The 117,407-nt window shown below is 43.2% G+C and overlaps 1 protein-coding gene across 2 annotated transcripts; it reads right to left on the bottom strand.

Moving 5' to 3' along the window:
- Positions 1–50,382: 50,382 nt before the first annotated feature.
- Positions 50,383–110,408, bottom strand: GFRA3 (GDNF family receptor alpha 3). Of its 2 annotated transcripts, none has more exons than XM_069972897.1 (8): positions 110,355–110,408; positions 71,210–71,482; positions 69,762–69,836; positions 64,078–64,423; positions 61,220–61,329; positions 60,751–60,885; positions 51,423–51,541; positions 50,383–51,331 (listed from the first exon to the last, which is right to left on the bottom strand). In XM_069972897.1, the coding sequence occupies exons 1-8, from the start codon at positions 110,404–110,406 to the stop codon at positions 51,227–51,229; spliced, it is 1,215 nt and encodes a 404-aa protein (XP_069828998.1). In that variant the 5' UTR covers positions 110,407–110,408; the 3' UTR covers positions 50,383–51,226. The 2 variants fall into 2 exon arrangements, with proteins under 2 accessions (XP_069828998.1, XP_069829005.1); XM_069972904.1 differs by lacking the exon at positions 110,355–110,408 and adding an exon at positions 82,962–83,157.
- Positions 110,409–117,407: the final 6,999 nt, after the last annotated feature.

Genomic DNA, 117,407 nt, shown 5'->3' on the forward strand with positions numbered 1-117,407 from the left:
ATGATGGGGTAGAGAGGAGGTGGAGGGGGGAGAGAGGTGATGATGGGGGTAGAGAGGAGGTGGAGGGGGGAGAGGGCTGATGATGGGGGTACACAGGTGATGATGGGCGTAGAGAGGTGATGATGGGGGTAGAGAGGAGGTGGAGGGGGGAGAGAGGTGATGATGGGGGTAGAGAGGAGGTGGAGGGGGGAGAGAGGTGATGATCGGGGTAGAGAGGAGGTGGAGGGGGGAGAGAGGTGATAATGGGGGTAGAGAGGAGGTGGAGGGGGGAGAGAGGTGATGATGGGGGGATTCGTCCCCAGGCATCCGCATATCCTCCTGGAGCCCCCGGCTGGACGCTGCAACCCGATCCGGGAGCCGCGGGGGAAGAGCGTGAGGCTGCCTGGGGACGAATCCCGAACAGGCTGCCTGAGGTGACCCGGCGGAGAGGAGATGCGGCGGCGGCGGGCTGATGTCCCCGCAGGCGGCCGGACCAGCAGGGCCTCAGAGACAGTGAGTTGAGAGGCTGCTGGTTTGTGACCTCGGACTTCATCCTTCCCCCAGCAGCCTCACCATGTCCTGTACCCCACAGAAAGCTGGTAAGGTTGCTGCTGGGGGAAGGATGTGAGACAAGCGGCGGGGATAGGTGCCGGGACACTGCTGGGTGATAGCAGTGTCCCGGCACCCAAAATATTTTCTCCCCCCACCTCCCGGCGTACCCCCTCAGCCTGCGGCGCGTACCTCCTGGGGTACGCGTACCGCAGGTTGAGAAACACTGCCCTAGAGGACTTGTATAAGCAACCATTCAATTTCTTTTATCATTCACTGCATTGCTATACATGCAATACATAGATTTCTCACTGATTTACTTTTATTATCACTCAAAGCTATTAGAATACATCTGGGCAAAACTGTCAATAATGTTGTTTTAAATGAAAAAAAGCCGCATATCAAAGGCTCTAATTACTCCTTTCCCCAAATAAAAAAGTATAAAAAATGATGAAAATATGTGGTATCATTATTGATCACATGCAATGAATGCGTACACAATAAATCAATATAACTAAATTCATAAATATTGCATCAAATCTGCAGCACATGTACATGTGAACAAACACTAACTCTTCCACTATATTTAAATTGCTATGCTACATTAGTTTTTAGACTAAGGTACCCCTCCCTGTGTTAAGTTTTTGATTTCCCCAATTTTGCTTGAACATTGCCCAGGTTGCTTGTCGTTCCGCTCAGCAGTGGCTGAAGCTTAGAGGGAACATTGCCTGAGGATATTTGTGGCAAAGAATCTGAAAAATCCATAACCTAGTGACATAACCTAGGCGGCATAAACCTAGTGACACTAATTTGACTTTTTTTTGTACACATTTGTATTCATGACAGCACACATACACACAGCACCATTTTTATTAGGTCAAGATAGCATTGTGTTGGAAACATCACAGACAACTAGAGATGAGCGAACCTCGAGCATGCTTGAGTCCATCCGAACCTGAGCGTTCGGCATTTGATTAGCGGTGACTGCTGAAGTTGGATAAAGCCCTAAGGCTATGTGGATAACATGGATATAATCATTGGCTGTATCCATGTTTTCCAGACAACCTTAGGGCTTTATCCAACTTCAGCAGCCCCAGCTAATCAAATGCCAAACACTTGGGTTCAGATGGACTCGAGCATGCTCGAGGTTCGCTCATCTCTATAGACAACAAATAAAGATATAAAAATGTCAACACCTAAATATGTAAACATTTAGACAGCATGCCAACTGGAAATGGGAAAAGCACCACAGAGCCCTATAATAGGGAAAAAGAAGTATCTTTTATGTTTCTAATGGTTGGGCACAGCAAACAGTGTACAGAAAGGCTCGTATCCACACATTATTATGAAGAAGGCAGATGCATCATAAGATTTTGCCTTCTATTATAGAGCATAAATCCGGAACTTGAGGGCCTTCAGCACTGATATAAGGAGAGCTCCCCCTGGCTTATACAAAGTGCACATGTGACAGGCTAAAAAGCCTTGAATCTACCCCTGTTGGCTTGAACTCTATAACCCCCATCCCACCTAATAGGCTTTACATCCTGCATGTTCTCTCGTTTCTCAATAAGTAAAAAGCAGTGTAACACTCGGGCTGTATTTAATTACAGTAATATAATTGCACTTTGCTCTTGTATGATTCACAGCAGAGCCACTTATGCTTTTCTGTGAAACATACTTATGAATTTATGATTATATAGTATAGATGTTTATCATAAGCTGTCTAGTAATGATAAGCGGCACATTAAAATGGAACATTAAGCAATCGGTGTGAGATCAGTCTCATTTGCTCACCCTTAGGGCCCTAGTCCACCCGACGGACGATTATCGTTCAAATTATCGTTAAATCGTTCAAATCTAAACGATAATCGTTAGGTTGAAATGCAGTTAATGATTAACGACTGAACGAGAAATCGTTGATCGTTTTATAAGACCTGGACCTATTTTTATCGTTGCTCGTTCGCAAAACGTTCGCAAATTGTTCGCATTGAATAAAACTTTGTTAGATTGTTCGCAGTAGATACAAACGCAATTGCGAAGAAATAGCGAAGAAAAAACTATCGCAAATACAATCATAAGTGAACGTTTTCAGGTCTTTTTCAATAGCGGTCGTTTAAAATTGTTAATTGTTAACGATTATGCGAACGATAATCGTCCGGTTGAATAGGGCCCTTAGTTTTAGGGTGCATTTTGTAGTCATGCTGTCTCAGGGACCATATGAGGCCATCACAACCCAGAGCAAAATAATTTTTAAACAATTTAAAGAGACACTCCTGCTTCAGATAATCGTCCCGTGTAAAAGGGGCAGCAAACAGCCGAAGAACGTCCAAAGCCTGATTATTGGCTTATCGCATCTTTTGACCTTGCTTAGAATTTTTTTCATTATCATCCGCAGATCTTCTTGTGTAAACAAGGTTTGTGTGGCTGAGAAAGATAAAGTGCTGTCAGTTTCCAGATCGCAAGCAGCAATGTATACTTACCAGCCACACTGCCTGTGATCCGTCTAGTTCTAGCATCTAGTTCTCCAGTCCTCTGGCCGCTGCTGTAACTTCAGGCTGCCACCTCCCCAGGAATGATTGACAAGCAGAGGAGGCGGGGCATGAAGATAAAGCCAGTGCGAGGACCAAAGAGCCATGGAACAGGATTACAAGCAGCATGGCTAATTTGCATAGAGTGCTGCTGGTGATCTGGAAACTGACAGGACAGATATATACATATCCGTGCTGTGTGTTTCCAGGGCTGTTTCAAGCGATACAAGGATTGTTCATGCATCCCATCCCCTAAATTTCTTGTGCCGTGTAAATGCACTGCGAGTGAGCCACTAGACTAGAAATCTTTGCGTCTAAAAGGACCCTAAGTGATATTCGTGTGTGACCCCCTAGTCACCACAAGGATCCACAATACTTATTTGCTGCAGAAGGAAATATAAAGAGGTGGTTCAACTGCAGTGCACTGGTGCAATATGATATGCAGGTGAAAGTTGTGTCTCCATGACTGACAGGTACATAGATTCCTGTACATACTGGTTAAGGCATGGACAGACTTTATGGAAACCCCAGCAGGGTTGCTTTTGATGCCTTCAGGGTTATTTATTTTGATACTATTTAATCATGATCCTATAAGTATTGTGATCAAATATCTAAAGGAAAACCCTCCATTGACCTTGAGTGAATAATTGCCATCCATCCAATTTGCTTCATTGAAGGCTCATTGCAAAATCTAATTTGGTCACATATACCCAAGGACAAATCATGATTAAAAATAAAGGTTTGGGATTTGTTGTTAAGAACTTGACAAGTGTAATTTATCTTGACATTTCTTATTAAGATAATTTGATCAAATCACACAGACCCATGAGACTACTACAGATAAGTTTCAATGGACTTTACAATGTGGCTCAAGACTAAAGAGCTCATGTCACAAGATTATTTAGCACTCATCTGTCAAAACAGCAAGTGTTTTCTCTATCTCCCTATGGGCTGTTTAATGCACAGCAGAAGATCCCTGAAGAGAGCACTCCTGTGAAATCCTTGCATAATGCAACAGGCCCTACACATGCCATTGATGGATTCTTCTCATATTAAAATGTCAACTTGTCTATCCATCTTGCTAAATGAAGTGTGTACCTTTAAAAGGCATTGTCAGTTTTTAAGGAATGGGCAGGTCAAATGTTGAAATGCATGAAGTAGGTAACAAATCATTTTCATGTATTCCTGACTGGTGCGTGATGCATTAAGGTCAGCACTGTTTCTACTACTTTTCTTATTAGTGTAATATGAGATAAGGGTTTAATATGCGTATGTGGTTTACCTCTTGACAAGAGCAGCTCTTAAGCTTCAAAGGTTGGGAACCAAAGATGAACTGATGCGCGGATTTAATTGGGATTTGTGCAGCCTACGTCAAACAGTATATAACAAACATATTGAAAATAAGGATCTGCTTCTCTGAGACTGAGAGTCCTAAAGGAAATGGAATTGAGACTGGGAGCTGGAGTCAATATGCAAAAAGGTCCACGGAGCCTCAGTTATGAGTGTTAAAACACCAGACTAGCCAGATATCCTGCCATATGCCAGGGTAGCCTATGCAGTGTTGTGGTGGCTCTGTGGGTGTTGGGTCACTTGGGCACTTGTTACAGTAGCCTGAAGTGGCGTTGGTACCCAGCCCCGGACAAACTGGCACCACGCTCAAGTGTAACCTGGTGTTTGGGGTAGGTGCAAAATGACAGACAAGAGTTCAACAGCTTAACCAGGGTAACTTCTTTTTACTTAGGAACTTCAGTGCAATACAAGATAACACACTCTGAGATGCCGGTGCAGTCAAGAGGTGGTAGTAGTAATAAACTTTGTTGTAAGAGTAGAGTAGGGTAGAGGAGCGTCTTGAGGGCCCAGTACAATGTAGCAATGTACTCTGCTGGGATAGTGTAGTTGATAAGAAAAGAAGAAGATACTCGTACTCACATATAGATCTCTATGATCTGACCGCCTTATGCCCTATAGTGTCGATGTACCTGTTCTGCTAGGGTAGTATGAGGTCTCAGGTCCCTGCGCTGGGTTGAGCCAACTTTCCAAGACTTCCCAGAATAGCTGTGCATTACAATAGTATGCTGACATTAACTGCAGCTTTTTCCTACTGGGGTCAGTACCTAGCCTCAGGTATACTGCCCTGTGTAATGTAGATGGTATCCCTGGCATGTGCAAGGTTCTCCTCAGAAGACATCTCTCTCTACTCCATCTACTGGGCCATGTAGAGTGAAGGTTACGCAGTGGCTGCGCCTGCCAGGATGAGACGTACACCAATAAGAGCAGGCCGCTAGCTCCACAATAGTGCCTAATATTGTTTTTCTTAGTATGAAATGATATATGCAACTCCAAACATACAAATTTAGCTCCATCACTGTATAATATGATCACACTCACACTAGCCTTATGCATGATTGAGGACTTAGTAATGGAAGCTGAGCTGCACATATTGGTTTATACAGCACAGGAAAAAGGAGGAGACAGATGTAAGGGAATCTGCAGCTCATTTGGTCAAAATAAGCTGACAGAGTCTCCTTAAATGTATGTATGATGACGTGTATGGCAACAATAGACTTCACCATAAAGAGGTTGACCTTTGTGACTTTTGTCATTTCAAATTAATTGCAGCTGATTGATATGAATTATATGCTGTCTGAATCAGACTGAATCAAAAAGAAAACCACAATAATAAATGCTATATCTGGAGCCAGGACAGACTCGTCTTTCAATTAAGTGAGCCATTCTGTATGTCTTATTGAACATGCTGACACAGTAATACTCAGTAATAGATCTTGCTAAAGTAAGCCAGCCAAATATATTTAACACAATGATGTGTCCAATTATTCTGGATGTAGTACAAGCTTGTTCTGCTGGAAATATATTGTAACTGAAATCACTAACTTTTTTCATTTTCCAGATATCAGAGATTTGACACATCTGGATTCTTAGGAATGAGAGCATGCGCCTAGCATCTGAAATAATAATGTGGTTTACCAGTAGCTAGGGATTTATTACCGTTTTGGTGACTGTTCATATGGCCAGTGTGTAAAGTGATAATAGTATACACCTTTAACTAATAAGAGATGCCCCTATTCTGCACAGTTGAATGAGGTTGGGGGCTTCTGGGTCCGTTTCTGCAGTGGGGCTAAGCTACTTTAGTTTGAGACTGTGCATGAATAATTTTTGATGTGTGTAAGGTCACATTCACACATGTATAATAATATGGATACAATTGTGACTGTATGACAGATGTCCCAGCACAACTTTTGGTTTCATATCCTAGGCTATATTCACACTACGTAAGTTTCGTAGTAATCACAGCCGTTGTAACAACGGCCATGATTTCTACGGTACTTATGTAGTGCTGCCTTCTGAGGAATCCCGGCTGGAGTGAATACACATAGTAGATCCCTAGCAGAGCCGCGAGAAACAGACATGTCAAATTTCTGCGGCCGCTATTCAGTGAATAGCGAGCAGCGAGGAATTCAAATGCGGGTGTGCAGGGATACGCCCGCATCCAAATTCAGCGGAGCTAAAGATTATCTGGCCGGTTCTGCAGTACCGGACGGGATGATCTTTTCTAACACCGGCCATTCTGTGACCCGGCCAGGTCATGGAACGTCTGGTCACATACAAAGTGTAAACATAGCCTTAAACTGAAAGCATTATAAATGATCAATATAAATGATCAATTATAGCATTATAAATGATCAATTATAAATGTTTTCAGTTCAGGTTTCTAGACCGACATTGGGGTCACAAATTGCATCCCTAATATACATACATATATGTGCAGAGGGGTGAATGAGGCCTAACAAAAATCAGCTAGACAAAATGCTTTTAATTCCAGGATGGTCAATTAAACCTAGGATGTCTTAGTGAAGGGCAGTAGAAGGGGTTCTCTAAGCATGACATAAACTGTCATACTGTATCATCACAACTAAGAATTTAATGGATTCTTGTGTCTGTTTCCATTTGAAAAGAGGAGCTCTGTAAATAAGCCCTGGAACTGTGACACCAGTGTTTTGTGGCAAGTTGCCAATGCAGTTTTTGATGCTGTTTTTCGGGCCAACAAATGCAGATCCAAAAAGAGGGAGAAGTAGAAGTTTAGTCGCTTATAAGTTTTAATAAAAATCAAAAACTGCCACAAAAACTGCAATTTCCCCCTCCCCTGTTCTTGATAAATCCCACCATATGACATATTCAAGGAGACAGAAGAACACGGAAAAACACCTACAAAATAGCTATTAGCATGTGCACTAGAGAAACACTTGAATATCCACTGAGGATCCTCTGAACTCATTAGCTGCATGGTCATTCTTCACCAAAGAATCTTATACTTAAAGAGTGCAATCTTGTTAATCTGCAAATATTTTCCCGTAAAAGGGCAATAAAATACACTGAGATTGACATTTCCCATTATAATTACATCAAGTAACATCTTCCCTAATTAGTCTTGTTTATTTGTTGGAAAGATGAAAAAAAAGAGAAAACAATGATGGAATCTCTTCTAAGCCATTACTACACATATTATCGTCAGAATTTATGGCCATTTAAATTATTTAAACCAAACTCTGCAAAAAAATGTTACTTAATTTTTTTCTCTTCTGTCAGGATTTTCTATATTGTATGTTTGCTGGAATTATGACATTTTGTGTACCCAGGTACTTACAAACACCACGTTTTCAAAACCAGAGTATTGAGTAGTTGAGTAGTGTATTATTTGAGCAGTTGCTTATTACGTTGTTCATCACTTTGATAGGTAAGAGAAACTGTCAATTCTAGGCATTTGGTGGCATGAGACAGAAGTCACCAATTTCATGAATACATAGCACTTCTTTAGACAATTGGCAACACAAAGTACAATGCGGAGCTGCAGATTAATGGAACCTAGACTAACATTAAATATGTACATCCTTACATTCAGTGATATGTTCAATGGTGTCCTGGTATCAGTATTATCAATTATATAATCTATTGTCAGAGGAGAGTTGCGACATCCCCATATACATTAGATAGTTGGTCATCCCCATTTAAATCTGTAGGTTCATTTGACTTTAATGTAATGTGTATTGTCATCTTTACACTTAAAAAATCATATACACCATGTTTGTCTTTATCCATCACTGTGAACCAAAGGATGGCCTAAAAGATGCTTTATCTGTTAGTTATAGAACAGATTGAGAAATGTGACAACACTGTACCATAATAACATTCACATCACGGGTTAAATGGATCAGCCTTGGGACAAAAAAAGTTTTTTATGCATTTTGGTTACATCTGGATACATGAATTAATAGCAACTTTGAGCGTTAATGAACAAATAAATCAAACCAACTAGACTTGATTCAATTTTAAATCCATCATATTTGACTCCTGTGGGAGACACTGTCTGTATAATCACTATGTCACCTTGTCTTAATGGCAGTCTCATTGCCCCCGCAGAGCATGTCCTAATAGCAGAATATTCCATGACATCATGGACCAAGGATCAGTCTCCATGGTGCCACATGCGTAAGTATAAAGGAGCTAGGAATTTAAGTGAGGGAAGCCTCTACCAAAGCAAAATCTGCTCAAGATAGTGGAATACGGCAAATCCTATTTTTTAAAGTAAGTCTACTCTTCTAAATCATACAACCATTCTAAAAGTGCATTTCTGTAATATGATATTTAGTGAGCTCTTGCCACATACAATGTATGTGCAAAGTATGCTGTACAAGGAATAATAAAAAGTACCATCACCATACAATATATGTACAGTGATCCCTCAACTTACAATGGCCTCAGGATACAATATTTTCAACATACAATGTTCCGTTCTGGACCATCGTAACTTGAGACCAGACTCAACATACAATGTTACAGACAGTCCACATCTGCAGCACATGTAAATAACTAGACGATCAACCAATAAAAGTGGCCATTTTACTGGTAAAAGCCCAGTATTAGTGAAGTGCCTGCAGTGATTGGTTGGCTGTCTAGTAATGATTCTCTAAGGTCCAGTGTGATACTACATTTTCTGTACTGCTCTTTAGCCCTAAATTTAAAGGGAATCTGTCGGCGCGTAATTCATGTTTCAAACTGCTGATATAGATGCGATCAGCCAAGGATGGAACATTTTCCCATCACTTTTACCCAGGCCGATTATTGGCTGAAGGACTATTTCTAGCAACCCACCTTGCCGATAACTAGCCCGTGTAAAAGGGCTTTTAGGCAGTTGGCCGTACCCACTGGCAGCCAACTCAGAAAACAATAAGATCTTTACAGTACAGATGATAATGTTAACTGTAAGATAAACTGAATGACATTTGTAAGTGTGATACGATTATTTTTATATAAAAAATAAAAGATGAAAGGTGCAGGATGTTATGGCTCTTACAAGCAATGTGTAAGCAAGAAGTATCCAAGCAGGACACAGCATTATACAATATATCTCTGCATTTATCATAACAGTGTTTTGTATTGTATTGTAATTTTTGATGAATTATGCTATTATTTATTGCAAATAGCCTTCACTTGCTAATGAGACTTTCTTAAAAGGCATCATGTCTCTTATATCTTATCAATGAATAGTCAACATTTACATTACTACATCATCTTCCCACAGCGTTTCCATATTCAGAGCTTTATCACTATCATGATCATTTGTATCTAAAAGCAAAGTGCACTGATCAATAGGGCAGCGTGAACATCAATAGGTCTTCTGGGTGTATTTAGAAGACTTTCCCTTTTCATTAATCACAGTACTGCTTTTCCTCAGAAGTTATTTTTGTTTCTTACATAATACATACTGGGTTCAGGTGGGACAAAAATCTAAGACTATCTAGCGGGCCGGGAATCTTTAGCACATAGAAAATGATGTCACCTTCTGGTCTCCTAAAAATCCAAGTATATGTGTTTTGTGGACACTCCTTACCAACACTAATATCTTTTATATCTTAAAAGTCATTTCCAAACTGATACCTGATGCCCATTTCCTACATTTGCCAAGCTTTTAATATTATGGCATATACTATATATATGTATGAAACTACGGATTACATGCTAGTGTTTTGCAACCTGTTAAATGCATAAATAAGATAAAGAGATTTCATTGTAATTTTCCAATGATTTCCTTGTTGTGCCTACATAGAAGCTTTATAACACTTATGACAAGCCATTGTTAGGTTTGGTTTGTTAGATTTTTCAGGCACCTCCACTTTACAACATTTACACTATCGGCCACTGTACATGCACCCTTAAAGGGAACCTGTCAACTGTAATTCATGTCCCAGACTGCTGACACTTTTAGAAAACTGTTACTTTTTATATATCTCTCTGTGCTTCCAGAACATAGAAAAAGTATTTTATTTTGTAGTAAAAAGAGTCAAAGAGGCTTTCCTGAGCTCCTTAAAGGGGTTGGCCACTTTGTAGTAAAATAGTTCTGTGTACAGTATTAGGCTGGGTTCACACTACATATTTTTCAGTCAGTATTGTGGTCCTCATATTGCAACCAAAACCAGGAGTGGATTAAAAACACAGAAAGGCTCTGTGGATGGCCGCCATATAACAGTAAATAACTGCCATTATTTCAATACAACAGCCGTTGTTCTAAAATAACAGCAAATTAAATTGCCATTAAATGGCGGCCATCCACTCAATTACAACATTGTGTGAACAGAACCTTTCTGTGTTTTTAATCCACTCCTGGTTTTGGTTGCAATACTGACTGAAATATACTGAATGAAATATACATATACTGACTAAAATATACGTAGTGTGAACGCAGCCTTAGTAAGTATACACACTGTATGTTCTGACAGCAGCTCTCTGTGTACCTCATAGAGCTAAAATCAGACTACCCTCATCCAGGCTGTGCTGCCCTGCTCTGTTTTGTTTCTGTCCATAAAATGGCCGACATGGAGGAGCATGTGACCATGCCCCGTCCCCCAGTGTCCACCATAGGCATATACAGGCTCAGTGATTGACACTATGGGGCGGAGCATGGTAACATGCTCCTCCATGTAAGCATTCTTATAGACCTAAACACCACAGAGCAGGGCAGCCCAGCCTGGATGAGGAGAGCCTGATTTTAGCTCTATGTGGTACACAGAGAGCTGCTGTCAGTATATACAGTGAGTACACTTACTAATACTATACAGTGAACAATTTTACTATAAAGTGGCCAACCCCTTTAAGTGCAGCAAGCTATAACACCTCCTCTCTCCCCCTCCATACCTGACCATGCTTAAGACTCTGCTTCCAGGTGTCATGCAGGAAGGGGGAATGAAAGGAAGCATTACAGCTTGTAGCTATTCAGAAGCTTTGTAAAGGTTCTTTGACTCTTTGTGCCAGAGAATAAAAGCATTTCCTACATTCTGGAAGCATAGATAAATATATATGAAAGGTACCATGTGTCCCCTTTTCCTATTCACTGAATTCCAGCCGCAGAAAGCCCTGTCAGTTCACACAGTGAAGCGAGCAGCTATGGTAAGCTCTGATGCGAGCGCGAGCTGATGCGCCCGCATCAGAGCTCTGCGGCCGGAGAGATCACCCACCCGACCGGGGTCACGGAACAGCTGGTCTCATACGTTGTGTGAACATAGCCTTAAAATCTATCACTATCAGCCGCACAGGGGATGTGTGACCAACAGAAATATATTTAAATGGCAGCACAAACTATACAGGGATCATTCATGCCACTCGGTAGCGTGATTGTGTCTTTTTAAAGCACAGCAAACAAGCGCCAATCTTGATGATTGGCACCAGGCCCGCTTCTGCCATGAGGCAGACTGAGGCTTCCGCCTCAGGCGGCAGCTCTTGGGGTCCTGCAGGGGGCGGCAGAATCTTCTCTGCCACTGTCATTTTAGTGAAGTTTAACTTCGCTAAAATGACAGCAGCCCCGATCTCCTAACCGTACGGAGTGCAGTGGTGATCCTAGGCATTAAGATTCGGGGCCAGTGCCCTGAACAGGAAGTTCACTGCCCCAAATCTTTTGCCTAAGGAGTCACTGTACTGCACACTGAACTCCGGGGCTTGGTGCATCCGGCCACCGGGTCCTGTGCTCAGCTCCCTTCAGTCTTTTCAGAGGGGGGGGGGGGGGGGGGAGTGACGGAGGATTCAGCAGGATCATAATGCATAATGAGAAAATAATTAGTTTACTAATAGCTGAGGTATCGACGTGAGAATACGTGAGAAAAGTTCCTACACAAATGATACTAGTATCGGGCGAGGTGGGGGCGCCATTTTAATTTTCGCCTCAGGCAGCAGAAAAGCAAGAATCAGCCCTGATTGGCACTAGTTTGCTTCCGTAGACAGCCCCATATCACACCATCTAAAAGGACCACAAAGGAGAATTCCAGTGAAAACAAAAAATACAGTCTGGGCAAAGGGGTGCAGGAACATAATAAAGAATCTATACTTATCCATCCCTGTGCCCACGCAGCATCATGTCACCACCTTACCCCCCGGTCTTCAGTTTCTCCCGTGTTCCGGTGTCGTCACTACTGGATGAATGGGCATTCCTGAGTTGGGTCTTTGCGATGCAGGGGGTTCAGGAGACTGACAGGGGTCTGTGAGTGGTCATGCAGTGTTGCGGGGGCAGGGGGACAGGTTAGTATAGATTTTGCAACTAAAACCATTAGTGGATTGAAAACACAGAAAGGCTATGTTCACAGATGGCTGCCATTTATTGGCAGATAATTACTGTTACTTTAAAACAATGCTGTTGTTTTAAATTAACGGCCATTATTTGCCATTAAATGGCAGCCATCCACTTAATATCAACTGTGTGTGAACAGAGCCTTTCTGTGTTTTCAGTCCACTCTTGGTTTTGGTTGCAAAACACTGACCAAAATACTGAGCAAAAATACTGTGTGGGAACATAGCCTAAGGTTACAAACCCACTTGCCGGATCTGCAGCGAGTCTCCTTGCTGCGTTTTTGCAGCGAGACTCGCTGCAGATCCCAGCCCTATACTTTCAATAGCAGAGAAACTCGCAGCAGGGATGTACATCCCTGCTGCGATTTTGTCTGCAGCCCGCCCCATTAACCCCCTGGCCGCCAGACATTATACATTACCCGGTCCCCGTTCCTGCTTGCTTCGGGGCTCCCGGTGTCTTCAGGGCCCGCCCGGCCAATCAGTGCGCTGCGGCGGGGCAGCGCACTGATTGGCCAGGCGGAACGTGCCGGGAGCCGCTGAAGCAAGCAGGAGCGGGGATCAGGTAATGTATATCGCCCCCAGCCCCCGGCCGCACGATCGCCCCCAGCCCCACAGCCCCTGACCGCACCATCGCCCGCAGCCCCCGGCCGCACGATCGCCCCCAGCCCTGCAGCCCCCGACCTCACGATCGCCCCCAGCATCGCAGCCCCCGGCCGCACGATCGCCCCCAGCGGGCGATCATGCAGCCGGGGGCTGCGAGGCTGGGGGCTGTGGGCGATCATGCGGCCGGGGGCTGCGGAGCTGCGGGCGATCGTGCGGCCGGGGGCTGGGGGGCTGCAGGCGATCGTGCAGCCGGGGGCTGCGGGGCTGGGGGCGATCGTGCGGCCGGGGGCTGCGGGGTGATCGGGGCTGCAGGGGGGCAGGCAGGATATACATTACCAGGTCCCCGCTCCTGCTTGCTTCGGCGGCTCCCGGCACGTTCCGCCCGGCCAATCAGTGCGCTGCCCCGCCGCAGCGCACTGATTGGCTGGGCGGGCCGTGAAGACACCGGGAGCCCCGAAGCAAGCAGGAACGGGGACCCGGTAATGTATAATGCCAGGAGGTTAATGGGGCGGCTGCAGACAAAATCGCAGCAGGGATGTACATCCCTGCTGCGAGTTTCTCTGCTATTGAAAGTATAGGGCCAGGATCTGCAGCGAGTCTCGCTGCAAAAACGCAGCAAGGAGACTCGCTGCAGATCCGGCAAGTGGATTTGTAACCTAAAGGTGTATAGTGGTCTCCCAAGAAGGGTCAGGCATGTTAGATTTGCAGCCTGATCTTATTGTTCAGGGAGGGATAAACCTGCAGCAGAGCAGTTTGGCTGTGGCTTACCCTTCCCCGTATAGAGAACACATGAACATTTGGCCACGTCGGATGTTCATGCATATGTAAAGATAACTGTCAGCTGAATTAACATTGGGCTGACAGTTATTGAAATGTATGGCCGTGTTTAGTGTTTCCTACCCCATATCATGTTTTCCTTAGAACTTTACAAAAAATCCTAGTCTTTTGGGCCAAGAGCCAATAGTCAAACATCTGGAAGCAGTGTCCTGGGAGGGAACCAGAAGACCGCACATGAACTATGCATTGTATTCAATTCTAAAGAACAGGGGGTCTGTGGTGCTATTGTCTTTTGACAGAAATATTTTGTCTTTTAAAGCCCTTACCACAGAACTGCATATGTATGAAAAAACATCTAGAGGTGGGCTTTGTTGTAATGAATAAATCTAGTAATTTATTAGCTTTCTCTCATTGAATTTATGGTGGGCAAAATTAAAATATTGTTAATATCCTCCTAGGAACTAAGAACAGCCAGCAGCAGAAATATATACATATAGTTTATGCCTAGATAACATTGCAGTGTGCCTGAAGCTTTCCTGAAGTGATATACTGGATAGAGGATCCCGCACTGACCCTAAATTATAAAATGTTTATGGGCTCAGTGGTCTGGCAAAAGACAGCCCTATCTGTAACTTTACAATCACTTTCCACTAGGGTCTTTCCACCCCTGGAGGAATTTACTTGCATTTTCTAGCCACATAGACAATGGGGGGAGGGTATCAATTGCATGTCTGGCATATGTTGGTAAATAGGCACATAGTTTTTGTGCCAACCATGCAGTTAGCTATCCGGCATGGGGACGACAATTTAAGTCCAGCATACAGGTAGGCCAATCTTGATAAAACCCCCTCTGGATAACTGATCAATGTCATTTGTGAGACAACCACTTTGGAGATGTCCCGTGTGTTCAATAATAACAGCAATATATAGAATGCAGTTAAAGGTGGGCATGCACATGGTATGCACATGTATAGATGGAGAGTGGACCTTAAGAACCATTATTGAAATTAATTCTGAAATCAATTAATATTAAGCATTGATTAGGGTGGTGTGAGTATAGATAGATATGTAATAACTGGGTCAGTGTCTTTGAAGCTCTTCTTTGGAAGAAGGCATCCTCTGTAGTCAGGATATGGCCATAGACCCAACATTGGGGCCATTCTGCAGTTAGTGAAGGTTTCCTGCAGCTAGTAACAATGTAAATGACATGACATCAGCCTCGAGGGCAATCAGTTGACTGGTATTTTATTAGTTTAGCTATAACTGTCCTCAGACACCATACATTGTATGATGTCATAAGACAGTTATGTTCTTTAGAGGAGGCAAAGCACAGTGAACCATTTGACCTTGGCCTTGATTCTTTTCAGCATTTAGTAATAAAGAAAATTTATGGTGTGAACATGTGTTAACATAATCGAACACTTTCTCCTGGTACTTTTATATTAAAGGGAACTCTTAAGTTTATGTTCAATTTACCCCAGCAGATATAATCTACTCACTTATTACATTAAATCAGGAAAATTTGCATGTAGCTAAGTTGGCATATTGCATATTTGTATTTGTCTGATGTTAAGAGAGTTCTATCTATCTACCCTAAAAGGCCATAAGTATGTGAACCCTGTCATACCTAAGCTTGTTAGCCAATCCATTACAAAACCATGGACTACATACAATGTTAGCATACCATTATACGGCCTTCACCAATTTGTATCATGCATTTCAGTAGGCAGTATTCTCCAAGTTAAAATTGTCCCTCAGATTTCCTGATAGTAAACCAAGAATATCACTACTAAATATCACTGCTCCTTAAATAATGTAAATATATTTTGGCCGAATTGTTTTTACTTTTCTAGTAAATTTTACTTCTCAGTCAATAATAAGAATTCCAATATTTAACATGTGAAAATGACTATATACATGATACAATTGTAGACAAAATTATTACCACCCTTTAGAAAAAGGGAATATGTTACAACTTTGCTTGCAATATTTTATTAGCATGTACAAATACATTCTACAGTGTACAATAAACATACCTGCTGAATACACCTAGTTATTCTTTGGAGAGAAAAAAGTCATGGCAGCACATCCACATGGTCTTTACCACTGCTTCTCAGTAATGCTTCTCACTGCTTCTTTGCCCTCTCCCCCCCCCCCCCCCCCCCCCCCCCCCCGTTTCTGCCTCCAGTAAAAGGGTGACCAGCTAGCAGCTCCCTGCTGCTAGCTGATCTCCCTGTGCTTCCTCCTCCTTCCCCCGTGCCTCCATCGCCTCCTTCCCGGTGCTTCCTCCTCCTCCCAGGCACTATGACTATTAGGCTGCGTTCACACTACGTATATTTCAGTCAGTATTGCAACCAAAACCAGGAGTGGCATGAAAACACAGAAAGGATCTGTTCACACAATGTTGAAATTGAGTGGATGGCCGCCATTTAATGGCAAATATTTGCTGTTATTTTAGAACAACGGCTGTTATATTGAAATAATGGCCGTTATTTACCGTTATATGGCGGCCATCCACTCAATTTCTACATTATGTGAACAGATCCTTTCTGTGTTTTTAATCCACTCCTGGTTTTGGTTGCAATATGAGGACCACAATACTGACTGAAATATATGTAGTGTGAACGCAGCCCCAGAGTGGATTGAATATTCCAAGACTCTTTTTAGGGGATGGCCCTATTTCTGATTCTTTGCCCACTAGGTAAGTAGGTTATGATTATTGTATAGTAAGTTCTGCACTGATACTTTAGAATAACCGATTCTTTACTGTTCTCATCATTGCTATTTGCACATTTTCTGTCTGTGTGTCTTTTCTCCTTGCTTAGTACTACTTTTTCATTGTTGTATGGATATTGTTGTAAACTTTTTCTTTTAGGACTACCCCTCTTTTTGGCATAGTAGCTCATATAGTTGATATTATGGATCTATTATGCTATGTTATAGTTTACTCTCTCTAATCATGGTGTTTGTACTTTTCAATAGTAGCTCGCTGTAGGAATTGACTGGTTATTCACCCAGTCTTCCTTGATTATTGATTCATATCTGATGTGGGCTTTTTTTAATCATGTGATGTGTGTTGTGTGTGTTCCTAACCAAAATGGCATATCACTGGGCAGCACCTACCTTCGCCTCAACAACAGTGCCTATAGAGGGAGTGACCCCACTGCTGCCAGACAAAAACCCAAATTTTGGTTCAGTGAGCTGCAGGTATCTTCAGCTCAGTCTAAAGGCCCTATTCCACGGAACGATTACTGTTCATAAACTCGCTCCAACGACCGCTCGTTAACGATAATCACTTCGTGGAATTGTAGAAACGAGCGAACAACAAAGGCGAAATCGTTATATTGTCGTTCAAAATTGTTGGTTTTTGAAAAATAATTCGCTAATCGGTGTGTAAAATTAGAAATCTTTCAGTTGTTCGTAAAAAGGTTTTAAAAAAGTAGGTGTGTCGTGTGGTCATGATCACCCCGGCGAACGTTTTAAACGACCATTTAATGACCGCAAAATACTTGTTACATTACATATATCGTTAACGTTCCCATGTGTGTTATATCTTAACGCTCGCAAAAAAAATCGTTTAGTGATCGTTAACGAGCGGGCGTTGGAGCGAGTTTATGAACAATAATCGTTCCGTGGAATAGGGGCTTAAGGGTCCATTTACACAAAAAGATTATCTGACAGATTATCTGCCGAAGATTTGAAGCCAAAGCCAACAACGGATTTGAAAAGAGGAGAAATCTCAGGCTTTCCTTTATGACCTGATATCTGTTTATAGTCTGTTTCTGGCTTTGGCTTAAAATCTTTGGCAGATAATCTGTCAGATAATCTTTCTGTGTAAATGGACCTTAAAGCTCTTTTGATGTTGTATGTGGATTCTTTGGATTCTATTGGAATAATGTTTGGAAGAAGTTTTTTTGTTTTTTAATTAGATAATGAACAGCGTACCAGATGTAAGTATTAAAGCGACTCTGTACCCACAATCTGACCCCCCCTCAAACCACTTGTACCTTCGGATAGCTGCTTTTAATCCAAGATCTGTCCTGTGGTCTGTTCGGCAGGTGATGCAGTTATTGTCCTAAAAAAATACTTTTAAACTTGAAGCCCCGTGCCAAACGGGTGTATCTGTGCCCTAACTTTGCACCACCCCTCCGTCCCTCCTCCCCACCCTCCTCATCATTAGGAATGCTCCAGGCAGATTGCCTCCTATTCCCCACCTGTGTCAGCCCGGCACATGGGCTGGATCATTAAGGACCTGTGCAATGTTCAGACAGGAGAAAATGTTTCAGTGGCATTCCTAATGATGAAGAGGGTGGGGAGGAGGGACAGAGAGGTGGTGCAAAGTTAGGGCACAGATACTCCCTTTTGGCACAGGCTTCAAGTTTAAAAGTATTTTTTTAGGACAATAACTTCATCACCTGCCGAATGGACCGCAGGACAGATCTTCAATTAAAAGCAGCTATCCGAAGGTACAAGTGGTTGGGAGGGTCAGATTGTGGGTACAGAGTGGCTTTAAAAGTGTTCTGGTAGAGATTCAAAGTTGTATAGCAGTCCAAGGAATGAAGGAGATAAGGGTGGTGCACTGTAAAGGCCCTATTCCACGGAACGATTATCGTTCATAAACTCGCTTCAACGACCACTCGTTAACGATAATCGCTTTGTGGAATTGGTGTAAACGAGCAAACGACAAAGGCGAAATCGTTATATTGTCGTTCAAAATTGTTTTTCAGCATGTCAAAAAAAAATCGTTGGTCTTTGAAAGATAATTCGCTAATCGGTTTGTAAAATTAGAAATCTTTCAGTTCGTAAAAAGGTTTAAAAAAAGCAGGTGTGTCGTATGGTCATGATCAGCCCGGCGAACGTTTTAAACGACTATGTAACTACTGCAAAATAATCGTTACACTACATATATTGTTCACGTTCCCACGTGTGTTATGTGTTATCGTTTGCTAAAAAAATAGTTTAGTGATCGTTAACAAGCGGTCGTTGGTCGTTATGAATGATAATCGCTCTGTGGAATAGCGGCTTAAGTTGACATTTTTAGTTATTTTATTTTGCCTAGCTAGTCAATGTTTTGGTTTCATATTCTCAAAAAAGAAACCAGCAAAAAAACATACCACAAAACCAAAATAAGCAAAATGATACAGCCATGAGTTTACCATATGCTACAAATAGTGTGAAAAAGGGGTACACAAGCGAAATTCTTTTTCTTTCAAATCAACTGGTGTCAGAAAGTGCACAAGATTTGTAATTTACTTCTATTATCTCCAGTCTTCCAGTACTTATCAGCTGCTGCATGTCCTCAGGGAAGTTGTGTATTCTTTCCAATCTGACACAATGTTCTCTGCTGCCACCTGGAGCAGTAGCAAGTCTCAACAGAAAATCTCTGCTGCTCTTCAGTCTGGAAATAATATACCACTTCCTACAGGACATACAGCAGTTGATAAGTATGGGAATACTTGAGATTTTTAAACAGGAGTAAATTACAAATCTCTATAACTTTCTGGCACCAGTTGATTTAAAAAAACAAAACAACTACAACAACAAACAAACCTTTTTTGCTGGAGTACCCCTTTCACAAATTCCCTGGACTTGAACACTTGAACTTCTGAAAGGGTTTGTTGGGTTTCTAACATTGATGAGCTATCCACAGGATAGGCCACCAATATCAGCTTGGTGCTGGCATGTGGCAACCCTGTCTATGAGCTGTTTGGGGAAGCTACTGTGCATGCATCCACACGCAGCAAATAGTGCTTGAGGTCCTATTCCATTTACTGTGGAATTAAATGGGAGCTAAGCTGCGGTAACCCATACCATCAATACATAGTAGATGGCACAGGGATTCTGGCTTCATTTGCTGTGCATGGGTGTAGTGGCTCCCTCACACAGCTGATGGGTGGGGGTGTCAGGCTGATAAAACATGGTCCTCTTGGTGACCAAAAAAAAATAGTCCCAGGTTCAGTCATCAGGCATGAGACATCTACTTGCTATATTTTCTGTGGCTATGTTCCCACACAGTATTTTTGCTCACTTTTGGATTGCCGCCATTTAACGGGAAATAATTGCTGTTATTTTAATACAACAGCCGCTGTTTTGAAATAACGTCTGTTATTTGCCATTAAAGTCCGGCAAAAAAATTTATTTACCCCTTCAGGACCGTGCGAATTTTCACTTTTGCTCTTTTGTTTTTTCCTCCTCGCATTTAAAAGGCTGTAGCACTTCCTTTTTTTCACCTACAGACCCACACGAACCTTATTTTTTGCACCAATAACTGTACTTTGCAATGACAAACTGTACTTTTCTGTGAAACCAGGGAAAAAATATTTGCACAGAGAAATTTAAAATAAAACGCAATTTTTTTATTTGGGAGGGGGGGGGGGGGGGTTGTATTTACACCGTTTGTCCTATGGTTAAACTGACATGTTATCTATTGTTCCTCAAGTCAGTACAATTACAACGATATGTAACTTGTATAACTTTTATTTTATTTGATGGCTTTTGAAAAATTAAAACCTTTTTAAAAATCTAAATGCTCCTTAAAATTGCTCTTTTCCCATGCTTATAACGCTTTTATCCTTTGGTCTGTGGGGCTGGTTGAGGTGTTATTTTTTGCGCCATGATCTGTTCTTTCTATCGGTACCTTTATTGCGTATATGCGACTTTTTGATAGCTTTTTATTACATTTTTTCTGAATTTGATGCGATCAAAAATGACCAATTTTGCACGGCATTCAAAAATGACCAATTTAGCACGGCATTTACCGTACGAGAGCAGGTATGTGATAATTTAATATTTTGGGCGATTACGCACACGGCGTTATCAAATATGTTTATTTATTTATATAATGGGAAAAGGAGCTGATTAAATTTTTATTAGGGGAGGGATTTTTTATTAATGAAAAAAAATTATTATTTTTTTTACACAGTAATTAGAAGTCCTCTGAAGGACTTCTATATACACAGCATTGATCTCCCATTGAGATGAATGCTGCGTATATAATAGAGCACTGATCCATTAGATCGGTGCTCTATTGGTCTGGTCTGCTGCAGACCAGATCAACAGAATACCGAGGCGGGATCAGCGTCATTCCAACGCCGGGTAGGTTAAATGGATCGCCTCTCCACGACTGCATCGCGCAGGGGCGATCTGCCCACTAGACACCAGGGATGGGGAGAAATAGCCATGACAGCTGCATCTAAATGGCTCATTAGTGGGTGCATCGATCAGACCACCCCCGCTAATAGCACTGGGGATCACGGCGGTTCAGAGCGGATGGGATGCTCAGTGGCGGATGGGATGCTCAGTGTCCCTCCACTGCCCTGTGTCCCTCAGTTCCCCCCTGCCATCATCCTCCCCAGCAGCCACAGCCCGCACAGCTCTGGGAGTCGGGTCGTGACATCACCATTTTATCCAGGAAGTAAAGACTTGATGCAGTAGTAAGTGCAGGGAAAAAAGCACTTTATAAGCATTTCCTGTAATAATTGTATATTGGTGATTTGTATAACTTTTGGGGGGCAATACAATACTTTAATTAAAAATTTTGCCAGATTTCTCCTTTAAATGACAGCCATCCACCCAATTTCAACAGTGTGTTAACATAGCCTCTAGGTTTTCAATCTACTCCTGGTTTCGGTTGAAAAATACTGGCCAAAATACTGAGCAAAAATACCTATAGCATGAGGGCTTATTCCAACGTCCCATGCCTCGCATGGAAACACTCAATTACAAGTCTTCCCCATGTGTACGGCCCGAAAAATACGAAATGTGGGACTAAGCCCTAACAGGAGAAATCTACCCACAGGTCCTGGATATAAAGATTTGGGTGCACAGTCACACACTGTTGAAATTGAGTGGAAGGCCGTCATTTAATGGCAAATAACAGACGTTATTTCAAAACAGTGGCTGTTGTTTTAAAATAGCAGCAATTATTTGCTGTTAAATGGAGGCCATTCACTAAATTTCAACAGTGTGTGAACTTAGCCTTTCTGTGTTTTCAATCCACTTTTGGTTTTGGTTGTAAAATATTGACCAAAATACTGCTTTTTCCAAACACAATACAATTCACACTTTAGTCCAGGATCGTGAATTTGGAAGACATGTGGTAAGATATGGCAAAATTTTAGAAAGGCTGCCAGGTAAGAAATGCAATACCATGAAGTATATGCATTTTACAAGTGACTGGGTTTAAATAGGTGGCCTGGCAACGGCCAGCAATAGCTGTTTCTGCTTTTGACTTTGAACAAAGGGGCACATGTGAAAAGGCCTGCTTGTTCTCCTGCTCACAGATGTAATGTGCCAAAAAATTCATCTTAGTTCAAAAAAATCTGTATATTGTTTTAGTCTCCCTTTCGAAATAATTATTCCCCCAGTGAATTGCAGGCTGGTATTTACAGTGCAAGTGGAGAAATCAATCCAGTATAAACTGGGTGCAGTCATTACTTAGTGGTATTTAATCAGCTGCTGTGTACATATGGAGAAGTCCTGTTTACTCAGAAGCCAATGTTTAACCCTTTTGTTGCACAATCAATATAGTTCTAGACCAGCATCAATAATGCAGCTATAGCTCAGTTTTGTAAAGCACGCTTACAGGTGTATATATAGTGTGTTGTTTGTCCAGCAGTTAGTGACAGATCAAGTGCTGTATTTATGTTACAGAGAGAACATGGAACCATCCATCTTTCTTTAATCAATACAAGACAAAGCTGGGAAGAAGAGATGCCTTGTTACCCATGATTGCATGGACAGGTCAGTCACTTTATAGGCTGATAACACAGCGACGCTGGGGAGGTTTGCTGATACTTTGTGCATCTGTCAATGAATAAGTGATTGAAAGGGGCTTCATTGAAATCTCCGCTGAGAACATTTTTAACAAATCAAAATTTGTTGAAGTGGTATTTACATAGCTGGCATTGACATTGCATTATCTTGTAAAATAATCTGCATATAATGACTTACCTGACCAACTTGTTTTACAATCTCTACTTTTACGTGTAAGGGCAGAGACGATTGTAGCTTTTTCTGCTGCCTGAGTAAAAATGTAAATGATGCCACTCCAGCAGCCATTGCAGAATTACACTCTAAGTACATAAACAAGAGGACTGAGGGTCCTGCTAGCAAAAGCTTACCATCTATGATTAATGGGGTTGAGACAAGGACGGGAAGAGGGTTATTTATATAATGGTCCGCCATCATATACAAACAGGGTCATGCTCATTAAGGTGGATGAGCCAGTCACTAGTCAATATACAGGGGAATCACAATCTCTTTCTTCCTACTGGTTATACCTGTGCTTTCCCTACTGTCTTGTTTCACTATTAACACATCATGCCCCAAATCTTCTATTAAAAAAAAATGGCTGCCAATCCTGTGATTCCCTGGGCCCATTAGCTTGGAGGAGAATGTTTTACCTATGTAGGTAAAATTGGCAGTGGAAGAGAGCAGCAAGTAAAGTTTTTAAGAGGTGTAAACAACAGCCATTGTTTCAATTAATTTCAATGATGTTCATTTTTTCTGACAAGAACGGCCATTGTTTTAATCGTCAACAATGGCCATTCTTGTCAGAAAAAAATACGTAAGTGTGAACATAGTCTTAGGCTGGATTCACATGTCCATATATTTTGCAGACGTACGGATGGGAAAGCCCTGTTTCCACACCCGGCATGATGTATCCTCCTTCATTACAGTGCTGCAGAGATTCAAGCAGTTTCCCTGCTCCCGGCACGATATTGATACATCATGCCAGGCAGGAAAACAATCCAGAATAGCCATTCACTGTCTGTAGGTCTGCAAAATATATAGACGTCTGTCCAGTGCCTGATTACTTTTGACGTTTACCCTTGGTTTCATTGTTGTTAATAATAAATTATTTTTTTTTACCTGATTGAATTGTACATCACATATTTACTTAGTGGTCTGAGCTCAGTTTGTACAGCATGTTTGTTATAGAACTGTACTCACCTGCTCCTCCAAAGCCGAAGCTACCACTAGGAGTCTGATTCATATGCACCTGTACGGTGCTTTTATAGATCGGACCACCTCCCCAGGGGAAGAGATACTTTTTTGGAGTCCTACTTAGAATGTCCATGATTGTTTGTTGCGCTTCTGGTGCCTTTGCTCACCTCTTTTAGACTAATCAGTAAGGCCCCATTTATAATATGTGTCAGATATACTTTGGAATACAGGCAAAAAGGTACTTTGATATACTATGACCTTCCTACTGCAACGGTCATGAACTTGCTGTGCCACCAAATTGGTTCAACTTTGAACCATACCAAGAAGCAGAGCCTAAGTACCATCTAGATTTTTACCTCAATCGCACTCCAGGATACAGAAGGCGGACTTCTGCTGCCAGAGGGTACCAAGTTACACAACAAGTATGGTCCTGGTGTAGGTAACAGCTGGCCCCAATGGTACTAGTCAATGTCACCAGGGAGTCAGGCATGTAAAAGTAGTCAGCAGGCTGGTTTGTACACTGGAGAGTAAGAATGGTACCCAAGGATTAGAAGTGTAGTATAAAACAGGCAGATAGTAGACGTAAGTGGCACAGGTTCTGGTCAACAACAGGAGAGATGGTATGGTACAGGAGGGGTCATGCAGAATTAGAATGCAGAGAAACAGAAAGCATCATTATTATATTTTTCCCTGAATTAAAAAGGGAAAAACAAGATTTAAATATATTTTCTCATGTGTGAAAAGATCACAAAGGGAAAGTCTGGAGTCCTGGACCAGCACCGACCACCACTATGAGTTGTTGAATCTTGTGGTTGAATCTTCACATTTGCTGGATTCAGGGGCAGATTACCTTTACCATAGGCCCCGGGCTGTTCACCAAGCCCCCACCCCACTGTAAATATGGCAGCACTAGTGTGGTGTTCATAATACAGGATTTGTGCAAAATTGAGGTAAAAAAGCAGCGATTGTTTGCAAATCATGAGAGAACTGTAGCCAGGGACAATACACCACTGAAAGTATAAGTCTGTTTTGGTGGCCATAGGCCTCCCAGTAGCTCAGGGCCCCGGGCTGCCGCCCCAAATGGACCTATTATAATTTGCTACTGCCTGGGTTTGATATTTGGTGTTATATTAGTTATATTGCTTTATTGATTTTTACCCCACTGTAGATTAATTTGCAGCATAATAGAGGCAATTCATCAAGTCTACTGAACCGGAGAATCTGCTTATGCTTTGAACATTAATTTGTTCTGGTACTAATTCTTGTCAGGAAGACTTATGACCTCCTATGTATTGTATGTTGTTTTTTTTTTTATTTGATATAGATGAATTTTGATTTTCAGGATAACCTGTATGTGTATATAAGGAATAGCACTATTTCTGACCATTCCATAATTTATAGGTTGCATTTTTCACTAGTTTACCCCTCTCCAGTTTTACTTTCCAATAGTTTTCCCTGAGCTCAGCTCTCCCTGCACCTCATGCCTTCTCCTTCTCCTTCTAAGCTTTAATACTGTATGGGGCGACACTAAGGGGCCTCAGATTGAATCTAGCAGCAGGGTAGACAGTATCCTACTGATTAGTTTTAATGGGATAGGATATGGGAAGTGTGGAAAACCTTTCTTTAGGGCAGTGCTTGTCAAACTATTTCTACTGGAGCCTCACCCAACAGACCAAGGCAATGCCTGGGCCTCACCAGACTGACCAAGAGGATGCCAGGGCCTCACCATCTGTGTTCATTTAATGCTAGGACTATCTTTAACCTATCTCCCAAGTTCTATATACTAATAAAGCAAGTACAAAATAAATTAATAATGTTGCTAAAATGGAGATTATTGAGGACTGTGCAGATCATAGGTACTTTTGTGAAAACTGGCTCCCCAGCTGGGCCTCACCAACAGCTAGGGGGCGCCTCACAGTTTGAGAAGCACTGCTTAAAGTGACACTGTCACCTCCTTTTTGCATTCTGACATCTCTACACAGGTGTAAAGGGTAAATTTAGCGTTTTTCATACCTTATTTCATATCATACGTCGTGGTGCTTGTTCAAGTAAAAAGTGTCCTTTTATCAACTGCAGATTGTATTAAGTGGGCGTGGCCTCGAGGCATTAGCACTACTTAGCCCCGCCCACAATGTCACAGTTGGCCCCGCCCCCTCATAGGCCTTTGGAGCAGGCAGTCCGAAAGGTCTAGACCCCACCCACTTTACGTCGGCCAACTGCCACGAGGCCACGCCCACTTATTATAATCTGCAGTTGATAAAAGGACACTTTTTACTTGAACAAACGCCATGACCTATGATATGAAATAAGGTATAAAAAATGCTAAATTTACCCTTTACACCTGTGTAGAGATGTCAGAATGCAAAAAGGAGGTGACAGTGTCACTTTAAGGACGTCCACTCCTGACATTTTCTGCCACCATTTTCTCACTGCAGAGCGCCATTATCGATATTATAGATATTTGTCTGTGTGGGGGCTGGGGGAGTAAAACTTCTAGCAATATGACTTGACTTTCAACTAGAGCTCTTTAGCCTCCTTCCATGTCACTTTGCTTGCTTTTCATCCATAGCGCAGAAGAAGGGTGCTGATAAATGCAGCTGCCCTGCCAAAACTAGAAGAGAAAGCCCTGCTGCAGATTTCTGGGCAGCTGAATAAAGTGGCATATCCCTTTCCTGTCCTGCTGGCTGCCTCAGAGATCCCGGGTTTGCATTACGTGTGCCACGTGTTGGCATACAGGAAGTACAAATGTAAAATAAAATGATGGACAGTGGTTTTCAAATGGCAGAAAAAAACAGTTATGTGCTGACTGTAAATTTACAGACTGTTGACAGCCTTGCTGTAGGATCAGACTACACATGCTTGTAGTCAGTGTCCATTTCAAGTGTCACTGTCGTTTGTATAAACTTTCGATATGTCAAGGAGAGAAAATTAGCTGCAGCACATACTCTTCCTGCTCTGTTTTAGAAGGAGTCAGGCTTATAATGTAAGTCTACAGAGCCAACTCTTTTTTTCTTAAACAGATCGAGGAGAGACAGTAGCGAAAATAGAGGGGGCAAAGGGGGCGGTCGCTCCCGGGCCCACCAAGGCTGGGGGCCCACTGACAGAGGCCGGCTGATCCAGGTGGCAGGGTGAAATTCGCCTCTTGGGCCAGTCCCCCAGTAGCTGTTTAGGGCTGTAGCCACCACCTATTGCGGCGCCCCGCCCCTCAGCGTCAGAGAAACCTGCCCGGGGATCTGGAATCTAACTTCCAAATCCCCGGGCCAGAGTGACTTAGCTGTGCATATGCACACACAGCTATGAGGCATAGCACGCTGGAACAGAGAGCAGGATGCTTCCTGTGCAGGCAGCCTCTTTATGTTAGGCTGGCTGCCTGCATCGGAAGCTAGAAGAGGAGCTGAGGAGTCCCCAGAAGAGCTGCGGATGAGAGGTGAGTGGGTGTTTGTTATTTTTACACTCACCTTGGGGCTACCACACAGAGGAGAGGGAGGGGAAACTTTCACTGCACGGAGGGGGGACAACCGCGGCGGTCCCAATAAGCCCCGCCCTCTGCCAACAAGCCCCACCCCCAGTCCGAGCCCGGGTTGTATACTGAGTTACTGACCATCACTGCTTAAGTGTGGAAAACCTAAGGAGGAAAGATTGGCTGTACAGCACATGAGGTATTAGCCCAGTCAATGCCACTGTACTTTTTATGATGGGGGTCACCCAGATCAGTGTAATGGGGGTCACCCAGCTTTCCAGCTCAGTGTCAGGCCATGTTCACACGCTGTAAGAGACCGGCCACTCCATGACCTGGCCGGGTCACAGAGCGGCCAGTCTCTGCCCGGATCATCCCAGCTGGTACTGCAGTACCGGCGGGATGATCTTTCTGGCTGCAGGGTTCTGATGCAGGCGCTTCACGCGCACCCGCATCAGAACCTTCCACAGTACACAATGAAGCAAGCGGCCAGACAACGGCCATACTTTTATGTAGTGTTCAACACAGCCTAATGGTGGTCACCCAGCTCAGTGTAATGGTGGTCACTAGAGATGAGCGAACCTCGAGTCGATCCAATCCGAACTTTCGGCATTTTATTAGCGGTGGCTGCTGAAGTTGGATAAAGCCCTAAGGCTAAGTGGAAATCATGGATATAGTCATTGGCTGTATCCATGTTTTCCAGACAACCTTAGAGCTTTATCCAAGTTCAGCAGCCCCAGCTAATCAAATGCCGATCGTTCGGGTTCGGATCGACTCAGATCAGTGTAATGGTGGTCACCCAGCTCTCTCAGATGAGTGTAATGGGGGTCACCCAGATTTCCAGATGAGTGTAATGGGGGTCACCCAGCTTTCCAGATCAGTGTAATGGGGGTCACCCAGCTTTCCAGATCAGTGTAATGGGGGTCACCCAGCTTTCCAGATCAGTGTAATGGTGGTCACCCAGTTTTCCCAGTCACATCTTGTACGACTACCACATGGAGGGGGGTATACTACAGAGGGACCTATACTGCACAGAGGGGGGATATATATGGGGGGATATACAATAAAGAGGTTACATAAAGGGGGCTTTACTACAGGAAAGTTTGTATGGAGATGAGGATGATGCTTGAACGAGGTGCCTAAAATGTTTCTCTAGTAGATTCTGTGGAGCCGAGTCATGGTAAAAGAAATCTTCATGATGGCCGGGACAGATGGAGAACTAAGGAAAAGCGAAATATCAAAAACATCACCTGTGATTCATGTAGTGAAGACGCCTCTTGTGAGTATGGCAGTAACATGTATAGTGAGAATATTTACTTCATGTATCCTGGTGTTATTTGATAGCTATGATGCTATTTAGAGAATTGGAATTAGAAAATTCTTAGGTTATTAATGTTATCCTTTATATGTACAAAAATTTGCTGTAGCCTGTAGCTAGTATGTGTGTCCCATGCTAGGCCATCCGCTACAGCACAGATAGATAGATAGATAGATAGATAGATGATATACAGAGATAGATGATGATATAGTGATATGGTGATGACAACCAGCTAACACCTTCTAATAACTAAAAGTTTATTACCTATACCTCCATTAAGTGTAGACAAAGATAGTCTGATTAAAGGGGTTCTCCAGGATTAAATAAAACATTAGTTGCTTTCTTCCCAAACCAGCAACATACCTGCAGGCTGTGTGTGTTGTATTACAATTTGTCTCTATTCTCTTTAAGTGGAACTGAGCTGCAATACCACACCCAAACTGAGGACATGGGTGGTGCTGTTTCTGGAACAAAGCGGCTATGGTTTTCTAATAACCCCTTTTTTTTTTACACGGTTATATATGTGAAATTTAGAAAGCCTCCCACACTGCTCTCAATCCTTAATCACTTTGAGTAATAGAGCAGAATATACCCTTTATTATTCGAAAAGCATTGTGGTTCCCTATGGGTAACATAATAGGTTGGGGGCCCACTCAGACTCACTCGCCCCCCCTAGGCTGAACCCCTAGCTACACCCCTGAGGAGAGAACATGCTGCAGCGCGGTCCTCTCCCCGCTCTTTCTCCTGATCCGTATAGGTCTGAACAGTCAGTCCCAGACCTATCAAATCTTTTGACTTGTCTCTATGACATGTCAAAAATTTTTACTTATACTTTAAAGGCATAAGTAATAATATTTATATTCAAGACTATATCCACACTAAGAATAAGAGACATGTAATCGCTGCTGTACAGTAACAATATTCTATACAATCAACGCAGCACTATTATACCATATTGGGTGTTTACACTGAAAAGGAGAAAACCTAGTGTTGCTAATATTTTTCTAATGTATATTTTTAGAATTATTAAGTAAACATCTTTAGCTCCATTCATTCTGACACCCAGTGTGTGATGATGACACATCACACATTACCCTCAGTGAAACACTTCCCTCACAGTTACACAAATAACACTGAAAGCAGGACCACACACAGCCCAGCCCACACATAATAGCTCCACTGTCTTATGTCTCCAGCCCATCACATCATGATTGGGCACATTGTGCTGCCAGTTACTGTACATCTTTATTTAGACTATAAGGTCTTATAAGCAGGGACCTCGCGCCATATGTTTTATTGTTTGCGCATGTATTTTTATCACTTTTCATTTTGCTTGTTTGTTACTTCCCAATAGTAAAGCACTGGGGAATAAGTGGGCACTGTAACGCATATAGGGACAATGTATACACAGTAAGGCTACAGTCACACATTCCATAAGTTTGTCTGTAATTGTGAATCCGCAGTTATGGATAAATTTAGGGCCTATTGATTTCTGTTGGTCTGTTCACACTTTCTGTAGTTTTACAGATCTGTAATCCGTGTCGCAAAAATTACTGACATGCCCTAATGTGGACTATAATTGCAGCATAGACACACCAAAAGAAGTCTATGGGATCCTTATTTTTTTGTGGATGTTACAGACATTCCATCTGTTACGTCCTACAAATGTGCAATTCTAGCTAGTGTCTTCATTTTGACATTTCCTCCTTTTTTACAAGTACTTTACACTTTTACAGCTCTGCCAAAAATATGGACAATTACAGATACATTACAGATGCATTTTTGTGGACATAATATACAGTCCTGAAAAATTTGTAGTATTGAGTTTTATATTAGTATTAAGTGTTATATTAACCTCCTCCCGCCGCTGCACAGTAAATAAACGTTGCTGCAGCCTATGCCTGGTGCTGCAGCGACATTAATTTACTGCACAGGATGACACGGGCGTAGGAGATACGCCTGTGTCATCCACGGCAGATCCCGGCTGATAGCCGGGGACCCACCGCAACTGTCAGCACCAGAGCCACGCCGGCAGGGGTCAGGAGGCAAGGCAGGACGCACGCTGGGCGCGCGGCCGTGCACTCTGCCCCCACACCTCTCTCCCCTGTCGCTGTCACAAGATTAGATAGATAGATAAATAGAGGATAGCTAGCAAGCTAGATAGATAGATGATAGATAGATAGATAGATAGAAGATAGCTAGCAAGCTAGATAGATAGATGATAGATAGATAGATAGATAGAAGATAGCTAGCAAGCTAGATAGATAGATAGATAGATAGATAGATAGATAGATAGATAGAAGATAGCTAGCAAGCTAGATAGAGAGATTGATAGATAGCTAAATAGGAGATAGATAGATAGATAGATAGATGGAAGATAGAAAGATAGATAGATAAATTAATAGATAGATAGATAGATAGATAGATAGATAGATAGATAGAAGATAGCTAGCAAGCTAGATAGAGAGATTGATAGATAGCTAAATAGGAGATAGATAGATAGATAGATAGATAGATAGATAGATAGATAGATAGAAGATAGAAAGATAGATAGATAGATAGATTCCTTTCTGTGACAGATTCAGCTGCACATGTAAGCAGATGTGTTTTTAGTGAATGCAGTAGATATGGACTTTGGCTTCCTAGATCCTGGAAATAAAGGTTCACCTTTTAAAAGGGCAAGATGGTCATATAAATGAATTATAGCTTCAGAAGGGTCAACGCTTACAACATAAATCTGTCCTCAAGTCTTCCAGTTTTCTAGTACAACAGGAATAAAGTAATAGGAAAACAGCAATAAACTTCGCCCCAGACAGCAGTAACCTCTGGAAGGTCATCGGGAGATTTGTTTCAGAAATAACATTTGACTTTGCTTACACTGTAGCAATATGCCTGCAATACTAATCAGCTATCATAGGATATGTGGAGAACAACACATTAAGACACAGGGTAGGTTCTTCTACCGTGAATGTATTTAAAGGTCATTTAGACAAACACCATTTTTACGAATCTCTTCCTCATGCTCACAATAATGAGTTTCCTTCCCTGTCAGTTAACATGTGGTGTGAACCCAGACTCAGGGACCTTCCAAATGTGCAGATTTACTGCCTGTCGTGTTTCACACACAGTCAGAGACAAACAGACTGCTCACAACATTACATCAGAGCTCCAAACCTCACTATACACATATGACATAGGATTTTTTTTAACAAACCCTGCTCATTCATTGTCATGATGAAGGTGACATGGTTTCCGTAAACATTACATGACATAGGTATATATTAAAAGTTCAGATCTCTTCAGGGCTCCACTATAACAAGTTAAGCCCCTGTTACACCAAGTGATCATTGGCGCGTTTAGTATACATCATCATTGCTGACTACAAGATAACATGTGATCTTTATGTATTTTGGGGTGCTGAATCCAAAAATAATGTCACATCCAGTTTTTCTGCAAAACGCTGTTTACTAGTAAACCTTTGCAGTTTAACGTAACATTATACATAATTATTTGGAAAAGCTGAGTGTTAAAAAAGATAATAGTGTGCAGAAAGATATGCAGTAGGTAAAACTAAAAGGAAGAATACTGAATAAGTACTTTAAACTGCTGACGTCAGCATTTTGTGGCTATATATATTTATGGAACATAGATATCAGGGCAGATGGAACACAAACATGATGGCAGGCTACTGCTGGTGTTAACAGTGTGACAACTCTAATCATAACTATTCCAGGGCATCCAAAATAAGAATTGTGGAGGGGTGATCCCTTCATCTCACCTGGCCGGGCCTCAGAGTCGCACTTACACTGATCCCGGCTCGGCAATCTGAAGATCTGGGCTGCAGCAGCTCAGAGTAATATAGCTCTGAAATAATCAATCAGTGCTGTATTATGTATACTGCAGTGATCTCTATGATACATCAGTGCAGTTGTATTAGAATTCTCCCAGGGGGAATTTAAATTAACGTATGTAAAAAAAAAAAAGTTTTGTTATTAATAAAAAATCCCATGCCCTAGTAAAAGTTTAAATCACCCCCTTTTCCCATTTTACAAAAATAAATAAACATATTTGGTATCGCCGTGTGCATAATAGTCTAAATTATCACATTAGGGGGAAGGAATCATGTTTTTGAAGGGCTTTATTGACAGAGTACTGTCTTATATAATGCATTATGGGCTAGGTCCTGGTAGGGTCACGCTTGTGTGTATCGCTTAATATTCTTTATCGCTGTTACATGTTTTTAAACATTTTTTGTGATGTGTGTGTAGTCTTGCAATAATAAAAAAATATTTACAATTAACAGAATTATGGTGTGTTGGTTAGCCAATTTACATACTACATGTTTTTCTTCCTTTGGTTTACACATGTACATGTACAGGGGATATGGCCTTATTCTAGTATATATATTGTGAGCCGGAAGAAACCAGGTGTTGAAGACCCCTGGGCACTTTAGCATTTTTCCTGTCATGTAATCCAACTCTGCTTGCCAATATTCCACTAGAATAGCCAGGAATTTAGGTGTTTGACATGCATCCAATAGAAGATACAGCAAATGAGGCTAGATTAACACTAACTGCATGGTCAATGAAGTACTCCAGGACCACAAAGAAGAGAAACACATGGAATTATAATCACTAAATTGCTATTTAAAAATGTATACTTGGGTTTAGCTGCCATTTAAATAACTCGCCTGATTCTTCCTTCCCTGTTAGGCCATTGGAATCATATTGGTATAATTGGTTTGTTTTCAACTTTGCATGCAGCCATTTAATGGAGTGAAAAGGCTCATGTGGTTTCCTAAGATGCAGTTGCTAAATGTGTTGAAGTCATTTGTGGGAAGGCATGTGTAATGGTGTGCAAGGAAAGTCATCTTCTCTTCTCATATATAAGAAACAAGCAAATAATAATACATAACTTCATGTATAATATTATACATGTAGGATCAACCAACCTCACTTGTACAATTATCACTTATATAGCACATATATAACTATTATATTAGCTTCTAACAAGCCAAAGTACGCTAAATTGTGTTATCACATACAGAAATTCTTTACGTAGTTAACAATAGTCAAAGATGTAGTCACATTCCATAATTGTTTGTCTTGTTGCTGCAACACATCTGAAATACAAAATGAAAAAACTTTCCATAGAGTCTTGATTTTAATATCTCCTATCATTTGGTGTCTACAGCTCCTATGCAGACCTATATGTCTCCAATATTGTAGACTTGTGTTGAATATTCCTGCAGGGATCTCCTCAATGGGGAGGAGAGACGTTATTGGCCCCCTCAGGCTCCTGTGCAACCACATCTTCTGCATCCCCTATACCTACACCCCTGCATAGAGGTGACACTGCAATATACTGCTGCCTCTTGATTTTATTCTTACCTCTCTAATAGCAATATATATTTTGCTGGTTGTACTGTGTCTCCTTTCACTTGCAGTTGGGGATCCTCAATCCTAGACATTTCTTATTCTATATGCTAATAACAGATTTGCATTTCAATACCATTTTTCACATTGATGACAGCCTTATATACTTATTCTCGTGACATCAACCTGCACTACTACAGAACACCAGTGATTGTCCACTGTTTCCAACACCATCTTTCAGGATCTTTCTCAAAACTAAGCTTCTTGTGTTTTCACTATCTGCCAACCTGGCATCAGGGAGTGGGAAGAGGACAGGAAGACACCAGGGGGCCGCGGAGAGGTAATATATGAACCTTATTATTTTCTCTACACATTCATCAGCCACAAATTGCCTGTGGCCAATGATTTTAAGTCAGAACCAAAAGACACAATCAGCCGATGATGGTTGTCATCGGCTGATTGTTGACTTCATTACACACAGTGATAATCTACTGAATCTGCCTGATTTAGAAAATTATCGTTCTGTGTAATAGGCCCTAAACCTGACATTACTATAACTCTATAACCAATGCTTCCTCTAAGGTTCTGCAGCCACTGGGGAGAGTGTTTAGACGATGTAAGGCAATGTTCCAGCAAACGTGGGCAAACTAAAAACCGATCATAAGAACATCAGTACGTAAGTCAAAAAGGTAACATTGCTACACAATAGGGAAAAAAAATGTCAAAAGTTCTGGCAACCCTGGATGTCATATTTATCCCCCTCCACGTAGGGTTGGAGGACTACAGTAGCGTTTTTGGAAGATAGCTCTCATGAGGAGGTGCAAGAGAACATTAACCCCCCCCCCCCCTTTTTTTTTTTTCTTTCCTTTTCCCCTCTTTCTCTTTTCTTCTCTCTTCTTTCTTCTACTTCGGTTCCACTTTGTTGTTGGAACTAGAAGTTTTAGTTTATATGAAGATGGGCGGATGTTTGATGGGGGGTTGCCCTTTGGTTCTGGAATTGGGCTATTGATAGCTATTGTATGATGGAAGTTACTGTGTTTATTGAAAAACAAGAGAATTTGTAGTTTTATATATTTCATTCGGTGTACACTGTATTCACCTGCTGAAATAAGCTAATGTTGTCTGGCTGGTATTGTTTGTTTATATACCAACTGTTTAACAGAAAACTTAACAAAACTGTTTGGAAAACAAAAAGGTAACATTGCATAGCTCTGTACTTACTAACCTCATTATACAAGGGCCAAATAATCCCTCCAGACCATGACAACATATACTGTATTTACATCCAAGTCCTTTATAACCAATATACTGTACCTACCAGAATTTGGGAACTCTATGAGGGGACGTTACAGCTAGAGATGTATTCTCTGGTTTGAGTTGTTCTTTCTCTTTTCTTTTCCTTCTGACTCTGAAATCTATTTAGATGTGACTCATCTCTGCCGACCATGATGCAATAGTGTATGATACGATAACAATGTCTTCATTAATAATGCCACCATGTAATGCCCTCACTGTGCCCCATGTAGTAATAATGTCCCCTGTGCCTTCATATAGTAATAATGCCTGTAAGCTCCCCACTAATTAATAACACCAACCTATATTGTAATAATGCCTCTACTATGCCCCATATAGTAATAATGCTCCCTGTAATGGCAAATAGTAATAATGCCCCCTGTGCCCCCATATAGTAATGCTGTAAAGCATGGGTCTCCAAACTGCGGCCCTCCAGCTGTTGCAAAACCACAACTCCCATCATGCCTGGACAGCTAAAGCTTTGGATTTGGCTGTCCAGGCATGATGGGAAATGTTGTTTTGCAACAGCTGGAGGGCCGCAGTTTGGAGACCCCTGCTGTAAAGGGTAGACCGTCCTCCATTGTCTAGGTTACGTTTGGCACTTTGTGCCATGTTCTCCACTACAATCTATTATAAAACACTGGGATATAGTACGAGATGACCCAATAATTGCACAACATTATTCTACAAAACCTTTGATTACATTTAGAAGGTGCAAAAATATTAGGGACAAATAAGTAAGAAGCAAATATTCAGATGATAACAAACATTCTAATTTGCTAAAAAAAAAGAAGAAGAAATCGCAGGTGCAATAGTTGTTTATGGTGTAATATTTTGTTCAGAACAAATCTGTGACACATGGGGGAGTGACTTACCCTATTAATGATTTGATTTGCTGTTGATCGCACAATGTGGTGTATGCTTTTACATGCCATTGTGATGCCTACTATATAGGCAAAACTACGCTCCCATTAAATAGACGCTTCTATGAATGTAAGGTCCATAAGAACTAAGAAAGGGGCACCGAGGCTGACTAGCCATAAAAATGAAAACCATGGAGGAAAAGTGATACAATGAAATTTATGGGCTTAAAAAGGATACAATTCGATGCAGGAATCAGAATAGATAAACGTTTGCTGCAAGAAGAAGCGGAAATTATCATTGCTACTAACGCTCAGGGCCCAGCAGGCCTAAATGACCGCATTGAACTAAATATGTTTTTGTAACAATGTTACGATATACTGTTTCTAATATTAGGATATGACAACATGCCCACGTCGCACAAGTCCACCACGTATATAACCTAGTGCATGTGGACGTGTTCAGCGTCACACTGTTAAGAGTTACTGGCGTCCCTGCTGCATCTCAAATGAAGCTTTTAAAGATTTTGCAACAATAAAGAAATTAATTTTAATGGTGAGTGTCCTTATGAAATTTCTACTTTTCTATTCATGAAGATTCCTTTTGTACCTATTCGATAAGTTAGCACCACAATAATTTTTGTGCATAAAAATAATATTCTCTAATGCAATTACTATTGTGAATTGCACAGTAGTGCCAATTGCTTTTTCTACAAACCATTTATTGTTCTCAACTACTTCTTTTTGTCTCGTACCCTCTCCTTGCTTTATTATTTCTGTAGTTCATATACAGACGCTTTGTTTACACAGCAGGTGCATCATGCTTCCATGGTCTATCTACTGTTAGATATTTAGACAGTGCTATCCTCTGCAACCCTTCCCTGCATTACATAAGATGTGTTTAATATAGGGGTTCTGTACTTTGTGAGCCCTGTTTTCTGTTTTGTGTTGGGGGCATGAGTCATTGTATATGTTTGTTTATGTACTTTTGATGTATTGTCTTTATGTTTTTTAACTGCTAACTATGCGTAGTAAATACATTTTTTCTCCTGTTTTTCTGTATATGTACAGTTATAGCGTGGTATATTACTTCATTATTTAAGGACATTCTCCTGTGTTCTCATAGGTTGTTAGATATGTAAATTAGGTGGTTTGGTGCACTGTGAGCGGCCCTGGCCGGCCCGCCCTTCTAGTAAATAGTAATTCAGCACTCTTTATTGAAGAGTGCTGGAGTGACATAACTGCAAAGACCAGGGCCGGCTCTAGGTTTTTGTGGGCCCTTGGGCAACGGAGCCTCAGCGGGCCCCTCATCCATGTATCCACTATGCACACATCATCCACACACTATGCACACACAAATCATCAACCCACTATGCACACACCCATGATCCACACACTATGCACAATCACTTAAGACCACAGATATTCATAAACACACATTATTGACACCGACACACACATTACTGACACAGACGAACAGGCAGTAAAGTAAGTACATACACACAGCACAGTTTTCTCCCTCTTCCTCTCTGTCGGGCTGATCTCCACACTTTAAGGTTGAGGACGCAAGGGTCATGTGATCAGGTCCTTCACCTCTCTCTCTCTCTCTATGCAGGATGCTGACAGGTCCTTCTCCTCTGTTTACTGATGTTCAGCCCACTCACCCGGCTCCACTGTGAGCAGGCTGAACATTACAGTTCCGGGGCCCTGTTTAGCTGAACTAGGACAGGAGCAGCACTAGAGGTGCTGTGAGCCCTGCACCTGCCCAGGTAAGCTGAATGCTGATGTCGGCCCTTAAGGGACATATCAGCAGGTTAGATACTTTAAGTTTCCCTTTAACACTGTTCTGCACACTATTTGCACTATATCTGTACGTACACAGAAGGGTGAATAGCTAATGCAGCTTTATTTTTAATTCCCTATTTGGTATCAAAGATGGTTGGGCCATTGTATAGGAAAAGCATTTCCTTATAGATTGTAGGCAGAGTTCTCAATTCTCCTGCTAGAATAGTCCATTAGTTTGTTACTCTGTAATGTCTGATGTCCTTTATACTTGTATCACTCTGCAGAATATGCTAACACTATATAAAGAGAAGCTGTCACCTGTGAGTCATTGGATTTAATTATGGTTTATTTTCTGACTGTGTCTGCTCACTACTGTATTTACTTGTCTGACATATGGCAGTAAGAAATTGGTCATGGTACGGCAGTATTGATTATTGTTAGAGGTATGCTATGCATTCTTATAATGGGGTTAATTATTTAATGAAAGGTTTAAGTGGGGTACATATTTCAGGGGAAATTCTTTTAGCGTTGTTTATCCCCAGCTACCTTGTCAACCAGTGACCAAAGTGAAACCAGGTGTTTTTAGTCCAGCACCTATTCTTTTTTCTAGACTTGACAGGCTGAAGTACAATAATAAATACAATTACAGCGATAATGAGGGGTTGGTAAACGCTACTGATCTATATTTACCAAAGGTAAAAGGAAAATAGCAAGTAACCTGATTGTGGAGAAGCTGGCAGAGGCGCAATCTTTCAAATCCTGCTGTCCATTCTTGTCTTTTCTCCTTTAATTATCAAATATGTCATTAATGTAAGAGGCGCTCTCATCCTCTCATTATTTAGTGCACACTTTAATGTCATTAAACTCTTCCAAAGGACACAATTTCTTTAAGAGCCTTATCTCTGCATCACTAATGGACAGCTTTTGGCTTGGATCCCTGTGAGGGGAAAGCAAGCAGTTGTTTACCGGGAATATAGGAGTACATTACAAAGGGAATTAGCTCGGAGCTGTTAGTCTGATTAATGCACTTAACTATTCGTGAGCTTCCCCTCCTCCTGGTGGAAGATAATGTATGGAGACCAGCTGTGAGGGGGGACCATGTGGGGTCAAAGGTGCAAAGGTTTGAAGAGATGCTGGGGTAACCAACCTATGTGGTCCTTAGTGTTCCTTCTGTAAAAGAGAAATAATTTCCTACCATTGGCAATTACGAATTATCGAACGGGAAACTTGCTAAGATTCAGACAGCTTTCTTTTTTAGCATGAAAAAAACTGAAAACCACAAGAATGGAAAATGTATCCAACATGGGCAGAATGAGCCTGAATCTGAAATCACAGCTTCATTTCTGCATTAGAGGAGTGGGTCATCGCCACTCTGCTCCACAGACACATTTTAAAAACATTAAACTTTAATAACGAGAAGAAAATTATTTTTCCATTTAATCTTTAAAGACAATTCTTTGCCCTGCTTACACCACCGCCCATTTTCACCAGTTACTCCAGTAAGACTGTATGTTTGTGTGGCTTAATGAGTTTGGATTAATGGTGCGTTTACACAGTGAGATTTATCTGACAGATTTCTGAAGCCAAAGCCAGGAACAGACTATAAACAGGGAACACGTAATAAAGGAAAGACTGAGATTTCTCCTCTTTTCAAATCCATTTCTGGCTTTGGCTTAAAAAAATCTGTCAGATAAATCTATCTGTGTAAACACGCCATTAGAGGACTAAATATTTAGATTTGCATAAGACCAACAGAACATGTTAGGCTCAAGCTTCCTGTCTACTTGACTATAAGTCACGCAGTTCTGCTTAACATACCTTGATTCAGTTAGCCTAGCACTGCAATAAATGAAAACATTGGATGTAAATAAAAATAACGATTAACTTAAATTATTAAAATTCATATTATATTTGCATTGTTACATTGTTTTTACAATCATATCTATAATAGAAATTTACAATATCATACATGGTTTTCATGACATGCTACCTAAAATGTGTACAACTGCAAAGCAAATGTACCAGCAGGCACAGGGATCCCAGAGAGGGGCCATCTATAAGGGAGGGGGAAGAGGGGCCATCTATAAGGGAGGGTGGAGAGGGGGCCATCTATAGGGGAGGGTGGAGAGGGGGCCATGTATAAGGGAGGGTGGAGAGGGGGCCATGTATAAGGGAGGGTGGAGAGGGGGCCATGTATAAGGGAGGGTGGAGAGGGGGCCATGTATAAGGGAGGGTGGAGAGGGGGCCATCTATAAGGAAGGGTGGAGAGGGGGCCATGTATAAGGGAGGGTGGAGAGGGGGCCATCTATAAGGGAGGGTGGAGTGGGGGCCATCTATAAGGGAGGGTGGAGTGGGGGCCATCTATAAGGGAGGGTGGAGAGGGGGCCATCTATAAGGGAGGGGGGAGAGGGGGCCATCTATAAGGGAGGGTGGAGAGGGGGCCATCTATAAGGGAGGGGGGAGAGGGGGCCATCTATAAAGGAGGGGGGAGAGGGGGCCATCTATAAGGGAAGGGGGAGAGGGGGCCATCTATAAGGGAGGGGAGAGAGGGGGCCATCTATAAGGGGGGGAGAGGGGGCCATATATAAGGGAGGGGAGAAGGGGCCATCTATAAGGGAGGGGAGAGAGGGGGCAATCTATAAGGGGGGGAGAGGGGGCCATATATAAGGGAGGGGAGAAGGGGCCATCTATAAGGGGGGAGGGGGCCATCTATAAGGGAGGGGAGAAGGGGCCATCTTAGGGGAGTGGCATCTATAAGGAGGCGAGGGGGCCATCTATAAGGGAGGGGGCCATCTATAGGGGGGACAACACAGTCAGCCTACCCACTAAATGAGGGTGCAAAGCGGCCATTACAGATTGCAGTGTGTATAGTGATGAGGATGGTGTCAGTGTAAGGAGCCTAATATGTCTGTCTGGCGGATTCTGTGGATTCGTGGTTCGGAGAACTTCTCATAATGGCCCAGGACAGAAGAATAAAATGAAAAGGGAAGAACTCCGATCAGAGAAGAGGTGAGTCACCTGATATAACAGCAGGTGTACAGAACCTGTGTAGAGCTGCGTCCACTTCTATATGACTGGATGAGGTGATGGTGATCTGTGTACAGTGGATGTTATTCAGTAGCAGCGGTGGTGTTAGTCAGTATGCTGTGGTATTTGTCAGTAGCAGTATTGGTCTCAGTATACAGGATTTGGTCAGTAACAATATGGTGGTGATGGTAGTGGTGTGGCAGTAATATTTCCTTCTTATATACTGGTAATATTGGCAATATTGGTCTCAGTATACAGGAGATATATATATATATATATATATATATACCAGTAGCATTACATGGTCGTGAAGGGGGGGCAAGTTGACCTCTCGTATCAGGGCCCAGGAGACATTATCTACACCCCTGCAAGCAAGGTATCCATCCACAGACAGCTGTTTCGGGATATTTGCCCCTCATCAGTGTGGAGCAGAATTCTGGCTAGTGGGAGCAAAGCCCAGTAGCTTCCACTGCTTATTTTTGACAGCAGTTTGGACGGTGGTTAACTTGACTGCAGACCCCCCCCCCCCCCTTGGCTTGGTTATTCTTTCTTGGTAGAAGGTCTAGCTAGCAAACTAATGTTGAGAAACTGACAATATAGATTCACTGACATTGAGAAACATGTGATGGTGTCTCTGCTGTGTTTTGGATAATCTCCTTGAGATCAACCATCATTTCATCCCACAATTAGGGCTGGGGCCACACTGTGTTGCACTGTCTGTCACAAGACCCCTTCACTCACTTCACTAAAGAGGTAGTGTGACACGGCTGTCCCAGAAATTGCTGTGTATCCCCAGAAGAAAGGGTAATGTGGCCCTGATACATGTTGGATTTGTGAATAAATTATTGTTTCATCCAGTGAGGGCCCAGTATACTTACCCAATACATTGGCAAAGGAACATCAAGTATTGGTCCGCTAATGGCACTGAACCCGCTGTCTGAGTGGATATATCCAGGCTTTCTACAGTAGAGTACTTACTGATACACGTTTTCCTATTCTGGGTGAAGCAGTGGCATGGCTCCCCTCTGTTGTGTACAGAGTACTGAAGACACTTGATATTCCCCTATTTGTGTAATATTCTTGTGAAATATCATAAGTTTAACACCTTCCCGCATGAGGGCGTAACTGTTCGGGTGGGGGCATTCAGAGACGGGTCGGACGGCGACCCCAGGCGCTGTCTGCAGCCCGGGACCCGGCAATTAACGGGCACTATCTGATCGGCGTGCCTGCTAATTAGTCTTTTAAATGCAGCTGTCAAAGTTGACAGCTCCTCTTAACAGTCTTCTTTTCCCCTTCCCTGGTGTCTAGTGAGAGATCATTCCTGATCTCTCACGGTAAATGACGTAGGTACAAAAAAATTCCAAAGCGCAAAATTGCGCATTTTTGGTCTGTAGGTGAAAAACTGCAAGCGCTATGGCCTTTTAAACACGAGGAAGACAAAACAAAAGTGCAAAAAGGAAAATTAGCCCAGTCCAGATGGGGTTAATACATCTGATCCATGACGTTTTAAACTTAGATTTCTAATCAATGTTATATAATATGTTCCTAGTTTATTTAAATACATAATCTGTGAACTGGTAGTAATCTGAAATGTCTACCCCTTCTGTGATCTGGTTCCTTATAGAACTATCTTATGATATACCTGTCTGGGTTCAGTATCGTCCTTAAAACTACCTACAGTGGGGAAAATAAGTATTTGATACACTGATTTTGCAAGTTTTCCCACCTACAAAGATCATAGGTACACTTCAACTGTGATAGAATGTGAAAAAGTGAAAAAAAAAATTCTATAAAAACACATTGTATGATTTTAAATAATTATTAGTATTTTATTCCATGAATAAATGTTAGTTCTCCTTTAAGAAGCCCTCCTACTCTGCACTCATTACCTGTATTAATTGCACCTATTTGAACTCGCTACCTTTTTAACATCTGTCCCACACACTCACTCAATCCCACTCCACCTTTTTCACTGTGGCAATACCAAACAGCTGTCTAAGTATACCAGGGACAAAATTATAGGACTGCACAAGGCTTGGATGGGCTATAGAACAATATGCAAGCAGCTTTGTGAGAAGGCAACTAGTGTTGGTGCAATTATTACAAAATGGAAGAAACACAAGATGACTGTCAATCTTCCTTGGTCTGGAGTTCCATGCACGATCTTGCCTCATTGGGTAAGGATAATATTGAACAAAGGTCAAGAATTTGCCCAGAGCTACACGGGAGGACCTGGTCAATGACCTAAAGAGAGCTGAGACCATAGTCGTAAAGATTGCTTTTAGTAACACACTACGCCATAGTCATAAAATTCTGCTTTGCATGCAAGTACAACCCCAAGAACACAGTCCCAACTGTGAAGCATAGGGGGGTGAAAACAGCATACTTTGGGGGTGCATTTCATGATAAGGGACAGTAGGATTCTATTATATTTAAGAGAGGTTGGATAGGGCCCTGTATCGCTACATTGTGGACAACAACCTCCTTCACTCTGTAGGGCACTGAAGATGGGTTGTGGCTGGGTCTTCCAGCATGACAATGACCCGAAATACACAGCCAAGGCAACTAAGTAGTGGCTCTATAAAAAGCATTTTTTAAGGTCCTAAAGTAGCCTAGCCAGTCTACAGACCATAACCCAATAGAGAATCTTTGCAGGGAGCTGAAACTCAATGTTGCCCACCGACAGCCTTAAAGCCTGAAAGATCTGGAGATCTGTATAGAGGAGGGGGGAAAATTGCTGATACAGTGTGTGCAAACTACATGAAACGTCTGACTCCTGTAATTGCAAAGGTTTCTGTACCAAATATTAAAGGGGAACTCCGGATAACAAAAACTTTTCTATTAAAAGTACATTAAAAGTTATTTAGATGTGTCTATACAATGTATTGCTGTACCTGTGCGGTTCTGTCACACTGGTAGTTGATAGTAATCCAGGAAGTGAAAAAAAGCCTCTGAGGAGGCTGGGCTGGATAACCCAATCCCCTGAGTGATTCACCATCTCAGATCAACCAGAAGCAGCTGCTGCACTAATTTTACTGATTTTAATGGGTGGGGGCTGTGATGGTCAGCTGAGGGAAAGCATTGCATTCTGGGAAATGCTAAACCAGGAAAGACAGAAAAACAATACAGAGCAAAAAACCCCAAACAAATGGATTTTTGGTAGTTTTAACCTGGGATAGACAGGTAAGTAATGCGTTATGCTTCTGCAGAAGTTTCATTTTTTTACCTCTACCCGGAGTTCCCCTTTAAGTTCTGTTTTTCTATTGTATCAAAAACCCATTTCAAGCAATTAAATGATAAATAATTATTTAAAAATCAAACAATGTGATTTTCCTATGGTAAAAATTATAAACCTGTCTATTGTTTTTAGATAGCAAAACTTGCAAAATTGGTACTGTACGAAATAGTTATTTTCCCCATTGTATGGCTAAGTTCACAAAATGTGATTTTGTGTTCGTCTTAGCTGACAGCAGTCAAAAAGACGTCCAATATTTGCAGATGGCGGCCGTCATGATCATGATCACAAAATCACATTGTGTAGGGTTCCTTATTCCTAGCACATAATAGAAAAAGCACCATGTGACTTTTTTTTACTCATAAATAACACATACTCTATGTTATTATAGTAGAATACATTATTCCATTCATTGACTCCTGGGACTCACCAGAAGTCCAAGTCCACGCCAAAATAAAATTTTGCCTTCATTTTTGGAAATTCCTTATAATATTAAATTGAGCACAAGAAACAACAATGTCCTTAAATCATAATACAATTGAGAATCAGTAATTTAAGATAGCAGACAATATCTGGCCTAAAGATCTGCAATGTGTCTTGTGGTTTAAAAGTTATCAATATAGAACAACCACCAGGAACCTTCCCTGTGATGCTTAGCTATTTGGTGCATTTAATTTGCGGTCACTGAACCCCGAGCATCACAGAGGTGGTTCCTGGTTGTTGTTGCAACTTTCTGTATTGATAACTTTTAAACCAGAATATTGCAAAGATATTGCAAGTCTGACAGTGACAATCAATTTTTGGTCTTTGATATGCTACATAACCACCTTTCCATTGGAAAAACCCTTGTTTCAATATAGCGGCTTTCAGGAGGGTGGCCACGTTCCGAGCACAACCTAAAAGATAGGCCCCTCATCCACTACTCTTAAGTATGATCCATACTGTTACCAGTGTTTGTATATGGAGATTGCATGTGCCTAATTTTATGTACCTGTATGTAAAGCAAAGAGGAAAAAAATTAGGCTCTGGAGTTATACACACTAGTAATCTAAACCGGTCCATGTACAAATATCTTCTCTCCCATGTTATCTTTACCCTTCTCTCTCACACTTCTAGAGATCCCACTTATATATAGCACAATGGGATCTCATTTTCCTGAATTGTCCTCTCCACTCTCCCCACCATCCTTTTTATTTATTATTCGTACATCATTCATGCCCTTCTCTTAGCCTGTATATGTAACTAGAGAAAAAAATAGTACTACACATTGCTGCATTCTCTCTAATATAATTTCTTATACATTTCTGTGTAGTTTTCACCCTCTTTTTATATACAGATAGATTTATCGTGCTATCTTATAGTAAGATTCTCGTTGTTGCCCATAGCAACCAGTCACAACTCAGCTTTCACTTTACCAGGGAAATATGAGACAGGCAGCGACTGGTTTCTATGGGCAACAAATAGACTATTACTATAAGACAGCTCAATAAATCCCTCGCTTTTATTATGCTTGCATGAGTAAGTATGTAATATTTTTGTGGGATTAACCATTTAATCCCTGAAGGACACACAACATTTTTTTTTCATCATGGGACTTTTGAGGCTGCTCCATAGGCAGCGACTCCTGACTGCTTTCAGTGATCGCCATGCCGCCTATTTAACTATTTAGATGCCACTATGAAAGCTGACAATGGCATATAATTGCCTTGTTAAATGTTGTTGCTGGTATAGGATGATACATACTGTAGTTTTACATAGCTGCTGGGCTCAGCTGTTGGCAGCTTGTACCAATAGAGATCAGGGTCACTGTAAAAATGCCATGTGCAAACATAGCCATAGGCGGAATTCACACCTTCTGTGGATATGGTCTGTGCACGAAAAATGTACTATGGACCAGAATTCATAATGACTCATTATGATGCCGGATGGGAACCTGTGAATGTCCTTTTAGAACTGATGGGAATGTAATACACAAGTGTTGGTTTCCTACTTGAATTATACTTGTCTTTTATTTGTATGAATTATGATTAATATGAGTGCAGGAAATATGCAAGGTACACATAATTTTCATCTGATCTCAAGGTGAACCCGAACTGATTTAGGTGAACCTAATTCTAGATGGTAGGACAAGTTTGGAGAGTAAATAAAGCCTGAGGGTACAAACCCACACACCGTATACACAGCAGATACGCAGAAAAAACGCAGCAGATTTGAAGCAGATTTGGTGGTGCAGATTTGATGCTGTGTCCAGTTATTTAGATCTAAACTGCTGCGTATTTGTTGCGTGTTTGTTGCGTGTTTGCTGCGTATCGCAGCAGTAAATAAGCTGCATATACGGTGTGTGGGTTTGTACCCTAATGCTGCGTTTACACGGAGCGATAATTCGCCAGATCGTACGATTAACAATTTCGAAGTAACAATTTTTTTTTTTCTTTATAACGATCAGCTATTAGACGGAACGATATATCGTACGGAAAAATCGTTTTGCGATCGCTTAAGCAAACTTTTTTGCAAACAAACAATTTAAGAACTTATTGTAAGATCAAAATGAACGATTTCTCGCTCATCATTTGATCGTTCACTGCGTTTACACGCACGATTATCAGTCAAATTTGATAGTTATCGTGCAAATTTGAACTATAATCGTTCCGTGTAAACGCAGCATAAGTTTTGACCAGGGCTAGAGAGATCCATTCTCTCTTCATTTGACACTGTTAACCACAACAGATTGCACAAGAATGGAAAAGGTTTATCTTTCCATACTATCTCTTTTTGGTGATATAAACTTAAGTCATGAAGGGTTTCAGTCATCTAAGTGAGCATAAAGTAGTTTTTGGGCATAAAGTTTTTATAATATGTCTCTATAGACAGTTGTTGTCAACACACACACACACAAGTTTGATGCTTTTAAAGGCAAAAAAACTAAAGAAATGAAATAAAATAACTAGAGAAAGAACTAGAGAAATGAAATAAAAATATAAAATAGGTCTAGAACATAAGATTATTAATGGTACCCGTGTTCATTATAGTTAGTGACGAGCGGACCATCTGACTTTTGGTCCGACGGCATCTGCGCTCTATTATCATGCCTGTGATCCCGACCGCATAGTTGCGATCCCGCAAATATGTGGCCAGGATATTCCAGGGAATTCCAGATAGATTCCCTGGAATATCCTGGCCGCATATTCCCAGGAGCGCAACTATGCGGCCAGGATCACAGGCATCACGATCGAGCGAACTGCTTTCCGACCAAAAGTCCGAAAGATTCACTCATCTCTAATTATAGCATGTTCATGTGTTCAGGTTTTAAAATAATTGCAAATATTGAAAATAAAGCCAGGAATGGTTTAGAAAAAAGGTAGAAATCTCAGTCTTTCCTATGTAACTTGTCCTTAATTTTTAATCTGTTCCTGGCTTCCATTATTGCAATTAACATAATTGTGGCAACGAATGAGCTGAGTGATCGCTGACGCACTTGTCAGGTCTCTCATCGGCACCCCCATAACGTGATTGCAGGTTGCTGACAGGTTACTTAACAAGCCGGAGGTCTGTCGCTCCCCAAGTGTCTCTGCTGATTAAGTCTGGCACATCCAAACTCTATTAGCAGAGCACCGATTTTACAGATCTATGCAATGCTAGAGTAGTTGTTCTTGTTTCTTTTCGGTTTCATCCCTTTATATTTTTTTTCTTTTTTACTTTAGTGAAACATTTTTAAACAGCGTTTCCAAATGACAGCCATATGTTATTGGTCATATCCAACCACTGGGATCTAAAACAGGAAGACAAAGAGAACGCAGTGTGCCACCATGGATCTGGTATAGGAACTTAGCCTCAGTCAAATGAGTATGTGGCACAGGGCTACTCGTGACCTAAAAAAATTTCAATTACACTATTATGTCAAAGGGTACTCTGGTATCAGAAAATTGTATTAGGCATTGTCCAACATTAGAAAAACATTGCCATTTTCCCGCACAGACAATGCAACTCTTTTTTTTATAGACTCTCTAATTTTATAGACTCTCCTATCATATGATAACATAAGTGCACCGACACAGTACTATGTATATGTACTATTTTGATGATATCTTTGTAAATAAATTGCACAATAGAGACTTTTTGGTGTAAGATTTAAATTGTTATTTTTATTTTCCACATATATAATAATTTACACATACATTAGGTCATTGCACAGCTTACTTCAAACAGTGATGAGCAGATATTACCATATTGCACGATGATGCCTTGATGATGCAAGCCTATAGATCTGTATTAATATTTCTTAATTACCAGTTAGATTATGAACTACTAAGGACAACCAGGTACAGATATTGTGCAAGTGGGTTTGGTATCCCAATAGAAGCAGAAAATGAAGCTTTACATTCTGCGACCCTGAAAGTCTGATTCAATCACCATTTTCACTAGAGCAATATTGTGATGGTGAGGCATTTTTGAGGCATGGTTGGCACTAATCAGTATTTGTTTTTGTAAAGGAATACCAACTATGCCATGACTGATATCCTGCTGTGGCCCTGTTCTTTATAAACATGTAGCTCTGCCCCCTGCCAATCCCATTTCCTTAAGGGAGGCCGGACAGCACCTCGTCCATAAGATTGCTAACTATGAAGGAGCATGTGAAGATACACATCACTTTGCCTTCTCCACTGTGCCTGTGCTACTTGCTTGAGGCAGCACAGTGATGTGTATTATCACATGCCCCTCCATTGTCAGCAATCATATGGACAGAGGAACCATGGGGCCTCACAGGGGGACATAGGATCAGTGGGGGACCAAAGTGGGACATAAGTGATTAACTGCCATGGTTAGTATTCTTTTACAAAAAGATCTTCCAGTCTATAACAGCACCTGTAAGTAAATTGAGTATACTACATTATATAGTGGAGTTGGCCAACAGTTTTTTTTGCTGGGAATGACTCCTTAGTGTTACGGTTACTTTAAAAAATTTTGACACGTCTATGTAACATGTTAAGGTTTTTTAAGTGACAGTAATGCTTTAAGGACTATTTATAAAAATAAAAAAAATACTGTTTACACTTATGAAAAAGCAATGGATTAAGAAGTCACTTCCATTAATCTGATGAAACTCCCCCGCCCCCCAAAAAAGAGAAGCATCATTGTGGCCTGGCAATGGTTCTTACAAGAGCTGTGCACCAGATAGTAATGCATTTTGTAAACATTACCGTGAAAGCCATTTACATTTACTGATTCTCGCCACCAACACTGAGGGTGGCAAAATAATTCAGTACCAACCGCAAATGACCGTTTTGTCACGTATTGCTGATTTTTCTCACAATTACACTGGCATATTATCATTATTACAGTCATTCCAAGACCAGTGAATCCTAGTGATACATGACCAGTGGAATAAGATCTCTACAAATATATGGTTAAAGATCACATTTGTCACTTTAAAATGCTTTCATCTATCGATACCCTTGAGCTGTCATACGGAACTGATCTATCTGGATGTCACAAATAACTTCTGAAAGCAGATTTTCAACTTCATGGAATGTATGTATGTTTTTCACACCAAATAACAGCCTAATGTTACTATCTTCACTAGACTTGTGCAGTTGTAAGCGGGTGTGTATACATTACTGGCAAAGTCCGGTGAAATTTTTTAAATTTAAGTATTGTATTGCCCCCCCCCCCAAAAAAAAAGTTAAACACATCACCAATATACACTTATTCTGGGAAATGATTATAAAGTGCTTTTTTTTCCCTGCACTAACTACTGCATCAAGGCTTCACTTCCTGGATAACATGGTGATGTCACGACCTGTGCGGGCTGTGGCTGCTGGAGAGGATGATGGCAGAGAGATGCTCAGTGTCCCTCCAGTGCCCTGTGTCCCTCAGTGTCCCCCTGCCATCATCCTCTCCAGCAGCGACAGCCCGCACAGCTCTGGGAGTCGGGTCGTGACATCACCATTTTATCCAGGAAGTGATGCCTTGATGCAGTAGTAAGTGCAGAGAAAAAAGCACTTTATAAGCATTTCTCGTAATAAGTGTTTATTGGGGATTTGTATAACTTTTGCGGGGTAATACAATATTTTAATAAAATTTTTTACCGGACTTCTCCTTTAATAAGTCTTTAAGCACTGATAAGTTGTAATGTAAATGCGGTTGTGTCACAGATAAAAAGGGATGTGTAAGGGCTAAAAGAAGGAATTCTCAGAAAATGGGACTGATTTTATCTGACACTCCAAGGAGTTTTCCAACCACGAACTGTAAAAACATCTTTGTATAGAATATATCTTTTTATTGGCGTTTGTTGGTGAACTCACCATCCTCAGATATATTTCTCTATGAGTGAAGCTCAGCAGAACCTCAGACGAACTATAAGCATAGCCCATCAATGTAAGATGCATTATTCTTCTTAGGACTATAATACACAGATATAGTCTTATATATATAGTACTGGTATTGTCAGCTTGCAGTCACATTCACAGAAACACTGTATGGATCTAGTATGACATGTCCACGTGACTGTGTCCTGTTTGCTTTCTTGGCTAGTGTTAAAACACTTGCTTTACTTTTGCTTGTGTATGTTCCCTTAGGAACAAGCGTCCAACATCTACAGCTTCAGGGAACATGTCAGGTGTGGTACTTTATATACATTAGCCCATGTCCTCTCCGATAAGTGCAGATTTTCGTAAGTCTTTGCAGTGGGTGGGCTCTGTGTCTTGACACCACATAGTCTTATTGCCTTGTGAATCATCTTTAGCTTTTAAGTTCAAGACTGCAAAAAACAATTCACACACTGACGTGTTTTCCAGCTGTCTTTTCAGCCATGTCCATGGTTATTGTGCTGTCATGTTACTTTGTAGACCTGCTCTGTCTTCTCTCACATAAATGACACCATCTTTAACAGCCACATAAACAGTGCCGGACTCAGCAGTGTAAGAGATGGAGCTGAAATACCCGTTGCTGCATTAGAAGGTGAGATTTCCTAGAAGCAAAGGCACAGAAATATTATTATTTCCAGTTACTTTGACTGAAAACCATGCAAGGTAAAGACTTGAGCACACAATATTCCTTACCGGTTTCTGGTCAGAAAGGATGGCTAAATTTGTTCCACTTTTATCATCCGAAATACTTCTCTGGTCATCATTTACTGCCATTGGAATGCTCTGGTTAATGTCTGGGGCACCAACACTCTCTGTGAATAAGTATTATGGTATCACACCTTTATAGAATGACAGCATATATACTGGTATACTTTATAAATAAATAAAAGGTAATGTCTAAAGATCTAAATCATATCAATATATACCACAAAAAATACATGGCAGAATATCCATGTTATACATTGATTAACTGCAAAATTCAAAAGCCAAATTTTAACTACCACCATCAGGTAGCATACTTTGTGCTCAAACTGTACAAGCCCACTTTCCACTTCACAGGCACCCAATTCCAATCGGTCCCTAACCTAAATGACATAGGCATACTAGGCATACTTGTTGCAGATAATGGCCCTATGTAAAAGGGCCTTAAAGGACAACTCCGGTGTAAAGCTTTTTCCCAGTAAATGAAAAGTTATATAACTTTGTAATATGCTTCAATCACCTATCTGCCCCTCTTCCAAATCTTTTCCCCCCTCAATCCCCCACCAGGAAGTGAAGTAAACTCATTCTTACCTAATGACTGTTGACCCCAGGCTGTTCTGTGGCAGCCATTTTGTAACAATGACATCATCAAGAGGGAGGCTCATCTAAACTGTGTTAGGCCAGTCTCCCTTTGTCAGATGACTCAGGTTGCTCAGCTTTGATTGGCTGAGCAAGCTGTAAGCCATCTAACAATTCTACTGAGTCAGTTAGACAACACAGAAGACAAAGTGCATCATGGGAAAGCCCAAACCAGGAACTTAACAAAAAATGAACACACCAACTGGAGCTTCAGTTCAATTTTTTTTTTTATCAGCGCCGGAGTTGTCCTTTAACCTCTTAAGGACATAGGACGTACCGGTACGTCCTATGTCCTCATTAGCACTTCAAAGCGGGGCCGCGCGGCGGCCCCGCTTTGAAGTGCCGCGATCCCGGGTGCCGCGTGTAGCCCGGGACCGCCGCTATTAGCGGGCACGGTCCGATCGCCGTGCCCGCTAATTAGCTAATCGGAGGCAGCTGTCAAAGTTGACAGCTGCCTCCGATTACCGGAGGCAACGTTTCCCTGGTGTCTAGTGGGGGAGATCGCTCCTCCGGGACCTTGTCCCGGAGGAGCGATCTCCGTTACTGATGCCGGCCGGGGACGCGTCCAAGATGGCGCCGTCCTCGGCTCGGCACTCGTTCGTTTTCGGCTGCAGCAGCCGAAAGCAAACGAGTGCCGATCTCATGGATCTCTGCAGCATATCTATGCTGCAGAGATCTCAATGAGAGATCCAAGTGTATATACTAGAAGTCCCCTAGGGGGGCTTCTAGTACATGTGTAAAAAAAAAAAAAAAGTGTTGTTAATAGTAAAAAGCCCCCTCCCCTAATAAAAGTCTGAATCACCCCCCTTTTCCCAGGTTTTAAATAAAAGTAAACAAATAAATAAATAAATAAACATGTTTGGTATCGCCGCGTGCGTAATCGCCCGAACTATTAATTAATCACATTCCTGATCTCGTACGGTAAACGGCGTCAGCGCAAAAAAATCCCAAAGTGCAAAATTGCGCATTTTTGGTCGCATCAAATCCAGAAAAAATGTAATAAAAAGCGATCAAAAAGTCGTATATGCGCAATCAAGGTACCGATAGAAAGATCACATCATGGCGCAAAAAATGACACCTCGCACAGCCCCATAGACCAAAGGATAAAAGCGCTATAAGCCTGGGAATGGAGCGATTTTAAGGAATGTATATTGGTTAACAACGGTTTGAATTTTTTACAGGCCATCAGATACAATATAAGTTATACATGTTATATATCGTTTTAATCGTAACGACTTGAGGAACATGCATAACAAGTCAGTTTTACCCCAGGGCGAATGGCGTAAAAACACATTTCCCCCAAATAAAAGAAATGCGTTTTTTTTTTCAATTTCACCACACTTTGAATTTTTTTCTGGTTTCGCAGTGTACTTTATGCAAAAATTCAGCCTGTAATTGCAAAGTACAATTAGTGACGCAAGAAATAAGGGGTCATGTGGGTTTCTAGGTGGAAAAATGCAAGTGCTATGACCTTTTAAACACAAGGAGGAAAAACCGAAAACGTAAAAACGAAAATAGGCCATGTCCTTAAAGGGTTAAGGCCACTAAGCACATAAATATAGCTGATAGCCAAACTGCTTTTTCCTTCATAAACATGCTTGGATTAACCAAGCATACATATTTACTGCAATAGGCAAAGGGGAATAAGAGCCCTTAAACACAGGCCAATTGTCGGCAAGGAGCATTGCTCATACTCGGCCTTTGAAAAGATGTCAGTAATCAGCCAATTAGCGGGAAAACGCTAGTTTGTTGGCTGATTGCATCTATTGAGCAGCCCTATATATTATTGTTTACACAGAGAGATGTGTAGCCAGTAAACAGGACATGCGTCCATTTGTGTGTCCCGGGCATTTGATTAATTTTGCTGTGTAAAGGCACTGCAAACAAGCACCGATCTTAAGAAGATGCACAGTAGTGGCCACTGAATATGGGGGGACAGGGGGTAAGTGGGCCAACTCTGGGTTGGGGGTAACTATAGTGACTACCTGCAGACAAAAAAGTATTCAATATGGGGGGGGGAACAATTATAGAGGGGGAAGGTAGGTATACAGTATGGTAATTATCTACAGAGGGGGCATGTATACAGTATGGGGGAACAACTACAGAGGCAGGAGCGAGGTATACAGTATATTGGGCTAACTACAGAGGAACTGAGTATAGGAGCCTACTAACAGTGGGACATACAGTATGGCAGCTGACTACCGTATAAAAAAAACCCTACACCGGAAATCAAGAAACAAAATTATATAAAACCCTGTCTTATTTTACGAGTAACAAGGTATCAGTCTGTCCCCATACACAACGGGCTGTAGGTTAGGTTGGTGAATGTAAGGTATGTATGCAAGTACCTTGTGGCGTGTGTAAACAAATACAGTATACAAGTAGTGGTTCTCAAAATCACTCCCAAGCCTCCTTTGATTAACAAGATTATGACTGCTCTCATTGTTCTCTTAGAAGTGTTAAAGAAATAAAGGCAATCCAGCCATCTTGCCTTGTTTTTAATATCAAATTGATGCTTAGAGTGGAATGAAAAATATATTTCTGCTCATGTGATAGTTTTTTTGTGTTTACAACTAGAATAAGTGTTTTTGCAATATATGCTGTGTCAGCCACCTTGTGAGCCCCTCCCAAGAATTGTTGCACGTACATCTCAATATGGTGGAAGATAAGAAAATGTACTCTATGCCCAGGATTCAAGCTCCAGGATTGGTGCAACCACCTTACATGGACATTTTAAACATTATAAGAACCCAGTATTGTTATCTGATGGTAGCGCGCTGACTTGCATACATGAAGTGCACGTCTGTATGTCATATTATTGTTATCTTGTTTGAATAATAATAATAATCAACAATTTGGAGCAGCTGTCTCACGTTGTCTTTTTCCACGACAATTTGGTGCCGAAGTACCGGGAATCTGAAAGCGGCAGCGAACGGATGCAGGATCAGGAACCGAGGACGAGGAGACCAGACACTGGCGCCATATCTAGGTGAGAACCTTTGTTTCTCAGTCTGCTCTCCCTCCTCTGATCCCTAATCTCTCTGTTCTGTCGTAAGTACAGATCCTAAGAACCTGAAACAGCTGTGTTAATGTTAAATGTCCTAACATCTTTGGTTACAAATGTGTGAGTGAATGTGGATATTGGTGTATTAAAACCCACCATATCAGCGTGACAGAGATCCTTTACGGTGTATGAAAGTGCTACTTCAAGACGCCCCTCTACGGAGAACGCCAGTGGGAGTAGTGTGTATGCTAAGACAAGGGGGCCCTACCGTCCCTAGACACGTGTGTTTTCTATCTTCTCAGTTTGTCAAGTAAGCGTTACTACTCCTTGTCTGCTAAAGCGGAGGGACAAAATAGCACAAGGACAGGTGTTGGTAGGTGCAGGTTTTCCTGGTCTGCCTTGGATGGACAGGACAAGACTCTAGGTACCCCCTAGAAAAACGAGAGCGATTTGATCTTTTGATCACCTCTCGGCTTGTTCCTGACAGCCTCGTGTCACACTGGTTGGGAATCTGCACTTCACTAAGCACTGAAGGGCCTGTCCCAAAGCTGCAGCAGAACTGTGTATCTGTCTCATGAACAACCAAACTGCTGACTCAGTAAGTCCCTCTCTAGCGTGGTTAAATTTGGATGAGATAAGAGGGCAAAGAAAAAAAAAACTTTTTAGAATCTTCTCCTTGCTGTTTATTATTTGGCTCTTTTGGGAAATTTGGAGGGATCAAAAGCGGGTGTACGCTGTTTGAAGGTTTCCTTGACAGCCAATAGCCATATAAATCGCTGGGTAATCGAGAGAGAAGGGTAAGGGTCCCCTCCATCATAGCCGGGCTATGGGCAACGACCTCAGCAAAAGAGGCTGTGTGCCTCAACGAGGCTGTGTGCCTCAACGTAGTAATGGACGTCCAACATCTCCTCCGGGAGGAGATGAATATAATATATGGCAAATGGGTCAGCAAGCATTTACCTAAATGGTGCATGCTGACTAGGGGAATAGATTTGGGAATCCCTAAAGAGGGAATGTTTGAGTTACCCCGCTGGGTTAATCTCTATAGAAATTGTAAATGAAAATTCACAGAGCCAAATGAAACAGCAGCTTGGAGTAGATGGATTGCAGAATCCTATTTGAAAGGTAAAAAAAAAGCCCTAGGTATCTTTTCTGTAGATAAAGACAGCACAGTCAGGAAAGGAGGGACAGTCTGAGTTAGATACAGAAGAGGCAGAAGGAATAGAACAGCTTGCATTGTCTCTGGTGGTATCCATCATGGATAATACAGGTATCCCTGACTCAAGTATACAGGGCTCCCCAGTAGACACAGCAACTAGACCAAAAGGTCCCACTAGCTCAGCCATGTTATACCCGACTGAGCAATTGAGACCTCCCCTGTATACTGAGTCACCATACTAAGGTGCAATGTGTTAAAGACAGTCACCCTACTGCCACTTCATGATGACATGAATGGGGATTACAGGGACATTACAGGGCACAGTTGTGAACAGGAGATGGACCTCTTTTATTCTCCTCCCAATTCTGTCCTGGATGTCCCCATCGCAGATGCTGAAATAACTCTGTATGTAGATGGGTCAGGAATGCGGAGACCAGAGGGAGGGTTCACTGCAGGCTATGCTGTTGCGGATGACACCTCCATCCTGTACTCTGAATCCCTGATCCTAGCATATATTCTGCCCAAAGTGCAGAGTTACCTGGCCTGATCAGGGCATGTGAATTGGCAGAGGGAAGGACTGTGTGTATGTATGTGTGTGTATATATGTATATATATATATATATATGTGTATACATGTATATATGTTTATATATATATGTGTGTACACCGACTCCTGCTATGCATATGGAGTCCTCCATGACTTTGTTTTTTTGTGGGCACATAGAGGTTTCTTAACCTCTAGTGGAAAGGTGGTGAAACCTGCAGACCTCATACAGGATCTGCTAGAGAAGGTGAAGCTCCCTAGAGCTGTAACTGTAATCAAGTGCCAGGCACATTAGCAACACTAGACCCCATAACCAGGGGCAACAACAGAGCAGATGAAGCAGCCAAACAAGCAGCAGTCATGCTTCTGCGAGAGTCCAATCCAGGTACAGAGAACCTGACAATGGATGTTCTAATACAGCTCCAAAAGCAAACAGGACCCCTAACTCTTAGCAAATGGAGGAAAGCTGGCTGCAAACCACAACATGACGTTTGGAAACATGGGGATGGTCGATTGTGTGCACCCCCAGTGTTATATCCAATTTTAGCTACTATATCTCATCTCCCCTCCCATGTTTCCAAAGGGGGAATGATTAGTAGTGTTAACAGATTTTGGTTTGCACCGGGCTTCCCACAGTTTGCAATGGATTGGTGTAGGAAATGTATGATCTGTGCCAAACATAATCCAGGAAAAATGACCAAGGTTGACATGAAACATCTTGTAAAACCTGACTACCCATTCCAGAGGTTACAAATAGACTATATACAACTACCTAAGTGTGGCACGTATGAGTATGTCCTGGTATGTGTGGACATGTTTTCCTCCTGGATTGAGGCCTGGCCTGTTTCCAAGGCGACAACTCAGATCACAGCAAGGAAGCTAATTTCTGAGATAGTCTGCAGGTATGGCCTACCTGAGACATTAGAGTCCGACCAAGGGACTCACTTTACAGGACAAGTGTTTGCAGACGTCCTGAAAGGGTTGCAAATCAACCAGCATCTGCACACACCGTACCACCCACAATCATCAGGGAAGGTAGAAAGAGCAAATGGCGTTCTGAAAAATAAAATAGCCAAGATCTGTGAGCAAACTAAGCTGACCTGGGTACAAGCCTTACCCTTAGCTCTGTTTGCTATGCGGCATACCCCAAAGGGAAAGCATGGTCTCTCAGCATATGAAATTTTATATGGAAGGCCACCGCTTACAGGCCTTTTCTTTCCACAAGAGCTGCATGGACAATATGCTTCTTTAACTGATTATGTTATTCAGCTCCACAAACAACTGACTAACTTGCATGGGAAAGTTTTCTCTTCTTTACCAGATCCAGAGCAAACAACAGGAATTCATCATCTGCAGCCGGAGACTGGGTGGTGATAAGAAGATACGTGAGGAAACATCTGGAACCCCGATTTGATGGCCCATACCAGGTGCTGCTGACTACACCCACCTCAGTCAAGGTGGGAGGGAAGCCAAACTGGATACACGCTTCCCATTGTAAAAAAGTTACTTTTCAGGTCAGCGACGATAACCTGTACCAAAAGGGTGAGGCCATTGGGGAAGAGGAAGACTAACAAACTACTAACATGCAGTTACTGTTCAGTTTGCTGTTGTCCTACCTATTGTTTTGTGCTTTGTACTTTCATGTGCGGGTGAAAGGAGAGAAGCAGAAGAACTCCATCTGGCTTCTACATCAACAGACAGCCAAACAGCTGAATGTCACCGACTGCTGGATCTGCTCTCATATCCCTGCCACCCACAGAGGAATCCCTTTAATTGGTGTACCAATATCAATGAATGATTTAAATCTCACAGACTATAGCTATGATGTCCAAATAGATGTAGACCACACAACTCACAATGCTCTCTCAGACCAAGGAACATACCTAGAAATTGTTGGCATAATATCTCCACCCACTATATGCTTAGGCCCTATGTATATAAATCACATAGCCAAGATTAAAGGCCGACAAGTGGGGTTACCTGAGGTACATGTGGGAAAACAGATTGTGAGAATGCCACCTTGATATTTAACATTTAGTATAATGATGCTACATGTAACCGGCAGCATGCCAACTGTAATAGCCTATTTTTCTGCCCAACTCTAAAAGCTTCTTGTGCCCCCAGGTGCGCCTGTCCTGAACAAACAGATGATGATGACTGGAGTTGTAAAACGCAAGTGCACAGAAATATGGTATGGTTTCAAAGCTGGCTGGGAAATCATGGTAGCATGATTCCTAAGGTGCTGAAACAAGAGCTCTATTATATTTGTGGCAACAGGGCCTACTCCTGGCTGCCAATGGGAGCATGGGGGAACTGCACTATAGGAAGAGTTGTTCCAGCCGTTAGACCACGATCTAACATATCATTTTCTGAAAAATTCACAAGGGGACTTAGATATAAGAGAGAGTTATTCACCTCAGCTGATAAAGCGTGGATGTGGTTCCCTTCTTGGACGGGCTGGGGAATTGAGCTAGCAAATAAGTTAAATAAGTATGCCAGTATCATGGATGGAATTATTAATGAAACCACAAGTTCTATCCATGCCCTTAATGAAGAATTGGCCCAAGTTAGAAAAGTAGCCTTACAAAATAGAATGGCTCTTGATTATTTGTTGGCCATAGAGAAGGAACATGTGCTATTATAGGGGAAGAGTGGTGTACCTGGATAGAAGATGCCCATGACCCCATAGAGACACATAGTGGTGGTGATAATACTTCTCATAAATTGGAAATCTCTAATGTGTTGTGTTTCTCGTTGCAGTAAAGGTGTGGATACGTCCATCCCTCAAAAAGGATAATACAGCTTCAGGGATGACCGTCCGATAGCCCAAGTTCGACTACCCGTCTCTGCTGAAGACCCTCGGCTGTTTGTGAGACGTGTGGAAGACATCATCCCTGAATCAGGGTCCCACAGGTGCACAGGCATGCGGCCCGGAGCACGGCAAAACCGATGCAGAGTCCATAGGCTTTGTAAATCCTGTGACCCAGCTCAGGCCCCATGGTGGTGCATCTCTGGAAGTTGCTGTTATTATCCATTTAGTTAGAAATATATTTCTGTGTGCTTCAATAAAATATATCTTCATACTTAGAGGAAATGGTCACTAATAGATGGTTGGGAATGGATAGAGTATCCCATGTTATATGCAGCTTATCTGTATATACCATGCCCCTACCGACTGTCTAAGGGGTCATTTCCGGATAGGAAGGATGTTAGTTAGGAACGAGAAACTCAAATAATAAAAATAAATCAAATAAATAAATCAATAAAAAATATAAGTGATAATGATATTATCAAAAGGGTGAGAATTGTTAAAGAAATAAAGGCAATCCAGCCATCTTGCCCTGTTTTTAATATCAAATTGATGCTTAGAGTGGAATGAAAAATATATTTCTGCTCATGTGATAGTTTTTTTGTGTTTACAACTAGAATAAGTGTTTTTGCAATATATGCTGTGTCAGCCACCTTGTGAGCCCCTCCCAAGAATTGTTGCACGTACATCTCAATATGGTGGAAGATAAGAAAATGTACTCTATGCCCAGGATTCAAGCTCCAGGATTGGTGCAACCACCTTACATGGACATTTTAAACATTATAAGAACCCAGTATTGTTATCTGATGGTAGCGCGCTGACTTGCATACATGAAGTGCACGTCTGTATGTCATATTATTGTTATCTTGTTTGAATAATAATAATAATCAACAATTTGGAGCAGCTGTCTCACGTTGTCTTTTTCCACGACAGAAGCTTTTTCTGAAAAATATTCCAGATGATAATCGGACTCTGCTCCTCCTCAATATTGTGTGAGGTAAGGAAAGTTGTCTGTACTGCATCTACTACTGTAGTCATAGAAAATGCTTATAGCACTTATCACCTTTCTACCTCTTGGACACCTCAAAACCTTTAAAAAATAACAGGGATACTTTAAAAGGGCAGCGACAGAGTTTGCAACTATATATTGTGATTTATACTTACGGAGACACCTGTTAGAAGTGAACATCTCGAGAAAGGCATTGCACTGTTCCTCCTTGTTAGCACTACCTTCACAGGTGCACCACAGTGAGGTATCCATACTTGAGTTGTTAATGAAGTTGGGGGTGACTGGAGTACCTGTTTGGAAAATAATAAGATACGCATGTGAATTTCAATGCTACAATGGGTAAATGGAGACTAACAGAGTTTCGCAATGGTATTATATCTATACTCAATAAAAACAACTACATCTCACGTAGCATCTGAGATTACTTATGGTGCAATCTATATTTGTTTATAAGATATTCTCTTCAATATTCAATCTCCCTGTACTGATATCTTCCCTGTACTGTTCTGAGAACTGGAGACCTCCATGATCACAGATTTAGACAATATCTAATTAATATCCTATTGAACGTTATAGGAAAAAAAAAAACAAATTACAGTGATGAGTTCTTATATTTACACTCACCAATCATCCTTATGTAGGACTTTATACATTTATCATGTTGCTCTGGAGAACAGCTTTCTTTGTTTTTCTCAAGCAGGAGGCACTGTTTCTGGTAGTCCAAAAGACGAGATCTAAAAAGACATAAAATTATTGTTGCAACTAATGTGAAAGCAGATTTCACCTAAAGTTCATTTCATTTCATCTTTGGCTTATGTCAGCAGCAGTTGTATTTCTAATGGTGGTTTTACACGGAGCGATAATTCACCCGATTGCACGATTAACGATTTTGAATAAACAATGTTTTTTTTATAACGATCAGCGTTTAGACGGAACGATACATCATACGGAAAAATCATTATGCGATCGCTTAAGCCTATCTCACACATAGGTGAAATCGTTGAAAGACTGTTTACATGGAACAATCTGCGAATTTTTTGCAAACGATCAACGATTTAAGAACATGTTGAAAGATCAAATTGAACGATTTCTCGCTCTTCGCTTGATCGCTCACTGCATTTACACGTACGATTATAGTTCGAATTTGATCATTATTGTGCAAATTCGAACGATAAATCGTTTTGTGTAAAACCACCATAAGTCATCATAATTGGCCACTTAAGGTGATTATACTCTTCAGGCAGTTCATTCAACAGCTTTTCCTCCCAAATTCACCATAAACGTGCACGCTTGGTTTGGCTGTGTGTGTGTGTGTGTGTGTGTGTGTGTACATGTTTATTCAGTGGGAAGAAAAAATAAGCTGCTTCCAGACCCCTTTATGAGCACAGGAGCAAAGCATGAGGCATGTTAAAATCCAATCCTTCATCAACCACTGCCTCAACCCCCACAGCCTTTGAGCAGCTCACTCATGCAGACATCTCAATGAAAAGGTGTTATTTCAGACATTTATAAAATATTAACCAACCCCTTCCCTGATCGAGAGAATAAATACCCTCATATCGCTAAATAAGAAACATTTCTGGAATTCCAATTGTCTATGAATAAATGTCATATCATCTGGACCAGGGCTGCCAATACTTCCATTTGCACACAATACAAAGAGACCCAGTAAAAGCTGCTAATGTTTTGGTATCACGCACGGGTCCTTCTACACGTCTGCAACTTTCCATTCCCTTACGTTCCATTAGCATCACAACGCATGGAGTATTATCGCCCCTGAGAGCCACTCGGATGAAGGTATTTTTATTGAAAGTACATAAACACAAAGATTAAACCCTTCCTACAGGAAGTATATAAGAATCCCACCCACTAAGCTCCACAGTCTTTATTCTTTGTCCGTAAGCCCTAGGGGACCTTGCTTCCTTCTATAAGCTATTCTTATCTATCTTTCTTGCTTTTCAGATACCTTTATTGCTTTACAGGCTCTGTATCTTTAAAAACATTCTCCGGGTGGCGTAACTAGGCTTCGCTGTGCCGTACTCCTTGGGGCCACCATTTTTCTGTAGCCCTTAGTTTGTAGAAGCTGGGTAGTTGCTCCTGCGAACGCCGATGTCGAAGCGTTGTGTGTACGAGCGATGTTGTGGTGCAGGAAAGGCATCCTGCTGGGGACACTACTTGCTAACTCCCCATGTGTTGTGATGCCAATGGGGCGTAAGGGAAGCTAATATTATTAAGTTAATTTGTTTTCCTTAAGACCCATTGGCATCACAAGACTCCCTCCCTATGTCTGTGATTTACTTTATTATTAGACTGTGGAGCTTAGGGAGTGGGGCCCTTATATACTTCCTGTAGGAGGGGTTCATATCTTTATGTTTACGTACTTTCAATAAAAATTCCTTCATCCCTGGGGCTCGCAGGGATGATTATATGTTATGATGCCATTGGGTCATATGGTGGTTTTACACGAAGCGATAATTCGCTAGATTAAAGATTTTGAACATTTTTTTGAAATTTTTTGGAATGTTTTTTTTTATAACGATCAGCGTTTAGACGGAACGATACATCATACGGAAAAATTGTTATGCGATCGTTTTGCGATCGCTTAAGCCTATCTCACACATAGGTGAAATTGTTGAAAGAATGTTTACACAGAACGATGTGCGAATTTCTTGTGAACGATCAACGACGATTTGAAAGCATGTTGAAAGATCAAAATGTACGATTTCTCGCTCGTCGCTTGATCGTTCGCTGCGTTTACACGTACGGTTATCGTTCGAATTCAATCGTTATCGTGCAAATTCGAATGATAAATCGTTCCGTTTAAAACCACTATAAGGGAAAACAAATTAACTTAGTTTTAGCTTCTTGACACCTGCTGGCTTTGCAAAAATACAGAAGGTGTTCTTTCTTTCCCCACACATCTTCATGGCACACTCTCCTAAAAGAGAACTAGTTTCCCTTTCACCTATGTAGTTCCATACACAGCAGATTGTGATGCAGTGTGTGTTCTGAAACACATCTATTATAGCCAACATTAATTTTTTTTAGCAATTTGTGCTACAGTTTCTCTTCTGCTGGATCAGACTGGATAGGCTAGCTCTTGCTTTTCACTCTCAGTAACCCTCCTTAGGTACTAACTGCTGCACACCTGGAACACTTTACAAGACCTGCTATTTTGGAGATGCTCTGACCCAAACATCTAGTTGTCACAACTTGGCTATTGTCAATGGCGCGTTTTTCCTGCTTTTGACTAATCGATTCAAAGAGTGGCTGTTCTTTTGTTTCCCCACAGCTTGACAGGTACCAACTGTTATTGTAAAGACCTAATCAATGTAATCCTGATACTGCCCACCAAATAAAAACACCTGGATCCAGGACAGAGGATGGGGAGCCCAACCATTTGTCTGTATGGGGCCCAGATAATACTGTTGACAGCTCTACTCCTTATTGCTCTTAGAAAACTATGAGTAGGCAGTACTCACTTGCACAAGTTGTCGCTCATGCAGGTGTCGTAAAGCTCCAGGCAGTTTTTCTTTTCCTTTTCCTCAAAAGAACATTTAGGTACAATATTTTGGCGTCTGCGTTCTCCACAGTATCTATCCTCATCACACGGGCAAAATAGAAGCCTTTTTGTAAATTCCATGGAAATTTTTCTAATGAAGTTCCTGAGATGGTTATGACACTTCCGTCGATCACAGCTGCCATCAGAATTTATAGATCTGCAGTGGATAACATATTCATTCTTCAGCTGACTGCACTTCTCATTTGAACTGCAAATAGTAGCTTCATTTAAACAAGCGTTAGATGCGTCACTGAGGGGGTAATCCACTAAAATGCAATAGAGGTACAAGTCTTTGTTAGACAAGATAATAGTACATACCGTTTGCAGTCAATATTACTGGTATAGTTGAGTTTTAGGCTAGTCTAAACAGTGTAGTGTGCACAGTCTGTTTCCTAAAAGGTAATCCATTATCAAAAAATTTGATATGCTGCCAAGTACAGGGTAAAAAAAAAGTCATACTTACCTACCTCAGTCCCACACAGCTCCCATTCCAGCCTTCTGGTCCCATACTCCTAGCCACTTGTTGAAGCCTCAGAAGTGAAATGTCTCAGCAGGACCTGTCTTGCCTACTCAGCCAAACATTGGCTGAGATGGGACACCACTGTGGGCAGTAACCGACTGAGCAAGCAGGCTCTCCTCTGACGTCTTATGTATTGGAAAAGCAAGTGAGGAACCAGAAGGTGCTGGGATGGGTGCTGTGGGGGACTGAGGTAGGTGAGTATGACTTTTTTTTTTACCCTGTGCCCAGCCACATATCAATTTGATGCTGAAATACCCCTTTAAGTTTGATACCTACATTTTCATAATAAAACATCTCCAAAATGTAAAATTTAAGATATATAGATCTCCTGCTATTCTATATATGTTGTTTCTGACTTGTTTTGTATATGATATAGCTCAAATATTAAACATTTTTTTCTGGCTTTAACATAATAGATGTTAATATCTCGGCACTACTAGATGAGCAATTTTCTTGCCATGTGACCACATAGATAATCTTGCTGCAGACCCTTGTAACCTATGGTGTTGCCCAATAGCTCAGAAAGTCCAGATACAATCAAATAAAGAAAGCACTGTGGCACTAACCAACTTTTTAACTGCAAAAGTGAATACTTTATTCCATACAACGCATGTACGGGCCGCTGAACAGTGAACGGACTACAGTCTCTCTGAGAGGGCCAGGAAGAAGCACATTGATTGCGAGCACAAAACAGGCTGTAGTCCATTCACTGATCAGAGGCTCGAATACCATGCGTTCTATGGAATAAAGTATTCACTTTTGCACAGTGCTTTCTTTATTGGATTGTATTTTTTTCTGACCCCCACACAGCAGTCACATAACGTGTCTTCATTGACCGACTATCATCTATTACTGTCTATCACTCTGAAGCATTTGGCAAAAAATGACAATGAAGTTCTTTGAAAACACTTCTTCTCAAACAGATTTTGATCATTCTGTAACATGAAGGGGCCTCCTTTCACCTCTGCACTGTCACCCAGTCAAGCACAGTAAGCACTGATCACCATATGACTGGTAAATTGGGCTCCCCACAGGAAATAAGTTAGGATCGGTATGTGAAACTGAACTACTTTATACTGCTTAAATGGGTTTCTAACAATTAAATCCATTTTTAAACATATAATAAATTAACATTAATTAGCTATTAATAGCTATTTTACTACCTTTCTGTGGTCTGTTGTCTTCCTGACCCCAACTTCTCGTCTTGTGTACATCCTCTAACTGACTTCCTACGTCTGTGTAGACTTCAGATGGAAATTTGGTCACCCACTAGACCCACAGGAGCCTTCCATATAGTGGGAGAAAGAATTGGCTGCATTTGTTACAGGATGTACACCAAAGAGGAGGTTGGACTAATGAAAACAGTAGATCAAAGAGTATTATTTAGAAGCAGTAGTAAAATAACTTTAGGCACCAATACATGGTCATTTTTACACCCCAAAATTTTCACATTCTGGTGCATGGCATAGCATTTAAGCCAGGCTCCCTTTATCAAAAGCTGTTCCCTGCTAAGGCTATTTTTATACTATACATAAACAAGGACGTGGACCGCAAAAATCAAGAGTGTAAGAGTCAATAGGATTATTGTGAATTTATCCACTCCCCAAGGGCCAAAAAACTTAATAAAGTGCAGGGGTCTAAAACAGATTAAACAATGTGGTGCAGCTCACGTATTGCACCATATTTTTTGGGGGAAAAAACAGTTTTGTCTCCCCCATGTTTTGAATAGCCGAAGGCCTCAGGCATGTAAACTCTGTTAACCCCTTCCCCATAGGAAATTTGGCAAATTTGTAACTTCTCACATTCTAAGAGCTATAATTCTTATATTTTTCTATATACTGAGCCATATGAGGCCTAGCTTTTTAAGACCAAGAGTCCCTTAATTTGACTATAAAACGTACTGCAAAACAAAAACAAAAAATCCTGGGCTGAAATTGGAGAAAAACTGCAGTTCTGTAACTCTTTAAACAGAATTTGATACTACTTCATTCAATTGGCGATAAAACCAATATGTATCTATTTTTCTGCAGGTCAGAGCAATTACAGTAATACCCAATTTTTATAATTTTTGCTGTTTTACTTAGGCTGGGTTCACACTACATTTTTACTGTCCATTTGACGGATCAGTTTAATGGAAAAAAAATGAATGCATTTGTTTGCATCCGTTTTGATCAGTTTTTCATTTACTTCCATACCTAAAAAAGGAATCAAAACGCATTATTTTTTTCAACGTAAACAAAAGCGTAGTTGAATTTAAAAAGAAACATGGGGTTTTGCCATATTTTGACCTCTATAGCCTTTAATTTTTTGTCTGTGGGCAAATATGAGGGCTTACTTCTTGCACTGTGGCCTGTAGGTGTTAACGGTATCAGAAAAAGGTATGTTGTAAATGCTGTTTTTCATATCTATCCAGCAGTATTGCCAGCTCGAGGCAGCCAGAGGGTCAAGTAATCTGCCCCATATTGGCAGGATCAGATGGGTTTGTTTGCTTTTGAATCTAATGGTCTATGTTATGGATGGAGCTAATTACCAGAATCTGGGCCTATAAGCAGCAAGGGGGTTTTCTGCCCCTGTTATGGCCTTGTCCAACCTTGCAACAATCCTGTTAACATATATATAATTTTTTTCAGGCCCCTCAAGCCCTTAAGACAAGGCGTGTTACAAACATGTGGTTTCCATGCAACTTTTATTCCAAAATGCAACATCCTGTATGTAGGACATAAGGAGAATGACCCAGATCAAGAAATTAAAGATGAATGGTCCTGGTGGAATAGTACCATGTGTAAAAACAGACAAAGATAACACATGTCATGTAATGGATCCAGATGTTTTTAACTTTCTCTTAATATGTAGATATATAGCTGTCAATATGTGGAAATTCATCAGGTTGAGTATACATAAGGAATGAGTTAAAATTAATCTGTAAGCTAATTACTGCTCTCAATTGTCCACCGAGCTTGTGAGTCCTGGGGTCCTGTATAGGTATCTGAGTGCTAGTTTGAGTTTAGTTATATAAGGTAAAATGAACTTGATAATATTTATATAGCACCATTATATTCTGCAGCTCTTTACAATTCAGACAGTACATGGAGGTAATACACATAAAGCTACATCAGCCAGTCATTCAATCAGTGTAGGCAACAGATATAAAGTGTATTTGCATCTAGGGATGTTTTTTCAGTAATGGGGTTATAACCGAACCCGAACTCTCCGCATTTGATTACAGTTGTCTGAAGAAGTTGTATGCAGCCCTAGGGAGTCCTGAAAAACATTGATACAGCCCTAGGCCTATGGCTGTATCCATGTTTTACAGGCAGCCTTTGTCAGTCTCTGTCTCTGTCCAAGTGGCAGAGACCTCTGTAGCAGAGGGGAGGTCGGTAGCTGGCATAGTCACGCTAAGTTTTGGAGATTCATGCCCGCCTTTCTTAAGCGTCAAGAGATTGAGAAAGGAACACGTGAACCTCCGAAACGTAGCATGACTACGCCAGCTACCGGCCTCCCCTCTGCTACGGAGGTCTCTGCCTCTTGGACACACGGATCTCAAGAACATCTGTGCAGGACGTGAAGACTGAATCCTGTTAATGTGTCTGCACTCATGGGTGTCTTTGAATGTATACCACAAGGTTTGAATTATTTGTGAAGATTTTACAAGTTTGTTAAAATTACTGAATACAGTTTTGAAGTAGTACTTGCAAATATTTGAGCGTGTCAATTATTTCTTATTGGGACTATAGGATATCGAGGAGCCGGTGACTCTTATTTATTGACATGTGACACCCTGAGCAATACAGTGTACTGGACTTACATGCGTATTTACTAAGAGGCATGCCTCTTAGTAAAACTGGCCGGGCCTGTGCGTGGAGCAGGCTCTGTGCAACAAATCAGGTGTAGATTTGTAATATGGTTTTCGCCTGCGATGATAAATCAGGCGCTGGAGGTGGCCACGCCTCCTCACCCCCCCACTTACCCATACAGCAGGCATGCACTGGGGAGAAGGGGCATATCTACGCCAGGGGCGCAACAATATTAAAGGGGTTGACCACTTTATAGTAAAATAGGTCAGTGTGCAGTATTAGTAAGTGTACCTCATAAAGCTAATCTCAGACTCCCCTCCTCCAGGCTGGGCTGCCCTGCTCTGTTTTGTTTCTGTCCATAAAATGGCATGGGGATCATTTGACCATGCCCTGCCTCCAGTGACCTATATAGACCCAGTGGTGGACACTGGGAGTGGGACATGGTCACATGCTCCTCCTTGTCAGCCATTTTATGGACAGGAACACCACAGAGCAGGACAGCCCAGCCTGGAGGAGGGGAGTAAGATTTTACCTCTATGAGGTACATAGGGAGCTGCTGTCAGTATATAAAGTGAGTACAGTTAATACTGTACACTGTACTATTTTACTATAAAGTGGCCAGCCCCTTTAAATGTCACCCCTAATGTACATTGATTAGAGTGACCAAACAAGACAGTGCAAGCTATACCCAGAAATGTGTACATAAGTTAAATAAATTACATAACTAAGTTAAAGCAAATTAAAGAACCAAAGAACCCCAACTACACCCAATGCACATTTTGGCAGTGAATGGTAGCAGAAAAAAAAAAACATTCGCAAAGCATGAGAACATGTATAATAAATACTATAAATATGTTTATAAATCAACATGCACAGTATACAGTAAAAATGAGAGCTACATAATGGCAATGTACTCCTTGTGTAGAATTCTAATCTTTCCCTCTGTTAACTTGTTTCAGTTTCCTAGATAAATGTTAGGTTCTAGGTGCCACAGCACTGAGATTCCCACTTATCATGAAGTGTACCCTGTACTCTAGCATTAGGCCAGTGGGAGATACATAAAGAAAAGGATGTACACATGGGCAACTCAATGAATTAAGGTTTATTATGGAAAAATATGTATCCTGCTCTTAGATTATGCATTGACAGATATATGGCTGATCTACCTCCAGCAACATGAAGAAATGAAGACAATTTTTATTGGCACCATATTATATTATGGATAAATATTATTTGTAGTTAGAGAAGGTGAGAAAAAGAGAGATGAAGAAAAATGCAATCAATATTTACCAGAAGTAAAATAGAAATGTGTGTGTTTTGTCTCTAATTCATCTGCATATGGAGAGTTATAGTCAACCATGTAACCTGGAAAGAAGAAAACAGAACATAATAAATAATAGAAAGTAATATGGGTGCATTTTCAGTCTAATAATGGCATGGTGGTCAGTATAGATTATAACTACAATTTAAGGCCGTGTTACGTAGTAAGACACCAGCCGTTCCGTGACCCGGCCGGGTCATGGAACAGCCAGTACTGCATTACCGGACGGATGATCTTCACTGCCGTTGAATTCGGATGCGGGCGCATCAGTGTGCGCTGCATCCGAATTCCCCGCTGCACGCAATGGAGCGTGCGACCAGAGCCGCACACTCAATTGTGTGCACTGATATGTCTCCTGCGGCTGCTATTCAATGAATAGCGGCCGCAGAAAACTGACATGTCAGTTTTTGGTGGCACCGCTAGGGATCCCGGCCGGAGTGTATACTATGCGTATACACTCCCGCCAGGATTCCCTCAGCTGCAGTACTACGTAGATTCTGTTGTAATCTCGGCCCTTGTTGCAACGGCCGTGATTATTACGAAACTTACGTAGTGTGAACATAGCTTAAGGCTGTACAAACTTCGGTTCACGAATTGCGCCTTGTACTGCATGAAATCACCCTGCATAATAAGACTATGTTCTCACACACAATATTTCAGTCAGTATTTTTGGCCAAAACCAGGAGTGTAACCAACAGAAAAAAAACCTTTAATGCAAAGAATTGCATCTTTTCTGTGTATTTTTTTTACCTATTTTAGCTTTCGGTTAAAAATACTGATTAAAATACTGACTGAAAAACTGACCAAAATACTGCATGTGAATCCAGCCTAATATTAACCTCTGGGTCATGATCTTTGCATCTATAAAAAGTGACTGCAAGGTATTTTGCCTATTGCCACTCACTTTTGCATTCTGATCTTCTAGATAATGGACCACTGTATAAATGTACTGAATTTAAGGCATGCAATAATGTTTGGGCATAGAATACCTAATCCATTCAAAATCTTTAAACCTTTACAGTCTCATTTTTTGGGATACTACCCCTGAAGGTGCAGGGGAACTTAATAATTTCTGACAACCAAAGATACCCCATAGTTTACATCTGATCACTAAAGGTCTATGTATCCCAATATCCAGTCATCAGTTTGGGGGGGGGAGGGTTGTCTAACTCTAAAAAGTTCTACAGAATTAAACTAGGTCACTCTTCAATCATTAAAAAAGCAAAGATGAATCCTGAATTAACATAAAGGTTATGTTGACAAATACATACATGGTAAGGGAACATTTTTTATTAGACGTAATGCTACAGTGTTTGTGGAAGATTCTTAGCACGGAAACAATCGTAAGCATGGAATTGTAAGCACTATTTTATGAGTTACATTTCACATGAGGTAGAAAGTTAAGTAAAGTGCTCACCAGGAATAAAGTCAGGATGAACAGTCCAATAAATGTTTAAACAAAGCTCCTCCTTCTTCATACGATGATAACACTTGCAGTGGATGATGGAGGTAAGAGAAATGGCCTCCGCTGCCTCTTGACATTCTGGAGCATTTATGAGGGATGCTGCATCTGCTCTGGAGCAGTTCTTTAACACCAGGTAAGCGTTACTGCACAGAGCGTCATTCTTACACAGCACCTCCGCTGCCACACAGTCCTTTGGTTCCACTGAGTTAACGGACAAGGTGAAAGCTGAAGAAAGTAATACATATGCAAGATCATCTCATCTGCTCATTGGCCATCAATGCTAATATACAACAAATGAACTCTATTGTTCCAATACATGAAAAATTAAATTAAAATAAAAAAAAAAAATGTCTACAGCTCCTATGCAGACCCATAAGTTCCTACGGTAAAAGACAACCAACGAACACTATGTTCCAGATATGGGGCAGTAAGAATAGTGTTACCAATAGAAGGCAATATGAATACAGGTTCAAATGACATAAGATTAGTTTGTTGTCTTTTACCATGGAAACATATCATTCTGCATAGGAACTGTTGGCACAAAATGGCCGGAAATTTTTAATGAATTTTCAAAGCTGCCAGTTTTTAACTTCTCATCTGAATTAGGACTTTAAGAAAGTAGATGTGGTGCAGCAGCTAGTGGAACCAGCTAGTACTGAGACCAACGCTCCCTAATCTTAATGTATATGCCAATGATATTTAGAAAATGGCTAACCTCTTTAACCTACCCCATCATTTCTTCTCTGTGGAGATAAGCAATGTCAAAGGTTAATCACTAGAGATGAGCGAACCGGGTTCGGGTTCGAGTTCATCCGAACCCGAACGATCGGCATTTGATTTGCGGGGGCTGCTGAAGCTGGGTAAAGCTCTAAGGTTGTCTAGAAAACATGGATACAGCCAATGACTATATCCATGTTTTCCACATAGCCTTAGGGCTTTATCCAACTTCAGCAGCCACCGCTAATCAAATGCCGAAAGTTCGGGTTCGGATGGACTCCAGCATGCTCGAGGTTCACTCATCTCTATTAATCACATATCTCAATTTTCTTTATCAAGATTAAGACACATGGTAGATACATGACTTTATGATGGCATAGGATACTTTAATACCTTACTTACATCTATCTACAGAAGTATTTTCAGTGCTCACTATAAATATGGGGCATGTGCTGCCATCCTCAACACTGTGGATAGAACAAATAATGCAAAATTCTCATGGGCATACATATTGATAGGAAACGGAACAGAACTATGTAAAACCAGTACAAGCGATTTTAAGAAACTTTGTAATAGGTTTTATTAAGCAACTCTGTACTTAAAAAGCGGTTTTCCTACCTCTCCCCTAACTTCAGGAAAAAAAGGATTTCTGTGTCCATTATGTTCTATGGAGGGGGTAGGGGTTGAGGGAGAGTAAGCACTGAGAGAAGAAAAGGCAGCCCTGCACAACACAACATCCTGCAATATTACCTTACCAAATTTGCCTAGACAATATCCAAACTGTACAGCTGCTTGTCTCCTCTTGTCTCCTCTTCCTGCTCTTCCCATTGCCCCCCACCCCCCGCATAGGTTATAATGGACTCAGCAAACCAGTCTTCACTTTGCTCTTCTGTAATGAAGATGGCTTTAAATGATAATGTACAGATAAGTAGTAAGTGGGAAGGCTAGGAAACAGCTTTTTGAGTACTGAAAGTGGCTTTTTTGCCTAAAAAAATCTACAGTATTACAGAGTGTCTATAAATCGCTTTGTACTATTGATTCTGCAAAAATATTTTAAATGACAGTTGGGTTCACACTACATTTTTGCAATCCGTTTTTTGTTTTGTTTGTGTGCATCCGTTTTTCCATTGAATTCCATTATCAACCTCATTTTTGTGTCCGTTAAAAAAAAACGGATCTGTTTTGATCCCTTTTTCTAAATAATAAAATTTAATGGAAAAACGGATCAAAACAGATGCACATGGTTTTTCCATCCGTTTTTTGCAAAAAAGTATGGAAAAAAAAACTGATTGCAAAAACGTAGTGTGAACCCAGCCTTATACTATAAAGTTTTATCGCTACAATTACTAAATATCAGACACTGCAAACTGTCTATGAATGGAGAGTTTTTATAATGTTGCAAAACACATTGTACAGACATGGACATACAGTGAGTAGTTCAAAATCACTGACTGTGTTCTCTGCCTATGTACAAGAACTAAACTGTGGACATAGTAGTTTTGTGGAGAGATGGAAATACCAGTAAACCTTTGACCTGCCCATTGACCTCCTATTAAAATGTAGTTGAACTTCCTGAGTTCCTTTAAGACCCTTAAGGATAAACAAAGAAAAAATTGATTTTTTTTGTGGACTAATTGTCAACTCCGCTTTAGAGATGAGTGAACCTGCCTAATTTGCAGCAATTCCACTTTGCAGGATATTGGCATTCTAGCTGTCAATTTCTATATCTTAGTTAAGTTCTTTACAGGTTATTTTATTTTATTTTATTTTATTTTTTGCCTAAATAGGTAATTTGGAGCAATGCTTTGGATCACAATCCAGTGTAGGATGAAATTGGATCCAAAAATATGTAGCTTGCTATAATATTAGAAAATGTAGTCCCTATGGCTCTCAGAATTTCCCTTCTTACTCGAGGGCTTACTCTGGACATTGTGGAGGAAGGACACGAGCCAGATAGCTTTCCACAGTGATCCTATCTGGGCCCTGGCCCCCTGCCAGGTCCCCGTACCACAAAGTTCAGTCTTAGTCAGTACCCCGCATGGGAAGGACGCAAGACAGCACGTCTCTTACAAACTTTCTTTGGAGTAACACTCCAAAGCACTATGCGCTGGTTAACTCCTCTTAAGAGAGGATTAGCCAGAGACAACCTCAACCCATGCCGTGGACAAGGAGAAGTCACAGAGCAGAAGTCACAGAGCAGGACAGCATCCACAACAGAGCCAAAGAGCTAGGAACTCATCCGAGTGGAGCAAAGTTGCAGTAGCCTATGAACTCCATCTCGCAGCATGGGTGTCAGCAAGGGAAGCCTCAGCATTCTGCTCATCCCGAGTCTGTGGGTGGCGGTTCCTATCATCTGGGAGAGTCACTACACCACTCTGGCCATCCGTGACATAACCCTAAGGGACCCAGTAGCAACCAGTCAGGACACTGACCACAGGGGAAAAAGGTACAACCGGCCTTGTAAAATAAAAGCAGGCGTGCCATCACACCTGTGAGCCCCCCAGGCACTGGCATCACTTGACAACATACCAAGGTCCAGCTGTATTTCGGCCAACCACCACAGAAGTGGCGTCACACTACAACACCTAGCAAGTGACCGGCCGTTCCTCTGACCATCATCACCGGGGGTACACCACAAATGCAATGCAAAATATAAAGGGAAGACTTCTCTTCTGGTTTTGGCACAAAAAGTGCCAGTTTTCCAAAAAATTGCCATGTGTGTTTCCAGCCTGATGATAGTTGATAATGCTCCCTTTTTTCCATATTCCCTATTCACTAAAAATGCTGTACTAATATATGGCTGCAAGTACATTTCCGTTTTCCAATTGCTTTATGGTGACTACACCTGCCTTAGCCTCTGTTTTACAGTAATCTATACTGTACTTTTTCCATCTCCCACCCACCACTTGCACACAGGTCCAGATGGAAGAATCGTTCACCACATCCCTCCAGATGGAAATGCTTTTGTTTACTTAACCACGAATCAGCTGTTATGTTAGAATATATTGGTTAAACTGCTCTTATCAGGAAAACAATAGGGTTAATTTATAACCTGTGATCAGCGTGTTGTGCATATTTGTCCTGCGCGCTACGAATAGTGACCTTTACTGATACAACACTTTAAGCACCCGGTGAGAGATTGTATATTGCAAAGGTTTTTATCTGTCTGACTAGGCATAAGGTACTGTCTATTCTCCAGTTTGCATATATTTGACTACAGATGTTTATAAAATGTTATGGGGAAAATCCACGAGATGATATGTACATGGTGAGGTCAGCGAGATGGCTGCCTAATCCCAAGGATCCAGAAGCAGCAGAGCAGCATCTCTATAGTAATGTTGCGTGCACCTGTCAAACTGTTAGGGTTCAGCAGTGTTCTCTGAACCCGAATGCTCGGCCATGGCTCCTAGGGAGTCCTTGAAAACTTGAATACAGCCATAGGCGTTGCCGAACAGTTTTACTGTTTGGCTTTAGCATTTACTCTTAACTGTGAATTACTGTGTAGCGCACAAACACTCCATCCAGCAGTTGTACAGTATATTTTTTTATATATAAATATATATATATATATATATATATATATATATATATATATATATTTATATATATATATATGTTTTAATATTGAAACTTTCTACCCATCTTGGAGTGCTGGATCAAAAATGTATTCCTTCTGTTTCCATGTGTGAACTCACGCTTGGCTATCGAGCCTCCTCCATCCATTCTAATCAAGCACAAGCCTTCCATAGATGCAGGTGAGCTGATCCACCCTCTCTCTTTCTCTGCCTAGTAGTATACACTATATAGTCGAGATTGCATTTCCTTAACTGTTCTTTTAAAAGGGTAAAGAGCAGCTGACCCTCAGTTAATCCCAAAGTATCTCAGAAGGCGTTCATAGTTCATCCATTCTTTTCATTATAGCATTCTCTTAGGAGCCAGTATACCTGGACAAATAGCCATAGCTGAGCTTTTTAACTTCCAATTCCATGTTCATGTATCCACGTGCTTGTGGTCTATTTAGATACGACTTCTCTCCAAGTAATCTGGACTCAGATTTCTTATAGTAAATAGTGGTTTCTTCTTAATTCTGTAGTTGTCCCTCAACCCTCTGAGCAACAGTTTTCATTTTTGCATGGGCTTTCACCAGATGATGAGGTTCCAGCATCTTCTTGGTCAGGCATCACTTTGTTCTTTTAGGTAAGGCCCCAGTAGAAAATGTTTGAGAAGCTACCAAGTGTTGTCTACCATGAATTTCACACCTGATTTGAGATGGGGATATTGATGGGCATATTTACCAATTCTGTCTCCAATATGGCATGGTTTGTAATAATATTAACAATGTTTGGCACATGCCTTATTCTTAAACATGTAAGCATAGTATGGAATATGGTGACAAAGGGGGAAAGGGGGACAATTGGGGTTTTGCGCCTATTTTTAGGTGGATAATTGGATTTTTCACCCATTTTCGGTCTAAGTTCTATTTATTAACCAGTATTCGACAGGCGACTATTTATTGGATGCAACTTTTTTTGTAATTTGCCTGTTTTGAGTATACACCTACAAAGTTTGCATTATCTGGGATTAGCGGCCAATTTATCATTTGCAACTTGTTAAAAAGTCACACAAACAGGTGCAGACTAGAGATGAGCGAACCGGGTTCGGGTTTGAGTCAATCCGAACCCGAACATTCGGCATTTGATTAGCGGGGGCTGCTGAAGTTGGATAAAGCCCTGAGGCTATGTAGAAAACATGGATATAGTCATTGGCTGTATATATGTTTTCCAGACGAGCTTTATCCAAGTTCAGCAGCCCCCGCTACTCAAACCCGAACCCGATTCGCTCATCTCTAGTGCAGAAATATGTCTAGTCACTACCAGGTGAATATGCTTGCACAATTTTTGCTTAGATGCATTCACTATGGTACTGCTACATTTTAATAAATTAGTCACAAGCTATTGGAACAAAATATACACCAATCCTCGTTAGAATAGTCACACAAATCAGACTCCTTAGTAAATGTCCCTCAAAATGTTTATTTAGAATATTTTCCATGTTTGTCCAAGTTTAGTTTAGACCCCTATGATTAGCCAGGAGAAGTACATGACTGAACATCTCTCCATCTTGCTGCAGGAGACATGCTCAATAGATCTATTATAGATCTCCTGCAGTAAGACGGGAAGAGCAGCAAGACGGCAAGAGTTGCACTTAGCTGGGTCATTGTAGTGATCAGGGGGGAACTGAAGATCCAGACCCCAACCAATCAAAACTTTTGACATTCTCTAAGATATGTCAAAGGTTTGTTAGCTAGTAGTAATAGTGACTGCCCACCCTTAAATATAATATTGTTCATTTGTTCTAAATAAATCTAACATTCAGTGACATTTGTTTTCAAATATTTTTATAGTTTTATTTTTCTAATAAACAAATATATTTTGATTAAGACATAAAAGGGATTGCCGAGCATCTCACCACTTCCTGGTCCTTGTCATTATAGAAATCAATTCTCAGCTAATCACTGGTAGCAGGGACCAGGCAGCAGTTCTGCTGTGTTATATTTCTATCCCAGTCTGGCCATGTCAAATAAATAAATAAATAAATATATATATATATATATATATATATATATATATATATATATATATATATATATATATATATATATATATATAAACACTGTACAACCCCTTTAACCATTACTAGATGCCTTAGTTTTTTTGTTTTTGTTTTTTTTTAGACGTTACATTGATGCATCAATGGATCACTTCCTTGGACTACTTATTGCTATAACTGTAGTTTCATAAATTTAATACAGAGAAATAAATTTAACCAGAACATAAGTCTAGGCTGTTTTGCATAGCAAAAATTCTTGCCCTCGTCTGATGTATTTTGTATTGATACTGGTGTCCTGCCCATGTCACTAGGTCTGGCAGCTGGCCAAGTTCATCTCCTTTGAAGATTACTGAAGTCTTTTCATTATGTGAGAAGAATACATCCTCAGATATAGATATTTCAGAGAAGGACTAGGGAGTATTCTGAAGACTATTTATGACCTTTCGATAGTACTATTCTTTCTGTATGGAGACTTTTGGCTCACCATGTATATACTTTCATCTGTATGAGTTGCTTATTTATGGAAGTACACACAATGCAACAAACATAAAATATGCATTTACAATGTTTTTATCTTAAGTAATAAAATATTAAAATGCAATGTTCTAATTGACAACCTCCCGGCATCATAATGATACAATAAGCCAAGAGGCTTGTGAATCCGGTCTGTTGCACATCTTCCTTGCACGGACCGTATTCACAGAACATGTAAATGCACCATTATGGGTATGATTAACCAGACTGCCTTGCTCCATACCTTTTCTAGATTTACCTTCTAAAAAGTATCTATATAGCACCTGGTCACCCAGGCACACCTTATTCTCTCTAAGGATGGGTTCACACTACGGAATCCGTGTGGATAACTTCCGGCGAATTCCGTCGCTAGTACGGGCTCACGGCCGTGCGACTTTCCACCAGCTTCCTAGACACCATTCTATGGGCGGGCCGATTCGGCTATCCGCCGAAAGAATTCACATGTCACTTCCTTCGTTGGAATGCGCAATCCGCGCGTGCATAGAATGGTGTCTATGGCACAGGCAGAGAGATGCGTGGTCTTGAACAGGTTCTAGCAACAGTATGCTCACGGATTCCGTAGAGTAAACCCACCCTATAGCAGTGAGAGTGAAATAACATTTCATTGCATCAATGCATCCACAGAAATATCAGCGATAAGGTCATGTAGCTTATTTCTAAATACAATCCATAAGAAACACCTCAAAGAAGCAAGTGACTGGCTGCAAATTTATCTGCAGATAGGACTGTCTTCTGCTAACATTTGGGGCCCATTACTACTTTGCCAAGCAAAGAATTTTAGGTACTCTGGCGGTCCATTGAACACAGACTCAGTTCAATGATTTCTGTCTTTTCTATATTTTGGTCCCCTGTACATTGCATCTGCCTTATAATAATCGTTATGTTATCATGCTAGGAGAAGGGGAGGGTCACCTACTGATAAAATGTAAAACACCATCATCTATATGTCATATCACTGTAATCTTTAATTAACTTTCATTGCAAGTGGCATGTTCAACATGACCCTAGCCTTTTACGACTCCGGTCTTCAATTATCTATCCTCTTTATAGTGAATATCTTCGTTATATAGTGCCTATAAATTTCATCATATGAGGGAATCATTAATTTTATAACTAGTATCCTAATGACTTTTTGCCGAGGTGTAATTGGATCTGGGCAACCAAGGGCACTTACAATTTAAGAAGTGGCCCGCTATTTCCCAGAAAGGAAATGTTAAAGAAAGCCAAGACCAGAAAAACAACCATATATTTGGTTAATCCCGCTAATTTCAATAAGAGCAACGCGGAACGGCCATTGTTGTTACACTGTGGGAACATAGCCTAAAGTTGTATGCTGGAGATCTCTGGAAGGGGATACTCTGATCTACTTAATGCAGAAGGTAATACTGTCCAACATGCAGAACGCCATGCAGAACGCCTTTAGAAGGGTTATCCATGGAGCCTTTCGGCACTCCACTTTCTCCCTCTCACCAGGGAGGGGGGTGGGTGCATGTCGCAAGTATTGCATGCGGGTGAAACCACTCCCCTGTCCTACAGCTGCCCAATGTTGCCACAAAATCGGTAACATCAGGCAGCTATTGAACATCTCAAAGACATGCATCCAGCCTTCCAGTCAGAGAGAAGAGGTGGAGCGCCAAGGAGAACAAGTTTCTGCTTCCCAGATAACCCCTTTAAGGCTTCCCTTAGACACAACTTTTCCACAACATTTTTGGGGCTTAAAAACCACCCAGCAGTGCTTCCTGTGGTTTATTTTTTTTTTAAATTGTCGGTTTCTCATTTTAGGGTAAATTACTATAGGCAATACTCTGGCATTTTATCGATGCAATTTTTCTAGCAATTAGGGGGAAAAAACAATAATATGCATTTAGACTAGGGATGGTCCGAACCTGCCGAGGTTCGGGTTCATACGAACCCGAACTCTCGGCAATGATTCCAGCTGTCTGCCCGCTCCGTGGAGAGGGTGGATAAAGCCGGAGGACCGCCTGGAAAACTGGGATACAGCCATAGCTATAGGCTGTATCCCAGTTTTCCAGGCGGTCCTCCCACTGTATCCACCCGCTGCGCGGAGCGGGCAGACAGCGGGAATCTGATGCTGAGCATTCGGCAGGTTCGAACCATCCTTAATTTAGACATAATGGTTTTTTTTCTGGCAGTTTTTACCTCTTTATAGAAGTCTGTGGGGGAAAAATGCCACCATTTCTATTGGAAAACTCGAAATAAAGGCCCCGCTGCAGTTAAAAAAAAATCTGCACATGCACCAAAAAAGCCAAAACAACTGCCCAGAAAAAATATTTTGTAAGTATTGTGTTAAATTTCTTCACATTAACTCCCGGCTAACATTAGACCCCTGTGTTTTTTAACCAAGAAAAACATCTAGTCTGAGTCCACCCTAAGATCAGTACTTAGGGACTTAGGGGAAGATTTATCAAACTGGTGTAAAGTAGAATTGTCTTAGTTGCTCTTAGCAAACAATCAGATTCCACCTTTTATTTTCCAAAGAATCTGTGAGGATTTAAAAGTGGAATCTGATTGGTTGCTAGGGGCAACCAAGTCAATTCTATTTTACACCAGTTTGATAAATCTCACCCTAAATTCTGGATTAAAATCAGTTTTTTAAGCACTGTGCACATAAGGCTCTCTCAACACTGGAGGTATGTTTCTGTGGACCCTTAATGTATACTTCTGCTATACAGTTAGACGCTATCATCCATCCAGAAGAAAACTGCAAACTCCACCAGAAACCAACTAGAGGCCATAACAACACTTTTCTGGCTTCCATCATGTGACTGTGCACCCAGAAGTTTTCCTACGTATACGCACATGGATACCACAAGCAAGTTTACTATAACAAGGCGAAAAGTAAAATAGGTACTATATCCTATAAATCAGTAATGTTAATGATTCTACTGCTTCCAGACAAGGATACAGAATAATCTTATTACACCTTTGATATTGTGCCCTTGTTTAGTATGTTCACGGCTCCTTCATACACTGTAGAAATCCATCAATAATACATAATACAGCATTATGAGCAAGTAAAGTGGTTTTTCCAAGCAGAATTCACTTTGCCCTTCATATTTAATTGCTGGTGATGTCATTTACTATGTGAATTGAATTCTTCCTTCATAATGTAACAATACAATGTCAGGAGTTAGGGGCATGGATTTCCCGTCAGTACCCGACTTCCCACTATTGCTTGACATTACATAGTAGAGCCAATTGGGAAATGTATGCATGTACAGTATCTGCTTTAGACCCTCACAATCCCTACTAGGGATACAGAACCGTAGAGCATCAGTGCCCCAACAGTAAATCCCACCAATCTTAAAATGAGGAAACCTGGTCCATCACTTGGCTGTGTCTCTATCTAGCTCAGACTGAACATGCATATGAGTTTATTTCCCTGGCAGTATAGGAACTGGGTACATTCAGATCTGTCTTAGGAAATCACTTTAATTCAGAGTTTTTAATAAAGCAATGTCGTACTCGATGGCACTCTATATGAGATATAGGTGAAAGTTTTATTAGACTGACATCTACTACAAGGAATGAAACTCATTAAAAAAAAACTCTGAAGGGGTTTGTGTGTTAAACCTCTTATTTCTAGACACAAAGGGTGGTCCCCACACAAATACACCATACAGGTAATCCTAATAACTGCAACGGACAGATTACTACAGAAAGGACAAGGGACCCATGAAGCAAGCTAACATGAGGATTGAAGCATGGTAGTATGGATCTGCAAAAGGAAAGGCTGTCCCATCCAATAGGACTCAGTCTGGAAACACACATATATAAATATATAGAAAAATTCTGGGAAATCAGCACTTCAGAGTAACTTCTCCATTCACATAAGATAAGGACCACAGCACTGGAAAAAAAAACCTGCACTCTGAAAAGAGGTTTATCCATCCAACAGGCTGGTGGTCAAATACATGGAACTTTTTAGCTCCAGCCTGGAGCCTTTTTCAAGCTTGGAAAAAGCTCAGAGCTGTCACTAAAATGTTGCAGCACCAGAGCTGAAACAAGCCCTGTATTTGATGCACCAGACTACACCTCTTTTCTGAGTACTATGATTCATTATTATATCACACCAAATAAAATGACATGTTAACCATTGTAAAGAATTTTGGCCAATTTTTTTCTAACCAGAGTCCAGCTAAGGATTTTAGGACTTTTAGGTCCACAACATATGGAGCCAGTAAAAGCTACCTACAGCCTATTCAAACATGGACTGAAAAAATAAGATAGATAAGAATTGCCAGGAACATATGTGATGAGATAACAGAGAAGTCTGTGGCATCTGGGAACTCTATTAAATTCCCAATCACATCAAAGACCTGATGTAAGTCCATCTATGCACTTAGCCTAAGAACCACAAAGAGCATGGAACAGCAGACATGTCTACATAGCCCATAGAGCAGCCAGAGCTGTCCCCACCAGGATTTACTGGTCTGGGGCAGAATCTTATCCTACTTCTAATGTCTAGCTGGGAGGGCAGCTGATGGGAGTTGTAGTAATTCTACACCTGTAACCAGGTAATATCTAGTACAACCTGCGCACTGGTGCATTATGGGACTCATTGCATGTCCCTAATAACAAACACTTCTGCTAATAAATCCTGGGCAAACACCATGAGTGACGGGGCAATGTGCTGGGTGAGTGCCCCTGCCATATTACAGGCTGTCTGCAGGTGATGGCTGGCACTAATCTCCATTGTGTCTGCTGTCACAATAGCCAACACCTGTACAGCACCGATCCCTCGGTGATACACAGTGCTGTGTACAGCGCTGCCCGGGGCACCATCACCTGTCTATAGAGGAGTAACAGAAGAGACACTCACCAGCTTTCACAAAGAGCAGGATGACCCCCAAACCCATCATGATGGGGAGCAGCAGCCGAGTCTTCTATCACACAGGTCCCAGAGCTAATATCCAGGCTCTATGCCAGCAGCTCCATCCCCAGCCAGTGCGCCACGATGATGGGAGTAGTCATACTCTGTCAGGAACTTTAGGCAGTGGTAGTGGGAGCCTCTCTCCTCGGCAGTGACTGAGAAGTAATTGAGCCGAGTGGTGTGTCCACCCGAGCCCCGCTCTGCGCCCCGCCCCCGCCACTCTCTCGGCGCTGCCCTGCACTCTCTCAGCTCTGCTGCCCTGCACTCTCTCAGCTCTACTACCCTGCACTCTCTCAGCTCTGCTGCCCTGCACTCTCAGCTCTGCCCTGCACTCTCTCAGCTCTGCTACCCTGCACTCTCTCAGCTCAGCTGCCCTGCACTCTCTCAGCTCAGCTGCCCTGCACTCTCTCAGCTCTGCTACCCTGCACTCTCTCAGCTCTGCTACCCTGCACTCTCTCAGCTCTGCTGCCCTGCACTCTCTCAGCGCTGCCCTGCACTCTCTCAGCTCTACTACCCTGCACTCTCTCAGCTCTGCTACCCTGCACTCTCTCAGCTCAGCTGCCCTGCACTCTCTCAGCTCAGCTGCCCTGCACTCTCTCAGCGCTGCCCTGCACTCTCTCAGCTCTACTACCCTGCACTCTCTCAGCTCTGCTACCCTGCACTCTCTCAGCTCTGCTACCCTGCACTCTCTCAGATCTGCTACCCTGCACTCTCTCAGCTCTGCTACCCTGCACTCTCTCAGCTCTGCTGCCCTGCACTCTCTCAGCTCTGCTGCCCTGCACTCTCTCAGCTCTACTACCCTGCTCTCTCAGCTCTGCTGCCCTGCACTCTCTCAGCTCTGCTGCCCTGCACTCTCTCAGCGCTGCCCTGCACTCTCTCAGCTCTACTACCCTGCACTCTCTCAGCTCTGCTACCCTGCACTCTCTCAGCTCTGCTACCCTGCACTCTCTCAGCTCTGCTACCCTGCACTCTCTCAGCTCTGCTACCCTGCACTCTCTCAGCTCTGCTACCCTGCACTCTTTCAGCTCTGCTGCCCTGCACTCTCTCAGCTCTACTACCCTGCTCTCTCAGCTCTGCTGCCCTGCACTCTCTCAGCTCTGCTACCCTGCACTCTCTCAGCTCTGCTACCCTGCACTCTCTCAGCTCTGCTACCCTGCACTCTCTCAGCTCTGCTACCCTGCACTCTCTCAGCTCTGCTACCCTGCACTCTCTCAGCTCTGCTACCCTGCACTCTCTCAGCTCTGCTACCCTGCACTCTCTCAGCTCTGCTGCCCTGCACTCTCTCAGCTCTACTACCCTGCTCTCTCAGCTCTGCTGCCCTGCACTCTCTCAGCTCTGCTGCCCTGCACTCTCTCAGCGCTGCCCTGCACTCTCTCAGCTCTACTACCCTGCACTCTCTCAGCTCTGCTACCCTGCACTCTCTCAGCTCTGCTACCCTGCACTCTCTCAGCTCTGCTACCCTGCACTCTCTCAGCTCTGCTACCCTGCACTCTCTAAGCGCTGCCCTGCACTTTCTAAGCTCAGCTGCCCTGCACTCTCTCAGCGCTCCCCTGCACTCTCTCAGCTCTGCCCTGCACTCTCTCAGCTCTGCTGCTCCTGGTGACACTCCATGCTTTTTTGTTCTTTATGTTGAGCACACACAGATTGTGGAGAGGCTGTTTTTTGTGAAGTCAATGTGTTCCTTTTAACAAGGAGGCATTGTTCTTTAGATGGTTTTGCTATAATGGCACTGACCATACAATGGGGAGAATAAGGTCCTTCTGTACATAAATCAAGTAGTGATAACCACAGAACAGACAATTCCCTACCTGTGTTGTTGCTTCTGTCAAAATATTGGACAAAAAGTGCTGCCTACTGTTCTACTTTGGTAAAGTCACCATGGCAGATGAAGAGTCAATAGCGCCCATTGGTGTTCACCCAGCTAATTTGACTCAAAATCGAAGCAAAATATCGTTAATTAAACACTATGCGTGACCATGAGATATGGTGCGTTTACACAGACAGATTGGATTAGATTAGAATGGATTAGAAAAGAGGAAAAATCTCAGTCTTTCCTTTATGACCTGATCCCTGTTTAGTCTGTTCCTGGTTTTGGCTTAAAAAATCTGTCAGATAAATCTGTCTGTGTAAACGCACCAATAGCCTGAGACAGATCATGCAGAAATTTGTGCCAGCTGACGCTTATCTCATGCGCTTGACCAGCTTAAAATGTACCTGTCATCATAACTTTCAAAATGTAAATCAAAAGTAGATGTGATATAAAGCAATTACATTCATTATTTATTTATTTTTTAGTTAATATGGAAAACACGGCACTTTCTGTGATTAGATATTTTTGAAAAAAAGGTTTTCTATGTAGATTTGCTGCTGCTCTGGACAGTTCAGAGAAGTCAGCAGAGAGCACTGTGTCAGACTGAAAAGAAAAAACATGTAGGACATACAGCAGCTGATAAGTATGGGAACACTTGAAATGTTTAAATCGAAATAAATTACAAATTTTTTCTTAATTTGAAATTTTTTTTTATTTCGCTGGATAACCCCTTTAAGTCATTGCACTCTGTACTGGTCAGGACTTCCTGTGTTTAGTCTCTTTTTTAAAAAAAAATCTAAAGTCTAGGATTACAACAGTTTGGGCTGTTCAGACTGTACAAGTCAGGTGCACCACTTAGCCCAAGTAATATATTCACAGCCCTGCAGAGAAGGAAAAGTGAAAGTCATACAAACCAACATGCCCTGTGGGAGGGAGCTGAAACATTGCTGTATTTAGCATGTGGTTTTAGCCATGCGGGCATCTACTGCATATCTATGGGTGCGTTTACACAGGCAGATTTATCTGACAGATTTTGGAAGCCAAAGCCAGGAGTGGATTTGAAAAGAGGAGAAATCTCAGTCTTTCCTTTATGACCCGTTTCCTGGCTTTGGCTTAAAAAATCTGTCAGATAAATCTGCCTGTGTAAACGCACCATATGTAACTGAACCCTTATCAAGGGCCTTTCCAGCTGACACCCTGAAATGTTCACTTGGAGTAGTGCTGCTTTTCATAGATTTTTATATTCTGAATACTGTAGCTTGTTCCATTCACTCGTTCACACAGTCAATCCACTGAAAGCACTGTTTTCAGCAGGGTGCACAGTGACTGACGGGTGCATTTTTCTTTTATAATCCCCTAGTTGCGCAAACACTAAACGAGACCAAGAGACAAAGGATAAAAGACATTGCTAGACATTTCAATAGGAAATCTATTTTGAGGTGTCCTTTTTCTGCAGTGTAGTAAACCTACACAAGAAGAAAGTGCATTGACCTGTGTAGTCACTTGGCATGTTAATAGTTTGTATGACTTTCACTTTTATTGCAACCAAACAGGCTGTTTTATGCAATTTGCATAACATCCATAATAGTTACTGGGAGTGAAAAAGCAGAGCACTGCAAGCTATATGGTTTGCATAACATGTGAGTTAAGTAAACAGCTTACACTGTTTACACAGTCCCAAGATACATAACTTACTAATATAGTGTTCTAAATGTGCTTTTGCATGATTCACCACTGACAGGAAATTAGAACTACAAAATATGTATTGATACAGCTTCAAGGCTCCTCTCTATTTACGTAGACAGTATATCTTGATGTCACAGAAGGCTCGGCTGGATCTTATCTCTGAGCTCAAGCTCCACCCCCCCCCCCCTTTACAGTATGGCGCCTTCTGATGAATGCTGCTACAAAAAAAGCAGAGAGAGAGAGTGAATGCAGCAGGTGCTGCAACCTCACTGATAGTACAATAGTCTGCAGTAAAATGAAAAGTTTTGCAACAGCTTTCACAAGTGCTGTGGGAGAGGAGTAGGCAGTGTGGGAGGGCTGTGATTAACAGCTGATGGAAAGCAATGCATTATTGGAATTGTAGTACTGAGCAGTCAGGAAGTACAGAACTAAGACCCCCAAAACAAACCAAATTTGGTTGGTTTCATAACTGAGGTAGATTGGTAGGCAGTAGAGATGAGCGAATAGAGAAATATTTGTTTCGATTGGATTAGATTCGAATAGCTCCCGATTTTCGACTATTTGATCGAATATCGGATCCCATTATAGTCTATGGGAGAAAAATCCTTGGGACTTGGAAATCAAGATTCCACCACTAGAAGGTCACCAAGTGCCCAATGAAACCTCAGAAAATGACGCCAACACCACTGGAATGCATATGGGACAGCAGAGGAAGCATGCCAGGGTACATGAACGTAAAGTAGAAGTGTACCTTTTGGTCTAGCGGTACTTGCCTGCGAATTAGGTGGTGCGTAATATTAGCGTATGTTTGTTTCTTGTTTATTCAGTACACTTGTGAAATACAATTGTTTGCAGAGTTATATATTGCCCAGCCAGTGATGTGAATTGCACACATGAATATATTGCATATATATGTCCACTTTCAGTATTACGCCACTATCACAGACTATCAACTATAGACTCCAAACACAATATAACCGCTTTGTATAATGGAAAAAATACTCAGACAACTTATTTCATATACAGCCGTATACTGGATATAGAATTGTTTTTACAACAATAGAAATAAAGGGCTGGTCAGCGCCATTCCTGGACACAGACTGTGCAAATCTCTAGAGTCGAGACAACAGCTATATTATCCCACACACTGTATACAGCCGTTTACCGGATATAGAAATTGTTTTTACAACAATAGAAATAAAGGGCTGGTCCACGCCTTCCCTGGACGCACACTGCGCAAATTTCTAGAGTAGAGATAACAGCTATATTATCACACACACTGTATACAGCCGTTTACCGGATATAGAAATTGTTTTTACAACAATAGAAATAAAGGGCTGGTCAACGCCTTCCCTGGACGCACACTGCGCAAATTTCTAGAGTAGAGATAACAGCTATATTATCACACACACTGTATACAGCCGTTTACCGGATATAGAAATTGTTTTTACAACAATAGAAATAAAGGGCTGGTCAACGCCTTCCCTGGACGCACACTGCGCAAATTTCTAGAGTAGAGATAACAGCTATATTATCACACACACTGTATACAGCCGTTTACCGGATATAGAAATTGTTTTTACAACAATAGAAATAAAGGGCTGGTCGGCACCTTTACTGGACGCAGACTGCGCAAATTTGTGAAAGCAAGATAAAAGGTATTATCCCACAATTTCAGTATACAGCCGTATACACTATCAGTGGCTATACACACTGTGTATACACTGCCTGTCTCACAACAGCTTATACAGTGTATACACACTGCCTGTCTCACAAATCCTTCTACAGTGTGTGTATACACTGCCTGTCTCACAACAGCTTATACAGTGTAGACACACCGCTTGTCTCACAACTGCTTATACAGTGTGTGTATACACTGCCTATCTCACTACAGCTTATACAGTGTAGACACACTGCTTGTGTCACAGCAGCTTGTAAATGTCTGCTTTTATATAGTATCAGCCCTAACAAGGGCTTTTGGGGGTCCCTTCCTACCTACCTTGACCTAAAACCTTCCTCTCCCTGTTTTACAGTCTGTCCCTCTCTAGTTCCAACCAGCAAGTGACACGAATCTCAAATCACTATTCTTCTATTCAGGAGTTCACATGGTTTAGCCAGCCAATCACAGAATTTTTTTTTTTAAGTCCTGCCTTCTCCTAGTGCCTGTCCCTACCCCCTGCATGTGTATTGGCTGGAAAAAAGCGCCAGGGGATGTGGGAGGGCGACTCAAATTTTTACTGCGTTTTAGCACGAATATTGGACCGTGGTTGAATACTTCGTAGCGTACTATTCGATTGAATAGCTATTCGATCAAATAGCATTCGCTCATCTCTACTGTGTCCAGTAAAGGCGCCGACCAGCCCTTTATTTCTATTGTTGTAGAAACAATTCTATATCCAGTATACGGCTGTATACAGTGTGTGGGATAATATAGCTGTTATCTTGACTCTAGAGATTTGCGAAGTGTGCGTCCAGGGAAGGCGTTGACCAGCCCTTTATTTCTATTGTTGTAAAAACAATTCTGTATCCAGTATATGGCTGTATACAGTGTGTGGGATAATATAGCTGTTATCTCGACTCTAGAAATTTGCGCAGTCTGCGTCCATGGAAGGCGCTGACCAGCCCTTTATTTCTATTGTTGTAAAAACAATTCTATATCCAGTATACGGCTGTATATTAAATAAGTTATTTTTTTATTTATATTAAATAAGTATTTTTTCCCATTACACAAAGCGGTTATATTGTGTTTGTAGTCTATAGTTGATAGTCTGAGATAGTGGCGTAATACTGAAAGTGTGTATATATATATATATATATATATATATATATATATATTCATATGTGCAATTCACATCACTGGCTGGGCAATATATAACTCTGCAAACAATTGTATTTCACACATGTACTGAATAAACAAGAAACAAACATATGCTAATATTACACACCACCTAATACGTTCCGTTCATGTACCCTGGCATGCTTCCTCTGCTGTCCCATATGCATTCTAGAGGTGTTGGCATCATTTCCTGAGGTTTCATTTGCCACTTGGTGACCTCCTAGTGGTCGAATCTTGAATTCCAAGTCCCAAGGATTTTTCTCCCATAGACTATAGTGGGATTTGATATTCGATCGAATAGTCGAATATCGGGAGCTATTCGAATCGAATCCAATCGAATCGAATATTTCACTATTCGCTTATCTCTAGTAAGCAGCGCTATATACTTCTGCAGAATGTTTATTTTTTAGCTTATATAGAGCTAAACTGCCTGTTTTTTGTCTTTCAGACTAATTCTGCTGCTGCAAACATGCTGGGCAATGCCAGGAAGCCCTCATTCTTTAGATAGTCGAATGACCCAGAGGCATGATCCGCATTTATAAGACATTTATGGCATATCTTCTGGATATGTTATAAATATTGGAGATAGGAATACCATTCTATTGTATCTATCTCCTTTTAGTTATATACCAAATATTTCTTAAAACATGTCATGTTCTCAGAAGATTGCAATGGTTGAGATCTGAAATCATTGCCCAGTTTCCAGCTATATAAGGTAACATACTCCTTTGGTTTTTAGATTTGAGATTCTTTATATATCTTATCACAAAGCTTCCTTTCAGAGATATAAAAAGCTAGGGGCAAAAGGGAAAACCACTACGCTTCTTTCTCATGAAGTGATCAAGCTCATGAAACTCCATCATTGGCATCTTCTGTAACATCTCAAGACAAGTCAAGACTTTAAAGTGGACATTTACTTTAATTGGTTCAAAATTCTGTGCAGGTTTATTTAATAACAAACAGCAATTACTAACATATTGTCTGCTTGCAGCCACCACTAGAGCAAGCTTAAAGGAGAAGTCCGGGCAGGAAAAGTGGGAAGAAACAATACTTATCGGTCCCCATGCCTTCGCAGTGCCGCATCCCACCCCAGGACTCCCATTGATATTCCCAATCTCATGCCCCCTGCTAGCTCAGCCAGTCAGTGACTGGGGTGGGATGCCACTGCAGTCACTGACTGGCTGAGTGGGCTTTCTCCTACCCTTTTCCATCATGACATACTAAGAAATGGAGAGCAGATGACATGCGCCAAGGTTCGGGAGCCCGGTGGTGCGGTGCTGTGAGGGCACAGGGACCAATAAGTATAGGTTCTTTATGATGTTCCCCCCATCCCCTGCCCACAGTGTAATTATTAATCACTACCCCTTTAAGAATATAAGCCCCTCTCCATATCCATTTGGCATATGTAAGCAGGGCCGTATTTACCACTAGGCACCCGTGGTCCGGTGCCTAGGGCGGCGCCCAGCAGGTGGCGGCACCCGCAGGGAACAATATTTTTTTTTTCTAAAAAAAAATTTTTTTTTTACCCCCGCCGCCGTAGGCACCGGCCCACGGGTGCCTGGTCCGCGACCGTGGGGGGGTTGTGCCGCTTCGGTCCGGTGAGCTTCCGGCAAACGCTGCCTCTTATCACTGGCCGGAAGCTCACAGCTGCAGCCCTGCGGTCCTTCTCTCCTGCTCGGCAGCGGCGCACGTGACGTCATCGCGCCGAGCAGGAGAGAAGTTCCTGGACCGCGGGGCTGCAGCTGTGAGCTTCCGGCCAGTGATAGAGGCAGCGTGTGCCGGAAGCTCACCGGACCAAAGCTGCATGTGAAGGGGGGACCTGCCAAGCCTGCCTCACCTGCCTCTGCTCCCCCGGCCGCTCCCTCTTCCCCCAGCCTCTCCTCCTGTACCCCCCCTCCAGCCTCTCCTCCTGTACCCCCCCCCTCCAGCCTCTCCTCCTGTACCCCCCCCCCTCCAGCCTCTCCTCCTGTACCCCCCCTCCAGCCTCTCCTCCTGTACCCCCCGTCCAGCCTCTCCTCCTGTATCCCCCCCTCCAGCCTCTCCTCCTGTACCCCCCCTCCAGCCTCTCCTCCTGTATCCCCCCCTCCAGCCTCTCCTCCTGTACCCCCCCTCCAGCCTCTCCTCCTGTACCCCTCCTCCAGCCTCTCCTCCTGTACCCCCCCTCCAGCCTCTCCTCCTGTACCCCACCTCCAGCCTCTCCTCCTGTACCCCCCTCCAGCCTCTCCCCCTGTACCCCCCAGCCTCTCCTCCTGCACCCCCCAGCCTCTCCCCCAGCCTCTCCTCCTGCACCCCACAGCCTCTCCCCCAGCCTCTTCTCCTGCACCCCCAGCCTCTCCTCCTGCACCCCCAGCCTCTCCCCCAGCCTCTTCTCCTGCACCCCCAGCCTCTCCTCCAGCCTCTTCTCCTGCACCCCAGCCTCTCCTCCAGCCTCTCCTACTGCACCCCACAGCCTCTCCTCCTTCACCCCCAGCCTCTCCTCCTGCACCCCACACCCTCTCCTCCTGCACCCCCAGCCTCTCCTTTTGCACCCCCCAGCCTCTCCCCCAGCCTCTTCTCCTGCACCCCACAGCCTCTCCCCCAGACTCTTCTCCTGCACCCCCCAGCCTCTCCTCCTGCACCCCACAGCCTCACCCAGCCTCTTCTCCTGCACCCCTCAGCCTCTCCTCCTGCACCCCACAGCCTCTTCTCCTGCACCCCCAGCCTCTACTCCAGCCTCTCCTACTGCACCCCACAGCCTCTCCTCCTGCACCCCACAGCCTCTCCCTCAGCCTCTCCTCATGCACCCCCAGCCTCTCCCCCAGCCTCTTCTCCTGCACCCCCAGCCTCTCCTCTAGCCTCTTCTCCTGCACCCCCAGCCTCTCCTCCAGCCTCTCCTACTGCACCCCACAGCCTCTCCTCCTACACCCCCCAGCCTCTCCTCCTGCACCCCCAGCCTCTCCTCCTGCACCCCCAGCCTCTCCTCCTACACCCCCCAGCCTCTCCTCCTGCACCCCCAGCCTCTCCTCCTGCACCCCCAGCCTCTCCTCCTGCACCCCCCAGCCTCTCCTCCTGTACCCCCCAGCCTCTCCTCCTGCACCCCACACCCTCTCCTCCTGCACCCCCAGCCTCTCCTTTTGCACCCCCCAGCCTCTCCCCCAGCCTCTTCTCCTGCACCCCACAGCCTCTCCCCCAGACTCTTCTCCTGCACCCCCCAGCCTCTCCTCCTGCACCCCACAGCCTCACCCAGCCTCTTTTCCTGCACCCCTCAGCCTCTCCTCCTGCACCCCACAGCCTCTCCCACAGCCTCTTCTCCTGCACCCCCAGCCTCTCCTACTGCACCCCACAGCCTCTCCTCCTGCACCCCACAGCCTCTCCCTCAGCCTCTCCTCATGCACCCCCAGCCTCTTCTCCTGCACCCCCAGCCTCTCCTCTAGCCTCTTCTCCTGCACCCCCAGCCTCTCCTCCAGCCTCTCCTACTGCACCCCACAGCCTCTCCTCCTACACCCCCAGCCTCTCCTCCTGCACCCCCAGCCTCTCCTCCTGCACCCCCAGCCTCTCCTCCTACACCCCCCAGCCTCTCCTCCTGCACCCCCAGCCTCTCCTCCTGCACCCCCAGCCTCTCCTCCTGCACCCCCAGCATCTCCTCCTGCACCCCCCAGCCTCTCCTCCTGTACCCCCCAGCCTCTCCTCCTGCACCCCCCAGCCTCTCCTCCTGCACCCCCCAGCCTCTTCTCCTGCACCCCCCAGCCTCTTCTCCTGCACCCCCAGCCTCTCCTCCTGCACCCCACAGCCTCTCCCCCAGCCTCTTCTCCTGCACCCCCAGCCTCTCCTCCTGCACCCCCCAGCCTCTTCTCCTGCACCCCCCAGCCTCTTCTCCTGCACCCCCCAGCCTCTCCTCCTGCACCCCCCAGCCTCTCCTCCTGCACCCCCCAGCCTCTCCCCCAGCCTCTTCTCCTGCACCCCCAGCCTCTTCTCCTGCACCCCCAGCCTCTCCTCCAGCCTCTCCTCCTGCACCCCCCAGCCTCTCCTCCTGCACCCCCCAGCCTCTCCTCCTGCACCCCCCAGCCTCTCCTCCTGCACCATCCAGCCTCTCCCCCAGCCTCTCCTCCTGCACCCCACAGCCTCTCCTCCTGCACCCCACAGCCTCTCCCCAGCCTCTTCTCCTGCACCCCCCAGCCTCTCCTCCTGCACCCCACAGCCTCCTCTCCTGCACCCCTAGCCTCTCCTCCTGCCTCTTCTCCTGCACCCCCAGCCTCTCCTCCAGCCTCTCCTACTGCACCCCACAGCCTCTCCTCCTGCACCCCCCAGCCTCTCCTCCTGCACCCCACACCCTCTCCTCCTGCACCCCACACCCTCTCCTCCTGCACCCCACACCCTCTCCTCCTGCACCCCCAGCCTCTCCTCCTGCACCCCCAGCCTCTCCTCCTGCACCCCACAGCCTCTCCCCAGCCTCTTCTCCTGCACCCCCCAGCCTCCTCTCCTGCACCCCTAGCCTCTCCTCCAGCCTCTTCTCCTGCACCCCCAGCCTCTCCTCCAGCCTCTCCTCCTGCACCCCACAGCCTCTCCTCCTGCACCCCCAGCCTCTCCCCCAGCCTCTCCTCCTGTACCCCCCAGCCTCTCCTCCTGCACCCCCCAGCCTCTCCCCCAGCCTCTCCTCCTGCACCCCACAGCCTCTCCTCCTGCACCCCACAGCCTCTCCCACAGCCTCTCCCCCAGCCTCTTCTCCTGCACCCCCCAGCCTCTCCCCCAGTCTCTTCTCCTGCACCCCCAGCCTCTCCTCCAGCCTCTTCTCCTGCACCCCCAGCCTCTCCTCCAGCCTCTCCTACTGCACCCCACAGCCTCTCCTTCTACACCCCCAGCCTCTCCTCCTACACCCCCAGCCTCTCCTCCTACACCCCCAGCCTCTCCTCCTGCACCCCACACCCTCTCCTCCTGCACCCCCCAGCCTCCCCTCCTGCACCCCACAGCCTCTCCCCCAGCCTCTTCTCCTGCACCCCCCAGCCTCTCCTCCTGCACCCCACAGCCTCACCCAGCCTCTTCTCCTGCACCCCTCAGCCTCTCCTCCTGCACCCCACAGCCTCTTCTCCTGCACCCCACAGCCTCTCCCCCAGCCTCTTCTTCTGCACCCCCAGCCTCTCCTCCAGCATCTCCTCCTGCACCCCACAGCCTCTCCTCCTGCACCCCACAGCCTCTCCCCCAGCCTCTTCTCCTGCACCCCCAGCCTCTCCTCCAGCCTCTCCTCCTGTACCCCACAGCCTCTCCTCCTGCACCCCCAGTCTCTCCTCCTGCACCCCAAAGCCTCTCCTCCTGCACCCCACAACCTCTCCCCCCAGCCTATCCTCCTGCACCCCCAGCCTCTCCTCCTGCACCCCACAGCCTCTCCCCCAGCCTTTCCGTCAGCACCCCCCCCCTAGCCTCTCCTCCTGCACCCCCTAGCCTCTCCACCAGCACCCCCAGCTGCTCTCCCGGCCCCCCAGCTGCTCCTCCTGCCCCCCATCTTCTCCCCCTGCCCCATCTGCTCCTCCGCCTGTCCCCCATCTTCTCCCCCTGCCACCCCAGCTGCCCAATCTTCTCCCTGCCACCCCAGCTGCTCCTCCTGCCCCCCATCTACTCCCCCTGCCACCCCAGCTGCTGCCCCCGAGCTGATCCCTCTGCCCCACATTGATCCCTCTGCCCCCCATCTGCTCCTCCCCCTACCCCCAGCTGCTCCCTCTGCCTCCCCAGATTTTCCCCCTGCCACCCCTAGCTGCTCCCCCTCCCCGTCACCCCAGCTGCTTTCCTTCCCCCTGTCACCCCAGCGGCTTCCCCTGCCACCCCCAGCTGCCTCCCTTCCCCTGCCACCCCCAGCTGCCTCCCTTCCCCTGCCACCCCCAGCTGCCTCCCTTCCCCTGCCACCCCCAGCTGCCTCCCTTCCCCTGCCACCCCCAGCTGCCTCCCTTCCCCAGTCACCCCCAGCTGCCTCCCTTCCCCAGTCACCCCCAGCTGCCTGCTTGCAGACTAGTTGTGGTCGGAGAAGTCTTCTTGATTGCTGCGCCAGATGGAGAAGAAAGCAAAAAGTGAGCGACGGCAATCGGAGAAGACGTCACCTGTGAGTCATTAGTAACTGCACTGTAATCACTTCTATAGTGTGCAGAGCCTGTGTACCATTGGGGTCTAAATGGGTCAGTGTATTGTTTGCGGTAGTGTACTGACACAGCCTTGCGGTCACTACAGTACACTAGCGCAAACTTTTAAACTAGGACCCAACTACAACAGCCGCAGGCACTACAACTCCCAGCATATGCTGAGGGCTGCAGACTGTCAGTAAATGCTGGGAGTTGTAGTGCTTGCAGCTGTTGTAGTTGGGTCCTAGGTGCATTATACACTGGATGCTTTGTAGCATATAAGAATACATAGATCTGTGGGGGCTCAGTGTAGTGAAGTGACCCCAGAACATCACTAATAGGGGATAGTGGTAGATGTTTTTGTTCTATTCCCTATTAGTGCTGTTCTGGGGTCACTTCCCTGCACTGAGCCCCCACAGATCTATGTATTCTTATATGTCACAAAGCATACAGTGTATAGGACCTAACTACAACAGCTGCAGGCACTACAACTCCCAGCATGTACTGACAGTCTGCAGCCCTCAGAGTATGCTGGGAGTTGTAGTACAGTGTAGACAGATGTATTGCTGGACCCAGGGCCGCCATCAGGAATTTCGGGGCCCCATACAACCAAAGTGTCTGGGCCCCCCACATTAATAAAAAAAAAAAAAAATAGTGTGTTGGCCCCACGCCTTGCTGGGAGGTATAATTTGGTTCAGATCAATTCTAGAGAACTGGCTCATATTCCCCATTTTCCCCAGTGGCTTAAAATGTAACCTCTGTTATACAGTTATAAAATTATAGAAATTAAATGTGAACAAGGTGCAATTCAAATAGACACTTACTTGTATAGCTGCCTCTTGTGCTCTGTATGCAGTGCATTATATTCACCCTTGCAACGTACAATTTATAGCGCGTCTACAAGCCCAGCGGGGCTCATTATGATGGAGACTAAAACTTATACAAGAGTGGGGTAGGGGTTCCCCTGTATTCAGAATGCTGTTGAGTACTAGGCAATGCCCCGTTTGGGGTTATTGAATTTCGAGGGTCCGGGGGGGGGGCTGTGTGATTTGTATATGTTCACCAATATCCCCCCCCCCCCCCCCCCCCCCCCGGTATGCTCACTAACATAGAATATGTTGATAAGGCTAATATAATGAGGCTGTTCCATGTTAGTGAGCATATACAAATCACCCCCCCCCCCCTGGCAGACTAGTTTAGCTCACCCAAGCTAGTGATAGGGAATACATGGCGGTGAGAACGCTTTCTAGGAGATCCTGTTTGTGCAGCAGAGGTGTCTTTATCCTGCTCTGCATAGACCCTCGAAATTCAATAATCCCAGACGGGGCATTGCCGAGCACTCAACAGCATTCTGAATACAGGGGAACCCCTACCCCACTCTTGTATAAGTTTTAGTCTCCATCATAATGAGCCCCGCTGGGCTTGTAGACACGCTATAAATTGTACGTTGTGGGGGTGAATATAATGCACTGCATACAGAGCACAAGAGTCAGCTATACAAGTAAGTGTCTATTTGAATTGCACCTTGTTCACATTTAGCTTCTACAATTTTATAACTGTATAACAGAGGTTACATTTTAAGCCACTGGGGAAAATGGGATATATGAGCCAGTTCTCTAGAATTGATCTCACACACAGACACCAGCACACATGTATACAGACACCAGCACACATGTATACAGACATACAGACACCAGCATACCAGGGCACGATGAAGTTTGAACTTCTGCAACCTGGAGAAATCACCTGATATCACCTGCAGTCCTATGTAACACCACATAACACAGTGGTATCTCTGAGTACAGATAATGTAGTAGATTTCACCTCCAGTCCTATGTAACAGCACAGATAACACAGTGATATCTCTGAGTATAGATCATGTAGTAGATGTCACCTGCAGTCCTATGTAACAGCACAGATAACACAGTGATATCCCTCTGAGTACAGATAATGTAGTAGTCACCTGCAGTCCTATGTAACACCACAGATAACACAGTGATATCTCTGAGTACAGATAATGTAGTAGCTGTCACCTGCAGTCCTATGTAACACCACAGATAACACAGTGATATCTCTGAGTACAGATAATGTAGTAGTCACCTGCAGTCCTATGTAACACAACAGATAACACAGTGATATCTCTGAGTACAGATAATGTAGTAGCTGTCACCTCGGGGCGCCCCTACTAAATGATGTTCTACAAAATAAGAAAAGTGTCATACAGGGACTCACAGGTGACGTCTTCTTTGATCTGAGGCGTTACTTTCCCTTTTCCTCTCCATCCGGCCCAGACCTCCATGATGATTCCTTCCAGATATGTTTCATCCCCTTAGAACCTGCGAGACAAACAATTTAGGCTCCGCACATTTCTAGCAACTTCCTTTCCTTTCTCCCCCCTGTAGGCTCCCATAGTAACTGCGCTGTGTGGGATGCCCCCTGTATGTAGGATTCCCAGCTGTGCCCCCATGAGCTAATAATGCCCCCAGAGGTACCCCTATACACTAATAATGCCCCCAGAGGTACCCCCATGAGCTAATAATGCCCCTAGAGGTGGCCCCCATGAACTAATAATGCCCCCAGAGGTACCCCCATGCACTAATAATGCCCCCAGAGATGCCCCCATGAGTTAATAATGCCCCCAGAGGTGCCCCCATGAACTAATAATGCCCCCAGAGGTGCCCCCATATACTAGTAATGCCCCCAGAGGTGCCCCCATATACTAATAATGCCCCCAGAGGTGCCCCCATATACTAATAATGCCCCCAGAGGTGCCCCCATGAGCTAATAATGCCCCCAGAGGTGCCCCCATATACTAATAATGCCCCCATATACTAATAATGCCCCCAGAGGTGCCCCCATGAGCTAATAATGCCCCCAGAGGTGCCCCCATATACTAATAATGCCCCCAGAGGTGCCCCCATACACTAATAATGCCCCCAGAGGTGCCCCCATACACTAATAATGCCCCCAGAGGTGCCCCCATACACTAATTAGGTCCCCAGAGGTGCCCCCATATACTAATAATGCCCCCAGAGGTGCCCCCATAAACTAATAATGCCCCCAGAGGTGCCCCCCTATACTAATAATGCCCCCAGAGGTGCCCCCATGAGCTAATAATGCCCCCAGAGGTGCCCCCATATACTAATAATGCCCCCAGAGGTTCCCCCCATGAGCTAATAATGCCCCCAGAGGTGCCCCCATACACTACTAATGCCCCCAGAGGTGCCCCTATATACTAATAATGCCCCCAGAGGTGCCCCCATATACTAATAATGCCCCCAGAGGTGCCCCCCATACACTAATAATGCCCCCAGAGGTGCCCCCATGAGCTAATAATGCCCCCAGAGGTGCCCCCATACACTAATAATGCCCCCAGAGGTGCCCCCATATACTAATAATGCCCCCAGAGGTGCCCCTAAAAAAAAAAAAAACATCCTACTCACCTTATCCGCGCTGTGCAGGCAGCAGCTCTTCCTCCTCCTCTTCGGGCTCCATCTTGCGAGCCGCAGGGACGGGACTTCCGGCAGACGTGATGACGTCACATCATCACGCCTGCCGGAGGGGCACATGATCACGGCCCGGCCTCCCATAGGCTGCTGGTATGAAGTGCCGGCAGCCTATGGGAGAGAATACAGGAGGAGGACGCTGACAGGTCCTTCTCCTGTATTCTGATCGCTTTAATGTTCCGCCCGCTGTGCGGGCGGAACATTAAAGCGATCAGTGCATCCCAAGAAGCTGCGTGTCCGCAGCTTCTCGGGATGCTCAAAAACAGGTGGCAAGGGGGGCCGTGCGGGCCCCCCTAGCGTAGCGGTCGGGGGGCGGCGGCCGGCGGGCCCGCCGGGCCCCCCCCCCCGTGTCTCTTAGGGTCCGGGCCCCATACGGCAGTACCACTTGTACTGCCCTATCGGCGGCCCTGGCTGGACCTTCAGGGCTGATGGTTGTCACTTACAGATTGCAGCCACCAGGAGCCTCTGCACACAGTGATTTATTACAGGGTTGTCCTCTCAGAGACTACAACTCCCAGCATACCCTGAGAGCTGTATAAATGTAGGGATTTGTCACAAATACAGATGAATTCTGGAAAGGAGCGGGTCAGCATGTCGTGTCTCACTGGTTCTATATTGGTGGGCCCCAGGTCCCCCAGTCCGACACTGGACAGAAGCGGCCCCCAAACTAAGACGTCCCCGGCCTCCTTCCTCCATCACATTTGTTTGATGAGAACAGCGGGCATCAAGCAGAGCAGCACCCAAGTGCCAGGGTATATACCATGCATGTACAGTAATGGGGGGGGGGGCGCCTCAGCGTGCAAAGTGCCTAGGGCAGCATAAACTCTAAATACAGGCCTGTATGTAAGATGACCCTACCAATTTTAGCAGGAATGGCCAGCCATCTAATGTATACATTGACCTCCTGACTCTACCCTGACAGATGATCTTGGGTATAGAAAGATCAGGCATGTTAAATTTCACCTGCTTTATCCTTTTGTTCTCAGGATGATAAGCCAAAGTTGTCTGAGAACAGCTTAAGCCCCCTTTACACAGGTCGATTAGCGTCAGGGAGCGTTGCTAGAAATGCTCCTTTAGCTGATAATCGTCCCATGTAAAAGTGTCAGCGGTCAGCCAAGGAGCCGATAACAGACAGAGGCGGGATCTGAGCGGACTTGAAACAGATCCCGCCTCTGTCACTGACTGGCTGAGCGGACTTGAGACGTCACGTCTCAAGGCAGCATCAGACACCAGAAAGCGGCCGGGCACCGGGGACCGGAGCTCCGCGATACGGGACCCGCCGCTGGAACCGAGGAGGTGAGTGGAAGTCTTTTCTCTCAGCCACCTCCTCCCTGGCCAGATCCAAAAATAGCCCCCACGTTGGAGTACCCCTTTATAGGGGTTTTCCAGTGCTACAGACTCTTGTCTCCAGATTGGCTGGGTTTTGAAATTCAGTTTTATTGAAAGGAAAGAAGCTTAATTGCAAACCCCACCTGACCTGGAGAGTGGGGCAAAAGTGTTTTTGTAGCGCTGGATAACCTCTTTAAAATGGCACACCGGAGAAAAATGTTTTCAAGCTAACTGGTATAAGAATGCTATAAAGATTTGTAAAAGACTTTTTTTTTTTAACTCTCAGGTCCAACTTCCAGCACTTATCAGCTGCTATATGTCCTGCAGGAAGTGGTGTATTATGCCATCACTGTTCTAGCTGTTCAGGGAACTGAAGTCTGGGCAATGGAGCAGTGATGGTGATGGTTGATGGTGAGGAACACTGCTGTACAGAAAAAATAACCTTCAGGGGATACATTGCTAAACCAGTACAGTCACCTCTATGCAGGGAAAACAATGAGTGGGGAGCAGCCTAAATAATCTCTGCAGGCCCTTCATTTTCAAGATTGTTGGGGGTCCCAAAGGTCAGAACCCCACTGATGATCAAAACATGCCTGTACTTTATAGGTTGGACAACCCCTTTAAATGACTACATTAAACAATAAATTACATTTCCCCATACAGCAAATAAAGATAAAATAGGGAAAAAGTTTCATTTCATTTTGTATTTTTAAAGCCCAATACATGAATTCATGTTGCAGTACATTTCAATCTGAATGCTGCTAATGGCATGAAATATTACTTGTAAGGTCATTTCTGCACAATTACTGTCATTGTACTTAAATGTCACCAATGAGCAACAATTCACAGAAAGGAAGTGCGAATTATTTCACAGTAGAAATTTGACAATTTTTTTTGCTTGTGCATTATAAGAAGCTACAAGATGAATCGGTTCTGTCTACTATGAATTGAAGTATACTGCTGGGCCTTTGTGTTTTCAATCCAGTCCTGGTTGAGGTTGCAAAATACTGACCAAATACTGACTGAAATATACTGTGTGTGAACCCAGCATTTTACATGCATGTCCTCTTATAGAGAAGCAGAATTTCCTATCAGCAATGCACATTACACACGCTGAGGGCCAGAGCAGAATTGTGTGTGTTGTGCTTACTAGACGCACAGATGGTCCGTCGCTAGCAGAAGCAGCAGCCGCTAAAAGGTTTGTTGTGGTACAGTGCACTTAGTAATAAGATTGGAGTCTTGCTGCTGAAATCTCGGCTTCTCTGCCTTTTTCACAAATTAAAATATTGATTTCCACTCTTCCCACTTAGCAGCTTATTCTTTTCCTTTACTAGCAACTGGAAAGAGAAATAGTGTAGGAGAAGGTTATGCACAGCTTTTATTGCGTTATATACAGGACTTTATATTCAGGTTTCTTTTTATATGTAGTTGTAAGTAATTGTCCTCAGAAGTGAGATGGGGATTCTTTATGCCATTCAAGGGAAAAATGGAATAGGTGCAGCAGAGGCAAGGGCAGTTCCTCTGAAAAAGACATATGCAAATCATGCATTCAAAAAAAAAAAAAAAAATTTGATCTAACTCCTGTATGTATTTTACATGTATTTCCCATGTAAACCCAGTCCCTTTCCTACAAGGAACACACAGGTGATAACTGCAGAGCCAGCAGCTGAAATAAACAGCTGTCTTGTACATCACAGAACAGGTATCAGAAGTGTCTTGTAAAAAACCAAGCACCTGTGTGTCCATCACATGACCAAGATAGGTTTTTAGGACCCGGCAAGAAAACAGAAAAGGTTCCCATTAAATGACTGCAAACAGAAACTTTGAAAATAAAAGTATGAATTGGTACAGAAATTATACTGGAAATTTGTAAAACATTCAAAGGCCCTATTACACATAGCTATTATCATGTAAAGATTCACTATAACAATTGGTAGCCAGCAAAAACTATTGTAGCGAATGATTCTGAGGTTATTACATTCACCGATTGCTGTTAAAACAATAATTTTTGCAGCATTATATGGTCCAGATTGTTCCTCAGCACATCTCACACAGCATGTTTTACCTGCAAACTACTTATTAGGCGAATAGATATGTGAACGATCATCAAACTACCAATGTTAATTTTGAATAATGTTAAAAGACGATTAACAACTTTTCGTTCATCATTTCGTGGATGGGTTATCTCCCACAGCCAACTAGGCGGCCACTTTTTCCTGCTGTGTTTCCAAAGTTGGAACATACCCTAAATCTGCAGCAATGGATATATTACAAAGCATTTCCAACTTTCTTTTGAAATGTATAAATTTTTATCTAAGCTATTGGTCTTATGCTGCGTTTACACAAAACGATAATTGGCCCGATCGTACAAGTAACGATCAGCGTTAGGACGGTACGATATGTCGTACGGAAAATTCGTTTTGCAATTGTTTTGTGATCGCTTAAGCCTATCTCACACATTGGTTAAATCGGCGAACGACTGTTCACACGGAACAATCTGCGAATTTTTTGCGAACGATCAACGACGATTTGAGAACATGTTCAAAGATCAAAATGAACGACTTCTAGCTCGTCGTTTGAACGTTCGCTGCGTTTACACGTACAATTATCGAATTCGAACGTTATCGCACAAATTCACACGATAATCGTTACGTGTAAACGCAGCGTTAGAAAGGTGTGTGTAATGATATTGCCTCTTATTCTCAAACTCCAATGAGTATGACCTTTGCAACAGTGAAGAGGCTGAAGAAAGTATTAACAAAATAAGAAAACCTTTGGGCTTAAAGGGAACCTGTCACCCAACCCCCCCCCCCCCCCCCCCCCCCGTGCCGGGGTGAAGGCCGCCCGACCCCCCGCTAGAGCCCCGGATACTTACCCCATCTCGCCAAGTCCCGTCCCTGCAGCCGGTCCCGGGGCGGAGATATCCTTGTCTGAAGCCCGGCGCACGCGCTGCAGAGATGAGTCCAAAGCCCATAGAGAATGACGGCTCTATTCATTCTTTATGGGCATCGGTAGCATCCATGCAGCGCGTGCGCCTGCCTTCCAACAAGGATATCTCCGGCTAGGGACCGGCTCCAGGAACGGGACTTGGCGAGATAGGGTAAGAATCTGGGGATCTAGCAGGGGGTCGGGCGGCCTCCACCCCGGCACGGGGGTTGACAGGTTCCCTTTAATTGCCCAGAGCTTGAAGCTTAATGGCCTCATTGCAAAAGTATAGCTAAGATAACTTCTTTTTTAGGCGTTTTTTAAGTGGGGCCCATATGCACTCAGACTCTCCTATTGCCCAAATAGCCAGATGATCCTAGTCAATAGTACACCCCAACTGTTCCAGCCAAAGGGTCTATCCAATAGGCTAAAGGTTAGAATGAGAATATACAATGCATCAGCTGTTAAAAAATGTATATTATCTAATAAATAATATAATATAACTAAGTCTAAACCTTATCTCATGTTTAAAGAAATGAATGTAAAGCTAGTGAAGGAAGTGTCCTGTCAGCACTTCAATATCAGATGCATTTAGAGAATTCAGGTGTAAAATAAGCAGGACAGTGAACTGTGTATGTAGCTTGTAATGTGGTAGACAAACAGGTAAGTTCACTCAGGTAAATGGAGCATATAGTTAGAATATACATTTCCTTCTGTGTATTTGTAATACTCTTCCACCTTCTATTACTGTAGACGCCCCTGTCCACTTACCCTAGGCTCATTCGGAGAGGTATTTACCTACACTATAATACATTAGTAAGATAATTGACACTGCGTGAGTGACCAGAAGTGTCACTCAAAGCTGTGAAACAGGTTTACCTGTCAGCTTCACCCTGTATGTCTATCTTTTTATATCTGTTTAAAGGTTACATTAAGATGTATTTCACTCTGTGTGCCTAAGATTTTGTAACGACAAAAATGTCTTACACAATTTCGAAAGACTCTGAACACTGTGTGAACCCCTAGAAACGATCTGCTGTTTTAAATCTGTAACACAATGTAACAGATTCATCAAGCAGCCCGGATCCCACTATCTGATAGATCTGGGCCAATGTGTTTTATAGCGTCTCATTCATTGATCTCATAACCCATAGAGCTACTGAAAAAAAAATACTCTTTCTAATTTATTCTAACTTTATTTTTTAAGGAACATAAAATCTATCTTTTAGGTTTTTTCCAATAAATATGAGTTGAACCGGCATCAACCGCAGGATCATTGTGTCATCTATGCAGCAAATGACAACACATAGATCTTGTTCTCTCCTTACTTTAAGGCCATGTTCACACTTTGTATGGCATGGCCGCTCAGTGACCCGGGCGGGTCACAGAACGCCCGGTGTCAAAAAAGATCATCTGGGCCGGTACTGCAGTTCCGGACGGATGATCTTAACCGGCGATAAATTCGGATGTGGGTGCATCCGTGTGCGCCTGCATCCGAATTACCTGCTGCTCACAATGGAGCGTGCGGCCGGAGCCACACGCTTCATTGTGTGAACTGACAGGGTTTCTTTCAGTTTCTTGCGGCACCGCTAGGGATCCCGGACGAAGTGTATACCATGTGTATACACTCCGGCCTGGATTCTATGCTTTCACATAAAAGGTTTGTGCTGTATAAATCACGGACGTTGTTGCAATAGCCGTGATTTATACAACACATACGTTGTGTGAACATAGCCTAACGTGCTTATTTTGAGGGTGTTTACTCTAAAGTGTGAAATATTTGCAGATAAACCAGCGGCACTCCATGTCCATTTATTGTGCAAATCGACACATCCGTGGGTACAAACAGTGGCAGCAGGGTTATTCCACAGGCGACGGCCCGTTTCGCGCTTCACGCGCTTCTACTGGCCTGAAGAAGCATGTGAAGCGCGAAACGGGCCGTCGCCTGTGGAATACCCCTGCTGCCACTGTTTGTACCCACGAATGTGTCGGTGATTTGCACAATAAATGGACTTGATTGCATCTATACGCGAGTGCCGCTGGTTTATCTGCAAATACTTCACATCAGATCTACTCCTTCGGCAGAGCACCGCACTAGTCCTCCGGCACAAGTGATCCTTTTGAGTTGGCTCCAGGCTCCTTACGCACACCTGATCCAGCCTATAAAAATACCGAGCTTTGCCGGATTGCCTTCTTCTATTGCTGTATTATGGTGCGTTTACACAGACAGATTTATCTGACAGATCTTTGAAGCCAAAACCAGGAGCAGACTATAAACAGGGATCAGGTCATAAAGAAAAGACTGGGATCTATCCTCTTTTTAAATCCATACCAGGCTTTGGCTTCCAAAATCTGTCAGATAAATCTTTCCGTGTAAACGCACCCTTACTCTAAAGTGTAGTCTTTTTTCTCTTCCCTTTCTGTGAAGAAAAGCCAGAGTAAGGCTGCATTCACACGGACATGTAATGCCCGTTGCGGACTTTCCCCCCGCCCGGGCACTATCTGTGATAAGATGCTGGGAGCGTAGGAACTGTACAGATATGTGCCGCGCTGTAATGAATTAGCTGTGTGGTCATTACAGCTGCACATATCTGTACAGTTCCCCCGCTCCCAGCATCTTATTACAGATAGTGCCCAGGAGGGGAAAAGTCCGTTACAGACATTCCACGCCCGTGTTCTGTGCAGCCTAAGTGTTTTCAGTGTCTAAAGATCAGGTCAGACCAGTTTATGGAATTAGTACTCATTCTTATTCAATATATATTCAACTATGTGATAGTTCCGTTCAAACAAAATGGGAAAACGAACTACAACAAATGTTTGGAAACTCACAATGGAAATGAGCACATTCAATTATCCCTACCATATTGTACAAACCACATGGAAATATCTAAGAAACTGCTTTACAGATGGTAGATGTGCCGCGGCCCGGGTTGCTGGGACTGGTGTTGGGCCTGCTGGTGGGCTCTGGTGTTTTGGGGGCTACTTGTAACGGTGGCCAGGAGTGGTAACACCCACCCCCGTACACACAGCAGCCAGACCTTGATTAGGACAGAGGTGAAGAGTGGAGTGTAGGTGCAGGTGCGGTGATAGCGATAACAGAGTCCCACTTTAAACAAAGTCCAACTTTACTTATAAAAGGTATTGCAGTGCAATAATAACAGTAACAGTGCCCAGGTACTTAATGCAAAAATCAACAGTAGCAAAAGGAACAGGCAAATAGGTGAGGTGATAGAAGACTAAACAGTGGAAGGTGTCAGAGACTCGACAGGAGGGCCCCTTGCCTAATTAGGAAGTACTCTGCAGGGATGTGGTGAAGTGTCTCTATAGATGTAATTAAAAATACGACTTTTTCTTTACTTGTGACAGTCTATCTGGCAGCCAGTTTTATGGAACAAACACCTGTGCCCTGGGTATTACAACTATAACTTAATTACAGGAGCAACCTATCAATTTCTTCCCAATTAAATTATGTAAATATAGGAGATGGAGGTAAACACACAGCGAGATAGCAAGTGCCATGGTCTGGACACAGTGTCCTATTTCACTTCTCTTATCGGTTGTATTTATACTAGCTGACACTATAAAGGGTTACATGAATACACATGCACGTCTCCAGTGCACAGTCCACCTGCTTTACCCACACACAGGACACAAAGCATTTATTATCACATTCAGTAGCCTGGAAGTGCACTGCTATTGCAGAAGGATCAGTGCAAAAAATCATTGATGATGCACATAAATAAAATAGCTGTCCATTCAATACAAATCACAGCAAATGTAAACAATAAGGCAAATTAGGATCATAAATTGATACACGTACATCAGAATAGTCAGGTTCAGTATTTCAGGATAAGGTCTTTGTAACATGGGGAGATGAAGCTTATATTCTCTCTTGCAGGAACTGTATCCTCTGGAGATAGTTGCCTGTAAACCTGATGTGTTTTATTGATGAAAATCAAGAACGAGTGAGCTGTCACTGTAAATGGACACTGCACCTGAAGGACTGCTCAGTAATATTGTTCTTTATTTTGAATGTATGTGATATACAGTGTGCACTTTATGTAAGCTAACTTTTTTTTTTGCAGGGAAAAACTGGAAATTGGGCCACAATACTTGGCAGTGCCATCGTGCTGATGTTGTGCCAACATGCTGAGTGGGAGGAGTTTTGGAGAGGATTTAAAAGACTGAGACAAGTGTATGAACAACCCATAACAGTTGCCTATGGTACGTTTACACAGAAAGATTTATCTGACAGATTCTTGAAGCCATAGCCAGGAATGGACTGTAAAAGAGAACAGGTCATAAAGGAAACACTGAGATTTCTCCTCTTCTCAAATCCATTCCTGGCTTTGGCAGGTATTTTATTAACGCCTTGCCGCAAAACCATGTATCGTCACATCCTAATCTGACGGCTGTTCCGGCAAATGGACATGCATCAGGGCTGTGCAAAGCAATCGCACAGCCCCTATGGTTGCTGTGACGTCAGGAGGCTTCCCCAAGGCCTCCTGTGTCACAGCTACGGAAGCTGATCAGGCTCAGCCTAGAAGGACATACTAAGGGCCCTTTAAGATGGCCAATGCCTGCATGATAATTGGTGGCGATTTTGTTGACTGTCTCATTTAAGGACTTTAAGGCCCGTATGTGCATGCCAATTATTGGAGTGTTTGTAGTAAAGCCTGTTCCTTTTAATTGACCAATGTTGGCTAATCTTTTTTGTGCAGGCTTAAAAATCATCATTAGTCAGTTGCACATCGCTTTATGTAAACAGGGATGTGCAGCTAAAATGATTAAATTAAAGGGCTGCTTGAACAATCCAGTGAGCCTGTCTGCACATTCATAGAGCCATGGTAAGGCTTTAAACTGATTCTGATCAGTGAGATCAGAGCTTAATATTGTGCAGCCTTCATTCTGTCTAAACAGGCCCATACATGGCTCAATTATTACCAAATATCTAATATGCTTTACCTCACTTTATTAGATAGGATGGCTAGATTTGAGGCTCATGATCATCAGTGGACAGTGTCACCAGAGAGAACACACAAAAAAACCAGTATAACTTTAAAGATTCTATTAGGGAATATTATGGGAGAGATTTATCAAAGGGTGTAAAATATAAACTGTGGTAATCTGCCCACAGCAACCAATCACAGCTCAGCTTCCAGCTCTGGTAAAATGAAAGCTGAGCTGTGATTGGTTGCTGTGGGCAGTTTACACCAGTGTATATTTTACACCCTTTGATAAATCTGGACCTATGTTTCTGGATTTCTCATTATGTCTTAGAGTACATTCTACAAGAGCAACAGCAGATTTGTGGGTGGAAAATTATCCTCTTGGCGAAATATGTAAAGCAGCAATTTGGAAATCCTCCACAACCTTCATTAAAGGGGTTGTCCAGCCAGGACCCTTTTTTTGCTAAATGTCCGAGGAGGCGGTAAGTGAAAAAATAACGTACAGTGGTAACTTGGTTTAAGAGTGTTTTGGTTTAAGAGCTCACAGTTTTTCAAAATTTTGACTTGTTTAAGAGCATTGCTTTGGTTTAAGAGCTCCCTGTACTGGGTAGGAGTGTGAGTGGAGGAGAGGCATGGTCTGCATAGCGGGGTCTACAGCACTGTACTCTGACCCAGGAAGTCTCTCTCACCTTCCAAATCAGCAGATCCACCTCAGGCTGGGGCTCACATCAGGGGACAGGACTGTGGAGGTAATCTCTCCGTAGCTGTAACCTCTCCCCGGACAGAGAGTGCTGCATGTATGTGCCCACATCTGCCCTGCTCATTCCTTCCTGCTCCCTGCAGTCTCTGTCAGCCCTTATGTTTCCCATCCTCTCCATTACTGCACAGTAACTTATAATATCACAGATTCTGCTGTTTCTGAATGTTTGTTTCATCTCCTTTACATGTTATTCAGAATAATAAATCATTATTTTTGGGGTGTGGAACCAATTGTCTGCATTTCTATTATTTCTTATGGGAAAATTTGCTTTGGTTTAAGGGTACAAACACACACACCGTATACGCAGCAAATACACAGCAGATCTGCAGCAGATTTGATGGTGCAGATTTGATGCTGTGTTCAGTTATTTAGATCTAATCTGCTGCGCATTTGTTGCGTATTTGCTGCGTATCGCAGCAGTAAATACGCTGCGTATACGGTGTGTGTGTTTATACCCTAAGGCTATGTTCTCACTCTGCCTGGATGATCCCGGATGGTACTTAAGTACCGGCCGGATGATCTTTCCGGCTGCAGGGTCCTGATGCGAGCGCAGCAGCGCGAGCCCGCATCAGAACTTCACATAGCACACAATGAAGCAAGCGGCCGGAGGCGGGGGAGTTAGATTAGTCGCCAGCAGAGAGCAGAGAACAAAGGATTACACAGTGGGAGCTGTGTGAAAAGTGGTTTTCAGAGGTAAGAGAGGTCAGTGCTGATAGCCCGGTGATGTAACTGTAAATTAACTCTTTGTTGTCCTGTTTTTGTGGCTCATCTCCCTCCACCCCTCCCCTCTCCATAGACAACCAGGAAAACAGGGGGGGAGAGCTTCAAACTGCTTTTTCATGAGAAAAAAAGCATTTTTCGGCTAATAAACCCAATTACAAAGTTTCTTAAAATCGCCTGTACTATTGATTTCTGCAAAGAAAAATGAAATGACAGGTACACTTTAATGACCAAGGGCGTAAATGTACGGCCTGGCGTTGTCAAGAGCGTTCAGAAATGGGCGGCGACTGCAGCAATAACCCTAATCCCAGGGGGACTTCTAGTAAGTGTGTAAAAAAATATGTTTTATTTTTATTAATAAAAAATCTCCTTCCCTAATAAAAGTCTGAATCGCCCCCCTTTCCCCATTTTATAAATAAAAATAAATAAACATATTTGGTATCGCCAAATATTAATTAATTTCATTAATTATCTCGCAAGCTAAATGGCATAAGCGCAAAAAAATTCCAAAGTGCAAAATTGAACATTTTTGGTTGCATCAAATCCAGAAAAATTGTAATAAAAAGTGATCAAAAAGTCGCATATGGGCAATCAAGGTACCGATAGGAAGTACAGATCATGGCGCAAAAAATTACACCTCATACAGCCCCATACAACAAAGGATAAAAGCATTATAAGCATGGTCATAAAGCAATTTTAGAGAACATTTATTTTTTAAAAAAGGTTTTAATTTTTTACCAGTTTGATAAATCTCCCCCAATGTGTCTGTACATTCCAGCTTCCAGTCCATTGCACTCACTGAAGTATAAAAAAAATAATATATATATAAGTATAAACTCTGCTGCAGTGTGTTTCCATGAACAGCACTTTCATCTGAAACACCAAGGGGGATTTTGTTTTTGTTTTTTACAAACACATAAACAACTCTCTTATTTTTCAATAAACAAAAAGATGCCTTAAAATTAGAGATGAGCGAACCTCAAACATGCTCGAGTCCATCCGAACCCGAACTTTCGGCATTTGATTAGCGGTGGCTGCTGAAATTGGATAAAGCCCTAAGGCTATGTGGAAAACATGGATATAGTCATTGGCTGTATCCATGTTTATCAGACAACCTTAGAGCTTTATCCAAGTTCAGCAGCCACCACTAATCAAATGCAGAACGATCGGGTTCGGATCGACTCGAACCGGAACCGGGTTCGCTCATCTCTACTTAAAATGTCTTTATTTTAAATTAAAGAGCTATTTTTTTTTCACCAAATAAGATTAAAAAGTCAGATTTTGTGATACATTTGTAATCTAGAAAATGGTATTTCCTACACAGGACATTCTTTGTGTGAGCATGACCAAACAACAAAGTAATCTTGTATAGGCCAATTCTTGAAGATGGCTGATTTAGAGAACAATAGCTTGTATTCACTTTGTATGGTATATGTTGCAAGCTCGGTCACAAAGTAGAATAGGTGACCTCTACATTTGCAACAAGCAGCAGTTGAGCTCTTATCTCATACCACTTACAGGCCTTTACATGTGTTCTTTCATGAGATTCCCACTTAGGGCTGAACAAAAAATTATAAGGTCCCATATCAAAACTTAGAATGGCCCATATACGCCACATTACATGCTACATTCAACTGACTTTACTTTAAACGGAGAAAAACCCATCAATCTCAACTCATGCTGGTTTTGATGGTTAACACTAGAAATGAAGGAAAAGTGGAAAAGGCGTATTTTTTGTCGGAAAATGGCCACATGCGGAATGGGGGCGCGGACTCAGGGTCTGCTCAATTCATCTTTTTGTTCGCTAAAAAATAGTCAGGAAACCTATTCCAGCTCTGAGGTTTCCTGGCGCGGATACAGGTGTGCACGGGATTTATGCAGAGGCAGTGCGCCTCTACATAAATCTCCGTACTATCAGAGCTGCGGGGACATTTTTAAGTCCGGCGCAGAAAACGCCAGACTTAATAAATGTCCCCCAAAGGGTATTAGTTGTTAATCCCTTGTCATAACCATCTTGCAGGAATTCTAAGATCTGAGGCACAGAAGGGTTATTGTGGTCTTTATGTCTCTGAGAGCACCAATTTTGGAACATTATATTGACTCTTGCATATGACCTGTTGGTAGTCTCACTCCTTGAGTGAGAAAGCATGTCCAACACCCTGTCTGAGAAACTTTTGGTTCTAAATAAGGACGGGTCAACCTCCTAGCCGTCAGATTTAGGGACCCCAGATTCTGGCATACCTTCATGCCTTGAGACACCAAGTTGTGCCTGAGTGGAAGCCTCCAATAATTCCATTGACTCATAGACATGAGTAGGGAAAACCAGGACCTCTTCAGCCAAAAGGGAATTATTGCAATGACCAAGGCTCCAGTCTCACCTTCATCAATACCGGAGGTGTCATAGAGGTTGGCAGAAAGACAAAGGCGAGGTTGAAGTTGCATGTAATCGACACTTCATCTATCACTTGTCCGCCTAGGAAGGAGAGAAGAATCTCTGCAATTTTGCATTGCTTTGAGTTGCCATCAAATCTATCTCCAGCATACCCCATCTGGAAATTATCTAAATGAAGATTAGAGGGTTGAGGGACCATTTGCCTGCCACAGTTAGGTCCCAGCTCAAGCCATCCGCCAGGATGTTGTGTGAGCCCTTTATGTGGACTGCTGAGAGGCAAAGAACTGTTCACTCCACCCATCTGAAGATCTTTGCGACTTCTGCCAGAAGGGTTTTTGATCTGGTGCCTCCCTGTTTGTTTATGTACCAAAGAGTTGCTGGGTTGTCTGATCTCACCTTCAAAGCTTTCCCCTGAAGAAGTGGAGAGAAGAACTTGAGGGCTCTGAAGACTGCTCTTAATAGACTTTTGTTTGAAGAAAGGGTTCTTTCTGATATGGACCATCTTTCAGAGGTACGTTGACCTGCAAGGTGAGCACCCTGTCCTGAACTTGAGGCATCTGTCGTGAGTATGGTCCCACTGGGTTCTTCTATGTCGGCTCCGTCTAGGCCTGAGTTCCTCCTTTTCCAGAGCCAAAGAACCTTTGATTGAATTGGTCTCATCTCCCAAAGCACTTATGATACGGCTTGAATTGAATGGAGACTGAATGAGGCACTCTTAAAAAGTGGCACCCATGTAGGATTCTTACTTTTCTCTCTGGAGTGACGTGTAACTCCATACTTTCAGAGTCTATGATAAACCCCAGAAAGTTGACAGAACTAGGTCTGACTTCTCCCAATTCAATATCCATCCCCAAGAGGATAGCATGTTGTAACGTGGAGGTTTACATACTCTACAGTCTTGGCTATAAAAAGTCAATTGTGAATATAAGATTTGATGTTCACCTCCTGTAGTCTTAGGGTGGTTACTACAGATGCTACTACCTTTGTAAAACAATATTTCCTTTCATCTGAAACACCAAGGGGGATTTTTTTTTTTGTTTTTTACAAACACATAAACAACTCTCTTATTTTTCAATAAACAAAAAGACGCCTTAAAATTAGAGATGAGCGAACCTCGAGCATGCTCGAGTCCATCCGAACCCGAAATTTTGGCATTTGATTAGCGGTGGCTGCTGAAGCTGGATAAAGCCCTAGTGCTATGTAGAAAACATGGATATAGTCATTGGCTGTATCGATGTTTTCCAGACAACCTTAGAGATTTATCCAAGTTCAGCAGCCACTGCTAATCAAATGCCGAACGTTCAGGTTTGGATGGACTCGAACCCGAACCCGGTTCGCTCATCTCTAGTCACTACTGATATCACAAAATACAAATCACTTTGTTTATTGATATTAATTATAAAATCACATGATGAAGTAAAATTATGCGCACAAGAGGTACTGAAATAAATAACAAGAGAATAATAAGACTATAATAACCTATATAAGGTGCTGTGATACACTAGTTGCCAATATGGGGAGAATAGCTAACCCCTAATAGCTAAGAAGTCAATTGTCCATTTAAGATATGATGTTCACCTCCTGTAGTCTTAGGGTGGCTACTACAGATGCTACTACCTTTGTAAAACGAAGGGAGACGTTCTTATCCCGAAGGGTAACTCCTTGAATTGAAGATGATGAAGCTCTTTTCCTATATACATTATTTACATAGCAATTCTCTAAAATCTTCTGTGTTGTTGGTAGCTAAGTATGTGAAAATTGGGGGGGGGGGGGGGGTTAGGTCTAACAACGCCATGAAGTCTCCTCTGGATATGCATATTTTCACCAATTTTATAGTTTCCATTTGAAATTTCTTCTTTGTAATGAAACAATTGAGGTAACAAAGGTCTATGATTAACCTTCTTTTCCTGGAGGGCTTTGATACAAGGAACCACGGTGAGTAGACCCCTAAAGGAAGGGAGGTTAGCGATATTGCATACCCTCTCCTTATGATATTCAGGACCCAAGAGTTTGATTCTCTTCTCCCAAGATGGAAGGAAAGTCCACCTACTGGAGGACTGGTGTCAGAAGTCTTTTCTCTTTGTAGACTGCCTGTCTCTCTTACATGAACCTAATAATGAATATAACCAACAGTAACTGTAAAATGCACACACTGTTCCCCAGTATTTGAATTAGCTATATGCAATACCCAAATATACTGTGTCCCATATATAAAATACCTACAGTATATACACTGGGCCCCATATATTAATTTGCTGTTCCCCCATAAACAAATAAATTATACATTATTAATGTAGCCACATTCTTGAAATAATAACCTCCTTTCCTGTGGACTGTTAAGGCCTTAGGCATTAATAGATAAGAGACTTGTCAGTCACGGGTAATAACACTGGAATGAGAAACATGAGGTTCATTTACTATAGTACTGCAAGACATGTAAGATGTGTGAAGAAGAAAATGCACAATACATGTCAACAGAACATATATGAAGACAAGTGCTTACTTCTATAACAAGCATCCTGAAACCCCAAGAGATCATCAGCTAGACCCATAAACCAGATGCACATTTACCATTGATTTAGAGTGCTATTGGGCCTGCAAAAAACAAGCTGTGCGTATGGAAAATAAAGAGAGTTAGGGCCCATGCACACAGAGCAAGAGAGGCAGAAATTTCAAGTGTAGCGGAGTCACATAGATTCAATGGGATTTCTCATGCGCCTCTGCTCTCCGCTCAAAGAATTGCATCTGGGCAAGGACTGGAGTACATGTAATCATAGCTCTTCACAAAGCAGCTGTGATGTCACACACTTGTTTGGCAAAATCTTGTGCTTACCAATGAGTGATGACTGGCATGTGCAGAGAACTGTGTACTGCTTAGGTTGGCTTTGGTGCAACTGTATCATAACTTTAAAGCGACTCTATACCCACAATCTGACACCCCCCTCCCCCAAAACCACTTGTACCTTTGGATATCTACTTTTAATTCAAGATCTGTCCTGCCGTCCATTCGGCAGGTGATGCAGTTTTTGTTCTAAAAAAATACTTTTAAACTTGCAGCCCTCACAAAACGGGAGTATCTGTGCCCTAACTTTGCACCACCTCTCCGTCCCTCCTCCCCACCCTCTTCATTATTAGGAATGCCACTGGGGGGGTCAGATTGTGGGTACAGAGTCGCTTTAAAGAAGATCACTGTGGGATATTCATCTGAAGGTTGGATTGACTGTAGGAATCCAGGCTCCAGAGGAACATCATACACTTATCATTTTCTTCAGGTTTTGTTGAACCCCTTAAAGAGGATGTACCACCAGGTGCATCCTCTTTAACCTGAAGCCACGGATCGAACAGCGCCGGCACAGGAAAGCCGGTGCCGCGGACTGTTTTCTGGACCGATGCCCGGTTCCTGTGCACGGCACCGTTCTATGCACCGGAACCGGCTGGAGCTCAAGCACTGGAGGTAGGCCGCCCCGCCCCCAGTGGGAGGGAATTCCTTCCCCTCCACGACGCGGCTCCCTTAGAATGAATGGAGCCGCGTCATAGAGGAGCAAACAATAAGGCTGACGGATCACGGACGTGGAATGCATGTACCGGAGTCCCCTCGCTCCCAGCATCTAATTACAGATGCTGTCCGGGCGCGGGGGGACTCCGGTACATGCATTCCACGTCCGTGATCCGTTAGGATCACGGAACGTGGGAAAGCGGCCTTACACTACTAGCTGCCTGTTAAAGCGTCAATGCAGTGAAAACCTACAGTAGGTGCATTGCTCCCTGGGAAACATCCCAAAACAGCTGTCTGTGGATGGATACCTAGTCTTGGTTTTTCCCTTGTCATAACATTGACTTATAGGGCCACTTAACATGGTGGTTTTGGTGGTTTACCTACAGGAGCCACCCCTAGGCTGGGTCCTTCCTGGAGGGATATCTGGCTGGTCCTGTGTTTTAAGACTCTTAAGTGAGGTTCCACAGGCTCTTCTTTTGCATATCTAGGTAAAAAGTAACTCTGAGGTGTCACACAAAAGGGGATGAGGTTGCTATTAGCACTTTCACCACTAGGTGTCTCACTCTCCCCTAAACTGTTTGTATGGACACAGCTGAAGGTAAAGGGTAAGCTTCTGTACTATTATGTACTGTTGTTTGTTCTGACCAATCACAGGTGCATGTACCACCTGGCCACCTTGACAAGTGTTCCAGAAAAAACACCAAAGCCCACACCAGCTGCAACACCTCATCAGCACCCTGGGCCTCGGCAATTACAACATAAAGTGACCAAGGATCAGGGGCGGGCTGGGCCGGGGGGGGGGGGGGCAAATGCCCCCCCGGACCAGTCTCCCCCCTGCTGTTAGAGGGCCGCGGCCGTCGGATCTCATGTAAGTTCAGTGAGCTTCAGACAGCCTGCTACACACCGGCCCCGGAAGCTCACTGCTGCAGCACCGCGGCTCCCGGACTTCTCCTCTCTGCTGCTCGGCGGTGGACATGTGATGTCATCATGTCACATGTCCCCGGCCGAGCAGGAGACAAGTCCGGGTGCTGCAGCAGTGAGCTTCTGGGGCCAGTGTGTAGCAGGCCATCTGAAGCTCACTGAACTTACAAGATCAGCTGCCAGACCAGAGGGAGACGCTGCTGCTGGATCCAGGAGAGGTGAGTGTATTTTTTTTTTTTCACATAAATGCTGCAATGTGGGGGCTGTAACTGCACTATAATCACTTATGTCTGCAAAACCTGTGTAGGCTGGATCTACTTCTATATGGTCACTGCACAGTACACTGAACAGTACAGTGGTAATATCCACTCAATGTGTTGTGAAGATGGTAGTGTTCATGGTGTATTATTTGCCCTTTGTATACTGGTATCATTGGTAATATGTGTTTATATAGTGGATTTTATTCAGTATCAGTATTCAGTTTTTTTGGGGGAAAGCAGACATGTTTTTTGAATCCTGGATAACCCCTTAGAGGGAATCTGTAAGATCACAGCTGCAGATCCCACCAGACAGGTGTTGGGGAGATACCTTTAGTCGCCATTTGTAAACTTTTAAAATTTCCTTTTTCATAACCAGCCGTGTCACAGAGATGGCACTGGCAGCACCACCCTATGTGTCAACGAGAGCAGGAAGAAACAGGGTAGAGGCTGCTGCTGGTGGCTCCACCTCTATGACACTTCAGCTGGTAACGGCTGATATTAAAGGGGTACTCCAGCGGGGGGGGCACTTTTTTTGCTGGGACCGGGGAGGAGGTGGCCCAGGCAAAAGACGTCCACTCACCTCCCCGGTTCCAAGACGTCACTCCGTGACAGAGGCGGGATCTGATCGGACTTGAAACTGATCCCACCTCCTTCACTGAGTGGCTGAGCGGACCTGAGACGTCACGTCTCGGGCCCGCATCAGACACCCGGAAGCGGCCGGG

Source organism: Dendropsophus ebraccatus, chromosome 1 (genome assembly GCF_027789765.1).
Source record: "Dendropsophus ebraccatus isolate aDenEbr1 chromosome 1, aDenEbr1.pat, whole genome shotgun sequence".
NCBI classification, from domain to species: Eukaryota; Metazoa; Chordata; class Amphibia; order Anura; family Hylidae; genus Dendropsophus; species Dendropsophus ebraccatus.

Excerpts from the sequence above, each read along its gene's own strand:
- GFRA3 (XM_069972897.1), bottom strand. The coding sequence starts at position 110,406 with ATGGACTGGAAGCTGGAATGTACAGACACATTGGGGGAGATTTATCAA. Across the intron at positions 60,886-61,219 it reads GTCCTACATAAGGATGATTG|GTACTCCAGTCACCCCCAAC; the intron begins GTGAGTGTAAAT and ends TTTTCCAAACAG. Across the intron at positions 51,542-60,750 it reads CACTTCTAACAGGTGTCTCC|AGAGTGTTGGTGCCCCAGAC; the intron begins GTAAGTATAAAT and ends ACTTATTCACAG.